Source organism: Chelonoidis abingdonii, chromosome 2 (genome assembly GCF_003597395.2).
Source record: "Chelonoidis abingdonii isolate Lonesome George chromosome 2, CheloAbing_2.0, whole genome shotgun sequence".
Lineage (NCBI taxonomy): Eukaryota > Metazoa > Chordata > Testudines > Testudinidae > Chelonoidis > Chelonoidis abingdonii.
This window is the reverse complement of record NC_133770.1, coordinates 207,105,546-207,249,724: the sequence shown is the minus strand read 5'-3', so window position 1 is coordinate 207,249,724 and position 144,179 is coordinate 207,105,546. Positions and strand designations below refer to the sequence as shown.

Here is a 144,179-nt window from a genome sequence, read left to right as displayed (position 1 = left end):
TTCAGTCGCTCCGCGTCTTCAGCAGCACTGAAGGGCCCTCCGCTGCTGAAATGCCGCCAAAGACCCGGACCATCGCCGGGCCAGGGCTTGCGGGGCCCCTGTGGGGCCTGGGACAAACTGCCCCACTTGCCCCCCCCGCCCCAGGCGGCCCTGGTCAATGGAAGGGGTTTTCTGTTGATGTAGTTAATCCACCTCTCCTAGAGGCAGTAACTAGCCTTATGGAAGAAATTTCCCATCAACCTAGCTGTGTCTGCATGAGGGGATAGGTTTACGTAATTGCCATGCTCAGGGCATGAAATGTTTCATAGCCCTGAGCAACATAACTAGGTCAACCTAAGTTTTAGGTGTAGGCCAGGAATAAATCTGCTAACAAGAGCTGTAGTGTATATCCCCTGATAGGCTAGGCATTGTAACTTAAAAGCACTACCACACTTGAACTAAGGGCTTTTGACACAAAGTAATCCTGCAGTGAAGGCATGTCCTGAGTTGTAGGGGAATTAAAGGCTTGTCCACACACAGTTTTTGTACCGCTTTAACTATGTTGGTTTGAAACATAAGCCTGGTCTACACTGGAAGGAGGGGGATCGAACTAAGTTACGCAACTTCAGCTACATTAATAACATAGCTGAAGTCAACGTACTTAGATCTACTCGCCGCGGTGTCCTCACTGTGGTGAGTCGACTGCTGCCACTCTCCCGTCGAGTCTGACTGTGCCTCTCGCGGCAGCGGAGTCGATGGGAGAGCGCTCGCAGGTAGATTTATCGCATCTAGACTAGAACGCAAGAAATCTATCCCCACTGGATTGATCACTGCCTCCTAGTTAGGGATGGAAAAGGTTAACCAGTTAACCAGGAAGCATTAAGCTTATGGTTAACCAACCTTAACCGTTAACCCCAGCGGCCCTGCACCAGCCAGAGGGACTCCAACCTGACCATGCCGGGCCGGCTGAAGCAGCCCCGGCCACGTCGGGCCAGTAGTCAGAGGGACCCCAGCCCCAGCCACGCTGGAGCAGCCTCAGCCTTGCCACGCCAGCCAAAGCAACCACAGCCTTAGTCCCCGCCATGCCAGACCAGCCAGAGCGACCTCAGTTAACAGTTAATCAGTTAAACAATATAATTTTAGTTGTTTAACTGGTTAACTTTTTTAACCGGTATTTACATTCCTACGCCTAGTTTGGTCAGTTATATCAGCATAAAGGTGCTTATACAGATATTATTCTCAAAAAATGTAGGGACCTTTACAATGGTCTACCTGTGTCCACCCAACGAGTTGGACCAGTGTAACTATTTTGGTTTAAAACAAATTACACTCCTAACTGAAATCGTTAAACTGGTCAAAAAAAAACAAACAAACTGTGTCTAGACCAGGCATTAGCTGAGGAAAAATCTATAATTAGACAAAGGGCCTGATTCAAAGTCCACTGAAGCCAACAGGTGTTTCTCTTGACCTAATAGGCTTTGGATTGAGCCCTAAGAGAAGAAAAAAATCTGGGATGATTGCATACTAATAAAGAAGTGTTAGCAGAGTTAATCCTTTGCCATCTGTCTTTAGTTTGTTCACCAACTCAAGTGGGCACAGAAACTCTATAACAGACACTGAACAGCACACTAAACATCACCAAAACTGCCCCTACTATAGTTAACAGGATCCACAGAAATGTACAATTATTGTCCATATGAGAAATGTCCATACAGCGTTATAATAAACTGGTATGCGAGGAAGAGGCTACATATTCTGCAATCTACTACAGCTGTATTATGCTTCTATAAGTTATCTGCTGCATTAAAATAGATCAATAACATGGTCTGGATTAAAAAAAAACTTTACGCCTCCTTTCTTAAGAGTCCAGGTTATGGTCTCTTTTTTTTTTTACAGTTCCTGTGCTATGTTGTTTGTATGGTGATGGAGCCCAAATGTGTGAATGCTAGGTTTCAGAGTAGCAGCCGTGTTAGTCTGTATCTGCAAAAAGAACAGGAGTACTTGTAGCACCTTAGGGACAAACAAATTTATTTGAGCATGCTCAAATAAATTTGTTAGTCTCTAAGGTGCCAAAAGTTATTTATGGAGGCCGGATCATGTGCTCCTGCCTAAAAACGCCACAAGAAGGCCAAATGAAAGCCAACAATTCCAAAGCTCCTTTCACAAAATTTCTGATGAATCAGCCCTTGAGGAGGCTAGATTAGCAATACTGTGGAAGGAAGGTGGGACCACTGATGACTGTCCCTAGAGGGAAAATGAGATCTATGACCAGTGAGGATGCTGAGCATGCAAAAGGCAGAGTACAGCCCTGTGAACCCACTGGCATAGGGCCAGTGGGACACATACCTGTGTGGATAAAGCACTTCAGACATTTTCTGTCATTGCCACAGAGGCAACCAGATGTAGTTACTCATCTCCTGAAGCAGGGCAGACCAGCTTCTATTTCTGACACTTTACCTGGTGATGATGCCATCCAAAAGAGCTATCCCCATCTCCATGCCCTCCATAGACAATCATACCTACCCAAAACTCTTGGAGCTCCCACTGGACAGAACTGACCCCAGCTGTGGAGTAATATCTGTCATCTAGAGTAAAAGGACCTTTTATATTAAATGTATTTACTGGAGACAATCATACACCACCACAATGAATTATTAAGCTGATGGGGATAAGTAATAACTACGATCCAGGTATCCAATTTCTCAGACCATCACTGTGGGACAGATTCTATAAAAACTAGACTTGGCATGGATATAACTGAACCCACACAATGCTTTTGTGAGTGTGATCCAAAAACATGATATATTTTGTCGACCTCCACCCTAGCTTCCTCAGAATCTCAAAGATGCAGAGACTCTGTTAAACAAGTTACAATTCTCACCTTCTCAACAGCTTTATTTTGACTAGGACTTATGGCAAAATTCATTCCTGGTCTTCGTATGACTTCAGTGAAATGTTACAATTGTTCAGTTTGTCTCAATATGTCATATAAATGCAATTTAAATGCCCAAAGGTCAAATAACAATAGTCAGAGTGTAAGTAAATCATGGGACATTAAAACTGCAGGCTTCAGGCCAACAGAAGCTGAGTGGCTCAGGGAGAGGACTCACACCAGCTATGGGGTGGTAACAGGTGCATATAATAGCACTGCTCTACAGAACCTCATGGAAGCCAACAAAAAAATTAATATTACAGTCTCAAACTATCAGCCCTTTGGTTCCTAGGTTATTGCTATAATGCAGGTACACAGGAAATTCTTAAGGGGAACATGGATAAATATTACAACTAATGTTTCCTTATTTTGTTGGTCTTTCTAAGAGGTCTCACTTATTAGATCTGTGACAATAGTGCTATGCCCCTAGCGTCAGTTAAAATTAGAGTGATAGATAAGATAAGAGATTGATCCAGAAGTAAGATAAGCATGTGTCACTGGATGTGATGTAACCTGCTGTGATGTCACCAGAAATGACAATGTGCCTGATATGGGTGTGATCTTATGACCTAAACCCTTTCCCTTTTGGGAACCTTTATGGCACTTGACCCCATCATAACTAAGGAGCAAAACCAATAGGATTTGATATATGGCTCAGAAACTTAAACCAAGACTGATAAATAGCATGATTTCTAGGAACAATAAAGACCTGCAGCTAAAAGCTTGGGAGGGGGAGTGTAAAAGGAGAGAAAGAGATGTTTTAAAATGTGTGCAAGAGACCTGTTAAAGAAAATGGACATTTATAAATCTAAACATTAACTAAAACACCTCAATGCATTTTCCCACATGAATAACTAGAGAAGGGCCTAGACCCAAGCCCCTATGTCCTCCTACACAAAGCCCTTCTTAGCTAAGGAAAGAAAACAATAGGACTTAGTATACGGTCCAGAACCCGTAAATCAATTACTATTATAGGAGCATCACCCACAGAAGTGATCGAGAAACATAGCTACAATCATGAAATAAGCTAAAATGTAAAAAGAGACCTGTAAGGAAAAAGCGGATGTTTATTAAATTAGAAAAAAGGGGGGGCTGTTGGAATCTTATTTCCATCTCATGAAAGAATTCTTTGTTTCCTTGTTGTTTGGAGTACTTCCAAATATATTGTTACAATCAAAAACAAAATTATGAGTAAAAAAGTGATTTACAATCAGCCTTTTTAGAAAATGCAAATACACTCAATCTGTGCTTTTAAAAAAATTAATTCACAACTTTTGCAATTTCAAACAAGGCATTGTTTCAGCTCAGACTAAGTACATCAGACTTGGCTCCAGTCATACTAAACAGAAGTTAATTATATGATGCATTACCTACAATAATAAAGCCCATAGCCAAAATTCTGCTTGTAATTACTAATGACATAGTTCAGCCCTAGATTTAACAAATCAGCTTTCAGCATTCAGGGTCAGTTCCTGCCAATGAACATCCCATGCCACCTATTAACTTCAACAGGGTTGCAGAAGATGTAAACAAAGGCAGGATTTCAGCTTTTGTATTTAATACCTCACTTAACAATGACTGATATAAATTTGAACCTACCTTGGAACAATCCCAGTGCACTAAAAATGCACATTATTTTTTCATACATGTAATCTGTGCCCCTCAATAATGTCTGGATGTTTTTTTAATACATTTTAAACATCACATGACCTCTTCTCATTAAGTAATTTTTTTTAGAGAACTTCTTTATAGGACAGATACTTCACCAGAGCTAAGGGCTGGTCTCTCTGGTCCATCAAAATGGTACTTTTAAATTAATTTCCAATCTACACGTAAGAAAATTAAATGGATTTCAGCAGAAATGCACAGGCTTAAATCAGGGCAGAATTTGTTCCAAGATATTTGCAGAGGCACACACAGCTCTGAAAGAGCATATTTGGGTGAGGCAAGGAGGAATCCTGGTACCACTCACATGTCCAAAAGTTGACAGAAATTACGCTGCCAGGTATTGTAAAGTATTGTTTAAGTATGTGGGATTCAAAACAGTTTCCTTTCTAGTTTCTATGTAAATATTCCAGACAAATTTGCCTACATTAAATATTTGGCATACTCATTCATCCCCCTATCACATCTGCAACATGGCATATGTCAACATACAAAAACGCTCTCAGTAATCCATAGGTAACCACATAACAATTCGAATTAGGCTTTCCTCAAGCAAGAAGAAATGACAACACATCTGTTCTGCAACTTGTCCCTGCACAGATACCACCTGCTCAATATAACACTGTCACTCAAGACAATAGTACTTATAATATGACTGCACGCTACTCTCCAGCTCCCTACATCTGCTCCAAGCCATCCCACCTCTTCAAGTGAAAAGGGAAAAAGATAAATAGGATGGAGTTAGGCTGTGCAAAATTAGGCAGATGACAGAACAAGGAGCAATGGTCTCAAGTTGCAGTGGGGGAGGTCTAGGTTGGATATTAGGAAAAACTATTTCACTAGGAGGTTGGTGAAGCACTGGAATGGGTTACCTAGGGAGGTGTGGAATCTCCATCCTTGTAGGTTTTTAAGGCCCGAATTGACAAAGCCCTGGCTGGGATGATTTAGTTGGGGTTGAGCAGGGGGTTGGACTAATGACGTCCTGAGGTCTCTTCCAACCCTAATCTTCTATGATTCTATGATTCTTTGAAATGAAATACTTATGACCCTTGTTTTTTTATAAATCTGTTACACTGACAATGTTGTAGCTGGTCTTCACTTTGTGTTTGTATAATAAAGCAGATTCTGAAAAAACATGTCTGTGTATAATCACTACATCAGTCAGACTGCTCTTTCATATCAATACAACAAATCACTCCTCCATAAACTCACTTACTATAGCTAATACAAATATTTAATAAACCATGAGAAAAAGAAATGCATACAAACAGCAAGTGTATAAAGTTCACCATTTTTAGACTATATAAAGGAACTTTATAGCTGCAGTTGATAATAATTATTGCCACGTCAATGCATCCTTGGATCCAGACACCATAAAATCCCTCACCATACAAATTAAATGAATGGGGGATAATTTAATTACTACATTATTTAACAGATGAGCAACCATTACCAACATAGCAAGAACCAGGGGCAGCTCTAGACACCAGCAAAGCAAGCATGTGCTTGCGGAAGCCCATTTGCAGTGGCAGCACGGATCCAGCACGGGAGCTGAGAACCAACAGGGGGCTCTGGGAGCTGTAGTTCTTTGGTTAGCTCCCTGCCTATAGAGCCAGCCCTGGAGCAGGGAAAGAGCTACATTTCCCAGCATTCCCTTGGCTACTGCCAACAGGAAAGGAAGGGGGAGGGAGGGAGGTAGCTGAGATCTCATGCTGCACTTGCTGTGAATAGAGAGCTCCGCTGTGAATGGAGAGCTCCACTGTGAAGGGTTGGGATACCATATTTTAACATTCAAAAAATTGGACACTCCATGGGGAGAGAGGGTAGCCACCCTGCCACCATCGATTCCCTCCAACTGTCCCCCACAGAAACCCCAACCCATCCAACCCCCCCAGCTCCCTATTCCCTGATCATCCCCTTCAGGGACCCCTGCCCCTAACTGCCCCCCAGGACCCCACCCCCTATGTAAGCGCTGCTGGTCCTTGTCCCCTGATGCCCCCTCCCGGGACCCCTGCCTCTAACTGCCCCTTGGGACTCCACCTCCTATCTAAGCCTCCCTTCTCCTTGTCCCCAACTTCCCCCTCCTGAGACCCTCCCAACTTCCCCCCTAGGATGCCACCCCCTACCTGTCTCCTGACAACCCCCTGGGACTCCCATGCCTATCCAACCGCTGCCTGTCCCCTGACTGCCCCCCCGAATCCCTGACCCATCTAACCCCCCTTCTCCCTGCCCCTGACTGCCCTCCGAACCTCCGCCCCATCCAACCCCCTCCTGGCTCCCTGTCCCTTGACTGCCCCCCCCTGGAACTCCTACCCCTTCCCAACCCCAGCCCCCTTACCGTGCCACTCAGACCAGCGTGTCTGGCTCCACGCAGCGCCAGACACGCTGCTGCATACATGCTGCTGTGCTCCCCCGTGAGCCCACAGCCCCCCCCCCCACTCCCAGCACCTGCCTTCCAGATTTGAACACCTCAAAATTCAGAGTGCTCAAGCTCAGTTTGGGCAGCTGTTACTTCATTTCTCCCAAATCAAATATACTGATCCACTGTAACTTGCTGTAGAAAAAGTAGGATAAAATTGAGCAAGAAATGCTTCCCAGTGGAATTGCTATTTTCAACAGCCATTGCCGTTTGTTTGTTTGTTTGTTTGTTTGTTTGTTTAAAAGGAAGACAGTGATATTGCATTGGCAAATTCCCCATAGAAACAAAGAGTGGAACAAAAGAATAATAAAGGCACCTCAACTTTTCCTCATTTATGTAGGACAGTCTTATAATATGCATCCAGATATCCTCCAATCACACAAGCTGAAAATTGTTCCACATTACTGCAGTTCTGTAACCATATGGGAACCAATCCTGTCTGTGTTCTGTGCACATCTAAAATTCCTGCTGAATGACCTGCCCTGGGAGCGAGTTACCAGTGAACCAGGGCTGCGGCGAAAGGAGGGTGCAGGTGCTGGGGCGGGGGGAGCCCAGAGCTGGGGCAGCAGGGGGTGTGGCAAGGAACCCAGGCCTAGGACGGAGGGCAGCCAAACATTTTTTTGCTTGGGGTGGCAAAAAACCTAGAGCCGGCCCTGGCAAGAACCAATTGCACACTGTGCTAAAATAAGAAACAGCCTCCAATGCAAGAGCCAGATTGTTCATAAGGTTTTCAGGTGCTCCTGCCTCCTCACTACACTGTATATTGAACATCCCATCTTTGCTTGATGCTTCAGACATTCATGTGCTTTTCCTGGCCATGCCATACAAGTGTTCAAAAATTTGCCACACTGATAAACTAAGGCTTGTATCACCATTGAGTAGCTCTCCTTTCTGTTACCATAATTCATCTTACTGAGGAGGTGATGTGAACATAGAACAAGCACATATGTTCTATCAATAATCCTGCACAGTTCAGGCACCGCGATTTATTAAACTCTCAGCAATCTCCGTCACATTGGCCACATTGATAATACACACCTGTGCAACAGATCATGTATTATCATGCCCAACCCCAACACAACAGCACCCAGCCAGTGTGAACATCTTAACCCCAAACTAGTGCCCAACTAACAGGTATCTATTCAACGCAGCCTGCTTCCACAGGGTGATTGCCACTTTGATTTCTACAATGACCCTTGTGATTTGTTGCACCAACAATGGGCCTACCTCATGTATAGAGAAGTTTTTATGCAAGTCTTTAATAGATGAAATCATCAGGCAAAAGCATATTTGAAAGGAACTTTTTTCTTTTTCCAGATGAATTGCCTGTTCAATTTTCCCTGTCACTACATATCAGCCACTAATGCTCCATCTACACTACCAAAATAACTGACTAAATATATCTGAGGAAAATGGTGGTGGCCCCAATATATTATAATGTTTTATTCTTGCCTGTGTGGCTTAAAGAAATCATGTTAGGGAACTATTTCATCGCAGATAGGTAGCTAGGCTAAGACATGGTTCCTTAATATAGTTATTTTATGCTTTTCCTATTCACACAGGCAAGAAGAAATCACATTACAACACATGGTCAAAAAGGGTTAAAACATAATTCTCTTAAGATACACTTTTGCCTTGTGATTTCACCAGTTAACAAGTTCACTGGTATCTCTGATATGGCTGATCTGCTGGAAAAAGAGGACTTCATTTTCCAGTCTTGTCAATCTACCACTTTTTACCATCCATCTCCTGCTCCTTTTTCACATGCTCTATATTCCCTCTCCCTAGTTCATGATACCTGACCCCTCTATAACCACTTTTGTGTATCCTTAGCAAAAATAAAAGAGAAAGCTTTTTAGGCAGATTTGCTTTTAGCTCTGTAGAGGGCAACAGCTGCCATAACTGACTTGGGTCCTGATTCTATAGTGTCTTGGAAGCTTTTATACTCAGTTTACACCTGGGCAAACACCACCATTTTAATGTGCTATTCGTTTTATACCCACTTTGCACAGAGGTAAATGAACACACCAGCTGCAGGGGAGTCATGCCATAGTAGTCACATCACTGCTCTATTGATCAGATTATGGCCATCTCAACCTATACCCACCAGAAAACCTCTATAATCCCATCAGAATGTATGTAAGCACAAATATGCAAAGACAAATACTAACAAAACCAAAAGAAAGCTTTCTATTAAAAAGTAGTGAGGAAAAATTGTGCAAAACCAAAGCAGGGAAAATAAAGTGACAGTAGAGAGACCATCACACTGGTTACCAGGGAATCAGAAACGGTCACCAAGGATACATGGGCAGAGGGGACCAAGCCCCATTTATTCATTAATTATTATGAAGATAAGTAAAAGGGATTCCTGGTGCATCCAGCCACCTGCTCTGAGAAACTGCCCATGTCGTTTGCACTCTCGCAACAGCCAGGGGGCTGCAGCCAGTGCTTCTATATCCTGGGAAATTTCCCCAAATCTGGGATTTTTTGAGTAAAATGTTTGAATGAAAATTCCCAATTTCCCAAGTTGAAACATTTTACTCACAAATTCCCAGAGTTGGGGAAATTTCCCAGGATACAGAAGCACTGTAAAAAACTTTATCTGGGAATTTTTCACCAGCTTTGGGAAATTTTTAGTGCTAGGTTGGGAAAAGTTGGCATCACGATATAGAAGCACTGGGCAGCCTGTCAATAAGTGTTTTGATTTGGTCCCAAGGCTGCCCAGAGGACTCAGCAATTTCGGGGTCCCCTTCCATAAAAAAAGTTGCAAAACTATAGAATATTATATTCTTGTGGGGGCCCCTGTGGGTCCCAGGGTAAATTTCTCCATTTGCCCCCTGCCCCCCGGACGGCCCTGTTTGGTCCCTGCCCCTCCAGTCAACCCCACCCACTTCTTCCTCTGGTTCCTTCTCCACCTTTCCCGCTCATCTTCCCTCCCCCACCCCAATACTCACTCTGACCCTCCCCCCTACCTTAAGCCTTCTCCTCAGCCCCCCATTACCCCTCCACCCTCTGACTCTCACTGCGGCCCCATCCCTCATGCAAACCCCAGCAGCTCCTCACCCGCGCCAGGGGGGTACTCGGAGTGGGCGCGGCTGACCATACGAGAGGGGGAGAAGATAGTGGGCGTGACTTCCTAGGAGTGGGCGGGGTTAGCTCGGGCGGGGGCGGGGCCATCTGCCGAGATAAGTAGCGGCGGACGCTGGCCGTTCCCAGCCTCGTGGTTGTTGGCGGGGCGCTCGGCACGGCACAGCGCAGCATGGAGAGCGCTCGGGACTACGCCGGCGCCCTAGTGCGGTGAGTGAGCGCGTGTCCCCGGGGGTGCACCGGCCCGAGACTAGCAAAGCGCAAGGGGGGATCCGAAGCTGGATCCAAACGCGGGGTGGGGGCTTGCAGCCTCCCCGCCCATATGGTGCTGGCGCGGCTCAGCCCGCGGGCTGCCGAGCAATCCGCTTCGCCCTCCGCCTGCCCTAATCCCAGGGGATCGCGCAGCCAGGGCTCTCCGGCTCACTCGGAACCTTTCGATAGCTGCTGTTGAAAATGTAACTCGCAGATGTTGCCAGGCATCCTTGGAAGAAACCTAGCGCCCGCACCTTCTGGCTTAAAATAAAAGCTGGAGTGCCTTGTAGTGATGACTTCACCTGCTGAAAACCCCGTGCATCCGAACTTGGCCTCTTCTTGCTTTCTCTGAACCACTCGGTGTTGGAATGAAACAAGAGATGGTCGTGGATTAGCAGGTTCCGTGTGAAAAGGAATCGCAACATAGTTGCACGTTCGTTGTGCTGAAAAGGAAACTTTTCCTCGTGTCTCCTTTCATCCACTTTTTTTTTTTAAAGGACAAAGATTTGGGTCAAGTGTCTCAGCAGTGGTCAGACCGTTTTTAGACTGTAGCCATTCCTCTCAGTCAGAGTATTGGTGCTACAGCAAGAGTACAGTTAGCTCCCTGGCTTCAGGAGTAGCTATTACACACAGCTTCAGGTACACACTGCTATTACATCTTAAATGTTTGAAAATTGAGACTGAAACAAAACAAGGAGATAATCTTAAAGACTAGACAAAATTGTGATTGATCTTGTGTTCTGTAGCATGAAGGTGAAAGAAACTCTGACTGGCTTGATTATAAACCTTGGCATTCTGGAGTTTGATTCAATTCTTAGTTCCCATCTTGATGATTGAGATCTTATAGTAGCAAGTAAACAAGTTACTTTGCTTTAATTAAATACAGGACACTAAATCATATGTACAATGTTCTGGCAGTAAAACTAGCAAATAGTACATCTACTGCACCACAGTAGATATTAAACCAGTGTTTTTCAATCTGTGGGTCATGACTCAGTACTAGGTCACAGCATGTCAGGCACTGGGTCACCGTGCTCTGGTCTGCACTGCTAACTGAGATGTTACAAGTCCATTGGTGGTGCTGCCCAGCTAATGCAGGCATGTGCCTACCTTTTCTGACACTGTGCTGTGCCCTGGAAGTGGCCAGCAGCAGGTCCAGCTCCTAGGTGGGGAGACAGGAGGGGTCACAGAGCTCCATGTGCTGCTCCAAGCACTAGCTCCGCCGTGGCCAATGCGAACTGGGGTGGTGCCTGTGGGTGGGAGTTGCACGGAGCTGCTTGCGCGCCTCCACCTAGGAGCCAGATCTGCTGCTGGCCACTTCCAGGGTGCAGAGCAGTTTGCGGTACACCCTGGCTGTGCTACTGACCAGGAGCCACTGGAAGCAAATCTGTGCCCGAACCCCAACCACCTGCCCTAGTCTTGCGCCTCCAGAACCCCTTCCTGCAACCCAAGCCCCTCAACCCAGAGCCTGCACCCTGAGCCCAGATCCCCCTCCCACACCCTGAACCCCTCATTTCTGGCTCCACCCTGCAGCTCTCACCCCAACCCTCTGCTCCAGCCCTGAGCCCCTCCCACAGCTCAAGCCCCCCACCCCCAGCTCCACTGGATCATGGGAATCAACAATTTTCTTCAGCTGGGTCCCCAGAAAAAAGTTTAAAAGCCATTGTACTAAACTACCAGATGTCATGCCAAGAGAGTGTAAGGCTCATGGGTCAGCCATTAAATTTGAGATTTGATTTTAGACTTAAATCTATATTCATGTTGCAGACAACTATTCAGTATGTCTAAAAAGATGGTTCTCACTATGGAACAGTCTTAAATTTGTTTAGTTTCTGTCTTCATCTTGTACATTCTAATGAATCTAAATTAGCCATTCCAGTAATTCTTTCTCTAAAGTTCTGTGAAAGGTAAAACTCTTAAAATGCATAGTCTGGGGAAATGCTAATAGGACATATCCTCCCTGAAACACTGACTGCATCACTTCTAGCTGATTCACTCCCCTGATGCAAAGGGTAGCCCTTTTAGTCAATTTACTCTAAAGGTCACAGACAGGCAATAGATTGATGTTGTTGTGCAACTTGTGACTCCTGAGTATGACAGAAGGCTGTTGCACCACATCACCTAGGCAACCCTGCATGACACCCCCTATGTTGTCTGCAAGATGTCTCAAGCTTTGCAGCCAACAGTGTGCACAGGGTTCATTGTAAAATACCACCCACTGAAAAGTAGCTGAATTCATGGATCTTACATGTTGCCATTCTAAAAACAAGTGTTTGGAATACTATGTGCAAGTTCCTAGTCCAAAAATGAAGAACTTCTAATGTGGCTCTAACGCCAAGTCTGGCAGATTACTAAAGTTTTGAGGATGATGGTTGTGTACCTTTGTAGAAAACTCTTCCATGCCCTGGAACTGGTATTGCTGCCTAAACTGGGTAAAATACCTGTACCCTCACTGCCTCCCTAAAACATACCCCTTGCAGTTTAATAATAAAACAGTTGTGGGCCTGTTTAACTTACTCATGAAGTTATTGAATGTAATTAGCATTTCTTGCTATTGTTGCACTATTACTTTCTTGGCCTTCAGTTTTTCTTTCTACAGTATATTGTGGAGTACCAAGTCACCCAAGGAGTCCCTTGCATCAGGCATCCACTTGTCAGTTTCAAAGGCTGCTTTCTAATTGCTACACTATAAAGCAGCCAGACTGGGTTCCAAGAATCTGGATTAGTATATCTAAAAGTCTTTGGCTGCAGTCACTATGGACGTGTAAGAATTGGATCTGGTGTCCAAATAGGTAAAAAGGCAAGCGGTCACTGATGGCTCCTATTGCTAAGAGAATCCTGTTTGCTCTACCACTTGGGAGCCCAAAGTTCTCAGCTACCTGAACAGGCAGAAACAGTTTCAGGTTAAATATTACAATGAAAGTCTTGCTATAAATGTTGGCAGGTTATCATAGATGGAAACAGTGACTGATTGGTAGTACTAAAGAGTATGAGAGAACTCTCAGTTCTGAACCCATTTAAATCAGCAAGAAAAGCCATTCGAATGAGAATCTTGGATCTTAATGTGATCCTATGGCTTTGTTTACATGTTGGATCCAAAAATGGGCACTACATTTTGATATTACTGGAGGATTTGGGTGCCAAAATTGGACAAATAGCAGCACAAGATGGCAGAAATCATGTAAACTCAGCTCTTGATCTGTTTACCCTGAACCAAAGCTCTTACTTGGCTCTGAATCCTAAACCTAAAGCCCACATGATGCTTTCTTGTCTTGTCAGTAACTCTTATTGATACATAATGTATGCCGTGGCCTTGCACTTCTTTTCTTACGCTTTGCCTTCTGCCTGCACAAATTCCCTTCCTGGCACAATAAGACTTCACAAGATGTAATTCAGCTTAGTAGTTAGAAAGTAAACTGCAACACTTAATATCCTCAATCCCCAGCTGTTCCACCTGGGCTTGTAGAGCCCTTTTGATTATGATAGACTCTAGTACTGTACTGACAAAGTAACTTTTTTTATATAAAAGTGATGTATGCTTCCATTGTCTGCGACTTTTTCAGACAGCTCCCTACTATGGGGCCTTAAGCTTGATGATGGGATATGAAACTTCTTAGTTGTATGCTACTGATCCAAATCTAGTCCATATTGCAAGCATTCAAAAGGTAAAAACTGATCACTTGGGGGCTGTGTAACACATTTGTCACTAGGCATAAGATCAAGAGCAAATACCTACATCACAAACTTAACTGTACTGTAATTCTTGGCAGAAATCGGTAACTGGGCAAGAAAAATGCCCATTCGCCCCAGGGATAACTTAAAATCAGGGCTGAAGTGCACACTGGTATGGCAGGGAAATGTACAATATTGCATTTTGCACTGTATCTGGGCATCATTATCAGTGATGCCTAGTACCTTGTGCTGAATTCCCTCTTCAGAGGGAAAAATAATCAAAGCAATGGCTTCAACTACACATGGAATAAATATTAATCAGAAGAATACTTCTTGAATTAAGTGAATGTCAAACTAAGAATATGTTGCTGATTTATGAAGAACAAAGCCATATACAGTGAAGGATATGTCTGTTCAGAATTAAACCTGTGACAGACTTATCAGGAACTAGAACCAAAACATGACTTGATAGTCAAAACTAGCAATCTCTGACTTTCAGACCGACAAACTTAGTCCATGCATCCTTAGCTGAATTAAATGGGTTGAGGGAAGATTTAATCATGCTCACTATACCAAATCTAGTTTCAAGCAAATAAATCTAACTTCAGCCAAATAATTGCATCAAATTGAACACTAATATTCAAAATAGTAATTCCAGTGACTAGGCTACCTGAAGCATCTAACTTGGTGCATCACTGGCAGACTTTCAAATATTGACAAAACCAATGCTGCAGAGAAGTAATGGCTCATATCTTAAAATAGCTACTGCTAGCTTGCCACTTGCAACAGGCATGTAAGCTCCCAGTCCTTTGCTTGTCTAATAATGGAAATTATCCAGGTGAATCTCTGCTTCACAGCAGGTGGATGCAGAGGCACTGTGTTGATCAGACCCACAGCCATGTATCCATTACAATTTACTACAATAAAACTGGCTTGTCTTATCTAATAAAGAACTCTTTCATACAGCTGTTAGGAGGCATTCAAATGCATCAGCCAAATGAAAGATCAGTTTCCTTATCTGTAAGATAAACAATGGAGCTGAAGTACACTAAGTTGGAAAGGTAGCTGCTCTAAGCGAGGAGACACCCCCCCCCTCCCCCCGGGGCATCAGGGATGTGCCATCCGCTTCCGGAGTCGGGGCAGGTAGGAAGCCTGCCTTTGCCCTGCTGCGCTGCTGGATTTTTAGGGTGCAGAGAAGGGCAGGAGTTGATCAGCAGGACCTGCAGACCCCTTAGGGTACACTTGGAGACCCCCAGGGGTCCGGACACCCCAGTTTGAGAAATGCTGCAATATCCTTAAAGAATGTCAAAGTTGTTGTTAGCAGGACTGTGACCAGTGGTAACCTGGCCAAGTTGGTCCCAAACATCTATGCAGGTCTAAAACTGAAAAACCTTATCTTGCCAAGAAGAAAGCAAATATTCCAGTTTTATGGAAACAACTCTGATCACTGAACTTCTTAAACTAGTCTGGTCTCAACTAGCCTGTGAGAACTACATATGAGCATTATATAGTGAATGCGTACATCACAATGACTAATCTCAATGTTTGTTTTTATTTAAAATGAAACTGCTTTTTAGATCTCTGGTATCCATGGGAACATCTGTGGGGTCGGTGACAAGAAAGACCCTGTTCCCTCCTCTCTCACCTGCAGCCCGACCCTTCCGTGTATCAAACCATGACCGCAGCAGTCGGAAAGGAGTTGTTGCAAGCAGTCTGCAGGAGCTTATTAGCAAGGTATATCAAACACTTTCTTGAGACTTGTCAGTAAGAACATAATACCTAGGCCTTCTGGTCTTAACTCTGAGAACAAAGGTTACTTTACCCTGGGCTAAGTCAAATGACTGAAATGTAGGCTCTTGTTTTTGAGGCTCTGAATTCTGAAATCTGGTGAATTGGAGTCTAAATATCCCACATATTATGGCTTTTTAGAGATGGATTTCTTAATGTCAAATTCAGGATTAAACTTCACTGAAACATAGCCTAGTCCTTCAACAGAAGGAGATACTGGAAATACTGTCTCAAAACTAAACTAAAATGATGGAGTCTTGCTCTGAAAGACTCAACTAGACTGCTTCTGGAGCTATACCTAATGACCTGTAGTTGGAGTCCTCCTTTTTAAATTACGTGATCAAAGCCTGCTTGTGTTACCATGAGATCCAGATACTCTAGAAGTTCTGTGCACTTTCACAGCAACTTGATTAGGGGGTGGGGGAAGAAGAGTAACTACTCTGCAGAGTACAGGACCATGTGGTGTCCTATTAGAGGTCACAGCTCTTCCTTGGTGTGGAAGTTGGAACTGACCTTTATAGGTGAAGCAAATCAGTACCTTCATTTGGTGTTGAACTACTCTGCAAATGAGTAGTTTTCTGCAGTTAAACGAGTAGTTTAAATGTCACTAGACAGAAAGCATTCTGAATTAGATCTACTATTTTTTTATTGTAGGCCCTAGATGCCTTGCTGATTACTGCTGGACTGATTACTATAGTTTTGGAGGAAGATGGCACAGTTGTGGATACTGAAGAGTTCTTTCAATCCCTGGGAGATAATACACACTTCATTCTTCTAGAAAAAGGACAGAAGTGGACGCAAGTAAAGTGTTAACTGTTTTTTTTTGTAACTTTTGCAGATCATAGAATCATAGATTATTAAGGTTGGAAGGGACCTCAAGAGATCATCTAGTCCAACCCCCTGCTCAAAGCAGGACCAATCCCCAAATGGCCCCCTCAAGGATTGAACTCACAACTCTTTGCTTAAGGAGAATTGTGGTAGCTAGAAGTAGGGCAAGGGGTGGGAGTAGGGGAGGAATGGGAGGAAAATTGCCTTCAAAGAAGGCTGGGTATCAAAACCAAAACCAGCTTACAATGCTAAGAATGCATAATCTTTCCAGAGGATTAGAAATAGGGAGTTCTGAACCGGCAGAAAACCTCTTATGAAAACCTAGCATAAATTGGAATTAAACATGTAACAAGCATCTTCAAGGACCAAAAAATCCTTTTTGCTCAGTTCTGTCTCCTGTAGTCTAGAAATCTGACTAGTCCTCTTTGACTAGAGAACTAAACACCAACATTTTTTTTACATCAAGCAAAACATACTTTATTTTAAAAAGCATGACTTTTTCTCTGCAGCTCATCTTAAAGTAAAAGCCAAGGCATGATTACAGCGTAATCTGAAATAGTATAAAACTCCATATTCTGAGCACAGTGGATATTCAGTGGAGGTAACTAACTTAGAAAAAAAATATTTCTGCATTATTCCACTTGCAGAATCTTAGGAAAGGGCTGAAGTGTGCCATCAAAACATAATTATGAAATAGAAAAACAAGTCTAGACTTTTTTTTATTAGCATAAGAGCATTTTAAGATGAATGTGCCTGGTTCACCTAGTGGTTTTAGGGGGTGTGGTTTTCTCTTTTTTGACACACCTTCCCTTGGGCTGCAAATTGGGAGGGGCCCTTCAGTCACATGTGAGGAATAGTCCAGATCTTATCTACATAATGCAAATAAGAGACTAAGTCATTTCTCTAATGGCCCTTCTGTTAAATGACAACTCTCTAGAAAAATTGCTTGTGCTTGTCAAGTGACCCAGGCTAGCAGTACCACTGTCTCCTCTGAATGCCCATGGATGACATGCCTTAAGTTGTCACCTCTTAGACTAGGACCTAGGTTGCAGGCTCCTGTGTATGCATGATTGCCTCAGTACCCTTGGGTTGCAGACACCGCTTCCAAGGAGCAGAACTGCAGGGACTGGGCAGTAGTCCACAGTGACCAGATGACCTGGTTTTGAAAAGGCTGTTTCTTAACAGAAGGAACATCACATAGCATAAAACACAAATTTTGAAATTGCCTATATGGGCTCATCTACCTAGAGCTTACCATCATCTTGATGTTAGCCAGGTAGACCGAATGCATAAATTAATAGAAGCCCCACATATCTAGGAAAAGTGTATGAATTGGAGAGTCCAGAGGAGAGCAATAAAAATAGTGTGTAGCTTTTTCTTTTTGAAAAACTGACTTGTGAGGAAAGGCTAAAAACTGGGTATATTTAGTGGGGGTTGGGGAGGAGGGGGAGGAAAAAAGACTAAAGAGGAACCTGAGAAGTCTTCAGATATGTTCAAGGCTGTTTATAAAGAGGATGAGAGATCAATTTTTTTCTGTCTAAGCTCATTACTACTTGTCCTACCTTCCATAATCTGCAGCAAGGGAAGTCTAAGCCAGAAAGGGTTTTCTAATATCTATAAGGGTAATTAAGCTCTGTAATAGATTTTCAAGGAAAGTTGTGGAACCCTCATCACTGGAGGTTTTTATGGAGAGGTTAGACAAACCCTTGTCAGGAATGGTCTGATTTACTTGGTCCTTCCTCCGGCACAGCAAGTTGGACTTGAGTTCTTGAGGTCACTTCTGGCCCTATACTTCAATGATTCAGACTCCACATTGGTCTAGGTATAGTTGCAAAATAACTCAAATGAGGAACATGGTTCAGTCATGTCATCTGCCAGCATCCTCCAACTTAAAAAGGTACAAACAAGGGCATGAGAGCTAGGTAACGAGCGTGCTGAAAGAGTACTTGTAAAACATCGTTCTGAGTGTGTAATTCATCCTTGTGAAAGGGAGCCAAACCCGAAGCATTTACTTTGGACTGTCAAAGCAAAAACAAATGCAGAGCAGTTTAGTGTAAACAGTAGTGAGGCCAAGTGCCCTAGTAATTTGTATCTTAGCCTTTCTTGTACATTGTTTACTAGATAAAATTGCAAAACAGCTCCAAGCAGTCTGCATTTTTTTAAAAATAGTGATAAGTGATGTACAAAGCATTCCAAAAGCACTAATTAGGGTAAAATTTCTCATTGAGTAAGATACCAGATATATCCACTAGGTGTCTCCCTACAGCACTGGACTGCTTCAGACACTTCTTGTGACAATATCTTAAGGGGTGGGCATGAGCAGCTTTTCACTGTCACTTGGTAGATAACCTGGGAGGTCGTCAGGATTTAGCTGTTGACGGTGCTTGCTCTTCTCTCCTTTAAGTTTGCTTAAGTACAACTTAGTACTGTTCTGTGACTATTCTGAGTCCTTCATAGTGGTTCCTTCCAGTGATTTATTAGATTACTTGGGGGTTACTTCAAATACTAGTCATAAGGACTGGGTCCACAAATCACCAACCACACAATTCCCAGATGCCATTCCAAGGCCCAGTCACCAGGCAGCTGGGCAAACTCCTCTTTGAAGGCAAACATTGCGAATCTAGACTCCTGATTACTTTAAAATATTATTGGCCTATTTGCTGCAGCAGTCCACTTAAAGCAATCTCTTCTCAATTAGTGGTTGTTCATGTCCTAACTGGTCATTGTGCCAGTACAGCTGGCTTGCTCAATAACTTGTAACATGTCACTAGTGTTGTAATCCTGATGGAATTTGGCCCTAATAGTTCAAGGAGTCTTGGGCCATATTGGGACAAGTCTGACTAAAGAAAAGTAATATTTCACATATGCAAAAATGATATCTTGAAGGGAGTATCCATTAATATATGAAGGATTAGGTACTTTGGAGAGTTCTCTAATAGGCCTAATCAGGCCTTAAATGAAGTCATGATAAAAGCTGCAAGTTTGTAGCAAATACCTTGTTACCACTACTTGAATTCATATCCTACACCAATGTAAATTGGAATAACATTTGATACCTCTAAAGAATAGCTGCATTATCTAGGGTCATTAAGGTATTCTCTGTGCTGTCACCTCTACTGTATATATTATAAAACTAAATGTCTCTTTAATTAGGGAGAAAATTATATCCTCGCTGTACAGCAGACTAAGAAAATGGGGGTAGCCAATATTACTCTGGACCTGTACAAGCTGAATCCAAAGGATTTTATTGGCTGTCTAAACATTAGAGCTACTTTCTATGAAATCTACTCTGTGTCATATGACATCAAATGTATGGGAGCCAAGACTGTGCTGCGGTAAGTATGCATTCCTGTTAGTGGGGGGAATAAAGTAGATATAAGTCTCAAAGGAGCATGAGCTTTAAATGATCCCGCAATGAAGATGCTAACTGATTACCCATGTAAGCATTAACTAGTAGAGGCAAAGGCATTTTTAGACTGTTTCCTGCCCATGACACAGGTAGGGGGGTGTGTATGTACCAAAAAAAACTAAGAATGGCTATTATAATGTGACTTTTTAATGCATCTAAAAGCTAAAGTTCTATGGCAGAAATGTAAATTAGAATCTTATCACAAGAGTAAGATATACTTCCTTTTGTAATAAGCAAAACCAGTCTATGTAAATTACCTGGTGGCTGAAGGCTGACTTGTTGGGAAAGATGCCAAGTTCCTTCAGTGTAGTGAAATGAAGGACTGAATAACAGTAACCTTTAGGCTTTTCCCACATTCTGCATAACAGGATCAGTTCCCCTTCTGATGGGCATAGAGAAATGGAGATGTAAAAAGTTCACTTTACATCTTTAGGTGGATTTCACATATCTGAATAAGATTGTGGGATGTCTTGGTTCCCAAGTGAACTGCCTCTGCCTGATACATTTAGCCCAAACTGCTCAGTATCCCTTCAGGTACTGAACTGCAGATACTTTTAAATAGTATATATTGACACTCCCTGGTTGAAAATGGAAGCAAATATTCTACCTGCTCTACCAGTCAGTGTAGAAGGCCTATTCATTATAGGTTGAAACTACATGAACCTGAAGATATTTTATATTAAGTGAGGACTTCAAAAGACAATGGCTTACTGACTCTGATGAAAGAGTTCTAAAATACTAAATTGCAAACAGCACACCTTTCTGCACCTGTCTGACAAAGTTCTGACCCCTCAAATCCTATGTAACCTGAGACTAAAGACACTAGCCAAAAATTGGCATAGACTGTAGTCTATCCCTTAATGTCTGGATTCTCAGTCTTGGATTTAAAGGAGGGTCCAGTTATGCCACGTATTATACCCTTGCCCCGCACTGATTTCAGTGGGGCTGGATGGGTAACTGAGTGCAGAACTTTGTTTAACAGAACTAAACACTGTCCCCTTCTGAAAAGTGGGGACTAATGTCTTTTGCCAGTCTTTAATTCAATTAACAGTTATGAGTTTGGACTCCAGCGATGGAACTTGCATGGTTAAAGAGGGAATTTTAAGTGACAGTTCCTCCAAGCTTTTGCCAGCATGCTGCAGCTGCTGAGAAAAGCTGATACAGGAAGTGCAAAATGCAGCAGGCAGACAGCTGAGGTATCTGGAGTCCCACTACAAGCATAGCTATATTATAATAAGGCCATTCTAGAGCCACTACAAGCAAGAAAGGCTTCTGCAAAGGGCTAGCTGCAGCAAAGATAAGTAAGAACCTATCCCAAGTGGCTGCAAGCTGAAGACACACTGCACTGGAATTTCAAGATAGTCCCTTGACAAATGTGTTCTATTGATGCTGAAGTCTCATACTGTGAATGTTCACTTGGCAGGCAGGGATCCCCTTACATGCCATCAAACTTGATGAATTTTCTGTTTCTTATTGTCTTATCAAAGAAAGGATCAAATGTCCAGACCAACAAATAACAATCTCCTCCACAGCTAAAAATGCCACTGGCACCCACGGCCAGTTGTCTCTTGTATTGCAGCTGTTGTAAGACTCAGCTGCACAGAGGCCTACGAAGGCTGCACCTGGTTCCATAAAGTCACTTGGGCCAGCCCCAGCAGGCTAATTGAAAAGAACATACCGAAGCTATATCAAATAGGTGCCTTGCATATCAGGGAAAAGGGATTGTCTTTAAAGCACTGCCAAGTTCCTGAGAGCTTTATTCAACTTCTGTAGAGTGAATTGCTGACTCTGGATTTTGGTTTTTTTTTTTTTGAAGTTTTTCTGTTGAGAAAACAATGAACTTCCTATAGGCAATGGGGGAGGAGTGTAGGAGAAGAGGATCTGCCTTCTGCATTAAACTGGAATCCTAGAAGTGGGCAGTACTAGTAGATCACACTTGCATTGGGCCTTACTCAGGGCTGGGAAAGCTAGGTAGACAAGAGGTGAGGCTTTACTCGGAGGAAGGGAGATGTTGGCCTAGTTCCTATCTTCTAAGGAACTGTGGGGGGGGAGGATCTCATTCATAGAGCAGTGGTTGAGTTTCAGACTAGCCCTCTGATTACTATACTTTGTTCCCTTTTCCGTGTTTTCTGCTTCCTAATATAATTAGCTTGTAGCTGTGAGTTCAGGTAACTTCCAGATACTTGAGTCTAGAAGATTCATTTGGGTTTAGAGAACGAAAGCAGAACTGTAAATATACAGAGCTGGTACAGAAAGCTGAACTCAGTGTAGGTCCTGGTCTAGATGGCCTGGTTTTCTCATTCTTAGAAAATCACTCTAAGGAGTAACTGGAGGCTGATGTACAGTGTGTGCACCAAGAGATCACGAATGTTAAGTGTTCAGCTTTATCCTCTCTATACCCCTGGAACTTGCACCAAAACCTGTGGGTCTTGATAATACCTTAGTGCTCACATTGCCTTAGTTTTATGGGTCTTGGAGCCTGCCTAAAGCTGCATGTTTCAAGCCAGTAATTCACCCTGGAATGTAAGCAGTAATAAGTAATACTCATTAATTGGGAGGACAAAGCTTGAAGATTCTCTGCTCCATTAGTATTACATATGTGAGTTCACTGCAGCCAAACAAGCCAATGTGAGTGCTTAAGAATAAGACCTGGTCAGTACTTTAATAGACATATCAGTGGTAGTTCTGTAGCTGGCATTCCTCCTTACTTCCCACCTTGTACTGTACTAATAGGTAAAATGGATTAATGCTGCAGGGCTCAAACTGACTTCCTGATTACCTGACGTCATTAATGGAAACATGGCAATCCCAGTAAGGGTATTTGGAATGTTCTGCTGAAACGCCAATAACTGCTTTGTCTGCATAACTAAAATTTCTCTTGCAGCCTCTAACTCTCTGCTACATGCAAACAGCTTCCTTCCCACTCAGTGGGAGTTGCTTATCTAGTGGCTGCAGAATCAGGCCCTGGTGTAACATTTGTTGCCAAACAATGGCTAGAAGTGGATGGAATGTGAGGATTCTTATAAATGTGACTCATCCGAAAAGAGCCCTATGTGTGCTGAAACATGATGCAGCATTCTAAGACTTTTTATTTTAGAAATGACATTGTTAATTTTTTTCTCTTCTAGGAGAATGCTTCGGCTTATGTCCCATGTGGCACAAATAACTGGGCAGTTTCTTCTCTACACTGGATCTTATGTGTTGCAGCTGATGGGTGAATATGAGGAAGATGGCATGTGTACAAACTCAAAGGGCTAACAAGCCGTCTCACTTCAGTATCAGTTGCACCTTTTCACACCAGATGTTCTCCTGTCCAATTCTAAAGATGGCTTCATGATCTTAAATTAAAGTAGATGAGAAGTTCACGTTAGTGGACAAACATGAATCTAACCTTTGTCCTTTGGCACACTAGCAGATCTTTTACTTGTAAGATAATGATGTGACAATTGTAAATATGATTGGAGTCTTTAGTCTTTTTAATGCAGTGAATAGAAAGAGGTCTAATGCCTGGGAATTGGGGAAGGAACTTCTGTCCCCTACACTGATATCCAAAATGAAGAAGTATACATGGAAGCATGAGTCTTTTTGTACCAAGTGGTAGATACCCATGCATGGATCAAGACTTTGTCTTCTGAGTAAACAACAATGTTGCACCTTCTGAATGAATTTGCTGTGACTTTGAAGTTTCTTTTATGTCCTCAGTATTGTTCAGAAGTGTTCACCCCCTTGGTACTCAAATTCTCAGTTAAATTGTTTCTCTGTATCAATGTAAACTAATAGGTTTTTTCAGTACCATAGAATCTGGTGCAATGAGTTCTTTAATTATTTTAATCAGATAATTAGGTAGTTTTAAGGCTGGCATACAGATTTTTGCATTACAGTGCTAATATGTATAACCATTGCCCTGTAAGTATACTGAAACTATGTCCTTGTGAGTACAGCCGCACAGGTTGATGCACTACTAACTGTATGGGCTTCTAAAATGTGAGTTAAAGCAGCACAAATGGTCAAGATTTACATTTTGATCACTTACTTAACTTGCATTTCTCTTAAATGTGTGGGGTGCATTTACAATTTCCAATCCTGCATTGAATAAACTGGCTTAATGTCTTATGACTAGAATACTTACAAGCTTCCTTTCTCATGAATCTCATTATTTTAAACTCTCAACTGAAATTGCAGTTTGTCCCATCTGCTAAGGCACCCTCAAAGGCACACTTACAATTCCTAAATTTCATATTTGGGAGCATATTTCTTGCGAACTGGACTTGCAGAACATCCTCTCTAAATACAGCTAGAAGCTGTGTACACACACACACTAGCATCTTAAGTAAGTTATGTATATAATTACCATATGAAGCAACAAATTAACCCTTAAAGCTATTGGATTCCTTAAATTGTAATCATCTGTTACAGCAAACTGTTAAGACAGATTTTAGAAGATGTGTCTCTAGCAGTTGTCATTTCTAATAGCATCTCTGAAGAGGCTACACATTCCAATATTCAGTCTTTAAGAATGCACATCAGCCACCATACAAGCACGCACAGACTCATGGAAAGAATCAGTCCCATGAGAGCCACTCACTAATTACTAGCTGGCCTGCAATGTGAAATACTACATTGGTATTAATGGTCTCAGTAAGACCCTCACACTGTGCTGTTCCTGACTCAATATGTTTACCCTTCCAATAATGCATCAATTCAGGCTTCTTGTGTTAACGGCCTCTCTTGTAGCTATGGTTCTATAACATTCTGCAAATTTGTCATAGGTCATTCCCCCATGTTCAGATGCTACCGTTCTGTAGATAGGTTCCATATTTGTGTGTAGGGGAGAGGTCAATCTTCCAAATTACAGCTATGCAGTAACAGGCATAGCTTTCCTTTGGGGGCTAACAGTCGAGGAGGGGTAAGTGCAATATTGTCCAGTTAAAGACTGTATAGAAAGGTGGTGTGCTGCTCTGATTAGTATGGATAAAACTAGTCAGGGAAAGCATTCCACTCTGGGTAAGTACAGCTGTGAAGCTACTTTATTACCACATTATACTTAAATTCTTAAACTAGTCAATCTCAGTTCATTCCTAGTCCTACCAAAGGTGTACTTGTTACACTCAAGGAGCTGGATGTTGTGGCACTTGTGTCAAAATTATCAAACACATTAGCTGTTCCTCTTGCCTGCATTGCAGTGGCTCTTCTGTCTGCTGTGGGTTTGCGTTACTTAACCTAAATTAAGTAGATTGCTATGTCTGTAACCATAGATGTGCACAGCACATTTCATTAGGGTGTGCACCTAGGGAATTTTTATTTATTTTTAAAGGCAAACATCATAAAGGTTGGGGTGTGGGGTGGAGTTCAGGGTGTGGGAGGGAGTGTGGTGCAGGAAGGGGCTCAGGGCAAGGGATTGGGGCAGAGGAGGGGTGTGGAGTGTATGAGGGGGCTCAGGGAAGGGGGTGTGGAATGCAGCAGGGTGTTGGGGTGCAGGAGAAATGTGGGGTGCAATGGGGCTCAGGACAGGGAGTTGGTATGCATGAGGGTATGGGGTGCAGCAGGGGGATCAGGGCAGGGGGTTGGAGTGCAGGTAGGGGGTTGGGGTGCAAGATATGAGAAGGGGATTCAGGGCACGGGGTTGGGGTGCACAGGGCTCTATGTGCTGCCCTTGCCATGCTTCTAGGTACCTCCCCTGAAGCTCCCATTGGCCACAGTTCCCTGTTCCCAGCCAATGGGAGCTGCAAGGAGCAGTGCCTGGAGCAATGCATGGAGCCCTCTGCTCCAGGGACATGGTGCCAGGCTGGTCACTTCTGACAGCGGTGTGGGGCCTGCAGCACTACGGGGAGGGAATCCTGTGGGCTGGATCCAAAGCCCTGAGGGGCTGGATCCAGCCCACAGGCATTACGGTGTGCCTGGGCACATCCGGCACACCCCATGCAAATGCCTATGTCTGTAATAGAGTAAAACACCCACAGCTGGCCCATGTCAGCTGACTGAAGCTGTGGGGCTGTAAATGAACATTTACACTGCAACTTTACAACCTTGCAGGCTGAGCCCTGCAAATGGAGGTCAGCTGACAAGGCACAGCTGTAGGTGTTTTACTCTATTGTTGACATACCTCCAGTCATGCTGCCTAGTTAATTAAAGTATCAGAGGGGTAGCCGTATTAATCTGGATCTGTAAAAAGCAACAGACTCAGGTGGCACTTTATAGACTAACAGATGTATTGGAGCATGAGCTTTCATGGGTGAATACATCTGACGAAGTGGGTATTCACCCACAAAAGCTTATGCTCTGATATATTATTATTAAAAAGGGTAACATGGAGCCTGGAGCCAGTAGCAGGGTGGCGAATAGAAATAAGGGTATGGAAGTAGATATGAACACATCTGAGGTGGAAGCCAAACTCAACCAGCTTAATGGTACCAAAGGAGGAGGTCCAGATAATCTCCATCTAAGAATATTAAAGGAACTGGCACATGAAATTGGAAGCCCAATAAAAAGGATTGGTAATGAATCCATAAAGTTTAGGGGTCATACTCTGTTACTGGAATTGCAAATATAGTACCTATATTTAAGAAAGGAAGAAAAAAGTGAGCCAGCAACTTATAGGCCTATTAGTTTGACCTAAATTGTATGTAAGGTCTTGAAACAAATTTTGAAAGAGGGGAATTAAGGACAGAGAGAGAAAAGGTCATTTGAATAAAATACAACATGGTAATTTATTCCAGACCAACCCCCTCTCTCTCTCTCTCTCTCTCTCTCTCTCTTTGAGAAGACAACTGATTTTCTCAACAAAGGAAATGCAATAGCTTTAACCTTCCTGGATTACAGTAAAGCATTTGTTACAGTTCCAGGTGGGAAATTAATTAAATTAGAGAAGATAGAGATAAATGAATTGAAAGGTAAGCAAAGAACTGGTTAAACAGTAGACTACAGCCAGTCATGCAAAAAGGTGAACTGTCAGGCTAAAAGGAAGTTACTAGCAGAGTTCCTCAAGGATTGGTCTTGGGCCCAGTCTTATTTAACATTTTCATTAATGACCTTGATGCACAAAATGCAGAGGTGAAAATAAGCCGGTATGGTCTGGGGTACTGGCAAAAGCCAGTACGCTGTGTCAGACCACACCGGCTTCCGCGGCGGGGATTTAAAGGGCTGCCCAGAGCCCTTTAAATCTCGGCCACAGCTCTGGCGACCAGGCTGGGGCTGGGATTTAAAGGGCTGCAGGCAGCCCAGAGCCCTTTAAATCCCAGCCACGGCTCCGGTGGCCCGGCTGGGGCCAGGATTTAAAGGGCTTGGGGCTTCCTGCAGGAGCTCTGAGACCTTTAAATCCCAGCCCCAGCCCGGCAAAGCTCGGGGTTCCCTGCAGCGGCTGGAGCGCCGGGCCCTATAATTTGCCCTTAAGCCCCGGGGGGCTCCCAACCACCTCTGCAGCTGGGAACCTGGGTTGATTTAAAGGTCCTGGGGCTCCCAGCCACAGCTGGAGCCACAGCTGGTGCCCCAGGGCCTTTAAATCTTGAGATTGAGGCCACGCCCCCTCAGGACTCCGGCAGTACCGGTAAGTCCTGTAAATTACTTTCACTCCTGACAAAATGGGATGTGTGATGCTGGCAGACCAGATGGCAACTCATGCCAGGGTCCCTAGGCCCGCAATGAACACTGCTGAATGCATAGCTGGAAACCAGTCTGGCTCATCTGGGTGTTAGTATTATTGGCTGACTGTATTAATTTCACTTAACATCTATAGCTCATGTTACAAGGTCATACTGAGTGTTTCCATTGTAAACTTCTGTATCTTCAAACAAGAAGGAAGCAGTAATTAATGTAAAGCTGATGTTCCGAAACTTTCCATTGCACCCCCCTTACCTGTAATGGAATCTGTGTGTGTGCCTGGCTGCCCCTTGAAAGTGTGGTTGGGAGCCAGGGCCAGAGCAGCTCTAGGGGCAGGGTGGGCCCCTCCATGCCCTTAGAGGAGTGCAGCTCACAGTTCGGGGACCACTGATGTAAAGGCTGGCTTCCTACAGACGGTGTTAGGTCCTGCACACAAGAAGGCCCATTGAAATCAAATGAGCTGTTGTGAAACACCAAAGGATAAAGACTTTGTTGATTGATCTTCCCCCAACCCCTTCCACACACACACACACACACAATGTGCAGGTGGATTCACTCCATCATCTTGTACTTTGGGGGAAGGAAATAAAATCCCTGACAAGAGGTACTGTATCTCTCTGCTGCTTGAATTCTGAGGGGGGAAGATTTCTAAGCAAGAGTAATCCAGGTGGATTAACCCTAAGGGATATATAGAGAAGATGCTGTAATATGCAAGCTATTACCCTGTTGGAACATAAGACTGTAACTCATTTATCTGTGTGTTTCCTCATTTAACCTTGTAAATAACTAATTTGTTTACTTAGTTAATAAATCTTTAGTTGGTTTATTATAGGATAGGCTACAAGAGTTGTCTTTGGGGTAGGAGCTAATGTACAGTTGATCTGGGGTAAGTGACTAGTCCTTTAAGACTGGGAGTAATCTGAACATAGTTGTGATGTTTTGGTGTAAGGGACCATCTATGACAAAGGCAAGGTTGTGGCAAGATAAACTGGAGTACCCCAGGAAACATTATAGGCTGTTATAGTACCTGAGGTGTTCACACTTGATACTTGGTTGGTGAAATCTAAGCATAAAACTCTCAGCCAATTTGGGCTTTGTATCCTGCTTCTTCAGTCTGTCCTGAGGTTGGTACTCATGCTCATGAACCACTCTAGACAACTTGACAGTGATTTAATAAAATCTGCCGATAACACAAAGCTGGGAGGTATTGCCAAATGGAGGACCAGAATATCATACAAGGAGGTCTGGATGACCTTGAAAACTGGAGTAATAGAAATGGAATGAAATTTAATAGTGCAAAGTCATGTACTTAGGGCTTGACAAGAAGAATTTTTGCTATAAGCTGAGGATGTATCAGTTTGAAGCAACAGAGGAGGAGAAAGACCTGGGTGTATCAGTTGATCATAGGATGATTATGAGCTGTCAATGTGCTGTGGCTGTGCAAAAGCAATCTTAGGATGCATCAGGTGAAGTATTTCCAGTAGGGAGAGGGAAGTGTTATTACCGTTATACAAGGTACTGCTGAGATCTCTTCTGGAATATTGTGTGCAGTTCTGATCTCCCATGTTTAATAAAGATGAATGCAAACTGGAACAGGTGCAGAGAAGAGGGAGTATGATGATTAGAGGAATGGAAAAACTACTTTACAGGAGAAGACTTAAGAAGCTTGACTGGTTTCACCTAACAAAATAAAGGCTGGTCTCTACCTTAGAGGGCTAAACACCAAGGAGCAAGAGGAGTTATTTAAGTTAAGGGCCAATGTTGACACAAGAACAAATGGATATAAACTGGCCATCGATACATTTAGGTTTGAAATTAGATGAAGGTTTCAGAGCATCAGAGGAGTGAAGTTCTGGAGCAATATTCCAAGGGGAGTAATGGAGGGAAAACATTTAACTTGTTTCAAGACTGAGTCTGATAAATTTATGGAGGGGATGGTATGATGAGATTACCTACAATGGCATATTGCCCATCTGCAACTGCTGTTAGCAAATAGCTCCAACAGCTGGAGAGAAGACACTAGATGGGGAGGACTCTGGGTTACTACAGAGAATTCTTTCCCAGGTGTCTAGCTGATGAGTCTTGCCCACATGTTCAAGGTCTAATTGTTGGCCATATTTGGGGTTGCCTTTCTCTGCAGCACAGGGTGCAGGTCACTTCCTGGTTTGAACTAGAATACATGGTGACTTCAAGTAACTTGAGGTGTTTACATCAAAATAACTCAGCAAGAGGTTATGAACCTATTACAGGAGTGGGTGAGTGAGGTTCTGGGTCCTTCAATGTGCAGAAAGTCAGACTAGAAGATCATGATGGTCCCTGCCAGCCTTAAAGTCTAATACGCTATCATAGATTCAATCTTAAACATTAGTCATACATTTTTGATATCTTGATAACCATAGTGAAACAGTTATGGAAATAACCACAACAGACATAGCCATAGAAACCTATGAACTGTGTTGGGCTATAGCTCAACTAACATTTGGGCTTATTTCTTTGATACTGAAAAGTTACTGGCTTTGTACTGCATACAGGCAAACAGTTTTCTAGAAACAGAAATACAGGCCTGAAAGGGACCTCAAGAGGTTATCTAACTCATTTCCACTCCTGGCCCCAAGATGAAGTAGTATTAAGTGTACCTAGATCGTGCCATACAGCTATTTGTCTAACCTGTTCTTAAAATCCAATGATGGTGATTCCATAATCTCCCTAGGTAATGTGTTCCAGTGCTTAAATATCCTTATAGTTAGAAAGTTTTCACTAATATTCAACCTATCTATTACTTCCACCATCCACTTGGCTGGTTAGCCTGTCAAAGAAGGAAATTAGGTTAGCTTGGCCTGATTTGTTCTTGACAGATCCATTTCGACTATTTCTTATCATTATTCCAGTATCTTCCAGGTATCAAAATTAGGCAGACTAGTCTATAATTCTCCCAGGTTCTCCCCCTGCCCTTTAAAGATAGGTACTGTGTTTGACCTTCTCCAGTCCTCTGCGACTTCAACTGTTCTCGAGTTCTCAAACATAATCACTAATGGTTCAGAGATTGCTTCAGCTAGTTCTAGTGGCTTTCCTATACCTTTTATCATGCAGTTTGGCAGAGACTGAGAGAAAGGATCTCAGCTAGACAGCTTGTCCATAGAGTACCTCTAATACTGCAGAACCCCTGTTACTACTGCAATGCAATGATATCCTTAAGTATGAGCCAAAAATTTTATGTAGATCATGAATTTATTACTTTGGAGGCAATTGTGCCATATTGGTGGTCGTACATCAGCAGCTGAACTGTGCATAAGTTTCATTAATACAATGAAGATTTTAAAAATTAAGGTAAAAAAGTTTTATTTAATTCCTTTGACTTCACTTGACCCTATTTCTGTGTTAGCCTCTTTGCTGAATTAGTAACAAAATAGAAGCAAAGATGCACATATTTTATAAATTGTTTCAAATGGGGGAAAAAAAACACATTATTCATCAAGTGAACTTAAAATACTCAAAACCATGATTTTGTATACTGCAAGTAAGTGTTTGAGATAATATTTAAAATTACTTAACTCATGCATAGATATGGGTGTGTGGTGCTCTGGGTGAGGAGTTTATTTTTATCTTGTGAAGACTTTGTTCCTGAAATATTCAGGAATATTAACAGATCCATCTGTGCAACAGGTCTGCCACAGGCCGCTCTCTAATGCTGGATTTATAGAAATGAGGTAATTTTCCCCTTTGTGGACTGAGCATGGTTGTGGATTTCCAACCCTGCCTTTCCTGCTGACTCACTTTATGACCTTCAACAATTCATGTCACCAAATTTCTCCTTCTGCATAAGGGGGACAAAAATACTTGTCTCCCTCCAGCTGTATTGAGGTTTACCAAAGCTCAGCTGTAAAGTACTATATAACTCAGTACTGAATGTTGCAGGATTCGGGAGGAGGGCGGCTGGAATATCTTGGTTGTGGGTCACTGCTTCCAAGAAAGGGAGCTGAGATCAGAGGATCCAATCCATTTTATAATACTTAATGGGAAAAATTCCTGTGGTCATTTGCCCCTCACTCAATAACTCTTATTTAACTGCATGGATACATGCATGTTATTGCAGTAAAAGATCCAAACTTGGCTAGCCAAGGACTGACACCAGGCGTTTGTTCTGATTCCCTTGGATATGTTTTTAACTAATCTACCACTATTGTTCCAAATTCTGCAAACCTTAAATGAGCAAAACTGCAGTTGACTTCTGTGGCAGTTTTGTTGGATTAAGGCGTGCAGAAATAGACTATTAGTTTGTGATTCTTATTGGTCCAAGTCTGTCCCCTTGTAGGAGAACCAAAAACCCAATTATTTTCCTATGTTTCTGGCTTCAGGAAAGGTATTAAGGGCCAGATCCACCAAGGAGATTGAGTGTTGCAAAGCTGAGCATCATGGCACCTAACAAAATCACAGAAACAACACGGCAATCCACAAAGCCTGAGTTAGGCACATAAATTCCCTATACAATGAAGGGGGAAAGATAGGCACCTTAGAATGCAGTCCAGAAAGGCTGAGCAGGAATCCACCTAAACTAACCAACGGGAGATACTGATGACAGATATGTGTCCTAAACCTCACCCCTCTCACAGAAATAGGCACCTGCCCACAATCCAGTCTTAAGTACCTATATCTGTTTAGCAATCCAGGAACAGGATGAGTTATGCACCTGCCCTGCTCCACACAAAATGGGGGTGGAGGGCAGAGGAGGTGATAGTGTCCACCTAATAACTTTTTGCCCAGGGGTTGGAGCACTCACCTGGGACGTGGGAGACCCAGGTTCAATTCCCCCCTATGTTAGAAGGAGAGAAAGTATTTGAACAGGATTCTCCCATCTCTCAGGGGTGTGCTCTGGGATATTTGGATCTGGGGCTCCCTCAGTCTCTCCTCTTGAAGTGGTTCCACTGTGGATAAATAATGAAAGCATGATTGTAGCAAGAGGATTGGACCCTGGATCTCCCACTTTCTAAGGGGGTGCCCTAATAACTGAACTACAGAGTCATTCTCATTCTCTCTCTGGCCCAATGACTATTTAAATATTCATCCACTGTGCAACAGAGGGGGAGAGCGAGCAAGTAAAAATAGATCAGTGGTTAGAGCATGCTCCTGAGAGTTGGGAGACCCTTGTTCAGATTCTTTCTCTCATTCCAGCAGAATGCTTTAAACACTGAGCTAAAAGTTATAAGGTGGCCCACCTCTACTTCCTTTTCTGGACAGATTTTGAATGGGACCCAATCCAGTAGGCAACCTCTGAGCCTGGCTACTAGATTGCACTCTGCACACAAGATAGGCAGCTGAATGCCTGTCTTACCCCCAGTTCATGAATTGTTTTGGGGCTTAGGTGGGAGATACATTTCCGGACATCTAGAATGAGGCAGCAGTGCACATGCCCACAGGCAGAAACTTAGGTGCCTAGGGAACTTTCACCTTGAAAACTTAGGCATTGAGTGAGTTTAGATGCCTAAAGGGTTCGGCGGGAGTTTTGTCTATCACAGTGGAGCCTAAAAGTGGGATTTAGACACCTGAGTAACATAGTGGATTGGGAGCCTAAATGGCACTGCTCAGCACCAAGAAAATAATAAAAGCAAAAAGAACAGGCTAGAAAAAAAAACAATCTAAAAAACCGGGCACTAAACAATATAATCAGTCATTGAAATCCATAGTAACTGACTGAGAAGGCTTTCTGACTAGCCCTAGAATCTGGTGTTTGCTGAGACAAACTCCAGCTTTTATGTAGACTAAGCCAGGTTGATATATTTTTATTAAAGCTGATGGTACACACTATTTACTGACTAAACATCAGACATGTTTATCTATCTTAAGTATTTTCCAAGGATACTCATCACTCAAAGTTGTGCACAGTAGACTCTGCTCTTAATTTTTACTAGATTAAGCAGCTTTGCTCACAGTTTGTACCGTCTATTTTTGTTTGACAGAGTGTACTGAAATGGTGTTCTTTTCAAATTTGTATAGGGCATCAAACAAAAAGTAATTTTATTGAAAATACAACATAGTTTAATAAATTCTGGAGCCAGCATGAAGCACTCTACCCGGTTCCAACATAAAATAAATGAAACAACTACCTAAATTGAAAGGGAAACACAAGTTTTAATTATTTTAGTAAGTATAAACTGGATAAATCAGTCCTTGACACCTTTTTCAGTATCATTATCAGCATCACAGGTTTGTTGTGAGTCTTAATTAATGTTTATAAAGCACTTTGAATCTTCAGCTATAAGGTGCTATTCAAGTACAAATTATTTAAAAAGAATATAGCTTCTTAGTCACTCTGCCTTTAGTGGGGTAGTTGGTTGGTCTTTTTCATTACTGATGAAAGAAATATCAGACATGTAGTGGTTACAGTCCAGTTTGGTTTAACTATTTCTGACTAACCTCATTATTCTACATACTCAATCACTTCTTTGATAGGAATTTTTATGGCTATAGGAAAGTAAAGCAGCTTACATTGCAGGAACAAGCTGTTTGGTTTATAAGTTCTTTGTTTAGCAATTTGCGTTTTAAAATATCTCTTCTCTCTCCTCCTTCAGCCCAAATTTCTAATGTTTGCAACTAAAAGAGAATACATAGGTACATGCCTTTCTCTGTGGTGAATGAATGAAAGGGACCAGTGACTGGTTATTGTACTGGGCAAGTACAACGTCTGCAGCAATACTTACTGCATTGTGTTCTGTTGAAAAATGACTATGGAAATGGGATTGTAGGGTTCCACATCAGAAACTTCTGTATCAAATGTCCTTAATTTACAGAAAAGGCTGTTTTTTTCTGACTGCCAGCCCTGCTGACTGGGGGCTTGATTACACAGAAAAATGGACTGAAATAGCTATTGTGGAAGAAGCTATTCCTGAATAGCTAACTATGTGGACATTCAGAATAGAGGTTCCAGATGAGGCACTATTGCAAAATAGTTATTACAGAATAGCTTATTCCAGAATAGCTACTCTGGTCAATGTCCCAGCCTGGGATCTGAGAGTCAAGCTATCATTCTTAAGCATCATAAACATTTTCTTTTTTAAATTCTCCAAGTCAAATTATGGCCATGGTAACTGGTTGGAATTTAGTAAACAATTCTGTCAATACACAAGAAGTAAACTCAGCAGTGCTGGCTCCGCAGTTGTCACAAGAGTGCAAAGAAGTAAAAAAATATTGTCACTGAAGTCAGCAGCTCTGACTGAATCTACATAGGGAGCAAATCTGTTGAGTAAGAAGCTTCCATTCTCTATGGTCACCTTTCGGAGCAGATCTTTACTTTAAGCTTCACTTCCCTGGTCATTTTTTCAGCAGTTCTCTGTTATTGTCTTGGGGGCCCCCATAGGCCTCTGTCCTTTTCCCCTCCTCTTCTCCATTTTTACTTTTTCTCATCCGCTTACACAACTTTACCATATTTATCCCAATGATTTCCTGACAGGGTGGATTTGATTTAAATCAAATCATGATTGATTTAAATCACTAGTCAGGAAGACTCAATTTAATCATGGATTTCTACATAAAAGAGCATTCTTATTGGTTAGAACCTTAATACATATTCTTCACAACTCAGAGATAGATGTAGGTTTCATTTTTAGAAGATACTAAATTTTTAAAGTGATTTATTTTGAAAACTTTTGAGGTTAGTTTTATAGCTATATCAGAAAATGAATGATGGTTTGGTTATTTCATTTTCCATAGGTAATTGAAGCAGATATTTGTGAAGTCATTGGGATGTGAACTATTTCCAGCTCAACAGGTTAATCATTAATATTTGGAGGATTTTCTTGCCATGCTGTATTAGGAGGAGAACATCACCAGACAGACATTTGATTTTTTTTATATAACTAAAACAACAACATTATGTATTCTGGATTTTTTTTCTTCAACAGCAAACATATAATGTTTTAACAAAACAAGCATATGATTTTTTGAATTTAGTTAAACATTTTTTAAAATTTTTTAAAATCAGGTTTGTTTTTGTTAAAATTGTTTTTAACAAAAATAGTTAAATGAAATTTTTTTTTTAAATTAAATCGACTTTGTCAGCCAGGTCAAGGTGCAGCTAACTTGGTCGTCTTCACTTTCATTTTTCTGATTATTCATAATCTGGAAAAGAAAAACAAGCTTTCCTGCTGTTTCAGGTCCCAAACGATTTCTCAGTTTGGAATTAATTTGTCCAAAGGAAGAAAATATTTTTTCCATACCAGCAGAAGAAGCTACTGCTGTTAAAAGTGAGATTATCACTTCAACAGTCTCTGAATCCAAGTGCTTAAGTGATTTCTACCAGTTCACTGGTGTGACTTTCTTTAAAATATCATGAGCAAACATATATTTCTTGAATGGTTCACCTTTAGCTCTGAAGTTTATTACAGTTGGCATTATGGAGGGATGATTGCTGGATGTCTATGTCATAGCTAACTCCTCTATTTCAGCAGTTAAGGTTTGACGCTGGTACTGAGTATTGAGAATATTTGAAAGAAAATGATCTGGAGATAGTTCTTGTCCCATTAATTTTTTTAATGCTTGTAATTTAACTTGGTCATTGCATATTTCTCTTTTTAAGATCTCACTCAGTTCCTTCCAAATTTCAACAGCGTCAGCAATAAAACAGCTATTTCTCCCCATTTTGTTCAAGGGTACAGAAATAGGCTTCAGGGTACTCAGCATGTGTTCAACATTTCTCTTAATCCCAATGTTGAGAACTTTGGCTGTGACAGAGCCATCTATTTTTTCACAATTTTGTTCACAAACTATCATCAGATTAGACCAGTTCTTGATATAGTGCTCAAAACAGTCCACTGCGGGGTTCCATCGCACATCTTGTGGGAAAGTTAGCTTGATTCCTCCCACTTTTTTCAGAGCAACTGCTGCAAAGTGGTTGTTACGGAAGTATTTTGCAATTTCAATAAACATTAGCCTTTATTTCTGGAACACTGAAGTCTTTGGCTAGGAGGTGCATCAAATGAGCACTGCAACCATATGTTATTAGCTTGGGACTCTCTTCTAAATATTTCTTCTCATCTTGGATACATTTGCAGCATTGTCTGTGACCAAGCTGCGTATTAGACATTTGAATTTTTTTTCACAGTTTGTTATAGCTTTTATTGCTACTTCTTGTAAGTATTCTGCTGCGTGTGCATTTCCTGATGTATCAATTGTTTCTGTAAGGAAGACATTCCTTTCTTCTGTTGTCACACAAACACATACAACAGGATCATTGTGGACATTGCTCCACCCATCAAGACTCAGGTTAACAATTTTACCCTCTAGACCTTTTGCACACTGCTCAATTTCTCTTTCAGACACTTTATTCCATTATTTGCCCGCACCATCTGCTCTTTTGGGTGGATTGTATCCTGGTCTTAATGACTGAACCATGTTAATGAAGTGTGGGTTCTCAATCATACGGAAAGGAGAGTTTGTTGCATAAACAAAGTGGGCAATTTTTTCATCAATTACCTCTTTTTGTAATCTGATGGTTCTTATCACAAATTTATCTATGGTTGTTTCTGGATGATGGACATTTTTTTGTTGTTTTTTTTTGTTTTGCTACAGATGATATACTGTGGCTATGTAACATACCTGATATACCTGAAACACTGTTGGGGTGTGCTGGCCGCCACTTTCCGCAGCTCCCATTGGCCAGGAATGGTGAAGCAGCCATTGGGAGCTGTGGGGGGGCTGTGCCTGCGGACTGTCAACGTCAGCAAAATGTCTCGCGGACGCAATCAGATTACCCTGATGGGCCGCAGGTTGCCCACCACTGGCCTAGATCATCTTCAATGCTCATCATTCTGATGCCATCCTCCTCCTTTTCCAATCATTTTTATTGCTCCCCTGTTCAACTGCATCAAGTTCAAATGCCTGGGCCCAACCTTCAAAGCCCTTCATAACTCTGGCCCTCCCCATCTATCCACTCTTGTCTCCCATTGCCTCAGTCACTCTCCAATTTCTCCCCAAGGATGCCAGCCTCAGCCTCTTGCTTGTCCACTCCTCTCACAACTATCTTTGTGCTTTGTACCATGCCACCTTTTCTACAGAGAAGGCACTCCCTGAGACCATCATGATCTATGAGGCTACTTCTTCAAATCCATTCTCAAGATGCACTCCTGCTATATTCCTACAAGAAATCATCCAAAGTACAATGGCTAAAATGTGGGGCTGCTGGTGAGAGTCTAATTTCTTAATGTAACTGCAAAGCTAAAGTCAAGCTTTAAATTTAGCAAATGTCTATAAAAATTTATATCATCATCTCATGCTCTCCCACCCTTTGTGTGTTACTCATCTTAGACAGAAGTGCTTCAGAAAGAGACTACCTCTGTATTTACACCACCATGCCTATCACAACAGTGCCCCCATCCTATTTGGGGCCCCTTGGCAGTACTGTAATATAAATACTTAATAAGAAAGGCCAATGTACGGACAACGTATAATGGAGGTCAGGGCCAGCTCCAGGCACCAGCGTATCAAGCAGGTGCTTGAGGTAGTAACTCCAGAGCGGGGCGGCAGTTTGAGGTATTTGGAGGCAATCTGGCGGAGGGTCCCTCACTCCCGTTCGGAGCAAAGCACCTCCCGCTGAATTGCCACAGATCGCGATCGTGTTTTTTGTGTTTTTTTCCTGCTTGGGGCGGCAAAACCCCTGGAGCTGGCCCTGATGGAGGTGATCCACTGTACATCAATTTTAGCTTCGATTCCATGTAGAGCTGTGGTATTAAAATGAAGTAATTTTACAAAATAAAGCTAAATCTCTCTGAGATTACAGAGATTACAATAGTGCTTCCTCCCCACGGCCGCCCTCAAAGCAATGCATTTTGTTGTGTGACAGCATGTAATGTAATCCAGTACCCCCAAGTACTTTGGGTACATTGTTTAACAAATGGACTGTGAAATGGATTTTTCAATGTGGGCGGGTAGTGGGATGAACCCTGGATACGGGCTATACGGACTTCTTACATTCTCAGCATTCATAAGCCTTTAATCATCTATATGGCAATAATGCTGATAGTCTGCAGTCATGTCAGCCACCACACAGAGAGAGAGTTGGCTTCGATACTTAAGGACGTTTTCCAAAAGAAATGGCCTGTCTAGCGTATGATTCGTCCCTTCCCCCCACTCAGATACTTGACTAAAATCTTTCACAGTGTACTGCTCAAAGGGGTAACTCTTCAGCTGTTTTAATGTAATCAATATGAGACTGCATTCCTTCAATGGGCAATACCACCATGCCTGTGACTGCATTTCAGATTGGCATTTTAAAAATAGGCTGGGGGCTGTTCAGTGGCAGTTTCTGCTACATTGTTTGTGCTAAACCTAGATGGGACTGCTCGGAATGATGCTGTTCTCTCTGTGACTGTAATCTGAGAGAATCATTTGTCAAGAAGCCTGGAGGCGGTATGCTGAGTTGTTTTGGACATGGGTGACAGATGAATGGGAGCTGTGTTAGCGAGTGGATGCAATGGGAAGGGCAAAGGATGAGAGGAATTATCACTTGGTGACAGAGAAAGAAACAAAACTGTGGCCCACTTGTAAAGCTGATGAATCTAGACGAAGCAAAGGTATAACTGATCTTATTTTCCAAACTCCTCATGTAGAATCAAGTCACTCATGGTGAAATGAATCACCTTCATTTCCAAACCAGCATATTTAATCTCAAAAGTACACTTCCTTGACTGACAATTTAGAAAGGACTCAAATACTTTGCCATAGAGCATTATTGTTTGCACTTTTGTCAGAGGACACAAAAAGCTGAGAACTATGTTTTGTATAAGCCTCAACCAGAAGAAAGTTCTTGTCAGAAAATAATTTTGTCTCTGATGCTTTTTAGAATGATTCTCTAGTGGCAGCAAAACAATTATTTTCCTTGGTCCTGAGGCCTCCTTCACTCAGAGCACCAAGACTGAATACATAAGATTTACTAATTAGATCTGGACCACACTGGCATCTATTCAGCATTGACTAGACTCTAAAAATCCTAACCCCCCCACACATACTGGGCTCCATGTAAACCCTGAGATCTGTCCTTTGGGATCAGTCTCATTGATTGTTCCAAGTTTTGGTCAGAAATATGCATGGACTATCTCCAGGACAGTACAGGTGCAAGGACCTTGCATGTGGAGAAAAAAAGATGATAGTGTGATGTATTTTAATAGTGGTAGCTGGCATGAGAGCATGGATGGTCTAAAGTGGATACGGCATTGAACTTAGCTATGAGAGAGCTGGGTTCAATTCCCAGATGAGTGACAGGTTTCATGTATGACCTTGGGCAAGTGACTTATTTTACCCTGCCTCAGTTCCCTGTCTGTAAAATGGTAATAATGTTCCTCTACATCAGAGGAGTGTTCTGAAGATAAAATCCATTAATGATTGTGAGTACAGTAACTCCTCACTTAAAGTCATCCTGGTTAACGTTGTTTCATTGTTACATTGCCGATCAATTAGGCCGCTTGCTTTGTCTCCTGCTTGCAGGAAGAGCAGCCCGTTGTAGCTAGCTGGTGGGGGCTTGGAACCAGGATGGAATGGCAGCCCCCTCCCTCAGCTCCCCACTCCCTTAAGTTCCCTGTGCTGCAGCCACCCAGCAGGCTAGCAATTGCTGCTGTCCCTCCCCCCACTACCATGTGCTGCTCCTGCCCTCTGCCTTGGAGCTGCTCCCTCAGACTCCTGCTTGCTGTGCAAGGAGAGGGAAGGAAGACGGAGGCTTTCAGGGTGTCCCCTTCACCCCTGATCCTGCACTCTGCTTACCCCATCTTCCATAGAGCAGGGAGGACACATCAGCGCTCAGGACGGAGACAGCTTGCAGCAGCTGGTCTCAGCAAGCTGATCTAATTAACAAGGCAGTGTACTTATAGAGGAAATGCACATATTTTTCTCTTACATATACCTCCTCCCTCCATTCCTACTGCCTCGTAGAGTGAGAGAGTTAACTCTCAAGGGCTGAGCCAATTGCTAGTTCATCATTTAGCAGTAAGGGAAATATCCCACCCTCTGACTCTCCTCCACCTCAGCCAAGCTTCACAGTCGTCATCACTGTGTACTAGTATTAATTATTTGTTTAAAACTTATACAGTGTGTGTGTGTGTGTGTGTGTGTGTGTGTGTGTGTGTGTGTGTGTGGGTGGTGTAATATGTCTTTTGTGTGGGTGAAATTTTTTGGAACACTAACGATTTCCTGGACCTAACCCCTCATTTACATGCAATTCTTATGGGAATTGGATTTGCTTAACATCATTTTGCTTAAAGTTGATTTTTCAGACATAACTACAACTTAAGTGCGGAGTGTTGTATTCTTTGATGAGGGCAATATAGTGCACAGATTAGAAATGTGAAAATCTGGGTATTGCACATGTTAAGAAACAAGCTTAAAAAAGTGCTACAGCCATCCTTGCTTGGTGATGCCCGATCTGTTCTCAGTGGCCTTCCCTGCAAAACCATTATAACTTCCATTTCGCTGAGTTGATGTCGCTTTGATTCCAATCCTAATTTCAGACAGATGTGGCAAGTGTGATGTGACTACAGACTCTGGGTTCAGTTAAAAGAAATGTTGCTCATCATTTGTATATTAATGACACTGCATCTCAGTGTCTTATGGCGATTTCACATTTATATTCAAAAGGAGCACTGACAAAACAGAATGCAGAAGGAGTTTGCTTATGAAATCATTTGGGGAGTGAGAGTAGTTACCCAGCACCACCTTCTGGGATCCCTTAAAAAGCAAACAGCAAGCTCATTGTAAGGTTATACAGTACCTTCCAGCAAGCGAATCGCAATACCTCATGGTCAGCAGTGCTAAGCACTGTAAAGTTAAAAGCAAAACCTTTTTTAAAATGTAGTAGTAATAATAATTATTAATAGAAATAATTAATATTAATCTCCAGATTGAATGTCCTTTAGCAACTGTATTGCTCACAGGGGGGCTGTAGAAATTACACTATGTTTCTTCTAGAACATTTTTATTTTGAACTTTGGCCCAAATCCTCAAAGGTAGTAATGGAAGGTAGGTCCTAAATACCACTGAGGATCTGGGCCTTTCTGTCTCAAACAAATCAGATTTCAAAAGTCTCTGTCACACAGAAAGAACAGCAGTACTTGTGGCACCTTAGAGACTAACAAATTTATTTGAGCTAAAACCCAATTCATCAGATGCATGCAGTGGAAAATACAGTAGGAAGATCTATATATATACACTGAGAACGTGAAACAATAGGTGTTACCTTACACACTCTAACGAGAGTGATCAGTTAAGGTGAGCTATTACCAGCACGAGAGAAAAAAAATGTTTTGTAGTGGTAATCAAAATGGCCCATTTTCAGCAGTTGACAAGAAGGTGTGAGGAACAGTAGGGAGAGGAATAAAATTCTTGTCAACTGCTGGAAATGGACCATTTTGATTATCGCTACAAAAAGTTTTTTTTCTCTCCTGCTGGTAATAGCACACCTTAACTGATCACTCTCGTTAGAGTACGTATGGTAACACCCATTGTTTCATGTTCTCTGTATATATACCTCTACCCCTATATAACACTGTCCTCGGGAGCCAAAAAAATCTTACTGCGTTTATAGGTGAAACCACGTTATATTGAACTTGCTTTGATCCGCCAGAGCACGCGGACACACACCCCCCGAGCACTGCTTTACCACATTATATCCTAATTTGTGTTATATTGGGTCGCGTTATATTGAGATAGAGGTGTGTGTATATATATCTTCCTACTGTATTTTCCACTGCATGCATCCAATGAAGTGGGCCCACGAAAGCTTATGCTCAAATAAATTTGTTAGTCTCTAAGGTGCCACAAGTACTCCTGTCTTTTTGTGGATTCAGACTAACACAGCTGCTACTCTGAAATCTGTCACACAGAGTAGCACCAAAGCTGAATGGAGATCAACTTCTGTCTTAATTTTGAATATTCTTGCTTGTCTCAGTTTGTGTTGTGCTACTGCCAGGTAGTTTAACCAACTAATTTTCCCTAACTCATACATTTTGTAATCTGGTGAAAGGTTTGTCTGGGTTAGTCTGTTTACTTATATAAATCCAACTGCTGGGTTAAAAATGTAGCCACAATATATATAGGATACACCGAGATCCAGATTAAGACCTTTAGAGTTCCTAAGCACTGAAAAGATTATGCTACCCCCCCCATATATAATTCAAAATAAAAATAATACTATACTGTAAAATAAAAATGTATTTTTTGAAATGACGCAAAACTTACATGTATGCTGAAATTAAAATTGCTTCTTTCTAGATTTTCTGATTGCAAAATTCTGGATAAGTTCATCGAAGCTGACTTGACGAAGCATGTCCGCTTCCATACGCAAGAGGGAAAGTGAATCAACTGTGTCCTGACACATTGTTGTTCTCTGAGGGTTTTTTATTCTTTTCAGCTTAGAAAAAAAGGGTTCTGCGGAGCAGTTAGTAATCATCAATGTTAGAAAAATATGTAGTGCGATTTCTACATTTGGAAATACACATTGTATTCCATCTTTCAATATTGTGTCATGAAGATCAATGTGACTGAATTTCATTTTTCCTGTTTCATTAAACTTTGCACACACAGAACAGTGGAACTGCTGTACTTCTCCACACAGATTCATGTTCAAGTCAACAGGGTATGAGTCAACTAGCTTTTGGGAACCTTGTGAATATTGTTCATCAGATAAGTCCATATCATTTAGAAAAGAAAATCTACTTGATACTTCTTTGTATACTTCACCTCTCCTCTTTATATGAGCTTCAGGTGTATCAATTATAGCATAGTAAGTAGATATGCGAAATTTGTCTCTAGGATTCAATGCTGTTTCTGTTGCACTGTCATCATTTGCTTTTTTTTTTCCTGATTCACTTGTGGGACTGGGCTTCTTTTAGTTAGTATCAGGCAAGATATCTTTTGACACGTCTTCAAATCTTTCTAAATCATTCCTCCAAGTGTGTAAGTGGTCTGCTAATGATTTACAGAGATCTGCACATGTTTTCAAATCCAATTCTTTTTCTTGGAGAGCTTGACTTGTGTGGTAAGTGTTGTAAAATTTTGTTCCACATGGTCAACATGAATACAAGTCCTACTTCTTGCATCTTGTTTTCTGCCTCTCGTATAGTTTCTCCCTTTTGTGGTTGGTCTTTAGCTATACTTTCTAATGCATCCACAATCTTTGAGTAGGACTCCAGAATTGCACGTTGCCACTGATGTGCCTCCCAGTGAGTATTAGAAAGAGATTTCAACACACGATCATTTCCCATATATGTTTTAAGAACTGCCCATCAGTGTGTTGAGGCAGAAGAAAAATGTATAAGGTAACTGGACGGTTGAGAAAAACCTTACTGCCACCAGAGAACAATCAACAGCACTGCAGCCAGCAAGATCGAGAATGTGTGCAGCACATGGTATGAATATGGCATATTTGTTCTGTTCTAAATACATCTTCTGCATTCCTTGATAATGCCCTGACACGCTGGCAGTGTTGTTGTAAGATTGACCTCTGCACTTTGAGAAATCTATTTTGCAAATCTGGCACAGATAATGCAGTACTTGATTTGCCATTTCTTCACCAATGTGGCTTTTCAAATTGAGGAATGTTATAAGTCGTTCAACTCTTTTTTCATCTGTGGGAGACGCATATGTTAGTACAATACTCAATCGATCAATATGTGAAAGATCAGGTGTAGGGTTGACAGATAAACTGAAGTACCCAGCAGTCCTTATTTCATCCACAATAGCTGAACGAACTTAGACCAATGAGTTCATCACATATTGTCTTGGATAAGTATGCATTCCCATATTTTGAGATATGACCTGCTAAAAATGGGTCAACCTCAGGCACAAGTTCCAACAATCCCAAGAAATTTCCATTCTGCAATGATCCAAATGTGTCATTTGATCCCCAAAAAGACAGAACATGTTCAGCTAATGTTTGAATAACAGCTATAACACACTGCAAGACATGTTGCCTGTAGTCATGCTCTCCTTTTAATTTGTTCTTCTAATTTTTGTGTCAATCTAAAGCCTTGTTTTTGATTTAAATATGTCAGCATTGAATCTCTGTGAGTAGTGCTATTTTTCATGTTGTTCAATTAAAACAGTATTCCGCCAGTCACTAAATCCATCTGCAGCAAACCGGGATGTTGAAGGTTTATATGCAAAACTTTGCAAACAAAACAGTACACAGACTCTGTTGATGGTAAATACAGTAGCCATTCTCGAGTGTATTTCTCACTATTCACTTTCATGCCCAAAAATATTTTTTCTGGACAATATCTTGTTTGTTTGCCATTGGTAAAAGTCCGATGTGATTTCTCAAATGGCCCAGTCATTTGGTCCACGATCTATCCAGTAAGCTACATCATCAGTACTGAAATCAATCCACATACCAGGATCTTTTCTCCTATAATTTACAGCATGAGCAGGTTCAGTCTCTGACACATCCTCACCTTCTAGAACAATATCTGTTTTACTAACAGGAGTAGGATGATCAGTTACAGTCTCTGACACATTCACACGGTCTGGAATGGTGTTTGTTTCACTAATAGAAGAAGGGTCAGTCTCTGAAACACCTACAGGTTTTGGTACGATGACTGTGCTACTGAGAGAAGAGTTGCTTCTGATGGATTCTTTTTGAAAAATTGTGTCAGCTTTGGAAGATATTGGAAAATTTCATTAGTTTGTTTCTTTTCTTCCTCCAGTTTACATTTCTGGGCTCCACTCAGGGTATGTCTACACTACAGAATTATTCCGATTTTACATAAACCGGTTTTGTAAAACAGATTGTATAAAGTTGAGTGCACATGGCCACACAAAGCACAATAATTCAGCTAGTGTCGATTTCTGGAGCATTGCACTGTGGGTAGCTATCCCGTAGCTATCCCATAGTTCCCACAGTCTCCCCCGCCCATTGGAATTCTGGGTTGAGATCCCAATGCATGATGGTGCAAAAACAGTGTTACAGGTGATTCTGGGTAAAATTGTTCGCACTCATTCCTTAACTCCGTGAAAACAACAGCAGACATCATTATTGCGCCCTTTTTCCCTGGATTGCCCTGGCAGACTACATAGCATGGCAACCATGGAGCACCAATTTTGCTTATCACTGGTCATCGTCTGTGTACTGATGCTGCTGACAAGAGCGGTACTGCATGCTAACAGAGCAGCAATTCATTTACCTTTCAAGGTAAGCAGAGATGGTTACCAGTTGTTCTGTCCGTCGCTGTGGCCATTGTAAATTGACGATGAGATGACGGTTATCACGTTCGCACCATCTGCTCGTATGATACTCCTGGCTGGCCTGTTGAAATTGGCCGGGGGCGCAAAGAACAAAATGGAATGACTTCCCTGGGTCATTTTTCCTCCTTTATGGTTTATCTAAAAATAGAGTCCAGTCCCTGCCTAGAATATGGGGCAAAGTGGGTACTAGAAGCAGTAATCAGAGAACACAAGAGCACAGCCGCTCCGTGTCAATCTGTCATGAAAGATGAGCTGCATGCCATTCACCGGGGATGCCTGCAACAACCCACCTTCATTGCTTCCCTTCTCCCCCAACCTCCTGGGCTACTGTTGCCGGGTCCCTCCATTTGTGTGATGAATATAGAATCAGAAGTAAGAAAATTGAGTTTTAGTGAATAAATAGGAGGAGGCAGCTTCCAGCTGCTATGATGGTCCAGGCGGACATAATGGTGGGGAGGGGAAAGGAGCCAGCATCCCGCTGTATGAAGTCCAGGCAGTACAGAATTTTTCTTTAACAGAAGGAGGCTGATGGAAGCTCAGCCCCAGTTGTATGATGAGGATGGTTACCAGTTGTTCGTACCATCTGCCAGGAACAAACCAGGAGTCATTCCTATTTTTACCCAGGCGCCCAGCCGACCTCATCTGCCGGCCAGCCAGGAGCCTCACGGGATGATGACGAGAACAGCTACAGTCCTTTGTACTGTAGCGGGAGGGAGGGGAGGGGAAGGATCGGTTCAGTGCCACAGCACTCCGTCTCCACAGAGCAGTAGAACATAGGGGACATTGAAAAAAGTCAAGAAAAAGATTTTTCCCCTCTTCTTCACCGGGGAAGGGGGAAATTGACAAGATACATACCCTGAAACACCCCAGACAATGAGTTTGCCCCTACAGGCATTGGATTCGAGCCAACAATGCAATACTTTTCAACCTGTGGGGACTGTGGATAGCTGAGTCCACCCCCCTCCCCCCCTCACCGTCCCGCCCCCTCCTCCTGAGCGCCATTTGAATTTTTGCTTTCCGTTACGCTTGTCACACAGCACTGTGCTGTGGCGTCTGTCTATCATAGCCTGGAGATTTTTTCAAATGCTTTGGCATTTCGTCTTCTGTAACGGAGCTCAGATAGAACAGGTTTGTCTCCCCATACAGTGATCAGATCCAGTATCTCCCGCACGGTCCGTGCTGGAGCTCTTTTTGGATTTGGGACTGCATCAACACCCGTGCTGATCAGAGCTCCACGCTGGGCAAACAGGAAATGCAATTCAAAAGTTTGCAGGGCTTTTCCTGTCTACTTGGCCAGTGCATCCGAGTTCAGATTGCTTTCCAGAGCGGTCACAATGGTGCACTGTGGGATACTGCCCAGAGGCCAATACCGTCGATTTTCAGCCACACTAACCCTAATCCGACATGGCAATACCGATTTCAGCGCTACGCCTCTCGTCAGGGAGGAGTACAGAAACCAGTTTAAAGAGCCCTTTATATGAATATTAAGGGCCTCACTGTGTGGATGGTTGCAGGGTTAAATTGGTTTAACACTGCTAAATTCGGTTTAAACGCATAGTATAGACCAGGCCTCAGTTGGTTAAGTTTCATCCTGCTCCTAATCTCAGTTATCTGATCTTAAAAAAAAAAAATAAAAAAAAATTACACAACGTACGCTATTTTTGTGTGTGTGTTAGAAAAAAATGAAACAAGTACATATAACTCAGAAGAATATATCAATAATAAAACATAAATTTATTGTACTACATGATAGGATCTGATTTCCTTGCATTATTTCAACCTACATTAGTAGGATGCCCCCCTGGTTTAGGTGGGGATAAGTAATAAAAAGAGAACAGAAAAACAGGGGAAGAGTGTGTAGTAGAGTGTAAGGAAGTCTAACAAACTTCTGCTTTTTCCCATGATGACTACTTCAGGGCTTTTTTTTTAAACATCAAATAGTATTATTTTTCAAAAAAAAAAAAAAATCTCTTTTTTTGGTGTCCCCTGCTTTGCTGGTGCCCTAAGCAGGTGCTTAGTCTGACTATTGGGTAATCCAGCCCTGGATACACCAAACCTGTCTCTACAGTAGCAGCAGCTGCCTAGTAAACATTATTAGCAGCTCTGCACAAATTCTTGATATCACTGGAGGAAAACTATTATTTTTTTGTCAAATGGAAAAAGACTAAGGACACCACTGCCCCCTCAATTCTGGAAACTGCTTAAGGACTCCTGTCTCCTCTCTGGCTCACAATCAAAAAGGAAATAATCCTGGGAGTAGAGATGAGCTGACATGACTGAATGCAAAACACCCATGACAAATACATGAGCGCATAGTTTTTATCTGTGTTAAATGTCTCAAACAGTTTAATTTTAAATATACCAAAACCATCGTTTATTAGAGGAAACTTGTACCAAATTTAATCAAAGCCTTTCACTCCCTGTACATGTGGCTAAATTAATTAATTAAATGCAACCTAGGGTTGTTTGTTTTTTTTTAAACACATGGAAACTTAAAATCTGCCAAACAAACAAACAATAAATAAATAAATCACACCCTCAACAAGAGATTCCTGTTCAGTTTTTAGTGCAGGGTGAGTTTTGTTTATAAGCTTGCTGGTAAGCTGACTGTTAGAGTGAAATGTGCAGTGTACTATGTGAATTTTGATTATTATTTTGATACTGTGAATTTTAAAATTTTGTAAAATCACCCAGAGCATGTGATGGACACTTGCTAACGTTCTTATAAACCAAATCAAAATAAAATAATTATTTTATTTAATTATTAGGGAAACCCACACCTAGCAATCATGTTAACAGCTCTTTTGCAATATTAACTTCTCATTAGCTTATGCAAACTCCTCTAATACATAGGAGTGCTCCCAGCAATAACATTGCACTGAACACAAATACATTCCCAGAAAAGCAGGAATCAGCTTAACAACCAAGTCTCATAAATAGGGAAGAACTACTGTGGTGTTTTCCCAGGATGGTAAAAAAAACCTTCCACATGGTTTTTCTGACTATACTGACTGCTAAGAAGATGATGACTCTGTGATGTTATTACTGGAACGTCTTTTCTGTGTCCTGTAGCAACTTGTCATGGAGCTAGACACTTTATCGGCACTGTGGAATTTATTCTCCCTAGTGTCTCAATATTTTAGTTTTAAAGTGAACTTTTAGTTCTTGTGAAAGGTGCCAGAGTGAGAGAACTAGGAATATCAGTCTTTGGTTTATCCAAAGAACATGTACAGTATAGCACAGACAACGGCAGCGCAAGCTTTTCCTTCTTGGCAATACACCTTGACCATAGAAGAGTGGCATTTTGGAGGAAGTAAAACCACCTCTAGAGGCATAAAAGTATTTAATTCTTTATTCCATTTCTGACATCTCTGCTGAGGCTGTCAGTGAAGGTGTCTGTTGATGCTACTTGTGAGCAGGGGTCAGCAACATGTCCGTACATGGACACAAGCATCCGTGGTAAAATTTTTGAAGTCTGTGGTCATTTTTCAAAAAAGTGAAGGACTGAATGACATAACCCAACCCGTCCAACATCCATCTAAGTAATTTTGTGAAGTGTCTATCATACCAAATGGTGGTGCCAAACCCTGCTTGTGACATAGATGCCTGTCTATTCTAAAATGGACATAGATCTCCAACCAGAACATCAAAGAACTGTTTAATGTTAACTAAAGCTAATGACTTTTAATAAACAGCAATCAAAGACAAATTCAGGCAGATGTCCTAGAAGTTACATATTCCTTATTTTACATATGGTCTATTGCATGTTAGGGGATGGACTAGCCCTATCCCCTGCTCCTATGATTACTGGAGGGGATACTTTTGAGAATGTAGGCCATATGAGATGAGTGTTCAAAGGGTCAGCTCTGTGAGGTGCATAGAGGCTGTATCTGCTGGCCATAAGACATGTGACCAGCTTTTACTATATTTACTTTGAGTGTACAGATAACTATTGCAAAAAGAAGGGACAGCGATTTTATTAGAAGCCAAAGTATGAGACAGTTCTGAAATGTCTGAGAGAACTTTGCTAGAACAAGATGTTTAGAGACCTGTTGTCCTCTTAATGCAGCAGATATAAAATTCATTTTATAATTGTCAAGTTAGGCATAAAATAAATAGGAAAACACAGCCCTTAGTTATAATTAATTTAAATTATAGGTATAAGGTAGCTGAGAAAGAGATTATGATAAAATTGCAATAGGTATACATCTATAATAGTTAAGATTATGTTCATACGGTAATGCCTGTTTAAAAGATTTTTCTTCTGGGGCTCAGTCCTATAAAGCACTTAGGGCCACATTTTTATAGGTATTTAGGTGCCAAAAGATACAGATAGGTACCTAGCAGGACTTTCAAAAATGCCTAAGCACAGTCAATTAGTTGGCTAGTGAAATTTTCAAAAGTACGTATGTGCATCTTTAGGCACATAAACAGTGATGAGCTGCCAAAATCTTAACAAATGGTTCCCTATATAAAGTTCTAATCTAAGGAATGTGCCACAGTTATGTATATTTTGTACCAATAGGATTACCATACGTCCGTATTTTCCCTGGACGGGATTTAAGAACCAAAAAGCCTGATATGTCCAGGAAAATACAGATGTATGTTAACCCTACCTAAAGTTCCTCTTTTAAAAATATGGGCCTGAACTAGAAGTGAGCTCCATTTCACATGTGTGGGTCCTCATCACTCCCTGAGGTGACCAGATGTCCTGATTTTATAGACTTTCCGATTTTGGGGTCTTTTTCTTATGTGCTCCTATTACCCTCCACCCCCTGTCCTGATTTTTCACACTTGCTGTCTGGTGAGCCTAGGGTGTGCACATGTGTGGGTCCTAGCTGCTCCCTGCCCCCCTCATTGAAGCAGGTGTGCAGGGTTACTGCCCTGGGAACTGCAGGGGACCAGTGGATGTGGCTGCAGATAGGGTCGTGGGGCAGGGCTAGCTGGAGGCAGGGGGTGCGGAGTTAGCTGCAGGCAGGGCAGGGGGTGCAGAGCAGGCTGGAGACAGGGCAGGGGCTGGCTGCAGGCAGGGCAGACGTGAGGGGCTGTCTGGAGACAGGGGTGTGGGTCTGGCTGGAGGCAGGGCAAGGGCTGACTGGAGGTAGGGGCTGGCTGCAGGCAGAGCAGGGGGTGTGCGGGGCTGGCTGGAGATGGGTGTGCGGGGCTGTGTCATAACTTCTTACTCAGATTTGAACCTTAGCGTTCATAACCTGAGAAGCTAGCATGAACCCTCTAAGCTTAATTACCAGCTTAGATCTGATATCGCTGCCACCAGCCAATTTCCAGTGTTTGGCTCACTCTGGTCTCCCCAAAACTTCCCTGGGGAACCCCCCAAGATCAGATGCCCTATTCTACAAACAAAGGCGAAATAAACATTCCCCCCCCACCCTCTCTCCCACCCAGATTTCCTCTCTGGGCTAACCTCGAGAGTTACTGATGCAACCTCTTTACATCAACAATACCAAGAAGCATGTCTCCTCTCTCCACAAAGAGACCAACCCAAAGACATGGAAACAAAAAAGATTCTCTCGTCTCTTCCCCTTAGCTTCTGTCCTCACCTGGGACACTAGGAGAGTTAAACTACGAGAGCAGCTTTTCCCTCCCCGTGTCTTCCTTTCTCCACCAATTCCTGATGGGTCAACTAGAAAAAAATAACAGGTCTTAAAAAGCAAAACTTGAAATAGAAAAAAAGAAAAGAATACTAATACAGTTCTCTGTAATCTAGATGTAAGTACAGGTTTTCAACTTATAAGAAAATTGAATAAACAATAGGAAAAGGTGCATAAACTGCCTTATCCAAAAACAATACATTAAAGTAACTAGAGCCAATACACATAAAGACTCCAACCAGCCAGTACACAGTGCAAATACAGCCAAAAAACATTTAAGACTATCCTTTGCTACCTTTGTGTACAAACTGGGGAAACAGAAGATTAGGACTGGAAATAGATCTTCTATAGCTGAGAGACAGAACAGACAGGACCCAAGACCAAGAAACCCCCACAAATCCTCCCTTGCTTCGAACTAAGAATCCAGTTTCCTGATTGGTCTTTTGTCAGGTGTTTGGTTCCCTTGTTAACCCTTTACAGGGTATTAAAGAAACATTAACCCTTAAGCTATCTGTTTCATCGACAGGCTGCTGGCTGTCGGGGCAATGGATTGCGGCAGGCGTTGGCTGAGGACAGGGCAGGGGGTATGGGGCTGGTGTGGGCAGGGCAGGGGTTGCAGCAGGGGTTGGCTGGAGACAGGGCAGGGGGTATGAGGCTGGTGTGGGCAGGGCAGGGGGTGCAGCAGGGGTTAGCTGGAGACAGGGCAGGGGGTATGGGGCTGGTGTGGGCAAGGCAGGGCAGGGCGTGTGGGGCTGGCTGCAGGGAGGGCATGGGAGTGCAGCAAGGGCTGGCTGCAGACATGGGCTGTGGGGATGGCTGCAGAGAGGGGCTGGCTGGAGACAGGGTGGCAGGTACTCATGAGGAGAGCGGCTCGGAGCAGCCCGAGAAGCAGGATGCAGCCCAAGACCAGTAGAGCAGCCGGGGACCCACCATGCAGCAGCAGGAGCCTCAGGGCCAGGGCGGGAGCAGCAGCAATAGGGCCCATGCCCAGGGCCAGGCAGTGGCACATAAATCTCCCACAGCGCAGTGCTCCGGGCTACTGGAGGAGGAATTACATCACTTGCTGGCCGGAGTCCATCAAAGCCACAGCACCCCTCGCAGGGAAGCGGGTTAACAACTGGTTCTAAAACTGCTTCAAAATTTAACAACCGATTTGCACGAACCGGCTCCTACTCACCACTGCATATAAACACCTTAAAACATGGCCGTTAGGCTCCTGCATAATTTAAAGTAATTAAGACTATACTCAAGTACTTTACTTAAACACATTTCTTAGGTCTCTTTTGGATGGAGTGATCAGCCCCTTCCAGGATCAAAGCTATGAACAACTTAGGAGGAGTGCATTTACCTCAGATATATACAGGTTATAAAGGAGGTTGAATCTCCTAACTTGCCTTTAACCAGACTACAGGCTGAATAAACATTAACATGGATGACAGAGGAGCAGTGAGGATGTTTACATTCAATGACTGTCAGGTTGGTGCTGGAATGTTTTCCCCTGGGCCTAGCAGACTGACAGAAAAAAGGAGTGAGATTCTAGGTTGATTCAAGTAAAGCTGATCACTAGTACATATTTCACCTTTTGGAAAATGTGTGCAAATGGGCCAGTTTCTGCTCTCCTTGCTCACACCAATAGTTCTTATGGCTACAATGGGACTATTTTGTGGGAATAAGGCAAGAAGGTTTGGCACCTAAACATTGTTTGTTTGATCAGCTGCTACTTATAGCCAGCACATGTACATTTAGTGGATATATACAATGATTTGTTTATGCAATTGATAGTTTTTTGGAAGCTATTGTTGTGCTCATGCAAAGTACATGGGATCTTTATAGAGGAAAGCAAATACATAGCATTTATTGAAAATACAACAGCATATGCTTTTTAGTTTCATACACACACACATACACATTATATATATATTAGTCCTGCAGTGATGTTTATAGTTACCAGTTTGTTGTAGCTCAAGTCAATTTAATGGTCAATTAGATCGAGCACGAGTGTGGAGCTGAACTCTTGTTGGTCGCGATCCAATGAGCTGAGGCTTTGCAGGATTGAACCCAGAATTTCATAGCAAAACACCCCAGCTTTATAGTTGTAAATTTTTATTTGAGTTTATGCATTTTGCAATGTTATCCTGTAATTATTAGTCCTGAAGTGGTGGTATTATTTGATGGTTATTGTCGGGCTTTCCATTGTTATTTCCTATTTGTCATCTTCCTTTGGGGGTGCCTGCCTTACCTCTGAGGTTGTCGATGCTGCTAACATGTTTAGCATCAAGCACAATGGATGTTTTCCTGGTCTTTTTAAGATTTTTTACTTTTTTTTGACCATCTGGACATTTGTGATGGCTTTTACACCTTATCTTTTTCTGATGCATGCATTCCTTATTTACACAAACAATTTTTTACAGAAACCTTTAAAGGTATACAGACTTCAGTATTGTATATTTAGCAGAATGCATTGTAAATTAAGCCCTGCTAATTCTTATAATTAAAACAATTTACACTGGGGCTTCATGCCCTTAACATTTTTTTAATTTCCTTAATATAGATACAATACAAGATCCTGTCTTTTACTTACTAAAACCTTAAAACAAAGAAATGTATATTTAACTAGAGTGCCTAATTTGTAATACCTATAGGAAACCATAGTAGACATTATAACTTATTCTAAAACAAAAAGGTGACCAAAATTAGTTACAAGGATTGTTTTGGTCTGCCATTCCTTTCTGCTATTCAAAAAGGGTGGCTGACAGGATGAAATTAAATTATACATTAATTCTTATGAGCCATTATAAAATCCTGCTCCTACACTATCTGGATTAAAGGTGGCCATCATGCTGGCCAATATTGCCTCAAAGTTGCCTTGTACTCACTAATCTATCTGTAGTCTCTTGTCTTAGATTGTTAGCCCTTTTTGTTCTCTTTGTACAGTGCCTAACACAATAGGGTCTTGGTCCATGACTAGGGCTTCTAAACACAACAGTGATATAAAAATAACTATAGATTTGCAAGATTATGATTGTTATAAGTGGTGTATGGTTGAGTGGTCTGAGCACAGGATGTGGTACCAATCCTAGCCCTGACACTTAAGGCCTGATGTTGCAAACCCATCCTCATGCAAATATCCCCGTGAAGACAATGGTTTCCTTCCATGTAAAACTGGATAGCACTTCTTTCACAGGGGTGTTGTGACACTAACTAACCTAATAGCTGCACACTATTGTCAAGATTAAAAGCAAAATGTGGGTTTGTGTAGGAGTGAACTGACTCCATGCGAGAAATATTTGGGACTTCTATTGTAAATGTCAAACATGCAGGTATGTGCTAAGATACTAATCACGCAACGCGAGAGCAATTAATTATTTCCCTACTTATCTAATGCTAAAATTTAAAAAAAGTATTATGACAATGCAGCCACCAAACTTGGGGGGGAAAAGCTATTTAACCTGCTCTCAGTAAAGTACAGTCACTTTTGTTCAATTTTGATGTGATGATTATGTCCATAAATTATTGTTACTTTGGTATTATTTTATTTATCTTGTCTATTATAAATAGACACGTTTGAGTAAGGAAAATGCAAGCTCCCAAATGGTTAATGTATTAGCCTGTTCCACTCTTGGCCTCTTGACATCATTCTGGACCAGAAATGAAAGATGAGATGAAATGCCATTCACACAGAGCTCCAGCCCCAGTGGAGGCTGGCCAAAGCCAGTTGCTCAGCCTGAGCTGGCTATTTTTGCAGTGAAGTTGCACAGTGAGCCGAGCTGGGAGGGAAGATCACAGTCCAAGAGCCAATAAAACACTCACTGAGTCAGAGACGCACTGCACATAGCTGAACTCTGCAAAGTGTCTGTGAGTGAGAGTGAGAGAGAGACTTGTAAGTATCACAATGAGGGAAATAGTCCACATCCAGGCTGGCCAGTGTGGAAACCAAATTGGAACTAAGGTAAGAGATCTTTTCCTCCTCTAAATAGTATCCTCACTTATTATTTCCTAAGAACTGCATGTAAGGAAATGTAGTTCTTTTTGAAGATGATCTGTTTTGTTGTACAATGGTATCACAGCTGCTTTTTAAGTCTTTCAGCAGCACAACGAAAAGTTCTGCAAAGCAGCAAGGCGTGTCATTGCCTTAGGATGTTTTTATCTTGAGAAATTCTAGGATGATGAGTAGATTTTCCTCTGATATCTATGGCCCTTTAGAGGGAGTGTTTTTCTCACAACAAAAAGTTTGGACTCTTACTTCTCTTGGGGTCAGTGCATATAGACCAGAGAGCTGGAAAACTAGCACAAGTTGCCTCCTTCATGTGACCATAAAAGGCTTTTGAAAAACTGCAAGCAATAGCCAAAAAAAAAAAAAAAAAATTACATTAAAAAAAATGGAGTAGTGGATCAAAGAAAGAAAAGCAGCAAAAATAAAAGCAACAACTAGTGAAATAGGCCTGCAAACAGTTTGTGATGCTAACTGTTGATTGTGTTTGGTTTTAAATCCTGGGGCAGATCTGCTGCCAGACTTTTGTCTCTCTCCAACACCACCCCACCTCCTCTCTGCTGGTCAGGTCAGGGGCAGGGCGGGGCTCAGAGAAGCAGCTCTCAGACATGCCAAGAATCCGGCAGCTGTTAGGGCAAGGCATGCCTCCAAGGGCTTCCCAGTCCCTCCCCAATGTGGGAGGGTTTGGATTATTTTGACGTTGGTAAAAAGAAGGAACACAGGGTTGGATGTTTTTTTGGTGAGAACAGATCTGCTCACATCTTCCTTTAACCAAGTTTCTCTCCCTTTTTCTGTTCCTCTCTAAGTTTTGGGAAGTGATCAGTGATGAACATGGCATCGACCCAACAGGAGGCTACGCTGGTGACTCAGCACTGCAGCTGGAGAGAATCAATGTCTACTATAATGAATCATCCTGTAAGTGTGCTGCTGCCCCCAGAGGAGGTTAGGAGGGGCGAGGAGAGTGATATTCCCTAACTGGGAGAGGAGGCATGTTAAAATGATGAAGAAGGCAAAGGTTTACTCATAGCTTCAGCTACAAAACTTGATTAGACATGTATGCATTGTCTTCCAATCAACCACCCATCCCAACATCTGCTGTGACTCCCTTGCTCTAGGCAGCAGGAAGGAAATGGTGCAAACAGCTCTGAATTTATTTTTTGTTTGCTAGGAGTTTTTGCTTGTGAATATATGATTAAGTCACGTAAATGTGATCATCTGACACCACTAAGCAGTTTATAATGTGAGCTTGTCCCCAGATTACACTGACTATGAGTTAGAAAGCTAAGAAAGGTTAGGCCTCAGGAAGTGTGGGAAGTGGTGGTGACTCACTAAGATAGCAGTGTTCCCTGAATGCTAGGAATCAATACCCCAGTATGGTGTTAGTGGGTACTGTGCTGCTGAAGAGGTTTCCTCCCTATGGGTTGTAAAACTGATACCCGGATCACTTATGCACATTCAAGATCCCTGGCACTTTTTGCAAATTGTGGGAGTGTGGTGTTCTGGACAAATTTCAGATCGGTTAATTCTTTCTACCTAAATTCCCCCTACAGTTACAATTGGGTAAAACATTTTTCACTTCCTGTTATTAACTGTTGTACTGTATAGTGGTGGTGTGTGCTGTTAAACAGCTGCTGTTTTCCACCTCCCAGAAGTGGTTCCATTTCAGTGGTGGATGCAAGTGGTTCTTTACATTTATAAAATATCTGGGGATTATTTGAATAAAAGACCCTCTGCTCATGTAAAATATGATAAACTGTTTACCAAGAACATGTAACCTATTTTTTCCCAGATAATTGCAAATATGGATATCAACTGGTAGAAGAACAGTTTTTAAAATGTAATTTAGATGGATGAATGGTAAAAAAAACAAAGAATTTTAAGTCACCTGCTAAACCAGAAGTGATTTTTTCCTATAATGTTTGAGAGGAAAGACGTATATAGGAATACAAGTTGTATCAGGATACATGAGCAAGCTAAGAATGTTACATACTATGACATATAATTTATTCATATATTAAGAAATATAATAGAAGGAACTTAGCCTATTTCAGTATACTAAGGATGTCTTTAATTTTTATTGTAGCACAGAAATATGTACCCAGAGCAGTCTTAGTGGACTTGGAGCCAGGAACCATGGATAGTGTGAGATCTGGTCCATTTGGTCAACTGTTTCGACCTGATAATTTCATCTTTGGTATGTGGATATCATGTTTTCCTTTTAAAACATGTGCTCAGTTACCAAGAAATTAACTGTCAAAATGTCCTTTGGGATAGAGGAGACAGAAGAACTTACATTTTTTTTATTTAAACAGCTGTAAGCAGCCGTTAGTAAAAATAAGTTTGGTAGCTGAAACAGTACAGTTCAATTATCCAAATATCAGCCGTCCAAAAAAACCAAACCAAAACAAAAATCCAAAAGAGGGTCAAACATTGCTCTATTAATTACATTGACAATTTTCTGAATTACACAAACATACTAAATGTTTCCCATGACTTTCTGATACTCTAAATTCTGCTATATTAATTGAACTTACAGGGTTCCTGTACTTCTATTAAAAGGGAAATTCTGCAGGAGGAAAAAGGGAACTGCTCTCTCTCAGAAATTCCACTATTAGTTGGAGTCATAGTTTTATATAAATTCCATGGGCATTAAATTCTTCACTGACCATAGAATTTCTTATTTTTTCAGTAGGTCAGTGAGCAGTATAGTCAGAAATGGAAGAAAAACTGTGTGCAAAGCAGATTACATGCAACCGCATACTGGTGTAGTCGTTTTTTTTCTAGTAAAATAAGAAACCAGCTCAAAACCAACCAGAGCTGTCACTCTGAAAGCAAACAGGGAGATTCCATTAAGTAAGAATGTTTTCAGCTTTATATTTCTGTAGCACCTTCCATCTGAGATTCACCAAGCACTTTGAAACACTAGTGAATTAAACCTCACAATACCCCCTTTCAAGTTAGAGAGTATTATCACACCCATTTTACAGATGAGGAAACTCAAGCATCTGTAAGTTAAGTGTCCAGGCAGAACTATCACTAGAACCACTATCTCCTGGTTCTCAGCTCTATGCCTTAACCACAAACCATTCCCCAAATTATTGTTAGGCTGCAACATACATATTGGTGTGCTATGTCAACATACGGAAGATATCAAACATAAGTATGGGAAAGATAAACATTAGGCTGGTAGTAGGAAACAAAACAAACCCCAAAACTTTGCAACAGAGCAGGGGAATAAGAAGCTATACACTTTCAAAGCCCTTTAAATGTTTAACTGCTTTTGTAACAGTATCCCCATTCCCTTTCCAGACATTAAACTTCCTGGCAATTGTGGTAAAGGGAGTGTGTGTTCCTCTAAAATGCTTTTAAATTATAGTAAGCAGAGGTGGGTCTGAACCAAAACCACAGATCCAAACAACCTGAAACTTTGGAAAACTTTGTTTCTGAACCCATACTTCACAACTGCTCCCTTTTTCAATAGTGGGCCAAACCAAACCCATGAAAATGAAGTCACCTACACTTCTGAAAAGTCTGAATCAGAACTTTGCAGCTTGGAACCATCTCAAAACACAGCAAAATAAATTAAAAACTTCTTGAACAGCCGTCTGCCACATTATACTCTCTTCCTGCTAAACTAACAATGAGCTAAAAGCATGTAATCAGTTGGTGTCCCACGCTGGGCCTAATGCCAGCATCAGGCACTCTCCTACAAATCTGGTGAATGGGTGCCTTAGAATGGAAATGGAAATCTACTGTGTCAAAAGCCAATGAAGTCCCCCACCATCTCTTTATTTATTATTTTATATCTCACAAAGGATTCTGTGGCAGAGGCTAGTGATTCTGTATTTGCCGTATCTCAGACCCATGGTTATAGGGAGAGGTTTGTTCCTAAACTCAGCTTTTTGCTTTTTTTTGTTTAAATCAGAACTTATAGCTGTAGCACATCAAAATGCAAGAGTAGGTCAGTTAAAGTGCATCAAATGCCTTAGATTTCTCTGTGGATGTTGGGCCTGATCCTGCATTCCTTGCACACCCAAAATTTCCACTGAAGTCAGTGGGAGTAAAAGTTTACATTAACAAGCTTATTGGCCTAAAATATGAATAAGCACAAGGAAAATAATTCCTCGTTCATATGAGACAGCAAGTTTGCTGGTTATAGCATTGGACTGGGATGAGGAGACTAATTTCCCTTCCCAGGTTCCTCATCCAATCTCGATCCTCTTCTCCCCAGTAAATCTCTCTCCTTCTCCTTGCTTCAGTCTCTTTGACTAGCCATTCCCAGTCCCCTGTCCCCCACACCAGCTTGTTGGTACCTCTTTCTCCTCTCCTCTACTGGTTCTTAGTCCCAGTCTCCTTGTCCAGCCAGTCCCGGTCACCCGACCTCCCCCCAGTTCCTTATCTAATCTCAGTGTTATCATCCCCCAGCCAACTAGCCCCCAGCCCTGCCCGCCCCATTTTCCCTCACTGTCTCCCAGTCTCCTCACCTCCTTCCCCAGCTCCTAGTCCTAGCCTCTCTGCCCAACCAGTGTAAATCCCAGTTTAGCCACTCCCCCTAGGTCCCAGTCAGTCCCTCTCTCCCCCTCCCCCCGCAGTCCCAGTCTCAGCAGGCTCCTTGTTCCAATCTATTCTTTTCCCTCTCCCTAGTCCAGTGTTTGTCCCCTTTGTGTTTGAATCAGTGTCCTCCTCCAAGCTGCCAGTGGGGGTGTGAGAGTGCACAAGTACCTGCATGTGCACAGGAGAAACAGGTGCCCTATCAGTTTTGATGCCTGCTCCCACTGTGCCTGGGGGAGTTACACCACAGGGCTGGAACATGCTCATTTGCTCTCTGGAGATGACACATGCACAGTATGGTCAGTCCGAGGCGCTGAGAGAGACTTGAGCATGTTCAGTGAGGATGGAATTTTTAGATATTTTAGCTGCTAAAAATTAAATAAATCTCTGAGCATATGCAAACTGACTTTTTTCAAAGGCTTATACCCTGGCCAAATGTGGGCAGAGTTTCATGAGGATAGCAAAAAGTGAAATCCTGAGACAAAGGCCACCCCACAGTCAAAGCATGGGAGCACTAGAGCTGTTCAAAGAAAAGGTTGCAAGAATTTTTTTTAACGTGAGCAAAATAATGTATTTTCCCCTAGCCTCATTCTCAGAAATGGCTGTACAATGTTGGCTGAAATGTTGCAAAAATAATTCAGCCTGGGGCAGACATCCAGCATGGAAAATTTCAGCCCAAACAGTTACAGTTTGGCAAAGTTATAAGTAACTGAAAACTGGGTCTTACGGTGGAAATTGTTCCACAACGTTAATAGTAGGCTCTGTGTTTGACCAGTAGGCTCTAACACAATTGCGTTTGGTGGTAAAGTATAATTTATCACAGTCTGTATGAGTAAACTGATGGGCATCTACTTGAGCCTAATAAACTTCAAATTTTCGCATCATAGTGTCATAAGCTATAACAATTTATTGAATCTAATGAAAATGTGAAACTGATCATTCAGAATGTTCAAATACAGCAAAATATCGTCTAAAGTCCCCAGATTTAATATTCTATCACAAGAGAAAGCAATTTTTACACTGGTCAACTCCAATATAAATATTTTAAATAAAACATTAAGTAATGTTTTCTTACAACTTGAGCCTTTTTGTTTTTCCTTCTGTGATTTAGTACTGTCATCAGACAATTGCAGGTTAAAAATATACAGCCTTCTGTCAGATGTTTACTTTATAGTAGGTTATATGTTTGTTCCCTCTATCCATCCTTTATGAGACCAGTTTTCATTGCCTTGGATTTGTTTACAGGATTAAAATTACCAAATTAAATGGAAAAAATAATGTATTTGCATTATTTAACTCAAAGCTAAAAAAAATCTCCTATTGGTGAGCAGGATGAGATCACTTCTCTGCATTGTCACAGATTTATTGACTCAATGAGGTAAAATAAGTGTTCCTAAGGTCAAAAGATACCCATAACGATCTACATAAAAGGAGGGAAAATAAGTATAATCTTTGCTATTTAATTTCTTTGTACTGAACAAATCACATGCACCTACCTTTTCTGAGCAATTTGCCTTTTTCTGCTTCATGCCCCATCAATTTCTCTACTTGTGTTTTGCTTCCATTCATGTTTTATCACTATTCCCATCTCTGAGCCATATTCTGCTACCGGGACAATTTTCAGAGAAAGATACTAAACTTAGAATCTTTTGTTAAGATCCGACAAAATACACAGCAAAATAGTATCTGTTCGTTAGATGCTGCCTGATGGGCTGCAGTATGCATAGGGGGTGGTTATCTCAAGCAGAGCAAGGACAATTTTCATCTTTTTCAGAGTTGGGAGAATATTGTTTTGCAGTCTGCACAGCTGGACAGGAAATACAGAACTTCCCACATTCTCAAGAGAGAGGAAGCTATAACAACGTATAAAACAATGTCTTAGCTAACCAGTAATGGAACAAGGAAACTGAAATTGGTATGGTGAAGTTACAAGATATTGAAACAATACCAAAACAAGCAGTTTAGATGACCCGATGGTTTGGCAGCGCATCACAGCACATGGACTGGGGCTTAAAACTGGTCATGGACAGTGGGTAGATGGTGAAAAGGAGTGGGGCAGAGCTGTGAAAGATGGAAGCTGGGTCTGATTCTGCAACCATTAGTCATGCTGAGCAGGGCCGGCGCTTTCATTTAGGTGACTTAGGCAGTCGCCTAGGGCGCCAGCATTATGTGGGGGGGCGGCATTTGCCGGGGGGGGGTGGGCAGCGGCTCCGGTGGAGCTGCCGCAGTCGTACCTGCGGAGGGTCTACTGGTCCCGCGGCTCTGGTGGACCTGCTGCAGGCATTTCTGTGGACGGTCCTCTGGTCCTGCAGCTCTGGTGGACCTGCTGCAGGCATGCCTGCGGCAGGTCCACCAGAGCCGCGAGACCCGCGTGCGGGGCAGCAAAATGGCCCGGCACCTAGGGCGCCAGAAACCCTGGCGCCGGTCCTGATGCTGAGTAGCATTTAATCATAAAAGTAGTCCCACTGAGTTCATGGGACTATTCATAAAAGTAGTAAGAGGAGCATAAACACCTGGTCCTCTATTAGCACCTTTTATTATCCAGTTAATAGAACAACACTGAAACAACACAGGGAAGGAGCTCCCATAGCAGCCATATTGTAATGGGAGGGGACAATGTGGCATGGAGAGAGAAAATATAAGCTGAGGAGAAGTTGGAGGCCCAATCTTATAGGTTGCTGAGCAGCAATAAGAGGTGCTGAATGCCCTCAGCTCCTACTGAAATTAATGAAAATTGAGGGCACTCAGTACTTCCTAGACATTTTCAGTAACTTGCAAGATCAGATCTTTGGCCCCTGTTTATACCAACATCGTGATTCAGGCCAGTCACTCAAGTAGAGATGCATAGTTTTGGTTACATCAAATTAAATATAGCATTGTATCTTGGCATAAAATCCAGTTTCAGAAGGTCAGCTTCATCCTTGAATGAAATGGTATTCCCTGCTTGAAACCAGCAACCACATGAAACACTAACATACTTTAATTTAAAAGATTTGTGTCTATCATTTGGTGGCGTATGGATCATATTCTTTATAAAAAGCAAGCTTTTAAATGTGAACAAATGCTAGCTTTGTGTTTATGGAATAAACTGGATTAGGGGTATTAAAAGCCTCTAAAGCAAAGAGTCAACTTTATTTCTAGATCTGTTTTGGAGAAGGCAAAATACAGAGACAAAATTCACTGAATATAAACGAAAGCTACCAGTAACATAAGACAAAAGTAAACATTTTAACAACTCAAATTTTCTTAAAATAGCTTAACAAAACAAGAGAGTTTCTTCAAAGTGAAGCTCAAACCCCCAGTTCTCTATGAAGTGCTGCAATTTTAAAATCTAGGGCCTAATTCTGCATCTCACACAGTCATTTACACCAGTGTAAAGTGAGAAACCTGTGTGTAAAATACTACCAGATGGTCGTAGAGCCATATTTTGCAAGCAGGGAGGCAATGTATTGATGAATACACTCCTCTTCTTTGTCCCACCGAGCTGGCACTGACCACCCATAATGCACCCCTGCCCTGGCACTGCAACCCTAATGCCTGCGTGGTGCTGCAGAGGGGAGACCCAGAGGAGGGGTGGGGTTTGGAGAATCAGTCTGCCCCACGCTCACCCAGCAGCAGTCACTCCTGTCCTGTGAGGCTAGATCTGGCTCCCCACTCCAGGCATTGCCACACGGTGCCTGGGTTGCAGCATCACTCAGGCTTGGGAGGGCTACCCCTCCAGAGGTGCGGCCAAGCCAAATGTGAGAGAGTAGCATTGTGACATGGTACTAGGGTTGCCAATTTTGGTTGGACATATTCCTGGAGGTTTCATCACGTAACAATCGTTAATGAAAGATTAATTTTTAATTCCTGGAGACTCCAGGGCAATCCTGGAGGATTGTCAACCCTACATGGCACATGGGGTCACAGCACCCTGCAACCCCATGTGGCATTTCACAATACCTGGAATGGGAAGCCAGGCTCAGCCCTGCAGGACAGGAGCCATCGGTGCTGGGTGAGAGTGGGGCAGACTCAGTCTCCAGCCCTGTGTGAAAAGGTGCCACACATACACCTAAAGGTCACAAGTGAGTGGTGTCCATCAACTCCCCCATCCCCACTGGCCCCACTGCCAGATGAGGATAGTTGTGTTTTGCACTCACTTTGCACTGGAGTCAGTGGCGGATACAAGATGCAGGCACAAGGCCATGAAAAATAAATTAATGGGCATGGAAACTGAAACACACTCTCTTATGCCTAGAATTGGGCCATCCACACCAGGGATGCCTGGATGAGGCACAATGGGCAAAGCAACATGTGAAACTTGCTCTAAAACTGCCCATTGCTACAACTCTTCTGCGGATCTATAGAGAGGTTCGGTTTCTGAGTGTTTTAATCTGGCACCTTTGTGCTAAAGATCACAAAATATACATTAAAATGACAAGATTCACACCAGATTAGGACATTAAAAGGAATTTAGGTTTTAAAGCATTTAGGGAAGTATAAAGCAATGCATTCATTATTATTCTGTGATTTTTAAATCTTTCAGTGGAAACAGCTTATTTTTAAAAGAATACCATTCCCTCTGTGGAGTCTACAATTCAAATATTGTTCATCAATGGGAACTAAAAAGTTGAAATTATTAGACATGACCATGAAACAGACTAGCCAATTTTCACTATCCAAGCTGAGAGAAAGTCAGGAAGTAAATTCAACTAAACTTAGTAACTAAAGATAAAGTTCAGTTAATATTTGGAATAATATTTGGAAAACCTAATTTCCTCTTCAGTGTCTGTCAGAAATTACAGCTAACGTAATTAACAATATGTTTTTGTGTGCTCATTGTCAAAAAATGCCACTAGTAATTCTTCTGTACATATTTGTAAGGAAGACCAGAGAGTCTGGTTTACTAGCTCACAAATTTAAAACAATTCATTGTATGTGATTTGAGATCATCAAGCCTCCAACCATCAAATCCTATCAGTAATATTTTTTCCTTTATCCTACATTATTTCAGGACAAACAGGTGCAGGAAATAACTGGGCCAAAGGACACTATACAGAAGGAGCAGAGCTGGTAGATTCAGTGCTTGATGTTGTAAGAAAAGAATGTGAACACTGTGATTGCTTACAAGGATTTCAGCTCACTCATTCCCTTGGAGGAGGAACAGGTTCTGGCATGGGAACGCTACTCATCAGCAAAATCCGAGAGGAATATCCTGATAGGATAATGAATACATTTAGTGTCATGCCCTCTCCAAAAGTCTCTGACACAGTGGTGGAGCCTTATAATGCTACACTCTCAGTCCACCAGCTGGTTGAAAACACAGATGAAACTTACTGCATTGATAATGAAGCTTTGTATGACATTTGTTTCCGCACCTTGAAGCTCACCACCCCGACGTATGGAGATTTAAACCATTTGGTGTCCGCTACAATGAGTGGAGTAACTACATCATTGCGTTTTCCAGGCCAGCTAAATGCTGACCTTCGAAAACTGGCAGTGAATATGGTGCCATTCCCACGCCTTCACTTTTTCATGCCAGGGTTTGCTCCTTTGACAGCCCGAGGCAGTCAGCAATACCGAGCACTCACTGTTCCAGAGCTCACGCAACAGATGTTCGATGCCAAAAACATGATGGCAGCCTGTGACCCAAGACATGGACGATACTTAACAGTGGCAACAGTATTCCGAGGTCCCATGTCCATGAAAGAGGTTGATGAGCAGATGCTGGCCATCCAAAACAAGAACAGCAGCTACTTTGTGGAATGGATCCCAAATAATGTCAAGGTGGCAGTTTGTGACATCCCACCCCGTGGCCTCAAGATGGCCTCCACCTTCATTGGCAACAGCACAGCTATTCAAGAGCTCTTCAAAAGGATCTCTGAGCAGTTCTCTGCCATGTTCAGGAGAAAGGCTTTCCTCCATTGGTTTACAGGAGAAGGGATGGATGAGATGGAATTTACAGAAGCAGAAAGCAACATGAATGACCTGGTTTCGGAGTACCAGCAGTACCAAGAAGCTACGGCAAATGATGGAGAGGAAACATTTGAAGATGATGAGGAAGAGATCAATGAATAAAGAAATTCTGTCTTACACAAATTACATCAAAATTCTCAAATATGGATTTTTAAAATTAGTCTTGTATATCCATATTTAATCTCCATCCTCCTTTCTTCACAAAATAGAGAAAAAAAGTAGCTTGATTCTCAGAGGTGATGCGTTTCCTTCAGCTTCCATTGACTTCAGTGGGAACTGAGGGAGATCAGCACCTCTGAAAATCGTGCCACTTTTATATAGGAGGCTAATTTTAGGCATCCAGTTTTAGAAGTTTGGCCTAAAAGTTTAAATACAGAGATCACTAGATTTGTTTAAATAAACAAAACTTGTCTTCTATGAAAAGTTGTACAAGAGGTAGAATGGGGATGGAAAGTCATTTGAAAATAGGGCTGTCCTGTTTTCATCAAGTGTGAACAGCAACAACAGCAAAAATCTTATGGGTCTTTGAAGTGTTATTCTGTACTAAATGTATAGTACTTTCGTGCCAGGAGCAGAATCTATTCATAATAAATAAAAATTTAATCATATTCTTCTCTTTTGTATGGTAAATGTTGACACTGATATTTGACTTCAGACATTTAACAGCAAATCTAAATACAAATGACTAGCATCCTCTTAAGAAGACTGTTTTCAGGAGTCAGTGCTATATTGACATCAAGTGAACTGAGAACCAAAGGTCATTAGCAATGTATTCAGGAATCCTTTACCAGCTTGTCCCAGAATGATCACACACAACGTTTATATGAAATTCATGCACAGCACTGCAGGACTTGTGTAAGCTTATCCATCCTATGATTTGAATATAAAAATATTAAAGATAGTAAAAAGGAAGCACGTGTACAAACTAACTCATATGCCTTACATTCCATAAAACTGATTTATTTCAAGTACTTGGAAGAGCTCCAGGGAAAGGCCAAAAGGAAAAAAAAAAAAAAAAAAATCAGAAAACCCAAGCTCTAAAAGTTTCAGGAACCTCCTGTTTCTTTCCTTCCCTCTCCCAAAATGCTGTTTGAGCCAAAGTACTACTCAGTACTTAAAGAACTTTACAAATACTCTAGAAAAATTTAATTTTGTCCCAACACCCATCACTTCTAATAAGATTACAATATTTATTAAGTTGATTTCAGGGAGTCAGACTTTAAAAAAATTCATTAGACAAAAACTGTACTTATTTTAGAAACTAAAATTGTCTACTTAGTTTTATCCATACTAAATCTGTACTAATTTAACTTTAATAAATTAAAAATGCCCTATACAACATAGTGACTCCTTGGACTGAAGAATTCAAGGCAAGGTACTAAGTGACTTAGTGCTGAGAAAGGTGGTGTGTCAGTGCAACCAGTCTGGCTTTGGGCTGTCTGTTGCCTTAGTTCCAGGGCCAATCAGCTGCCCCCCCCTCTCCACTACATGTAAGCTGCTGATCTGGTGAGCTGCAAGCCTCGCAGCCATGCCTGCATCTTTTTCAGGGCACAGTTTTATTTTTCAACACAAAACTTAAGCAAAATATCAAAACAAAAAGCAATTCCTCTACCCATCATGGGCAATACCTCCCAGAGACTTTTCCCCTTGTCCCTCTCAGCCTGAAAGGATATACCCTTCCCTTCAATCTCCCACCTGCAGCTGAGTTCTCAGCCAGTTATAGGCATCACCTGACCTCCTTCCCAGCTGGATCTGAAAAATTGAAGAGGACTGGCTAACTCCTAGCCCTTAAAGATGCAAGTGAGTGGCCCTGTCACAAGTGTATACCCAGATATTCATGGACATTGGATAGGTGTACTTTAAAAGTTCAAGTAAGTGACAACTGTAGATCTGGCTATACTCTTTGAAATGATCAATTATGCAAAAGGAAATTAGCATTACATAGCAGGAGATCACAAATTGAGTATACTATGTTGTATACTGGGGAATATGGTTTTAACACTATATTGAGTGTTAACTAAGAATTACATAAAATTCTAAACATGCTAATAAGGACTTAACACCTAATATTATACAAACAAAGAGGGGACTCACAGACAAATAAGTTTACTAACATTGTGGCTGTGATGACTGTTAGGTTAAAGGAAAAGAGTGGACAAACTTCCTGTGCTCTACAGCCAGAAAGAGTAAGCGCATGCTACTGTACTAACTTGTATGATCTACAGCTACTACTCTTTCTCCTATGTAACTAAGGGTCTGTCTACACTACGGGATTATACCGATTTTACAGAAACCGTTTTTTTTTTTTTTAAACAGATTGTATAAAGTCAAGTGCACACGGCCACACTAAGCACATTAATTCGGCGGTGTGTGTCCATGTACCGAGGCTGGTGTCGATTTCTGGAGCATTGCACTGTGGGTAGCTATCCCATAGCTATCCCATAGTTCCCGCAGTCTCCCCCACCCATTAGATTTCTGGGTTGAGATCCCAGTGCCTGATGGGACAAAAAACATTGTCGCGGGTGGTTCTGGGTACAGCCTCACCCCCTCCCTTCATGAAAGCAGCAGACAACCGTTTCGCACCTTTTTTCTGGGTGAACTGTGCAAACGCCATAGCACAGCAAGCATGCACCCTGCTGAGCTCAAGACAGCAGTCATGGACATTGTAAACACCTCGCTCATTCTCGTGCAGTCTATGCTGAACCAGGACCTGCAAAACTAGGCGAGGAGGAGGCGGCTACAGCAGCGCAGCGACAAGAGCAATGAGGATATGGACACAGAATTCTCTCAAACCGTGGGCCCCTGCGCTTTGAAGATCCTGCTGGTAATGGGGCAGGTTCTAGCCATGGAACACCAATTTTGGGACCAGGAAACAAGCACAGACTGGTGGGACCGCATAGTTTTGCAGGTTTGGGACGATTCCCAGTGGCTGCAAAACTTTCGCATGCATAAGGACACTTTCATGAAACTTTGTGACTTGCTTTCCTCTGCCCTGACACGCCAGAATACCAAGATGAGAACAGCCCTCACAGTTGAGAAGCGAGTGGCGATAGCCCTCTGGAAGCTTGCAACGCCAGACAGCTACCGGTCAGTTGGGAATCAATTTGGAGTGGGGAAATCTACTGTGGGGGCTGCTGTGATGCAAGTAGCCAAAGCAATCATTAAGCTGCTGCTACAAAAGGTTGTGACTCTGGGAAATGTGCAGATCATGGTGGATGGATTTGCTGCAATGGGATTCCCTAACTGTGGTGGGGATAGATGGAACCCATATCCCTATCTTGGCACCGGAGCACCAGGTACCCAGTACATAAACCCAAGGGGTACTTTCCATGTGTGCTGCAAGCACTGGCGGATCACAAGGACGTTTCACCAACATCCACGTGGGATGCCGGGAAGGGTTCATGACGCTCGTCTTCAGGAACACTACTCTGTTTAAACGGCTGCAGCAAGGGAATTACTTCCCAGACCAGAAAATAACAGTTGGGGATGTTGAAATGCCTGTAGTTATCCTGGGGGACCCAGCCTACCCCTTGATGCCATGGCTCATGAAGCCATACACAGGCAGCCTGGACAGTAGTCAGGAGTTGTTCAACTACAGGCTGAGCAAGTGCAGAATGGTGGTAGAATGTGTATTTGGTACTTTAAAGGCGTGCTGGCGCACATTGCTGACTCACTCACACCTCAGCCAAACCAATATTTAATTAACTCTTTGTTATTGCTGCTTGCTGTGTGCTCCACAATCTCTGTGAGAGTAAGAGGGAGACCTTTATGGCAGGGTGGGAGGCTGAGGCAAATCACCTGGCTGCTATTACACGCAGCCAGACACCAGGGTGATTAGAAGAGCACACCAGGAAGAGGTGCGCACCAGAGAAGCTTTGAAAATGAGTTTCATCACGGGCCAGAGTACGCTGTGACTGCTGTGTTTGTTTCCCCTTGATGACACCCCCTCCTTGATTGACTCAATCCCTGTAAACAACCCACCCTCCCCCTTCGATTACAGCTTGCTTAAGGAAATAAAGTCACTATCGTTTAAAAATCATGTATTCTTTATTAAAAGTCATTCCCTGTAAGCAACCCACCCTCCCCCTTCGATTACAGCTTGCTTAAGGAAATAAAGTCACTATCGTTTAAAAATCATGTATTCTTTATTAATTATTTATTAATTAATTTAATAATTATTAATTAATTCATTATTATTATTCTTTTTAGAGGGAGAGAACTGACAAGGTAGCCCAGGTGTGGTTTGGGAGGAGGATAGGAGGGAAGGAAAAGGCCACTAAAAAAATAATGACAGCCTTTTAGTTGGGCTGTCCATGGGGTGGAGCGGACGGAGCCTCCCCCCACGCGTTCTTACATGTCTGGGTGAGGAGGATGTGGAACATGGTGAGGGGTGAGGATGGTTATACAGGGGCTGCAGCGGCACTCTGTGATCCTGCTGCTGTTCCTGAAGCTCCACCAGATGCTGGAGCACGTCAGTTTGATCACGCAGCAGCCCCAGAGTTGCATCCCGCCACCGCTGATCTTCCTGCCGCCACCTCGAGCGTCCCTCCTGTCCTCACGTTCACTGGCATCTTTCCTGTAATTTGATACCATGTTCTTCCATTCATTCAGATGAGCTCTTTCACTGCGGGTCATTTCCATGATTTTCGAGGACATTTCCTCTCACATCTTTTTTTTCTGTCGCCTTATCTGAGATAGCCTTCGAGATAGAGTAGGGAGGCTTGAAAAATTTGCAGCTGCATGAGGGAGGGAAAAAAGGGAGAGAAGTATTTAAAAAGATACATTTTACAGAACAATGCTTATACTCTTTCACAGTGAACGACACTATTCACCTTACATAGCACATGTGATTTCACTAGAAGGTCGCATTTTGCATTTTAATATTGAGTGCCTGCGGCTCTGGTGTTAGAGATCTCACAGATGCAGGTCCGGGCAGCAGAATTCGGCTTGCATGCGGCCGTGGTAAGCCATTGTCTTTCGGGTTCTGCAGCCTTCTTATATCTAGCGCCCTCCTTTACCAAATAGCAAGCAAAGCCTGTTCAGTGCTGCTTCTTTCCTGTTAACATGCAGCAGCAGAAACTGCCCCCCATCCAATTCTCTGGGATGATTGCTTTCCTCCTCCTCCCACTGCGTGGCTGGTATCATGGAAGATCACTGCTAAACACCTCCCTCTGCCCCCCACTGTGTGGCTGGTAGGAGGGAAGATCTCTGCTAGCCAAATGCGAAAAAGCTCAGTGCCAATCACCCGCCCCCCTTCCCTCTGCTTCGCTACCTGCAAGGAAGGATTTATTTTAAGCAACAGGCAAACATCCCAGTAGGAATGGCCATCTCTGTCCCCTTAATTAAATTCCCGTATTTCAGCCAGGTTACCATGAACAATATCACTCTCCTGAGGATAACACAGTGAGATAAAAAACGGATGTTACTTGAATGCCAGCAAACACTGGGACCATATGCAGCTAGGCTTTGTCATGCAATGATACCAGATTACTTGCTACATGCATGGCGTGGTCAAGTGTCCTACCTATGGAGGACGGAAAGGCCCCTGCCCAGAAAACCACTGCAAAGTTGCTTTTTAGAGTCCTCAGGGAGCTTCATGCAGATGTCCCTGAGGATTTCCGCTCCATCCCAGACATGTTAACAGACTTTTCCAGTAACTTGTATTGCGCGAATGCATCCCAATCTCAGAGAAATTAATCATTAAAAAACGCTTGCTTTAAACCATGCTTTTATATTACAAGGTACACTCACCAGAGGTCCCTTCCATGGCTTCATTGTCTGGATAGTGGCTTGGGAGGGCCGGGAGGTAATTCATCAGGGTGAGAAAGTTCCTGGCTGTTGGGAGAATGGAGTGCTGTGTGCTCTCTGCAAGCCTCATCCTTCCTCTTCTCGCCTCATCTTCCCATCCGCAGAATCCTCAACCCATGGCTGAGATTACCACCCCCACCTCGGAATCCACACAGCGGGGTGGTAATGGTGGCAGATCCCACAGACTTGCATGCAGCTCAGTGTAGAAGTGGCATGTTTTCGCGGCCCTTCCCGGACTTCCGTTTGCTTCTTCGGTTTCTGTAGGCTTGTCTGAGCTCCTTAAACTCTTCACACGGCACTGTACTGAGTCCCTGGTGTGGCATCTCTGCATCATGGCCTTGGACATTTTTTCAAATTTTTTTCATTTTGTCTTTTGGATGGCGGAGTTTGTTAGCACAGAATCCTCTTCCCATACAGTGATCAGATCCAGTACCTCCCGTGTGGTCCATGCTGGAGCTCTTTTTCGATTCTTAGGAGACTGCATTGTTACCTGTGCTAATGGCTCTGTGTGGTCACCTGTGCTGGTGAGCTCTCCATGCTGGCCAAACAGGAAATGAAATTCAAAAGTTCGCGGGCCTTTTCCTGTCTACCTGGCCAGTGCATCCGAGTTCAGATGGCTTTCCAGAGTGATCACAATGGTGCACTGTGGGATACCACCTGGAGACCAATACCGTCGAATTGTGGCCACACTAACCTTAATCCGATATGACAGTACTGATTTCAGCGCTACTCCTCTCGTCAGGGAGGAGTACAGAAATCGGTTTTAAGAGCCCTTTATATCGATATAAAAGGCTTCGTGTGGACGAGTGCAGAGTAAAATCGGTTTAACTCTGCTAAATTCGGTATAAACGCGTAGTGTAGACCAGGCCTAAGACTTCTAGCATGGCTTTTTCTAGCTCACGCTACATAAGAGCAAGTTTAAAATGTGCTCAGATATCACGATAGGTACCTTAAATAGCTAGGATGGGAATCTCCCAACAGCCTACTAGATTAGTTACAGTACATGCAATTGCTTGTGTATTGCAATACAGATTAAATTAAGGAGAGAGCATCAGCCAGAGTTGACTCCATTTAAAAACAAATGGCCAGGGACAATTCTTCAAATAAGCCATAAACCTGAGGGCTGCCAGAGGTTTGTGTGCTCATCTGGTGAACTTTAGGCAATTCTATATTGCTGTCTTTATGTGCATATTGAATTAACATCTGGAGTATCAATTCTGAACTTTTGGCGCACCATAGAGTCCTCCTGCATCCTACACCCCTACCTAATTCACCCTCTCTCAACATGCACTTCTATCTGTAGTTGTTTCCTGGGGAAGGAGAACCTCTGTGTACTGAGAAGAGTTCTGTTGAGAACATCTCCAGCTCTCTTTTCCTGAAGGAGGGAAAACCTGGACATCTTCCCTCTTTCTCCCCAAGTCACTTCTCAGTGGGAAAGGGCACAGGGGACCAGTTTGGGTGGAGAGAGTCAAGGAGCCATGCATGGGAGTGCATCCATTCCTCCCTCCAAATCACTGCCCCACTTTCAGAATTATAATTGAGAAGTTTCAGTAATGGGTTTGGAGAAAGGAATTGCTAATAGTACCACTGTTTCTTTTATTGTATTCTCCCAGTCCCTTCATTTGATTTTCTATCTTTACCTGCAAGCCTGGAAGTTTTTATTTTCAAACCGACCCTGCTCTGAGTCCTATCGTGTTTCTGCTCCTCCTCTTTAATCTTTATATCCTCCACCTGAGTTTTGTCTGTCTTTTTTCTAATTTTTAGTCTATTCCCCCTTTCACTTTCCTTCCCTGATTCCCCCCTCACCACATCTGCTAAACTAATTTATTCTGTTGTCTCCCCTGTCCTCAGACAAGCTCCCTAGTCTATGTGCCAGACACAATGTTGTACTTACCTGAGAGGTAGGCATGGGCGGCATTTGGGAAATCTGGTGTGAGCGCAGGATATTCTCCTGGCATCCAGATTGTGGCCTCACTCCATGCTCTGCCCCAAGGCCCAACCTGGCTTGGTCTCTTCCCTGAAGCCCTGCTCACACCCCACCCCATTCCGACGCAGGCCTCACTTCTGTTTACTCCTCCCCACCCCCCCCGCTGCTCACCATTGCACCTCTCCTCTGCTGTGGAGGAGCAATGTGGAGGGGTGAGGTGGGGCGAGGCGGGGCAGGGCTGGGCTAGGGTAGCAATCTGAGAAGGAATGGTGGTTAGGTTGTTCTCAAGGAGCACGTGCTGAGCCAAACTCTGTGAATTCCTCTAGTTCACCCAGCCAGGCTGCTAGCATTTCCAAAAACCAAGACAAAAACAGATAAAAGGACACAGCTGGTCATGCACTGAACCACTACAGGTTCCTGGTTCTGGTCCTGGTCCTGCCCCTCAAGTTAGTGATGTCTCATGTCCCCACCCTGGCTTTTTACAACAAGGTCGCGTGGGATTTAGGCCAGGCCCTTCTCTGGTCCTCCTAGAGCACCAGGCTGAACAGTACTGAGGGGCTATGCTTTCCCACCCCATCCTCTTGAAACCATTCTCTTGCTTCACCTGCACTCAGCTAGCAGGGGAAGGGGGGGAGAATGTCAGCCAGAGTCAGCTGGTCACCTCACCCGCAGAGTCCCTACTGGAAAAGATACCAGCTTTCTGACAGATTTTCAGACAGCTTGTGAAACTGCAGCTCTGTCTGGCCACAAGCCACCTATAGCTACTGCATTAGCCTGCACTTGGGTGGGTGGATTTAGAGTCCCCTCCTTCTACCTCACATTTAAAGTTCTGTGATTTTAAGTTTTTGTAAAGGAGCAGGTGGTAAGACAGGGTTGGTTTTGCTCATAAGAATACAACAACAGCCATAGCAAGTCAGACCAATAGTCCATCTAGCCCAGTATCTTATCTTCCAAGAGTGGCTGGTACCAGATGCTTCTCAGGGAATGAACAGAACAGAGCAATTCTTGAGTGACCCCTCCCCTGTTATCCAGTCCCAGCACCTGGCAGTCAGAGGCATAGGGCACCTGGAGCATGGGGTTGCCTCCCTGACCAACCTGGTTAACAGCTATTGATGGACCTATCCTCCACGAACATATCGAATTCTTTTTTGAATCCAGTTATAGCTTTGGCCTTCACAACATCCCCTGGCAACGAGCTCCACAGGTTGATTGTGCATTGTAAGTACTTTTTCATACTTCTATTTTAAAGCTGCTGCCTATTAATTTTCTTGGGTGACCTCTGAGTTGTTGTGTTATGTGAAGGGGCAAACAACATTCAGGTTTAATGTCTTCTGTTTTTGGCTCCAGCTATGTCCAGTTGGGGCCACTCTATGCTACTTTAAGGTGCAATATCTCCAGACTTATCCTAGTGATGCAATAGCAATAGAACTAGGACCATGTGAAAAGCACTACGGCTATAAAGTGGGACATGCAGCACTACATCCACTGCAGAGTCATTTAAGCAAGGCAGTTCGTGCCCAGAGAAGCTTACAATCTAAATAGGCAAGTCAATTCAATATGCAGTTGGACAGCCAGAGAAAGGGTATATGTTAAAAGAAAATCCTTAGTATTCTGGATAGGTGACATCACTTTCACAGAGCTGGGCTAGCAATTGCTGAAGGCTTGAGAAAGTGGAAAGACATATATATAATCCTTAGAGACTACAAATTGGTGATTCCTAACAGTAACAGTTACTAACCAAGTTAAACAAAGAAAGGGAGGGGGGAAGGCGCCAGTCCAAACAAAGAATATGGAAAATAGGGCACTAGAGGATGCCCAAAGACAAAGAAGTAAATCCTCCTACCTCCCACACTGTGTCTTACTCTAAGTCAGTTTAATAACTTTGTCACTGTAAGACTCTATTAATCCTGAAATTTGGTACACCAATTTTCCTTTATTATTGCATTAGTTTATTTGACATGTTCCCCCACTAACACATGGTTTATTTTGCATGCTACGATAAAACTATATATTTGAGTTTTTCTGAGGCAATTACTGGAGTATTTAAGCCCCACACAACAGTTATAGAAATAAATGTTTCCTAAATGGCAATATTCTCACAACCTCCCTTGTTTCCAGAATGCATGTATTTCTCCATCACCCTCCCCATTGTATTTCCTCCTCTCTAATTTCCTCCACTGAAGGTTATCCTGGGAAATGCCATTACTTTTCTGCAGTAGTTGCTCAAAGCGAGACACCATCTTCTAATCCTGTTTGGACACCCAGTTTTATCTTGCAGAAGAACTCCCCCCACTGAGTTAGTTAGGTGTACCTGTGTACAGGCTGTAGAACGGACCCTCAGATCTGCTGTTTACAGGGTGAGCAGAATAGTTTAAATACCTCCCATTCAGAGATCAGTTCTATGGCATATTATTTATCTCTGAAGAAAAAGCTCAATTTTTAGTACTAACCTTGAGTTTGATATAATTTAAAACATATTTTAATTGTATGTTCCTTATTTAGAAGTGAGAAGGGCATTTTCTTTTTAGTCCATATAATTTGGTTGCTGACGGCAAAGGGAATTTCTTACACCCAGCACTGATTGATAACATTAGGTACTGAAGCCTTTTCTTAGCCACGCACAACGCTGTACAGACTTTTCCCATATCCCATCTGCCAATTAGCTTTACCCACAAAGTGGAGAATTCTCCAGAATATGGTCAAGAGACAAGATCATAGTTATTTATAAACTTTTGAGTCTTTGGCATTCATGAGGCTGTCAACAAATGTATAAAGCATTGCCTATTAGCAGAAGTTCAAACAATCAGAGAACAATATTTTATCATTGTCAGTTTGGCTCAGTTTGTAAATACCAATTTAAAAAAGACTTCACATTATGAAGGGAGGGCAGAAAAGTTACAGGAGATAGGCCTTTCACCTACAAGTCTCTAAGGATCTACACTCGTATGCGAGCCACTCATACCATCCTAGACTACTTCTCAGAGACTATTACTGGCCATACTCTCTTTTAAATCAGAATGTATTGCTGGAACCAATTAAATGGTCATTCACTTAAACATGAAGTTTCAGTCACAAGAAAAGAAAGTGTTAATGGATTTCTTGACCATCACAAAGGAGACCAGTGGCTCAATTTTGCCAGTCTTCCTCCTCTTAAAGAGACACAAGATAATCTAGATGGACTCATCTCTTTTCAGTGATGGAGCCTGACAGTGAACTTTTCCAAAAATTAGAATTTCTTAACTGATGTAACCTGTAGTGTAGAAAACAGACTATGTGTACTGTGTTAAACTGTGTGCTGAACCTGTGCAGGTAACTATTGCCTACTGAGGTTAGAAAAACAACAAACTCAGGATTAAGCAGATTGGACATAAAGGTTCAGATATGAAAGACTGGTATTAAATATTCCACTTACTCCAGCCCTCTACAAACTTTCAAGTGCTTGTACAAAGACAGAAATACAAGATTACTAGACTTTTTACATTTACGAGGAATAATCCTGGTGTACTACTCAGGAAACGCTTACATTCATGTCAGTAGGAGTTTTGCTCAAATAAAGACCTCTGAGTTGGGCCAAAATTTTCTCATAAGAAATCAACCGAAAATAAATAGCAAGACAGTGTATTCAGAAAAGTACAATGTTCTGATTTTAATGACGTTCAAAAGTAATCTTATTTACACAATGACCACAGTGCATTCACATATTCAATATCTTACAGCTCCCTGTAAAAAAACAAAACAAAACCAACCCACATTTTATTAAAAATTTAGAAGTTGAATTTAGTTTTACACTTTAAGACACTGAACCATGACTAACTGTAAAGCTATTCAGTGGGTTTCCAATTTCATAGTAAATTTACATGGCAGTTCCCGTGAACAAATTGGTTTTGGAGTTGAGGGGGAAAGAAAAAAGAAAAAAAATAGAGTAAGATTAAATAGCAGTAGGGTGAAAAAAGCTGATGCTTTGCAGAAACATCAAGTGTTTTCGTAAGCTGACTAGACCATTCGCTAAGCATTTAACAATACATTTTCCCACACATATAAATGTTAAAATGATTCACTTTGGGTAGAGGTCACATATACAGACTTTCTAGATCAATAATAATAGAACCTTAATTTGCATCAGCTTAAATAAATTTAGATATGGACCTGTGACAAGAGTTTGGACTTGGATCCACACCATTCCAAAATTTGAGGGGGGTTCAGTTCTCAGGTTCTAATGCAGGCCCATCTCTAATTAACATCTCCCTTAGTTGACAGCTCAGAAGTGATAATCTTTTTACCTATGAAGTGAGGACAGCTTAAGAGATATCTGAGTATTCTTATCCCTCTGTGTCAAGCCCTGCTCTTCTGTTTTCCATCATTAAAGATTTATTTGAATACGCAGATGGTTTTTAAGTCGAACTACTGAAGTGTTTTCCAGTCTTTTCAGAATGCAAATCAAAAATATTGTGCAATTTTATATCACAGCATACTTCAAAACTAAAATGGTATCCCTCCTGTTATCTGCCTGGCAATCTGTTCATCTGTGGTCTCTTCCTTCTCTTTTTCACGATCTTTGTTCCAATCTTTAAGGCCTTCTGGGAGTGAAGTATCTTCATCTAGACTGCCTGTGCCTTCAACAAATTCTTCGTAAGTAGATTTTTCTGCAAATGGTCTTGGGCCAAGTAGTTCAACCATATCACTTTTATCTATTACCTCCTTCTCCAACAGTCGTAAAGCAACCTGAAAACAGCAACAAATTATATTACACAAACAGGTACAGGATGTATTTGCTTTTTCACATGAAAGAGGGAGAGCACTTAGAGAGGCAGTCTGTGCTTCAAAATTCTATTCTGGTAGATTTTAGGCGGAGAGTTGGGATTCTCAGCAAGGTTCACTTCATGCTGTAAGACCTTCAATGTGCATGAAAGTATTGAGAATTTTGCACTTTTAAAACCCCGCGAGTATCAGGTGCAGTGCCTTGAATACCACTGTTGCTCAAGGATGGCTGCTTCAGAATAATGCTGCTGCTGCTGGAGAACTGTGGAGAATGTTACAGGGATTTAATAATGGATAGACGGCCAGCTTCTTAGTTGCTCCTGTATCTTTGCCCACCACACCATTAAAAGGCACAATGGGTCTGAGGTTGACTGTTCTATTCAAAGTATTTGCCAAGCTACAAAACAAAGCTATTACTGGCTAAATTCCACTCTGCAGAACATAGCATGTACATTACCAGAGGAAAGTGGTATAAGACTGTAGGTTGCAAGCTTCTTGGGCAAGTGATGTCTTGTACAGCACTCCATGCTTAAATAACAGAAGTGTAGGCTTTGACAAGGACAACAGCAGAAGAACACAACACATATTTCTTTGGAATGTACTTAAAAGAATATTTCACCATGGAAAAATGAAACATTATGAAGTAGGGAGGTAGAGATTGAGAAGAGAGATTAAATGTTAACAAGGGAAACAAGAAAGCTTACAATGGTTTAATAAATAGGAAATAGAGAAGTGTGATTGACAGACACTTGGCTCCTGTATTCTCATTGTTCATAACACTTAAGATGAAGTTTTGCCAAACTTTATAACTGTTCCTTTTGATGATAAGACATTACTGCACATTCTATCTTTCTTGGGGTGGTAGTCAACTGTACCACTCTGACAGAAACCAATACAAGTTGTTGTAGTCTTGCAGATAAGTGTCAGATAATGCACATCCAAGAAAATGGTCTTGTCCTTGGAAAGATTAGTCTGCCTGGAAGGGCTTATGGAGGAGGGGAACCTGAACTGAAGTGGGATCCCCAAGGTGCATTATTTCCAATCTGTGAGCCCTGTTATCTAAACATTTAAAAACATTTCAGAGGGAGGAGAAAAAGAGGAAAGTTTTACATGTTCACTTTAATCTTATGGAAGATGAAGTTTTACACTATACTCTTCCAGATACCTACTGTCTGCAGAACCTTGATGTTTAATTTTATCCTTTTACTGTTTCTTCCCCCCCAACAGCTATAGGCCTTGCAGGAGAGTAATTCTGTCTTCGAATCTGCAAGAAAACTTGCAAACAGAACAACCCTAAGTACAGCTATGAAGATACTGGAATAATAGTGCACAATATGCTTCTTACACATCTTGTTGCATATTGGCAAGTACTCAACTTATTTGAATGCTTTAGATTGTTGAAGAATTTATTGGTCCAATACTCAACATATTTATGTGAATATCTATGCATATTTATCTATGTATTCAGTTCATTCTGGCCATTTTAACTAGTAAGCTTGACATTGGTGATAAGAGATTTTATTATAAAGCCTACCTTCTCCACATATGGTTTCTTCTCCATCAAGAGAGTTACTGTCCTTTCATAGGCACTGTTAATAAGATTTCGCACTTCTTCATCAATCAGTCTTGCAGTTGCCTCACTGTAAGGTTTCTCCAATACCATGTCCCCTTGACGCGGGAGATCAAAGGAAATCTGCCCTACCTTTTCATTCATGCCAAACTGAACAATCTGAAAGATGAACAGTGCAATGAGTGGAAGACTTAGATTAGTGTAGTACTGGAAAATAGAGCATCAAGGAAAAGTAACCTATTTATAAGTTGAATTAAAATATACGTTTATTAGAATGACAAAATAGCATTTTTTCTACAAAACACATAACACTAGTGTTAATTCCCTCTTTTGTAAATCACTAACAGATTCCTTCAAGTATGAGATTCATAGTTATCTATCTTTGACACATTTCAAAAAGATCTGTAAACAGCCAAGATGCATTTAAATGCTCACTATGTTTGAATGTTTCGGAGTTACAAAAGTATCATTGTAGCCATGTCGATCCCCGGATATTAGAGAGACAAGGTGACATGAGTGAGAGGATATCTTTTATTGGACCAACTTCTGATGGTGAGAGAGAGAACCTTTCAAGCTACACACAGCTATTCTTCAGGTTTATGTAGCTCGAAAGATTGTCTCTCACCAACAGAAGTTGGTCCAATAAAAGATATTATCTCACCCCTGTCTCAAAGTATGGTAATTCTGTTCTTTTCGAAAGTTCTCCACAAAGTATTTAAAAATTTTAAACAGCATATAAATGACACTTAGTGTGTTGAGTCAGGAGTACATTGGAAATTCAGTTCAAGACACTCAGAAGGTAAAAGTATCACCATTCTGTAAATGTACCCTGGAATAGTAGGAAATATCTAGCTGACCCCATATGCTGATTAACTAACTTCCGCACATACCTCAGTGCGCATAACAAAAATTTGTTCTGCACATGGATGAAAAAAATTAGAGGGAACATTCCTAATGACCTCACTCAGCTGAGTCTTTACATTAATAACACCACAAATCACCAGAGAAGTCTTATTATATTAAACACTCGAATATTAGCCTTCTTTTCATCCTTAGATTTACAGCACGTGGTGCATTAAAACACATGGTTTCCAGCTATTAACTACATACTCATGGATTCAGTCTAGTTGAGCAATCAGGACTCTAAGGTATATAGCTACGAGAACGTGTCCACAAAACCAAACTTGTAAACTAAAATATTAAAGCCATTTTCTAAGTGCAAAATATCTTTGCATATTTGAGTGTAGCCATGTCACCTACACATTCCTGCAGAGCATTTGGCTTTGATTTGATCTCTAGGCCATTAATGTACATGATGCAATGATCACAGCCCAGCCATGGATTATTGCTATGGGCGAAAACAGATGCTGAAGACAAAAGTGCCAATATCATGCAACAGATGCATCCCACATGACAATATAGCCTTGCACAATAAAATATGGTCTAAATTCTGCAACTCAAAAACCTGGCCAGCCAGAGCGTGCTTTTCTTCAAAGTTATTTTGTATTAAACAACAGTTTAGTGGGCAACACAGAAAATAAAATTTCCTACTTGAAGTACAAACCTGAGCATATGCACTCTGAGTCACCTTCTTCAAGTCATCTTGGGCTCCTGTTGTAATTCTTCTGAAAAAGATTTGTTCTGACACACGTCCTCCCAGTGTCATGCACATTCTATCAAGTAACTGCTCTTTGGTGTAAAGGTATTGTTCTCTGGGTAAATACTGGGCATAACCCAATCCTTTGCCACGTGGGATAATAGATACCTTGGTTTAAGAAAAAAAAAGACAGTTACCTTTTCTGTAACTGGTGTTCTTCGAGATGTATTGCTCATCTCCATTCCATATTAGGTGTGTGAGCTTGGCACATGCACCAGCGCGGAAAGTTTTTCCCTTTGCAGTATCCATAGGGGAGTGGCTCTGGCGCCTTCTGGAGTGGCACCCGCATGACGCCGTATAAGGGCCGCCACGGGCTCTCTCCACCCTCAGTTCCTTCTTGCCGGAAACTGTGACAGGAGGGAAAGAGGGCGGGACGTGCGCTTCACTGGTCTTATGTGGTTTGGGACAGAACACCAGGAGGAAGGTGCCCTGGCTCATATGGAAGGTGGAGACCATCTTCAGCAGGAAGGCCGGGTGGAGCCACAACTGAACCTTATTTTTGTAGAAGACCATGTACGGAGGCTCTGAAGTCAAGGCTTTAACTTCAGTGACCTTCCATGACAGGTGAGAAAAGGAGCAGGAACCCAGAGGCTCAAAAGGCGGGCCAGTGAGCCTAGAAAGGACCAAGTTAAGATCCCATTGTGGGATGGGAGCTTGTACCTGCGGGAAGAGTCTCTTAAGCCCTCTCAGGAATCTGACCATCATGTCATGGGAAAACATTGTCTGTCCTTGGATACGTGGGTGAAAAGCGTAGAAGGCCGCGACATGCACTCTAATGGAACAGTTTGCCAGGCCCTAGTTCCTCAAATGGAGCAGATAGTCCAAGACAGTCTGTATGGAGGAATGAGGGGGAGAGGTGCCCCATTCAGACACCCAGTGGGAAAACCTCGTCCACTTGCCCAGGTAAGTCAGTCTGGTTGAGGGCTTCCTACTTTCTAGGAGGACCTGTTGGACCCCTTCCGAACAGGTCCACGCCTGCGGGTTCAGCCACGCAGCATCCATGCTGAGGTGGAGGTGTAAAAGCCAACCATGGTCCTGTGACAGCAGGTCTGGTTGGTTGGGCAGGACTCAGGGAGGGGCTGCGGTCCGGTTCATGAGTGTGCCATACCAGTGCGGGCGAGGCCACACCGATCATGATAACCTGCACCCTGTCTCTCTTGATCTTTGCTAGGGCTTTCTGATGAGCAGGATCGGAGGGAACACGTACATCAGGCTCCCTCTCCACAACAGGAGGAAGGCATTAGAGAGGGAGCCCTGGCTCAGACCTTGCCAAGAATAAAACCGGTGGCATTTCCTGTTCTGTCTGGTAGCAAACAAGTTCACTTGGGGAGTTCCTCACCTTTGGAAAATCATGCAGGCTATCTCTGGATGAAGTGACCACTCGTGGTGAGAGGAGAAGCGCCTGCTCAGCTGGTCCACCAGCGTATTCCTGACACAGGAAGGTGACAAGCTTCCAGGTGGATCTCGTGGCTGATGCAGAAGACCCAGAGACGGCCTCCTGACAGAGAGCCAAAGAGCATGCTCCTCCTTGCCTGTTGACGTAGAACACTGAAGCTGTGTGGTCCGTCAGGACTTGTATCCTTGCCCGACAGGTGGGGCAGGAAGACTCTGCACGCCAGTCGGACTGCTTGGAGCTCTTTAACATTTATGTGCAACTGCAGCTCCTGCGGGGACCCCATTCCGAGTCTGGAAGACGCTGAGATGAGCACCTCAGCTGAGGTCCGAGGTGTCCAACATCAACTCGATAGAGTGAGGAGGGTTGTGAATGGAAGCCCCTCCAGGACAGTCCACAGGTCAGTCCACCATCGCAGCAAGGTAAGTATCACTTAGGGAACAGTAATGATCTTCTCTAGGGGGTCTCAGGACTGGGAAAGGACCGTCCCCAGCCATTGTTGCAGGCCGCATCCAGAGCCTGGCATGGCAGACCACCTAAGTGCACGCTGCCATGTGGCCCAGCAGACGCAGACTGCTGTAGTTAGAGGGAATGCGGAGACTTCCATGATGAAGTTAATCAATGTCTGGAATGTTTTCAGCAGCAGGAACACTCTGGCGCAAGTCGAGTAGAGGACCGCTCCGATGAACTCTATCCTCTGCACTGGCACTAATGTTGACTTTTTGTCATTTACCAGTAGGCCCAGAGAGCGGCATGTAGCTTGAAGCAGAGCGACATCCCTTTGGACTTGAGACCTGGAGCTGCCCTTGATGAGTCAGTCAGAGGTACAGGTAGATCTGGATACCCCAGTGACTGAGGTAAGCTGCTACCACCGACATGCACTTGGTAAACACCCTTGATGCGGTCACCAGGCTGAATGGGAGGCCTGCAAACTGATAGTGGTGGGGCCCCATCGTAAACCAGAGGAAGCGTCTGTGTCCTTGCAAGATCCCTATGTGGAAGTATGCGTCCTTCTAGTCGAGGGCGGCATACCAGTCTCCCAGATCCAGGAAGGGAATAATAGAAGCCAGAGAGACTGTGTGGAACTTTAGCTTCCCTAGGTACTTGTTGAGGTCTTGCAAGTCTAAGATGGGCCGTAGACCACCCTTGGCCTTTGGGATTAAGAAGTACTGAGAAGAGAAACCCTCGTTTCTGTAATCGAGAGGAACTTCTTCCACTGCATCCAGCTGTAGCAACCCCCTTTACCTCCTCTGCTAGGAGACTCTTGTGAGAGGGGTCCCTGAAGAGGGACAGGGAAGGCAGGTGAGAAGAGGGGGATAGAAAGGAACTGGTGGGTATAACCCTGCTCCACTGTGCTGAGGAGCCAGCGGTCCAAGCAGGGAGGAAAAGGGAAAGGTGATTGGAGAACATTGGGACAGATGGCTCTGGAGAATGGTCTGGTAGGTCACCTTCAGATGTGCCCTCAAAATGCTTATGCGCCAGGGCTGGGACATAGAAAGTCAGGATTTTCAGAGTGGTGTGGGAGTCATTGAGGCCATGCAACTTGCTGTCTCTTTGATTCGCAAATAGAGCTCGGCTGTCGAAGGGCAAGTCCTGCATTGACTGCTGGGACTCAGACAACCCAGAGAGGAGTAGCCAGGAGGCTCGCCGCATGGAGATAGCGGAAGCCATGGTGCGGGCAGCAGCATCTGATGCCACCTGGAGGGCTGCCCTGGCCATAGTCATGCCTTCATTGAGGATCGCTCGGAAGCCTTCTTAGAAGTCAAGGGGAGCGACCCTTTGAACTCGGTCGTGGCTTGCCACATATTGAAGTTGTATCAGCCAAGGAGGGCCCAGTGGTTGGCCACTCTCAGCTGAAGGCTGGAAGATGAATAAACCTTACATCCAAAGAGATCTAGCCTCCTTGAGTCTATTTTTGGGGGTGGCCCCGGGTTGTTCTGGTCTCTCCTTGTGGTTAATCACCTCAACCACAAGGGAATTGGGGGCAGGGTGAGAGTATAAGTACTTGCGTTCGGCCCTTTTTGAGATAGGGGCCAGGGAAGAGAGGGAGTCTGCCACAAAGCATTAGTGATTTTTGAAACTCCTTCATGAAGGGACAGACACACCCTGGCAGGAGCCGACAAGCAGAAGATGTCAAACAGAGTCTAAGGACTCTTTCAATTCATAGAATCACAGAATATCAGGGTTGGAAGGGACCTCAGGAGGTCATCTAGTCCAATCTCCTGCTCAAAGCAGGACCAATCCCCAGACAGATTTTTGCCCCAGATACCTAAGTGGCCCCCTCAAGGACTGAACCCACAATCCTGGGTTTAGCAGATCTGAGCTATCAATTCCTCTGCCTGAAGGCCCAGTTTAGAAACGACCCTCTTCAAAAGTTCCTGGTGTGCTTGGCATCATCCCAAGGAACTGAGCGAGGGGACCCCATGATAGCCTCATCTGGCGACGACGAGGATGATGCTGGTGCTACAGGAACCTCCACGTCCATTGGTGGTCCAGCACCTTGCTCCCCTAGGTCCTCCTGGACCTGTGGGGTCTTACCCCGCAAAGCCTGGAGCACCAGAAGGGAATGGGATTTTGAGGCTGCTGGCCTCTCTGAGGCTCCCAACACCAATTGGGCAGCCTGGGAAGGTTGGGTGAACCCTCAAAGGTTCCACGGGTACCATGGCACTGGCCACTGCACTTGGGGCCATGGGACAGGTTTTGGTGCTGATGATGTAGGCAGTACCGTCAGTACTGGGGCTTGTCCTGCAGTCAGGGAACCTTGCTCTGTGCCAGAGGTATAAATGGAGCAGTCAGTAACGGGCGACCAGGATCTGGCAGAGTGACTCTCATCTGACTGGTGCCGGCCACTGCGTCTCAACATCAACCTGTCCAAATAAGACCAGCGTCTTGGTTGGGATCTTGGGGATCAACAGCATTCAGTGGACCTGCCTCGGACATCCGTTGATCCATGCCTCACGCTAAACAAATAGTACCGGGTCACTGAATGAGACAGGGAGCCAATACTGGCTGGTCACCGTAAGATTCTTCCTGAGTAGGGTGACCTACTGCCTGGAGATGGGCAATAATGCCCTGGTGATATCTGATCCTCGATTGCTCCCAAGATCGGTACTGGGCCCTCAGAAACAGGCAGCTGGTCCAGAAGTTCTTGCTGGGTGGTGTGTGCCTCAGAGGGTCTGTGCCAGTCTACCGGCAAGGTAGATCTTGAGACCCTTGATTGATGCCCCCCATGCAGAGATTGAAGAGGGCTCTACCAAGCCTGTCTCTGTAGTCCTGAGGCGTGACGGCTTCGGGTGGGCGAGCAATGGTGGGACGTCCCCCTCAATAGAGATTGGTGCCGCTGAAGCGGGGACAGACGCATAGGTCTCAACGCAGGTTTTCCCTGAGACTGGGGTACTGCTGGAGCAGGTGTGGGTGGCACCAGGAGTGTCAGGCTCTCCTGAGCTGCTTTAATGGCTTTGGGTGTCAACGGCACCTGAAGCTGGCTAGGGCCTGCAGCGCTACAGAGTCACAGGTGAAGTATGGGATGGGCTGCACAGCTTGACCTGAGCTGGAGCCTGGGTTCCCAAAGGGGGTGTTGAGCTGCCCAGCATGGGTTGTGGCTCATGCCCATCCCTCTCATTTCTCTTACAGGAGCTAGGAGATCTTTTCCTCACACTTCTTTTCAGCTTCTTTACCGGAACTGGCTCATGGACAGTGCTAGCAGAGCACTGCGCACGGAGGCCGTGGTGCTTGGTGCAGTCAGACCACTGCTCCAGTGCCCGAGTACCAACTCTATTAGAAGTAATTTCAGATGAATATTGCACTCCTTTGTTCTAGGCTTAAAGGACTTGCAGATACAGCACTTGTCACTTATTTGCCCTTTGCCTAAGCGCCTTAGGCAGCTGGTATGTGGATCACTGATGGGCATAGGTTGTTTGCAGTGATCACAGGGCTTAAAGCCTGGAGACCGGGGCATGCCCTGTCCCGCAGCTGAGTCCCGTTTGGGACTAATGAAGAGTTGAGAACTACTACTAAGAGTAACTAAGAAACTAGTAACTATATACAATTATATTACAGGTTTTCAAAGTTTGCAAGAACAGAGAACGAAACAACGCTAGCTGAAGCAGCAGATGTTCCAGCATCATCACCGGCGACAAGAACGAACTGAGGTTTGGGGGAGCCAGTAGCGCCCCTTACACTGTGCCATGCAGGCACCATTCAAGAGGGTGCCAGAGCTGGTCCCCTCTGGATACTGTTAAGGGAAAATCTTCCGGCACTGGTGCATGTGTCAAGCACACACCTAATATGGAATGGACATGAGCGAGCTCTTGAAGAAAACCACAGCCTTCAGATTTAATGGTAAGCTTAGAATTTGTGACAGTGTAAGACTTTAGACATACCCCTTTCAAACTATGGAACAGACTTATGATGTAGATGATCCTAACCAGGGATATCAACAGCTAAGGAAAGTACCTGGAAAATATTACAATATTTATACCTGGGATACAGCTATTATAATGTGTCCTAATATTTTATTCAGTCAACGAAGATTCAAATATATTTAAATCAAGTAAATTTGATTTGGTGATAGTAAGGAACTTTAAGTCTTTTTAGTATTAAGTGTCCTGTGACAGGGTGTACAGAACTTTTGTCCTCCTTTCTCCATTTATTGGCAAGGAGGGTCTCCATGTTTAATAGTCTTCTGCATAAGTTGTAGGAGTTAGGGATGCCTGCAGTTGGAGACAAGTGGATAATTTTAAGAACAGAAAATGACTAGTAGTACAACTCCTTGACACCCAGATAGTTAAAACTGGAATCAGGAGACTGTACTCAGCCATCTCCTTGTCAAGCTTTGTGCATCTGTTTAAACTCAGATAATTAGAACAAACTCTAAATCAATCTTTTTAAAACTAGATGCCCCCAGAGGATACCTGTTCAGTTGAATTTAACATACACTTTATGTAAACCAAACTATGGACTGGAGACATCAGAAATCCTAAAAGAAATTTAGGAATCTGATACAGATATAGTTCTTTATTCACAAACTGTGAAACATCTCTATTTTACCTTTTAAAAATTAACATAAGCTTAAGTATTTAACTCCTGAATTATGAACCAAAAAAAGAAAAATATGTTGGGTATATTATACTGATGAAATGGCACAGTAACAAACAGTAAAAATATCAAAGCAGATAGGTACTGCAGAAGTGAGATTTTCATTTTAGGGTCTCAAAGCCATGTCTCCTGACCTCAGCTCCATGATCTTTACCCTCTCTAGATCATCTCAGGACAGTGACATATACTGTTTAAAAAGCTCAATGCCAAGGGCATTACTGCCTACCTGCCTACCACTTTTTCAAATTCTTTTCTCCTGCAAACTAATATCTCAGTCTGTATACATTAAAATGTTTTTTCCCACATGTGCAGCAGCTTCAGCTACCCTGGACTGTGGCTTCAGTAGTATATTCAAAGCAGAGCTCTAGTAGCAGCCATCTTAAAACATAACACTTATCTAGATTGGCCTATTTTTAATTGTGCAATACTTTTTATGTGAAAAAGATTTAACTTCCAGTGCTGTTAATCTAGCACCTTTCATTAAATTTAAACAAACTGATACTTGAGATGCAATCTAGTCTGTACACATATAGCTGGAAGGTTTTGGATTAAATTAACAAGAAGGTTGGAAGAGGTGAGAGAACGATCAACAGAATGGAGGGAATGGCTGGGCATGATGTAGTCATAACTGAGATTGCTAGAAACAATGAAGATTTAGAATATATTTTTCAGCAAGGATGAACAAATCTGAGAAGGGCTCATTACTAATCATAATGTAGAAATGCTTTAGCAATCCTTAAATTGTATTCTGAACTCATGATGTATCTACCTCAGTGGTTCTTAACCTCTTACATGCTGAAACTCATTTGCTCAGGTTGTGAAAGCATAGCTCGGACCTCCCCCTTTCATTTAGCAATATGAGTACAGTGTGGTTGCAACGCCATTATACCTGGTCACGACTACCCCCCCGTTGAGAACCGACAGTCTTCTCCACTCCTCCTCAGTGTTCCTCAAACCTAGAGGAAACCTCTCTAGGCATTGGATTGGAAATTAAACCTGAATTCCACTCTGTCTTTGGCCTCTCTGCTAATACTGCCAACATAGTTGCTAATTAGTGCGAACTGTTGTGGTGGTTTTTGTCCTTGAAGAACTGAACTGAGACTCATCAGTTCACTTGTCATAAGCTGCTGAATAGCTGTCATATGGTTGCAACTGCTTGTCACTATTGAATTGAACCAGATTTGAATCTGATCTAACCAAGGCAGGCTCTAAATCTCACAAACTATCTAGTTGCAAAATATTAGGATTCTTTTTAAACAAACCAGGAGGATGGTAGCTGGATTCATAATGGACACTGGGAAATTACAGTGGACAAGACAATTCTTAATACTGTAACATGGTAATATGGCATCAAGCTATTCAACAGAACATGTTTATTTTGAGACAGACAGGAGTCCCTTGTACCTTCCAAGAAGGCCCTTCATAGCAGACCCCCATAAAAACTGATCAGAAATAGTTAAGAAAAAGCTAGCTGCAAAGGAGAACCAAGAAAGTAGCATCTTAGAACTCATATGGTCTTTCATGAAACTACATTGTAATACCTGATAGGACAGTAACAAATATACCATGTTTTTGTATTTTCTTCCCAAAACAAGGAATAATAAAAAAAGTGAATTAGTAACCTTATACTTCTAATTTAGTGTCCCTTTTTCTAAACAAGGGAATTTTTTTTTTTTGTATTTTACCTTTAAGAGTGGGTCAGCATGTTCCAGAAACCATCCTGCTACTGCATGGCCTGCCTCATGATATGCTACTGTCTTTTTCTCCTCTGGTTGCAGTACCTGTGTTTTCTTTTCCAAACCTTTACAAAGAACACATTAATTTACCAAAAGTTTCAGACACACACTCTTCCACAAAAACACTTAACATTCCATTTCCTATTGGCATCTCTATGTATTGATATCATGCCTGTCATAGTGATATTTAGGTACCAAGTATGGCATATATTAAGTCAAGAGAAAAGAAAAAAAGAGATGCAAGACTTTATTTTCAAGATGAATATGGAATTTAAATAAGTTAGTATTTTGCATGTTGTACTTTTATCAAGAAGACTTTCTAATTTGGACATAATAGTTCTTCAGTATATTCTGATGCACTATACTAAAGCTTCCTCTTTAAATCAAACAATACCACTTTATTGTATGGTATCTTTCAAACTAAGTACATCTCAAAAAGGCTTTTAAGTGATAAAGAGTTAGCTGTTCTTCCCCTCAGCTTAAGCAAATGAGAAAAGAAGTTTCCTGATGAGATTCGTAATGGAATGGAGAATCACTGAGGCAGAGGAACGTTTTAACATGTGATGCCAGTTCTTTTAAAATCTTAAGATACAACAATAACCGTTAGTGGAAAACTAAAGACTTATTTTTCAAAATATCTGAAATAGATCTGAACTACAGCATTTAAATAGAAAACTTCTCCCACTCTTTTCCCTTGTTGACCAATGATCCCTTCTATTCTCTCACCTCCTATTACTCGTTCAATTGCTTGCTCAAAGTGCTTTTGGTTTATGGCATCTGAAAGGTGTCTTGCAGCGATCAAAGCAGCTTCATTACAAACATTAGCAATGTCAGCACCTAAAAACCAAGGCAGAGGATGTGCAGTGTCATTTCCAGCTACAGTACTGATTTCTTTAGCACTAACTGGATAAAAATAGTCTGGTGCTTGACTAAGTGACTGAAGCACCCCAATAAAATAAACATCACAATAAAGCTTGAGAGAATGGTTTTAATTCCTACAGAAAAATCTGTTTTTAATGGTGACTCATATTAAATATATGTTAAAGAACTAGAGTGCCACTGAATATATTATGCTGTATAAATACCTTCAGTAAGATTAATGGACCCAATTCTTTAAAATCGATTATTAAGAGGAATTTATTGTTTGTGAAGTACTCAGCTAGTAAGTCCTATATCCTAAAGTCTATTATCTAGCTACAGACCAGGTACAGAATGGGCAGCAACAGTGAAGCTTTCCCCACATGGGCCCAATGCATCTCAAACCTTGCTTGGGAATGATCTCTTGTAAGAACATATGGACAGCTCTGGTTTCAAGCCATTCAATTATTGGTATGTCTACAGAGACTCCATATAATGACACGAAATGATGACAACTATGGTGGTAGTACAGTGTTGTAGACAAATACAGCAACAGAGACAACATTTTATATAGACCACCACTGTCAGATGGCAACAACTTTTGGTCAATACAGATTTGGGCTGGATTAGAATAGTGATTAAAATGTCCAAAACCCATTACTAGGAAGCATGTTTCAATATCTGAGAAAAAATCATGACAACATTTGATTTTAACTAAAAACTTTCTGCTGGGGTAGAAAATAATACATTATGTATGGGTTTTTCCCCAGTAACATTTAGAGTCAGAAAAAGAACATTCAAATGAATGTATTAATTTAAAAAAAAAACCAAAAAAAACAGTTTCAGTAGTAGTGAGAATTAGGTGACTTTTTTTGGTGGAGAGTGGAGGAAATTGCCATCTGGATCTGTCACAATGATGTAACAGAGGGAGAATTTCATACTGAACCTAAAAATTATTAGCCATTCAGAAAAATAAAGATGTAGGAGGGTGAGGAAAGAAAACAGTATCGGCAGTCCTGATAGCTGGTACAGCTGATGTAATGAGCTTATTGTATTTAGAGCAAGTATGACTTTATAATTCACTTACCTGAAAACCCAGGAGTTAGTGATGCAAGTTTTCTTGCCAGGTTATCTTTATCTATGATGCTTTCTAGTTTCAGGGGCCTGAGGTGAACTTTGAAAATAGATGCTCTTCCCTTTATATCTGGAGGTCCTTTAAGGTGTTAAAAAGAATTTTTTGTATTTAATACACAATAAACATATGTCTTCCTATTAAAAAAGTAAACAGTTAGGCATGGGAACAGTTCTGATGATTTGTGGGAATACTTATGTGCCCAAGTGATTGTAGGAACACACTCATATAGGCTAAGATATAGATAATCTTACCAATGTAGATCTGTCTATCAAAGCGCCCTGGTCTCATTAGCGCAGGATCTAAGATATCTGGTCTATTGGTGCCTGCCAAAATGACTACATTTGTGGTAGTGTTAAATCCTGTCCAAAAAACAAACACAGAAAAGAACCATGAAGTGGGTAAACAATATTTAATACCACATGATCACCATTCATTAATAAAAAATAATAATAATCTGATGTAGCAGAAAGTAGTTTAGACTGTCCACTTTACAGAACTACTGCACCTCTGTAAGCCAAAGAGACTCAGTCCATTAGACAGAAGCATTTTTTAAACCTAACCACTATACCAGTGGTTCTCAAACTGGAGCCCGCAGACCCCGGGGGTCCATGAGGGTACTCCAGGGGGTCCGCAAATCATGTCTGGGACCACGAGCCCCACGGATCAACTCCTCCTCCTCCCTCTCAGTGCCTCCTGCATGCCGCAGAACAGCTGTGTATGGGTTGCACTTGGGGGAGCGGGCGGAAAGACGTGGGGAAGAGGAAGGGCAGGGGTGGGATGGAATAGGGGCGAGGCCTGGGGCTTAGCGCCCCTGGGGAAAATTAGAAACTGGCTTAGGGGGTCTGCAAAAAAATTTTAAATCAAAATGGGGGTTCTCAGGTTACTAAAGTTTGAGAACTGGTTCACTGTACAGTAATCTACTCAAGGTCTAAGGTAGTGATACTGCAAATATTTTAGAAAAATGTCTGGATTCTCACAACTTGTTAAAAAACGGGGAGATGTCTTGGGTTCTGCCTTGGGCAAGTCACTCTATTAAGATATAGTTTATTCTACATGTTTGACAGTGAATATAATGCTAATGAAATTCTGGGATTAGTAACATTGACTAGAGATGGACTAGTTCTGAGCAAAGACTTTTCCACACAAATCTGCCAAGGAAACAAACCTCAAGTGCAGAATCTCTACTCTATTTCCTGAACACTTTTAAGTGAAGACCTCAGTGTGTGCCAAACCAAATGCTCTCTCTTTAATTTAAATAAATGGGGAAAAGCACATTATATTCATTTTATTTATAGCTGACCAGGATTTTAGCTAAGATTTATAGACGTGAACAGCTAATGCATTATTTCATTTTCTCTTCCTTCTGCACCCACATCTGTAAGAACATTTTTGTCCATGACCAGTATTATATTTATCTCATTCCATTACAAAATAATCAAGATACATCTGTGTCTTACTCTTATAACCCAGTATTAAAACTAAATAGTTACCATCCATTTCTACTAGAAGTTGGTTGAGTGTGTTTTCTTGTTCACTTTGCCCTCCAAAGTTTCCCCGTCCTCTCTTCCTTCCTACTGCATCTATTTCATCAATGAAGAGAATACAAGGGGCGTTTTTACGGGCCAGAGCAAATAAATCACGGACCTTAAAAAGAGAAGGCAATATCTCAGTTATTTTCTATCATCTAGTCACAAATATACCCAAGATCAGTGTCACATCACAGTATCACATCACTGGCTTTTAAGATTCCAGCTAATCTCAGTGTTAAATGTTCAAAACAAGAGCCTCTAGCCCAAATGGCAAGGAATGGAAGACTACAATGAAGCCACAATACTGCAAGACTCAAAGGCAGTAATGCAAGAGGAAACTTGTCTTTCATACATTCTTGGGTTGCAGAGATTGTTTTAGGAAAATGTACCAGACCAGAGTTACATTTTTAAATAAAAAGAAAAACAAACATTGACTGTTGTACTTGCACGATTAAAGTGCTGTTCTATTCTGAACAGTAACTTTAACAATTGCATTGTGGGGTCCTGAACAGTAACTTTAACAATTGCATTGTGGGTACCAATTAAATCTCTCCATGGTTTACAAATCAAAATGTTTGGTTTACAAGTTGGATAACTGTCTAACCCATACAGAACTCATTGCAGGATAAAGACATAGTTTTCTAAAGTTCAGTCCTACAAACTCGGACTGTAATCTCTCAATACACTATCACTAGTAATAGACATTAGGGTCATGATCATACTTAACCTGTAGCCATGTTAAATTATACCACCTATATTTTAGTCCCATCCTATCCCCATTACATTGGCTAGGAACTGGTCTTGAAGTTAGTGAATATAATGTGAAGCCACAGGAAAATTTTTCTCCAAAAGGTTGAAAATAATTTGTTAGAGTTATAGGTCATTTAAGAAGAGAAGTGACGTGACATGAAATTTTGAATGTCTTATCTTTTTCTGGGTTCCCTCACTTGCAAACACCTTATTACTACCTCTACCTTTCAGTATATTTCTCTCTTGGAAAACCTATATGCAGGCTATACTTGAAGTTATGGTTTAATTAAGCAAAGGTATTAACTATCATCTCCAGTTGGAAAGGCTGTAGCCAATGAGACAGAATCTCATGCTTTTGGATGCTGTGCGGCCCTATGGAGGTATTCTGCTGTCTCACCCTACTAATCAGACCCTGAGGGTCTCATTAGAGCCAAGTCAGCAAGAGAAAAAAAACCCAAAAAGACAAAGGGCACTAACAGGGAAGAACAGGAAAGGAGAAGGCATGAGAATAAATCAATCCAAGAGAAAGCTTACACAAGGGTCAATGGAGATCTTTTTGCCAATATAGTCCTGCTTCACAGCTTTATTACTCATGTTACTAAAGCTGTAAAATAAAGGCATACCCCAAAAAGGCCAAAGGTGGTGCAATGAGAAATGAGTTTTGGACAAAACAATTGTTTGTTATAAACAAAACTATGTTAACATTATGGTTGCAAAGTTAAGCACTCAAAAGTTAGGAAGTGCCAGAATGAAAGTTGAGTGCCTTTGTGCATATGTATTATGATATGGTTTTAAATTACATGATCACTTTTTTTTCCCTCCAGTGAACAGGATGGACTTGCTCTGGTGATCAATCAGGGTTGCTTTTATAAAGGAGTCCTGTCTGCAGGACCTCTACCTCATTTGTTGAAGTTGACAGATTTGTAATGAGTAAGGCAGGGCATTGCAGAAAGGATGGACTCATTGCGCCCTGGAAAACTGATTTTATCCCTGTCTCTGCCAGAGTTGCTGTGTGATGCTAAGAAAATCATTTAAACCAAACTTCTCCACAGGTGATCACTAATTAATTGTTCCTCATTCTCTAAGCGCCCAACTTGAGACCCTGGGACCTGATTTGCAGAAGTGCTGAAACTGAAATCAACAGGAACTGTACTTGAATATACAAATGTTATATCCTGCTGAAGACTGAAAACTTGAGTCCTAGTTGTCTCAAATTTCGCACCCCAGATTACTAGAAACTTGACTAACTCTGTGCCTCAGCTCCTTATCTAGAAAACAGGGATAATACCATTCCCTCTCCTTGCAGGGGTTTTGTGAAGATTAATTAACGTGAAGGCATTCTGATGCCATAGGTAGGAGCATCATAGAAAAATTGATAAGGAAATTAAATTCTGTATTCAAAGCAAGGTTTGAATAGTGTGCAGTAAATAAGGCCTGGGGCCAGATAGAACAACCAGGATAAAATAATATACTGAACAGCTATTCATTAATCAAGCACCTTCCACACAGTGTAACAAATGAGGCAGACATCCTGTGGAAAAAAAATAACATGTAATCGTGTAATTAAAGATTATATTGTAATGCACATACACAAGGGGCCTGAATTAAGACTACACAGGTAACCTTAATTCTAGTGTTTCTTCATTTAGAGTGCTTGATGTAGCAACCTTAATGATGTTCTTTTAACAATTTTCTTTTTTAATCCATAATTTTGTAGGATTTTAAAAAAGCAAACTAAAAATCAGAAGTTCCATCATCTGGCCTCATACTGTCACTCACATGGATCTTCAGCAGGGTTGATAGCTTTAGGTGCACAGCACAGACCTCTGCCACTTGAGCCAATAATAACTGTTAGCAGTGGTAAACTGTCATCCTTTATATGAACCAGCACTAGAGGAGGATGAAGCCATTTGTCAGTGGGTTTCACTCAACATTTTCTGAGGAGAAGAATGGTGAGACTCTGGAATCGTAGGTTTCATTCCAGGTTCTGGAGAGAAGTGCTCTCTAGTAGGAAGACTTCTGCCCATTCCCCCAGTCTTCATCCCTCTTCCTCCGTGCCCTCCAAACTCTCCTTGTCTCAGTCCTGTGTCTTCCTCACTTCTGGCTCCTTGTCTTAGTCCCATTTACCCTTGTCCAATCAGATGCTGTTTTCATCCACCCCTACCTTCCTGTACCTAGTATCTTTGCTCTGTCAATCCTAGTTCCCTCCTACTGTCTTCTCATCCAGCCAGTCTCTTCCTTCCCCAGCACTAGCTCCCAGTCCCACTCTCCCTCAGCAGGCTTGTTGTACAATCTGCTTCTTTCCATCTTTCCCCGACTTTGTTCCAGTCTCTAAGCACAGCTGTCCAAGTTCTCCCTACCCCCTCCTAGCTCCTTGTCCAATTTGTGTCTCCTCTGCCCTGCCCCCAATCTCCTCCCTGGATCCTAGTTCCTATGTCCAGCCAATCCCAATATCTCCCCAACTCCAGATCCTGTATCAGTGTCATCATCCCCTGCCAAACCAACAGGCTCTCAGTCTCCTTCACACCTCCTTCCTTTAATGGCTTCCAGTACCAGCCTCCCTCAGCAAGTACCCCCTCATCCTAGTCCCCCTGCTCAACCAGTTCCAGTCTACCCGTTCCAGTTCAGTCCCCTGCCCCGGTCTACTCCTTTCCCTCTTCCAGTCCTAATTTTGTGCCCTCTGCAGCTGAATCAGGCAGCTTTCCTCTCCATGTTGCCTGGATATTAGCACGGCTCAGGGGTATAACTGAGAAGACAGAGAAACAGATCCCTGCTTAGAGTTTTAGTGCCAAGCCCGGAGCAGCCATTACAGGGAAAGTCCTTCCGAGCTCCCAAAGCCCTGGGCTGGAGCATACTTCATTGCTCTGTGGGGAAAAGTATATACATCTTCTCCCTGTGACTGGAGTGCATAGGGGGGACAGAGTATTCTCATTCCATGTGGATGGCACATGTGCAAGTCTGGTCAGCACTAGCAGCTGAGAGAGGATTAAGCATGCTAAGTGTGTATTGAATCCTCAGTTCAGTAGAGATTTAATAGCTAAATTCTCTGAACTGCATTTTTTTTTTTGAAGGCTTACATATATTGTGCAAGTTTGGGTGCATTTTTCACAGGGACTTCACAAAAGGCACATCCCAGACTCATAAGACATTTCACTCTGCCAAATTTCATGTCTCTACTCTAAAGAATGGGAGGATGCTAGGCATTTCCCCCACCCCCAAAAGAATCAGGAGAAATTTTTCACGTGGGCAAAATTATGTATTCTTCTCAAGTCTTGAAATCAGAAATGGCTCAACTGCTTTGGCTGAAGTTTTCTGTAAGATTTCAGCCAATGCAGACACGCAGCATGAAAAATATCAGCCTAACTAATTAGAGCTTGATAAAGTTCTAAGACCCTATTCTCAGTCGCTTATAATGGGAAGCTTTGAGCAACCTTAATATAGGTGGGGTTGATAATATTTTTTTTAATCTATTGATACAAGAACATAAGCATGTACAGGTCAAAGCTATTAGTCTATATTAAGTTAATGGTCTTAATGCAGTTCTAGTGACCAGGTATCCACCTCACCCAAAAAACTCAACACAAGCAGCACTTCTATCAGTAATACAGCTACAAAATCATGTTAGGGATGAACAAACTGTTGTGTTGCAATTATGGCTGAAAGCTCTATTGAAACTGCTCAAATCTCAGGGTTGGACACTGTCTAATGATGAGCCATACATTTAATTTTTAATCCCAATTCACTGATTCGTTATGGATGTATGCAAAACAGCATCTGAAATTGTAATGTTTTTAACCTTCCGTTAATTTAAAATGGCCAAACAAGTTTAATACACAACTTTTGGACTAAGTCTTTCTAGCTCATTTTTCAGCTAGAAGCAAAATTTTTAAGACCTAGACAAGTTTCTGAACAAACAGACAATTAAAAAGGGCCCAGGGTCTCAGAGAAATGATGACAAAAATTTAGAGAGGGAGGAAACATTGCCAAGACTGCAGTCACAATTTATATGGACATCAGAACAGAATGAGAGTTTATTTAGTACCAATTTATGCAAACACAGCAAAGGTAAAGAGTAACAAGCACATGGTGGCCTGCAACTGGAGAATAACTGCACTGATTTTTTTCTTAATTAAGATAATTTTGTGGCTATCATTTAAAGCGAAAACTCTGAAGTTATTAGTAGGATATTGAACAGATGACTAACTTAAGGTATATCAAACTTTTGGCCTACCAACCTTGACAGCGTCTTTTTAACAACTGACGCTGCAACAACAGAGCAAGGCCAAAGACTTACTCTAGCTGGACCCACGCCAACAAACATCTCCAAGAACTCAGAGCCATTGACTGTAATGAAAGGAACATTAGCTTCCCCTGCTGTAGCTTTAGCTAGAAGTGTTTTCCCAGTGCCTGGAGGACCCGTCAGAATGGCCCCCTGCAAAAAGGAGCATAATTAGCTTTTTTCAAAGAAAGTATATTTGTTATAACATTTCCATCAGAATATCTTCTCCAGTTAATGTTATGATACTTAATCGGTCCAATTCAATTCAAGACGTCTAGGATGGGATGAAGAATTAAGTTTAGGAGGCTGTACGCCTGATTCTGACCTCACAAACTCACTGGAATTATACAGGTGTTAAACCAGCATATGAGAGATTAAAACAAATGACAATATGATGCCTGATTTTGAAAACAAATTTAGTGCAAGTAGTAAATTCAAAGCATTTTGGCCAAAATTTTGAAAAATATTAACTTAAATATGCCAGGTATAAGATTGGGTCTGGGTGAAAAAATAGGCAGCTTTACTACTATAGCCCGTAAATTCTCTCTCTTGTTCTCTGGTTTTGGCCAACATGAAATTAGAGTATGTCCCTCAGGACAGGGACAGCCTTGTAGCAATGCACACTGTTGGATCTTCATACTGGCTTTTCTTCAGATTCTTTGTCAGAACACAAGAGTTGGAAAGCACCATCTACTTTAAAGGTTACTACTCTGATTCAAAGTACCTACAGAATAGCTTTGTAGTTGAAATAATTTTAAATGAGGAGAGGAAAAAAATTCACAAAGTACTGTTTAAAATAAGTGTTACATCTTCCTCATCTTCTTAGCTATTGTTCCCTTACCTTAGGGATTTTTGCTCCTAGATCCTGATATTGCTTTGGGTTTTTCAGAAAGTTAACAAACTCCATTATTTCTAATTTGGCCTCTTCACAGCCAGCTACATCTTTGAACTTTACATCTATTTCATCCTTTAGGACCTTGGCTGTAGTTTCACCTACGCTGAAGAGTCCACCCATTCCTCGTCCTGTTCGACCCATGCCAGCGGGCCCTCGTCTTAACGTGTACAATAAGAAGCCAACTATAAGGACTGTGGGCAGCATGCTCAGAAGAAACGAGCTGAAGAGAGAAAGGAAAAAATAATCACACGTTAGAAAGAGTCGTTACTGTATATTACAATGCATACAAAAGTTAATTTCCATTATGGATCTTAGAGGTTATTCAGAATTTATGTTCTAGTAATCTGTAGACTAAGTTAAAGGCAGTGCATACAATGCATAACAGGGTTAAGGGGAAATATGGGAACAGATACTAAACTAGAGAAACCATAAACAGATTTTACAGAGCCTCCTTTTCTGTAATCATGATCACAAAGAATCAACATTTAAAGATGTGGATTGAAATGTATTTGAATTAAAGCCCTTGAAAAAAAAAAATCAGACAACTGTCAAACAGCATTTAAACAAACAGTGAAATACTGCTATGGATCTGATTAGTGACAAGTGTCAGAACTGGAAACTGAAGTCATCTACTTATCCTTGTAACAAGCACAATGGGAAATGACAGTATGCCTCAATATTTTATCAGAAGACCACCTAGAAGAGAGAAGCAGCTCAGTGTCCATGCTCATTAAAACGTTCTCTGCTAATGAGTCTGTCAGTTATGATCAACAGTCCTAAGACAACGGCTCCCAACCTTTATGCTGGAATTCCTCTTGCAGGCATCATTTTCCCGTTAACACCCCCGCTCATTTTCTCTAACGCTGCTTTTTGCTCTTGCTGTTATTTCACTGTCTACTTCTCCTTTCTTCCTTCCTCATTCAGTTCCAGTATAGCCCTTCCCCATACCCATGCTCCCCATAGTCTGACACACCCCTTCCACTATCATTGTTCATTCTGCCCCAGCACAGCTCTCTGTAAGCTAGGTACCTCTGGTACTTAGATATCCCCATTTCCATAGTATCCTAACAATCTTTAATGCATTTATCTTTACAATATCCCTGGGAAGTATTATTATTTCCATTTCACTGATGAGGATTGAAGCACAGACACATAAAGCCTTGTGTCTTAATTACTAAGAAAAGTGTATTTTTACCTCAGTAACTAATACATGTGAGCGATCCCCACTGAAAACACAGTGAAGACAACGTACTGAGTTTTACTGTGAGATTAATTAGGCGAGGTCAATCTCAGGCAGGGGTATAGTGCTGACCTTGTGGTAAAAAAAAACAAAAAGTGTCTTGTCCTCACTGAATTTTTACCTGGGAACAGCTCATGCGTTAAGTTACCCCAAGATACAAAAAATGCACCATTTTAGCAATGAAGACAAAGGTTAAGTGACTTGGCTCAAAATTTCACAGGCAGCCTGTGGAGAATCAGCAAATTGAACCCAGGACTCTGGAGTTCAGGCTAAACACTGGACCATCTTTCCTGTTGCCATAGAGAAAACAAGGAACAACACAGCCTATCACTACCTAGTACAGAGGGAGAAAAAATACGCATACCCAGACAGTGGCACCAGTGACAAACAGACATTGAAAGAACATGCATATATGGAGAAGCAGCAGCGAGCCATCTGCTATCTACTGCTTGTCAAGAGGCCAGAACCAGTTTATTTCTCCTCAAGGAGTCAAGAAGCCCCTGGGAGTAGCATACCCCAGAAGATGCAATTCCTGACAGGCCAAACTAATTTTACATAGCTCAACAGCAATCATTCTTTCTATAACTGCTCACCTGGACCAAAATGAAACCAAATTTCTGAGGTAAAAATCCCTATTTACCCGTACACCTGAGCCATTCAGAGCCCAGGACACACACCCTTAACAAGGGGAGCAGTTGTGATCTGTGCTAAAGACAGCTCAGAAAAATGAAGCCAGAGAAGATAAATGCAAAGAATGCAATTTCTGTTTTGGAGCCATTACTCTTTATTTGGGTAACACAGGTGGTGCAAACAAATTAAGTTTGCCTATTTAAGGGGATAAGCGGGTCAGCTGCGGATGCACAGAAAGAGATACATATTATATAATGAGAAGCTAAGCTTGGGAAAGCTTACATGAGACGAAGATTTTGAATAAAGTTAGGTAATTAATTGTCATATGTACACCATATTGAACACAACCAAAGGTCAAAGCAGAGTGAGTGTTTCATAATACTGCCATCTAGTGTGCCATGATATGCATACAGGACAACCCCATTATTCCACTGGGAAAGAAAAGGTTTATCAACATATCTAGTTTAAACAGCTTCTTACCCATCACTTTCTGCTGAGTAGACTACAGGTAATCTGTTCTCTCCTTCTATTCCAAACTCTAGCTGTGCAGTTTCCAGATTCCGCTCAAAAGTGTCCACACTACCAATATTAAACCAGACATATTGCTATAAAAGAACAAAATTATGATCACCACAAGATGAATAATTTTTCAGCCTCATCACAATCTAAAGATAAAAAACAGACATGAAAATCAATGGCCTAATCTCAGACTAAAGGACTGATTCACTGTTTCACAACTGAAATATTTACTTTAGTTTACAAAACTATAATTTATATTTACTGCAGAATAGAATGAGTTTAGACTTAGTAGGTACATTTATGGAAACTCATATCACCCAAATTGTTACTGGAGGACCATTACTTAGGCTTGACTTTGGTCATTACAATCACAGAAGTCATATATGCCAGGATTTTCATGCACTTTCAACAGGCTTAAATTCTGACTCCCCCCCACCCCCCTTTTTAAGGAGAGGATGAATTCAATGAGCCCAATAGGACAGACATTAAAATCTTCAAAGGGAAATCTAGGGCTGCCTATGAGGCAGAGGGAGAGCAAGAGCCCAGCAAATATACAATGGCCACTTGGTCATATGCAATGGCCACAAATATACAATGCCCACTATTCCTCCTGAAGAGGAAGGAGGCTCCTCACTCTCAGGTTTGAAAAGAAAAGTTACAAAAATTTGGCTTGCTACGGCACCTCAACTGTTCACTTTTATCACAATTCTTAACAGTTAGTGCACCGTTCTTGTTAAAAATACCACACTCAGGTTTGAAACAATCCTGAGACTAGATTTTTTATTTTAAGAAACGTGTTCCTATGATTTCTCTTTCACCATAACTAGCCCTGAAAACCCGCTATTGCATAAAATTGTAACCCTAACCATTAATCGGTTGAGAAACCACAGCCAATCATGGTTTATAGGTTAAAGAGTAAGTGTACAAACAAATCTGAGCAGTAAATCACATTAGCTTCACTGATGAAATAACTGTTGCATATTTCATTTTACCCTGGAGGGACTTTCAGACACTGGTTCAGCAAAAGCTGATAGTCTGGAAAAGAAGTGCCTTGGGTACAGTCTAAAAATAGAAGAAGTGACAACCATATAGTGTCTTAAAAATATGGAATGATGTTTTAGGGATATGGCCAGCAGTAATGTCATCCAGCTTGCTTAACATTAAGCATGTCTGAAATGATCAGTGCTGTCATCCGAACCCAAACATTTCAATAGTTATCAACATTCCCTCTAAGTTTTTTTTTCTGCTGCATGGGCCACAAACTCCCCTGAACACTAGATTTTAGTCTTTGGGCAAACCTACCCCCCCCCCCCCGCGTGGGTGTTGCAGATGAGAAGCAGATTGAAATGGGGCTGTGGGGGATGTCAGGGTGTCAGGGATAGGAAGAGGAATCAGGGTGGGTATATAAGGAGTGGGGGACAGTTGGGGTGTCAGGGATAAGAGGAAGAGACGAGTGAGTGCTCTGCAGTGGGACTGAGAGGAGCAGGTGAGTCTCAACGGTGGTGGTGGTGGTGGAGGAGGAAACTGGAAAGGGGTCTCAGAAGTTTGCATCTCTCTCGCAAAAGTAGCTGTTCTTGGCCCTCACCCAATCACCCCATATCCTACTTGCTCCCTCACCGATCCCAGTCCCAGGTGCAGCCACTACAGCTCCTCCAACTCTCGCCTCTGCCCCTATGAGCCCAGGAGCAGCTCTAGACATTTTGCCGCCCCAAGCACAGAGGATCCGCTGGTCCCGCGGCTTTGGTGGGTCCACCGAAGCCGCGGAACCAGCAGACCCTTCGTAGGCACGCCTGCGGGAGGTCCACTGAAGCCACAGGACTAATGGATCCTCCGCAGGCAAGCCGCCGAAGGCACCTGGCCTGCCACCCTAGCGGCGACCGGCAGAGCGACCCCCGCGGCTTTCTGCCCCAGGCACGTGCTTGAAGCACCGGTGCCTAGAGCTGCCCCTGTATGAGCCCCAAAGCCCCACCCGGCCTCAGTCATTAGTCCAGCCCCTGCAGCACCCCCCCCAGAGAAACAGGAAGTTGTGAGCGGCACAGTTTGTGGCATGAGTGGTACATGGAAAATTGTTGCGTCACTGCCACAAGTGTGTGTAGTTTACAGGGAATACTGATAGTTATTAGCACTCAATTTCTTATTTATTTATTTATTTATTTAAGTTTCGGGCTTGTCTTTGGGTACTTTACTCTTTGGAGCACTTTAGCCAGGACTTACACACTCATCCTCACCAGGTTACAGGGAAATGTTCCCAGGGAGAACCAGAAAGCGTTTTACCAAACTAAAAACTATGTTTCTTAAGACAATGAAAGAGTCAAAATCCAGATCATCTCTTCAGTTTTCACTTCGCCAGTGGAGACTGGAAAATCATCAAGATACAATTCTTTTTGGTAGGGGCAATCAATGAGTTTATAGATAAATGCATGTACTACTAAAGGATTTTCAGTACTAGATGATGCAGCACGTTGTGGACTATTTACAGTAGGAAACTACTAGCTGCTGAAAACAGATTTCTGAAGGGTCCGCATGCGGACTAAGACAGTAGGTGTGGGAAGGAAAGAACTACTACCAAACAATTTTTAAATGAGTTTTGTAATGTACCTTGGTTGTAGCTATTTATAGGGGTAAAGCATGGATAAACAGAGGCAAAGGACCAGAAGAGACAAAAAACAAAATAGTCAGAACATGAAAGGTAAATAGTCAGAATATTAAAGGTAATCCTCTGGAAGTTAAAATAGGGGAGAATGGTAATAGATAGATCAAGTTTTCTGCAGCAATAATTTTGTATTTGAAGTGAAGAGTTCTGCTGCCTTCTGTAATACATTTATCCATATTCAAAACTAAAATTTACCCCCTCGATTGGAGACTTTCCTGGAGTAAAGACCACTCTAACAAAGCGCTTGTTCACTACTTCTAGTCTGTCCACCTGCAAGAGAAAGGGATAAACATTTTTAGAATGCACTACAGATAATTTTACTTGTTACAGAAACATTCACTGCTAGTGTAACAATGTGAAATTCCATATCTTCCTGTTAATGTATAGAAGCAGCCAAGTTAAGATTGACATTATTTTATAGTTGAGAAGCTACAGTTAAGGCTGAGATGGTCTTCTATCAAAAATAACTTTCAATCACTTAGGCCATGTCTATACCACATCCTTTACAGCAGCACAGCTGTGCCAATGCAGCTGTGCCGCTGTAGCATCTTCACCAGAGGTGTTCTAAGCCAACACGAGAGAGCGCTCCCACAAACATAGCACTGTCTACACTGCCACTTAGGTCAGTAACTTACGTTGCCCAGGGGTGTGGATTATTCAAAACTCCTGAGCGACGTAAGTTATACCGAACTAATTTGTAGTGTAGACATAGCCTTAAATGTCAACATTTTGCCATTTTTCAAACATTTTCATTCCAAAACCTGAATTGAGTTAAAAATCTATTGAGCTGTTTCTGATTTATGCAAGTGAAGCTTCACATTTAAGAAGTTGTACTCCGCCATACCTCTAATTCATAACTCAAACAGCTTTGTTTGAAAGCCTCAAATTGGACATATTCCCAATCCTTTTGAGGAATGTATGGTGTCAAATTTGACTTCATTATGTTAAAATAGGAAAACACTTCTCTTCGTGAAACACTCTAAGTGCACCATTCTAGTGGGCAACCGATTTGCATTTAGTTGGGAATACGCATATCTAATTACATTTACTTCAGTGACTGGACATGCAAATAAACAGTGAGAGCCCAATTTTCAAATATAATCATCTAAACAGGGTGCCCAAATCTCATATTTTGACAGTCAGCTACATACGTCTCAATAAATGATCAACAGCAAAAATTACTGTATTAGAAAGGAGGCCTGGAGGACCTAGTAGGCTTTATCATCACAGAAGAGGTCTAGATGAAATTATATAAGGTAGGTGCAAAACCGGTCAAAAGAATGTATTCAATGAGTAGTCATCAACAGTTCACAGTCAAGGTGGAGATGAGGGAGGGTGGCACACATCTTGTGGGATCCCCTAGAGGTCTGTCCTGGGTCTGGTACTATCCTGTAATTTCATTAATTACTTGGACAGTAGAATGAAGAGCGTGTGTGAACAAAAATCTGAGTATCACATCAAGGTGAGAAGCACTGCAACCACGTTGGAGGACAGGATTAGAATTCAAAATGACCTTGACAAATCAACAAGATGAAAGTCAATAAAGACAATGGCAAAGTACTACACTTAAGAAAAAAAATCAAATGCACAGCTACAAAATGGGTAGTAACTGGGTAGGCAGCACTACTGCTGAAAGGATCTGAGGGTTACAATGGATCACAAATTGAATATCAGTCAACAGTGTGATGCAGTTGTAAAAAAGGCTAATACCATTCTGGGGTGTATTAACAGGAGTGTTGCATGTAAGATACCGGAGACAATTGTCCCACTCTACTCAGCACTGGTGAGGCCTCAGTCAGAATATTGTGTTCAGTTCTGGGTGACACACTTTAAGAAAGATACGGACAAACTGGAGAGAATCCAGAAGAGAGCAACAAAAATGATAAAAGGTCTAAAAGAGAAAAAAAAACACCAACGTATCTATGAGAAAAAGCTGAAAAACTGGTCATATTTAGTCTTGAGAACAGAAGACTAAGGGGGCACCGGATAACAGTCTTCAAAATATGTTAAGGACTGTTCTAAAAAGGATGGTGATCGATTATTCTCCATGTCCACTGAAGAAAGGACAAGAAGTAATCTGCAGCAAGGGAGATTTAGGTTAGATATTACGAAAACTTATCTTAAAGGGTAGTTAAACACTGGAATAGGGCTTCCAAGAAAGGCTGTGGAATCCCCATCACTGGAGGTTAAAAACAGGTTAGAGAAACACCTTTCAGAGATAGTGTAGGTGTACTTCATCCTGCCTCATAAAAGGGGCTGGACTTGACCTCTTAAGGTTCCTTCGAGCCCTACACTTCTATGAGATGTCAAAATGAATATCCAAATAGAAAATTAAGACATCCTATTGGAGCACCTTAGTTTGAAAATTAGGCTCAAAACATGATAAAATGTTCAGCTGTACACATGCAAGAACACAGAAATAATTATGTCATTGCATAATTACTGAAACAATTGCTTGTGTGTCAAACATGCATACACTTGTGGGAACTCACAAAATAATCAGGTAGGTTTCTCCTCTCACACACACAAAATAAAATTAAATCCAAAAAACCACAAAGCACATCAGTACAACAGTAAAGTTGAAAGTTTCAACCAAACAAGTTTGGAAGCTTAAAAATTAAGTTACAACAACCTTAATTCTGCCACATTACAGAAAACAGAGTCACCTATTTAAATTAGAATTTAAAGTAATACCTGGCCTTGAATCCCAATATGTGCTTTTCCAATCATTTCTCTTAAAACAGGGGTTCTCAAAGCCGGTCTGCCACTTGTTCAGAGAAAGTAACTGGTGGGCCGGACCAGCATCTGCAGGTTCGGCTGATCGCGGCTTCCACTGGCTGCAGTTTGCCGTCCCAGGCCAATGGGGACTGTGGGAAGGGCGGCCAGCACATCCCTCGGCCTACACCGCTTCCCGCAGCCCCCATTGGCCTGGAGCGGTGAACCGCCTTCCCTGCATTTTATACCTTCAGCGAACAGTTGTCTCTGTTCACTCATAGCTGGTCCACACTACCATGGAACATGGAAAATTGTTGCACCACCATGGTAAATTGATCTAAAAGTTATGGTACTTCATGATTAAGTCGACATAGCTAGATCCAGTTACCGCATTGTCTACACTGTGCTGTGTTGATGGGAAACGCTCTCCCGCTGACTTCCCTTATGCTTCTCAGAGAGGTGGAGTACACAGACTGATGGGAGAGCGCTCTCCCATCAATCTAGCATGTCTTTACCAAACCCGCTAAATTGACACCGCTGTATTGCAGTGATGATTTAGCTGGTAGTTTAGACATGGCCTCAGCCACCAGACAGGAGTGTGGGAGCTGTCCCTGGGCAGGAACTGTTCAGCAGCAGAGTGGCCTTCCCTACAGCTGGGGTCACATCCTCCTCCTTGCAGTCTTGCGCAGGGGTCTCTGCTCATCAGGCCAGGACTTCAGCCTCCCCCACACTTCATGTGGGTGTCTCAGTCATGCAGGGAGCCGCCTGCAGCACCACTGTCAGCACTGCCCTAACCCCAACCTTAGTCTTCCTGTAACTGCAAGTTTTAAAATAGTTAAAACAAACAAAATCTTAAAAATAGAAATAGATACCAATTGTCAAACTTACAAAATAAGAGTCAAATTCTGCCAAGCCTATTTATTAGTTACTTTGTTTCAGAGTATTTTGTGCAGAAGTCAGGCTAATGCTGTTGCCCAATCTAGCCATCTCTCATTTTATGATTCCCCATACCTACTACTCACCATTCCTTTAGAAAGGTAATTATTGACAAAATCCTTCCAAGTGATTTCTCTACCAGAGTTCCTGAAGAAAAAGAAATATGTAACAGTAGCCCAGAAAATGGAACTGCTCATGAAGTAAAACCGGAACTCTTTGTCATCCCATGGAAAGTCACCCTATGACATGGAAAGAAGAAAAAAACAAAATAATTTTTTTGTCTCTCTAGTGCAGGGAGTGCAAGGTTAAACAGATATAACATGTGCATTTTCTGTTTGTTCCCAGGGTTAAACAAGGAGTGCATCAAGCTAAACTGAATTAAGCTTGCCAAAATATTGTACTTTTTATATTCAAAAGACAAGGCTATGTCATTTCCCCAGCAATGCCTTTTATCAGAGGATCTTAAAAGTACTTTATAAACAGTATGAGGACACAGTAAATTTGAAAGCTAACCAGTTAAAACAGTTTTCAGATATTTACTCCTGTCCCAAGTCCTCCTGACAACTTTTGTGGTTTTACAATCACTTCCCGCACCCTCCTCCCCACTTTTTTTAAACCTCTTTCCACCACTGCTGTGTACAACACCCACACAAACAAAAGGGGAAAGTGATCGACCTACACAGGAGAAAGAAACTGTGATTACACATTAAGTGCTGTCAGACAGACAGAATAAAGAAACTGAAAAGAAAAATATTGTTTCTGCCCTTAATTACTGCAATCCTGGGTGTTAGTTTAACGGGTGTCAAAAAATTCCACAAAAGCTGTGTTTATGGCAACTGTATTTTTATGGCCAAAATGACTTGTGTTGCCGACATGAATTAAATGTACCAAACTTTATGAAAACTATCATCAGTTTGGTCCATTGATCCATGTAGTGCCTCAAAAAAGTATCAGTCTTCCCTGACAATAAGAAGTTTTTAAAGCCAACGATATACCCTCAAAGCTTCATTATAAATACACTAAGCACTTCTTCCAAAGAGTCAAAATCATATTCTTTCATTGGTTACCAAATAGTGTTTACACAAGGTAAGCCAGTACCACAAAACAATGTATTTTAGAGTGAAGACCTTCTGTAATCTGGCCCACCATCCAGTGTCTTCTTTCTTGCCACCTCTTTTTCCACCTCCACCTCCTCCTCCTCCACCACTATTGCTCCCAGGAGGTCGCTGGGCATTAGTCTGCTTTGCTTCTACAAAAAAAAAAAAAAAAAAAAAAAAAAAAAAAGACAACAACAACATTTTCAAGTCCTACAGACTAACACAGGGATTTTCTGTTTAATATAATCAAAGAAAAGCTTTTCTCAAGAATAAAACTAACCCGAAATGCACAATAGTTTACAAATGCAAAGCATCTCAGAAATCAATTACAAAATATCATCTACTGAAGAATCACATTTTTCTCTTTTTGTTCCCTTCCCTCCCAAACAAGTCGCATAATCCACTCCTTAATCAACAGATGGGCCACATCACATGACCATGATCAAGGCAGAGCACCACTATTTGTATTCCACAACTCTTGGGAGCTTCTAAGAATTTAATACACAATTCCCTAGATTTGGTCCCTCCAGAACATGGAGGTGTATTGGCTTGGCAATGTGGGGAAGATTATACGATCTCTGTCCCCATTTTGCAAAAAAAAAAAAAAAAAAAAAAAAATAAAAAAAAAAAAAGTGAGAACTCTTCCTGGGCTGTCAATCTGGTACCCATTACCAGCATTAAGCATCATCTGACTAAAACTCCCCTGGATATCTAGGCCTATAGATCATTGTTTACTTCTTTCAACGTTCAGGAAGTGTTTAAAATAGAATCTGGAGTCTGGTTTGACATCCTAGTTGTAAGACAATGGAAAAGAATACAGGGATAGGAGTTCATGATCTCTGCACTGTGCCTTTGTGACGGCTGGTTACTCTCCTCACAACAGGCTCTGATTACTGCCTATTTTCCTGTAATCAGACCCTTAATACATCACTATGACAACCAAATAGTTGCTATGGCCAATGGTTTCCCCATCTCCTGGCCTACACATACACCTGAGCAAGGGACTCTATGGGACTGACACTGCCAGCCTCTCCTTCAAGCAATAGCCTACACACAACTAGTGCCTGGGGCCCCACCCTCTGAACAGTGATTCTGTGGTTGCTTCCTGCACAAGAAACAGATGTTTTCACTTGCTCTGGGAAAGGCTCAGAGATCTACATATGTACATCACATGATTATGTCCATTAAAAAGGGCACTGAACATGTATCCTAGAATACCAGGCTGGGAGGGGCATAAGAGGAAGCAAAAAATATGACTCCAAAGCCTATATGCCCTATGAAACTGAAAAGGTTTTAACGTAGTCTGCAGCTTCAGAGCCAACATGGAGCACGGTTTCTGCAAACATCTAATATGACTATATCAGTGACACCGTAACAGAATTAATAAGTATCCTAAAGCAAAGACTGAACTGGGAACACCCTATTATTACCTTTTGTTTCTCCAGCTGATCCTTTGGATTCATTAGTTTTCTTTCCATTAGGAAAATACTTCTCAAATCCTATTAAGAGAACACATTAAAAGTGCCTGATATACTTCTAGCCATTGGTACTTTTATGAAGATTAATGGGAATACTCAAATATAATAAACATAAATATTATGCACTTATCACCCTGCATCATATAAGTTATTAGCTTCATCTCAGTGGTGGCTCTTTCTACAAGAACTCATTATAATGTTCAGCAGAAAATATCTGGTTTATTTAGACTGAAGATATTTACTTGTAAAAGACAAATAAGTGGTTTTTATGCTCTTAGTAAATCAACATTGAGCCAAAGTCTAATTGCCCTACAAGAAAAGGAAAGAAAGGGTGTTTAATAAGGTACTGGAAAAAAGAGAGACCTAGAAAAAGTGCCGGACAAGAATCTTACCTTTTAACTACCAATCCTTTTTTCAATACTAACCCTCCAAATGGCGGCTGGGGGAGGATTGAGGCTTCTAGTGAAAAAGCTAGCCAAAGATTCACCAACAGCATGAACATGTCCCTCTTCCTATCTATCAAGCACCACTTATGTATATATGTCATATTTAAATAATTACACTAAATTAGGTTATACATACTATGTATCTGACAGATCTTTGTGTATAAAGATCCCAACTCATGCAGGCAGAAAAATAAGCATCTTTAGCACTATTTTATTAACAATTCAGCAGAGGTTTCTACTCCATACACAAAGTTATAAATCAGGGATACGCAAATTTTGCTTATCTGAGCGATGCACTGGCAACTTGTCAGGAACCTGAAGACCAGTTTAAATTCTGAAAGATAAGTAACTGCAGTTTGCTCCATCTTAAACAGGAGGTGCAGTCTGCTGATCCCAGCATTGCTCCATCTTGCTATCAGTGGCCATTTAATGCTGGAACCTGTTGTCTCTCAGAACAATAGGGCCAAATGAAACATGAGAGTGGTCCTCATTATTTCACTCACCACTGCTAAGTTATAATTACCTTTAGGAGGTTGGGAGAAGAATCTTCTGTAAGCAGCAATTACGCTTGCCAAGACAGTACTTTTGTTAGTAGTCACTCTAGCGGTAACTTGTTCACGGAGCTGAAAGATGAAGTGCAAAACACTATTAGGTAACAGGAAAGTGTTACAGATGTCTTAAATCATTCTCTTGAAAAATCTTTAGATGACACCAGTCATCAGATACTACACAGTATGTCAGTAGATTCTTTTTTCCACCCTAATATAGCAAGAATTGCTGTGGATATGAGCAGAGAAAGAAAATAATTAGGAGCAGAAAGGTGGAAATTAGTCATCATATGGAATAGGCAAGTCTTTGTTACCTTTGCTGTACAAATCTAAGATTTTGACACCAATAGTGCAGATTGGGCAACAAAATGAAATGCACAAAACATTTCTTATAAATAATTACATATGCTACGCAGTGCAGATATTTAGCTTTACATTTATGTTTCCTGTACAATTTCAGACATAGGATAATTTAAACTATATTAGTAAACATATTTTTCACATCATCAGCTAATAGGTACTTGAAGTGCGGCACTGAGCCTGGTTGGGCAGGTGAGATCCTCACAGGTATGCCATGAGTTTCTATGAAAAAAAATATCCAGATTCTTTCTGTATAGGAAGGATCTGCTCAGAGGTCCAAGACAGAGGGGCATAATAGATAGTGCTTACACAGAGCTGAAAAGCCCATTTGAGAGAAAAAGAATCTTAAAGTTGATCTAAAACTTTCACATACATTAGGATCTATTTACAGCAGACTCACGAGTTCATATTATGCTAACTGAAATACCTTCCTGGTTTGCAGGGGTCTAGATTTTAGAGTTTGGTGGAAAGGATCCATCTTAAACAGTTTTAACTGTTAAGATAAAATAAATTAAGTTAAATGATAAGTTAAAACTTAATGTTACCTGAATAATGGTCCTTAAAACTTTTAGAATATACCGAATAAAGTGTAGCATAATCTTACAGTAAGGTAGAGTGCCCTTTTTCTTCCAAAGAGACTATAAATTCTGAATATGATCCAAATTTACCCACTTCATGGAATTTATTAAATTTTATGTTTGTAGCTATTTAAGCTAAGCTTTTTCCTAAGAATGGCTGCTCAAAGGCTTTCCCCTGAGGAGACAATTATGCCTTAAGTTCCCTCCAAGCTGCATGGCTGCGCAGCAGGCTATCAAGGGCCACACAGGGGTGCAGCCACAGGGTGTTGTCAGATGCTACCGGTGTGGTGATCTGCTCTGTTCAATGTTGACATCACTCAGCTGTGTGCATGTGTTCCCTCTGTGTGCTGTCCCAGATCTTTGAAGATCGCTGACCCAGCAGACCCGAGGAGAAACCCCAATGACCACAGAGTCTAGTAAGGTACGAAGGCACTTCGGCCAGGTTTATTGCCGTAGCGAGCACAATAATAGTTCCCTCTAGATTCTTACTCTACAGGACATACTACGAGTATGTGCCCCCGGTCAATGGACTCAGCTCAGTCAGCGGCGGGACTTTCCACTGCCCCCTCGGCTGGACAAAGACACCGCCCCAGGGATGCATTCTTATACACAGGTACAAACAAGTTACACATCACTCCTGACGTATGAGGTGCAACCCCTCTACGTAGCTAGGTATAACCCCTCTACGTAGTAAGGTGCCGCCTCTCACCTTGTACATGTTGGTTCGAACAAAACAACCCTATCCATCATATGACCCTTTTGCCCCTGTCATTGGGATGGGTTAGCCTGTTCCTTGTTATCTGTGTGGCGTGTACAAGTATGCGAATGTTCTGATCTAGTCTCCAGTACCTTATAGGTATGTCTCTTTCGGCAGCATCAGCCCTTTCCTTGCCAGCTTCTGTGAGCAGGGCCTGCCTCTGGCTCACAGCTTAACTTTATGTTAGCAAAGTCTTGGCCACTACCTTAGTTCAGGCCTTAAGGCCTTAAACCAGGCCTCTGATACCAAGGTTTATATCTCAGGACCTCCTCTTACTACACAGGGGATTGGAGAGGAAAGAGGTAGGGGGTGGGCGGGGGGCAAATTGAAGTAGGGGGTGGGCAGGGCTCCCATGGCAAGGAGAGGCGCCTCTCTCCCAACTCCAGCCCTGGAGCTGCTGCAGCGAGAGAGGGCTGGGGGTGTCCTCTCTCCCACCGCAGCCCCGGGATAGATTGCATTCAAAACTCCTCATCCCTGGTCCCACCCTAGAGCCCACACCCCCAGACAGAGCCCTCCCACCCACACCCCCAACCCCTCATCAGGATGGATAAAAATGAGTTTAAAAAAAAATCAGATTTTTGATAAAATGCTTTTTGAGGGGAAAAACCCTATCTAAAGACAGTTTTAATTAAGATAAATTATAACTCAAAGTATCAGAGGGGTAGCCATGTTAGCCTAGATCTGTAAAAGCAGCAAGAGCCCTGTGGTACCTTACAGACTAACAGATGTATTGGAGCATGAGCTTTCGTGGGTGAATACCCACTTCGTTGGATGACATGCGTCCAACGAAGTGGGTATTCACCCACGAAAGCTCATGCTCCAATATATCTGTTAGTCACAAGGTGCCACAGGACTCTTTGCTGCTATAACTCAAAGATATCTCATCATGGAATAGGGATTATAAATTCTAATTCTATAGTATGAGAAAATATATTTATGTAATGTTTAAGAAAATTTTTTATAAATGAGTTCCAATAGTTCACGATTAGGGACCCAATTTTATGAGGTTCCAGGTGTTTCTGTATAGATTATTTAGGTTGATCTTCCTATCTATTCAATGGGACTCAGTGCTCAGTCTAGAAGATGCCCATCATAGATGCTTTGTTTTGCAGTTCTCAAACTGTGGATCTGTGTCTACAGAGAACATTTTTGCTGTTAACAGGCATGTTTTTAAATACATACATACATAGAGGTGAGAAATAACAGACTTCAACCATATTGTACCTCTGCAAATTTGTGTACACAGAGTCAATCCCTTACCTCTCTCTAAAAGTGCAGTTTCGAACAGTTCAATGAATACAAGACTTCTGGGGGCAGAATAGATCTGGACAAGGAGACAAATTCTGGAGATTAATGTGAGAAGGGAGGGACAGGCAATAGAAACAAAAGTGAAACTCTTTGAGCAGCATATTCCAGAAGTCTTGAGGTCTTTCCGAATGTAGCCTTCATTGATTTAAGATCTACCATACCATTCCCTCACTAGAAGGAAAAATCTATAACAGCAGCAGGCTGTAAAAGAGACCCAGTTTGGGAATATTTGAATGAAGTTCCTCTACCTGTGGGTAAGACAGGAATGTGTGCAAGACAGGAATGTGTGCAGCAGCGCAACAAAGAAATGCAAGGCCTCGTTGCCCAAATGAAACAACATCATGGAGGAAGGGATAGCTCAGTGGTTTGAGCACTGGCCTGCTAAACCCAGAGTTGTGAGTTCAATCCTTGAGGGGACCATTCAGGGACCTGGGGCAAAAATCTGTCTGAGGAGTGATCCTGCTTTGAGCAGGTGGTTAGACTAGATGACCTCCTGAGGTCCCTTCCAACTCTGATAGTCTATGATGCTAAGTGTTCCTTCTCAGGAGGAAGCTGTGCTGAAGATGGTGACCAGCCCTCTGTGCAGAAAGAAGTGGTTTGGGACTATTTAGAAAAGCTGGATAAACACAAATCCATGGGGTTGGATGCGCTGCATCCGAGGGTGCTAAAGGAGTTGGCAGATGTGACTGCAGAGCCAATGGTCATTATCTTTGAAAACTCAGGGCGATCGGGGAAGGTCCCAGATGACTGGAAAAAAGCTAATGTAGTGCCAATCTTTAAAAAAAGGAAGGAGGAGGATCCAGGTAACTACAGGCCACCCAGCCTCGCCTCAGTCCTTGGAAAAAATCAAGGAGCAGGTCCTCAAGGAATCAATTCTGAAGCACTTAGAGGAAAGTGATCAGTAATGGACAGCATGGATTCACCAAGGGCAAGTCACGTCTGACTCACCTAATTGCCTTATATGATAAGATAACTGGGTCTGCAGATGAGGGGAAAGTAGTAGATGTGTTATTCCTTGACTTTAGCAAAGCTTTGGATACGGTCTCCCACAGTATTCTTGCCAGCAAGTTAAAGAAGTATGGGCTGGATGAAAGGACTATAAGGTGGACAGAAAGCTGGCTAGATCATCAGGCTCTATGGGTAGTGATCAATGGCTCCATGCCTAGTTGGGAGCAGGTTTCAAGTGGAGTGCCCCAAGGGTCGGTCCTGAGGCCAGTTTTATTCAATATCTTCATTAATGATCTGGAGGATGGCGTGGACTGCACTCTCAGCAAGTCGGCAGATGACACTGAACTGGGAGGAGTGGTAGATACACTGGAGGGTAGGGACAGGATACAGAGGGACCTAGACAAATTAGAGCAGTGGTCCCCAACGCGGAGCCTGCAGGTGCCATGGCGCCCGCTGTGGCATTTGTGTGTGCCTGCCTAGTGCCCAACAGGGGAGAGAAGCCACGGCCCCACGCCTGCCGGGGACAGAGAACTCTAGGGCTGCAGGTGCCGGTGTTCTCAGTCCCTGGCAGGCGTGGGTCGTGGCTTAAGCCGGAGAGAAGCCGCGGCCCTATGCCTGCCAGGGACAGAGAACACTGGCGCCTGCAGTCTGCAGCTCAGGAGTTCTCTGTCCCTGGCAGGTGCGGGGCCGCAGCTTCTCTCCTGCTTCAAGAAGCCACAACTCCATGCCTGCTGGGGACAGACAACTCCAGGGCTACTTGGGGCAGCAAAAATGCCAGGAGCCGGCCATGGCCAGAGCCCTGCCGCTGGAGAGCCAGAGCATCATCCCTTGGAGCCGAGCCCAGGCTGCAGCAGCGAGAGAGGCTACCACAGTGTGTGAGGAGCCAGAGAGGGAGGGAAGCGGGACCCGGTAGGGAGGAGGGGTCCTGCTGCCGCCACTGCTACTGCTCTGAGTCTCCCCAGGGTGGCGTGGCATTTCACCACCCAAGTGGGCTGTGCAAGGTGCCGCCGGGCTGGGAGGGGAGTGTGGATCCCGGCTGGTGTGCTGATGGGAATATTGGCTGGGCAGCCTGAGCTGTCAGGGAGCTGCCCCCTCCTGCCCCCAGACTCAGCCCGCTGTGCACGTCCCCCGCCCCGCGCTGCTTGCCCTGGGCTCCCACAGTGCCAGGGGCGGGAAGAGGCAGAGGCTGGTTTCAAGCAGAGCAGCCAGGGATACTGCTTCACTGGGAACCCCCACGGCTCAGGCACCTGGGGGTCTGTGTCCATCCTATCGGCTCTGCCTGCATGAGGCTGTGGAAGCAGCTGTCAGCACCTGGCCCTCTTAGCCCTTGCACCCCCAGTCCCGCTCACAGACTCTTCACTTGTACCTCCCCCCATCACTCCTTCACCAAACCCCTTCCCCTTGTTCTCTTCCTTCACCCGCACCTCTCCCCTTGTACTCTCCCCCAGCCCTCTCCTCCCACACCTTCCCCTTCCCCTCTTCTCCCGCAACCCTCCTGATACCCCCTCTCCTCCTCCACGAGTACATCACACCCTGCTTCTCTGTCAGTGTAGAGCCCTCAAGCACCCCCACACCCGCTCCTCTGCCTGAACTCTCTTTACTATATCCCCATCCCTTTCTGGGTACAAGGCTTGAGGGTTACTCCCTATGCCTTCCATGTGCATTTGGGTGCATGTGGGGGGAGGGCACTGGTGGAGGGGGGGGAGAGCCCAGGGCTGGAGAGGGGGGCAGCCAAAATTTTTTTTGCTCGGGGCAGCAAAAAACCTAGAGCCAGCCCTGTCTCAGCAGGCACGAGGCCCGCCTAGTGCCCACCAGGGGAGAGAAGCCAGGGCCCGCGCCTGCTGGGGACAGAGTACTCCAGGGCTGTGGGTGCCAGTGTTCTCTGTCCTTGTGGCTTCTCTCTGGATTCATATATTATGTAATATTAAATATGATGTTTTTCATATTATTTAATGTACAAATACAAAATAAGCCTTGAAAAACTGTTGGCGCCTGCCACACTATTCTGAAAACACGAATGTGCTACTGGCCACAAAAAGGTTGGAGACCACTGAATTAGAGGATTGGGCAAAAGAAACCAGATGAGGTTCAGCAAGGACAGGTGAAGAGTCGTGCACTTCGGATGGAAGAATCCCATGCACTGCTACAGACTAGGGACCAAATGGCTAGGCAGCAGTTCTGCAGAAAAGGACCTACGGGTTACAGTAGACGAGAAGTTGGATATGATTTGACAGCGTGCCCTTGTTGCCAAGAAGGCTAATGGCATTTTGGGCTGTATAAGTAGGGGCACTGCCAGCAGATTTAGGGATGTGATCATTCCCCTCTTTTTTACATTGGTGAGGCCTCATCTGGAGTACTGTGTCCAGTTTTGGGCTCCACATTTCAAGAAGGATGTGGAGAAACTGGAAAAAGAGTCCAGTGGAAGGCAACAAAAATGATTAGGGGGCTGGAACACATGACTTCTGAGGAGAGGCTAAGGGAACTAGGATTGTTTAGTCTTCAGAAGAGAAGAATGAGGGGGATTTGAAAGCTGCTTTCAACTACCTGAAAGGGATTCCAAAGAGGATGGATCTAGACTGCTCTCAGTGGTACCAGAAGACAGAACAAGGAGTAATGGTCTCAAGTTGCAATGGGGAAGGTTTAGGTAGGATATTAGGAAACACTAGTTCACTAGGAAGGTGGTGAAGCACTGGAATGGGTTACCTAGGGAGGAGGTGGAATCTTTTTCCTTAGTTGTTTTAAAGGTCAGGCCTGACAAAGCCCTGGCTGGAATGATTTAGTTGGGAATTGGTCCTGCTTTGAGCAGGGGGTTGGTCCCTTCTAATCCCTGATATTCTATGATTCTATGAAGATGATGAAAGGAACATGTCTGAACATATAGGGCCTTCAGGTTGGTAAACTTTTTTATTTCCTACTTCTTCCTTAAGGACTGCCTGTCTTCCTTCTGGACTCTTCTTGTAGTCTCATGTTTGAGCAAAAAATATCGTAGTTACTCTATGGTACTATCATTTTAGATGCAATTGTGATACAAATAAATAGCTGAAATAGGTAGATCTTTCTTTTACAATTTCAACTTTCAAGTAGTACTGAACATCAGTGAATGCAATGCATAATACTAAATGAGCAGCATGATAATAATAATTAAATAACTGCATTGACTTATTTTGTTTAGGAGAATCCATCCTCAACATACAGGATTCTGAAGACTATCCACCTTCAAGACCACCATAATTTTCAATAGTTTCAATTATTCATTTTCTGCTATAGCTGTAAAACTAATCTGAAAAGTTTTCAACATAAATCACTTTAAAAATGTATAGTGTGTACCTTCTATAAATGAAACCTACATCTATCTCTGAGTTGTGAAGAATATGTATTAAGGTTATAACAACCAACAAGAATGCAGTCTTCCTGACTTGTGATTTAAATCAAACATACCATTTCCTGGTCCCACCCGAGAGCCTAGATCCCCAGCCAGAGCCCTCACCCCCCTGCACACAAACCCTCTGCCCTGGGTCTGAGCCCCCTCCCACATGCTTAACCCCTCAGCCCCACCCCCCGCAATATCACCTCCATATTGGCGCACATAAAATTCATTCCGCACATGGATGTAAAAAATAAGAGGGAACATTGCCTAGCCACTACTTTCCTCTATCTCAAAGGGTCATTCAACCCTTTCATGCTCCTGGAGGGAACTGCTAGAAGTGGATTAACCTGACATTGGGTGACTCAGCAGAAATAACTCTGCATCAGGTCTAGCATCTGACATCACCATGAACCAGAACATGGGCTCTGCATATCTAGGCACAGTCCTATTATCTTCACTCTGAGTTTTCCTTCATAAGTGCAGCAATGTTATTAACATTTAGCAATTATGTTATTCTCAAAATATACTGGCTGTAAAACAGACTTTCTATCCTAAAGGTGAATCTAATATCAAAATGGAAGGAAGAAACTGATATGCTGCTTCACAGAATTCTATCACGCCACCATAAATTGCATTTATAATATTGTCCTTTGAAAGCTGTTACCAAGCTTGTGATTTTTTCTAAGCGTTTTAATTAAAGACTTTTTTGAACTAAGTCTGATCCATTCCCACTTTTGGAATTAAGGGGGAATTCATGTGAATGAGTGAATGCTCCTATCTCCTTGTTATTCACGTCTAATACAGAGACAGGCAGGGGAAGGATTCTCAGTCTGCTGATGCCCTCCTTTCCAACTTTATTTTGTGTTGTTATACTTAGGGCCCTATGAAACCCGTTTTATTATTGTGAATTTTCAGATTTATTATTTTCTGATTTAGTTTCTTTCCATTTAAAAAAGAATTAATTCCATCTCCTCCAGCCCTGCAGCCCCAGTGAGGATACATCGTTATTGTTTTGTATAGCGCTGGATTCCATGTTATTGTTTTGCTTCCGCAATTCTGCCATGTTCTGGTTAACACAGATTTCATAAGGCTCTACATACTGCCCTCAGAATAAACCTTGGTATTAAAAATCCAAAAAAACCTTTCACTGAGAAAGTAAAGCATGCCAGGGTAAAACAGATACTTTGTTGAGTAGCTGTTATGTCTAAGGAGCCATCACCCAGCAGGGACAAGTACAAATGTGCAGCTGCAAGGGGCTCTAGGAAAAGAGGTAGATCTGTATGGCTAACAAAGGGTTTAATTACAATAATCTAAATGCATCTCAGGGACAAGTGGTAAAAGAAGCAACAGTGAAACTCAGAAGAAAACTATGTCTGAGAACTTTGCCTCACCTTCTCTTCTATATTCCCCATCTTACTGCAATATCAAAAATTAATAAAGGTCTGTTGGGGAGAATATTTACTTTATTCATGATTCAAATTCAGAGTAACTGAACAAAAAGCAAGAATATTCAGCAGCTTTTGCTCCATCTAATAAGGGAAAACAATCATGTTCATATAGTTTAAGACTGGTTATGGGTGAATCAGGTTATAACCAGCATGAATAGGGCTAAACTGTGTTATGACTTAGTTGATCAGGAATATGCTACAGCATGGGGACAGACCAACACAGAAGAGCTAGTACACTGTTGGATTTATCTCTGCAGACTACAAACTGTGCTGCTAAAATGTCTCTAACAGTGCCTCAGGAAAGTCGCACAAAAGGAAGGAGTTACAAAATACATTTTATAAAGAAGAAAGTAAAAATTACCTTATGCCACATACATTGAATCCCTAGACTAAGTCTTGATTAACTAAACCCATGTTTACATTGACCATAGACCTATGCCGAAGTTAATTAATTTAAAAAATGTCTACAGTTTCTTTCTCCCCTACCTGCGTAATTTCAACAGTTATTGGAATTCCTATGTGAATTTATCTGCTTAATCTAAAAGCCAAGGCTACTCTATCAAGGACTATTACAGCCAAGATGTTACACATTCAAGCTAATAACTATAATGTCACGGAAATCCAGTTTTTGCACAGCATGCTGCTGTTCTTAGGTCAGCCGGAGCTGGGAATGCCAGAGTGACCTAAAACGATACACTTTCAGGGTGTTTTAAAGGAGAAAAAGAAGAAAGAGCAAATGAAGTACACTTTGCCATCACGCTGTCCAAACATTTAGGCCATTTCATGAACCGTATAGGGGAACCCTGCCCAGCCTATCAATCCTGGGGATAAAATAGTTGCCATGACAAAGGAATTAGAAATAAATAAAAACAGGTAAATATTCTTCATTGCTCCAAGGAACCTTCATCTTAGGGAAAGAGAATGATACCTAAAGACCATTTTTTAACAGAGTTCATAAAACACTCACAAATATAAAATAGTCCACAATGGAGAGGCGAAGAGAGCATACAGGTCAGGTTTACACCTGAGTTACATTAAGGCTGTGATGCAGCTCTACTCACTATTTAACAGCGTCAGACAAATACAAGACCCCTAGCACTGAATAAATGCTGCCTCATGCTCAGTCTCTTTCAGAATCTTGTGCTTCAAAACAGAATAGCAGCATTGCTGGGTATTTAAAAAAAAATCACAACTTTTTACTTTACAAAAAAGAAAAGATGACAAGTCACTAAATCCTCATAATTCTAATCCACAGAAAGTTACCAAGAACACACAAGAGGCACAGAAAATCCCCAATATTTTCGATTATATCAATAGAAAATTAATCTTTTCCCCAAAAATCAAGAGGTTATCAACAAACAAAACACACTAGTACTAGTTATTTACTGCATGGCAAAAGCTTCAAAAACATTGTTTTTAAGATGTTTGAAACTTGGTGGTTCCCAACCAGTAGTACATGCAACCCTGGGGGTACACAGAGGTCTTCCAGGGGATACATCAACTCATCTAGATACTTGTCTAGTTTTACGACAAGACTATATAAAAAGCACCAGCAAAGTCAGCAGAAACTAAAAATTCATATGACTTGTTTATACTGCTCTGTATGCCATACACTAAAATGGAAATACAATATTTATATTCTAATTCATTTATTTTATAATTATATGGGAAAAATTAGAAGCTAAGCAATTTTTCAATAATAGTGTTCTGTGAAACTTCTGTATTTTTAGGTCTGATTGTTAAGTAGTTTTTAAGTGAAGTGAAACTTGGGGGTATGCAAGACAGTAGTCTGGAAAGGTTGAAAACCACTGTCTTAAACTGAACAATGTAAATTGGACACAGCTGACATCCTTTTAATTATCTGACAACCATCAGCTACTTCATAAGAGTGCTTAGGAAAAAAAGTAGGTTTCTAATAAAGACTAATCCTTTGAAAATGCAGTATAACTAACTTACATAAAAGGCAGGCACAGCAGACCAAAGTAACTTACATAAAGGTAGGCACAGCAGATCATTACATATGGTTATCTCCACAGTTAACTTCAGTTTCTTGTAAATTATGCTCTTCACTGAAGATACTCTAGTTAAGATATTACATTTCTAATGTTCATCATCATGTATATTCTATCCCCCTAATAAAAGAATTCTTAAAAGGAAAACATACTACTTTGAATAAGAATATACGCATTTATAATAGTAAGTGTTCAAATTTCTTAAAGATCAGAGGCATTGCCTACAAGAAGCCATTAAGAAAGATGTGCTGATAAAGTCAAGGCCTCACAAAAATATACACAAAGAAACTTAAAACAAACTATGCCTAGAGATGGAGGAGGTACATACTCAGGCTTTGAGACCTCATGCTGAAGTATCCAAAGCACTTCATAATTCATTTACCTTTGCAGCAACAACGTGAACTATTCCCCCATCACATAGGAAACTGAGGTACAGAGACATTAAGGTCTTGACTTGCCAAAGGTCACATAAGATAGTGGTTCTCAACCAGGAGTACACTTACCCCTGTGGCGATGCAGAGCTCTTCCAGGGGATACATGACCTCATCTAGACATTTTCTTAGTTTTACAACAGGCCACATAAACAGCAATGGTGAAGAGAGTACAAACTAAAATGTCATAAACAAGGACTTGCTAATATTACTCTATATGCTATACACTAAAATGTAAGCACAATATTTATATTCCAATTGATTTATTTTATAATTACAAGGTAAAAATGAGAAAGACAGCAATTTTTCAGTAACAATGTGCTGTAACACCTTTGTATTTTTGGGCTAACAGAAGTATTGGAGCATAAGCTTTCGTGGGTGAATACCCACTTCACAAAGTTAGTCTATAAAGTGCCACAGGACTCTTCCTTGCTTTTTACAGACTTAACAGGGCTACCCCTCTGATACTTGCAAACCAAGACACAAAAACACAAAGTAAGGTGAAACTTGGGGTTATTCAAGATACATCAGACTCCTGACGCCCCGACTAGCCAGCCCGGGGAGCGCCCAGCGCCCTCCTGGCCTTGCCCTTCCCCCGCCTCGCTTTAACGCTGATGCCCTGGAAACCGGCCTCCAGGTCCCGTTTGGCAGGGACACGCTGAGGGGCCGGGGCACCCTGTAAAGGCGAGACCCTGCGGCGGGCGCGATTTCAAAGCGAGCCTGTGGGTGAAGCCGGGGCCTGGGGCCGGGCCTGACGCCTGCACGTTTGGGGCCGAGGGCGCTAGGGCCTACGCGGTGGGCACCGGGGAACCTGGGTCTCCTCAGACGCGCTGGCCGGCGAGAGCAGCCCCCTGTGGAGCCGGGCCCCGGGCGCGGGTTAAGCGCTGGCCGCGGGGAGCGCGCCCGGGCACGATGGTCACCGGCCGAGCCAGGCCGGGTCGCCCCGCCCCCCCTCTCGCAGGCTTGGGAGCGATCGTCCCCAGCGGACACTGACAGCGGCCGCCCTGGCTCCTCCCGCACCGCCCTGTCACTCACCTGCGCCGGCCCCGGCCCGGAGGGGCTCCGGCCCGAGAGCAGCTGCTGCAGCGTCAGGACCCTGGGCAGGCCCCGGCGCCGGCAGCAGCCCCGCGACAGCAGCAGGTAGCGGTGCGCCATGGCCAAACGGCCGCCGCGAGACTCCGCTCTCCGGCCACAAACCCCGCCCGCGCCGCGCCGCGGCGCGCGAGCGCATCACGTAACGTCAGGATGGGAAGGAGGTCACGTGGCCGCAGGGGAGGGCGGGCGCTGGAATGACGTATTTAAAAGTGGGGCGGGCTTTTTTTTCCGGTGTCCCGCGCGCTCCTCCCTCCCGTGATGCAATTGGGAGCCTGCCCAGCACACTCTGTGCCCGGCTCGGTGCGTCCCGCCCCCTGCTCGCGTCACGGCCCCGCCCCCGCTGAGCCGGCTCTGTCTTTGCCTTGAGCGAGCGCTTAGGAGGTCGCCATTGGGGCTTACGCGCCGGGTGCCGCGGCGGGGCTATGAAGATCTGGAGCTCGGAGCACGTGTTCGGGTGAGCGGCGGGAGCAGGCGCCGAGCTTGGGCTGGGGAAGCTCGGGCGCCGGCCCCAGACTTCAGGGCGGGGCGGTGATTCTTGTAGGCCGGTAGCGCGCCGGTCCTGCGGCCCCGGGCTGTGACTCCGCCGTTACCGGGCCAGACGCTGGTCTGTGCCCGTGGGGACTCCCGGCCCAGCCGGGGGCTCGGTTTGCAAGCCGGGACTGGACGCCACCTCGGCGCTATAGTACTCCAGCCCTTGCCCTTCGCCCATGGGCCGGGAAATGTCATTTAACCCTAGATCATAGCTGAGGAAACTGAGGCATAGAGTGGGGTTTGACTCGTCCGAGGTCACCCCGCAGCTCAGTGGCAGAGCCAGGTGACAGCTGGCACCACATAGACCTACAGAGGAAAAAGTGCTAAGTGTGAACTATGACCTACCGTTACTGCAGTGGCCTTAACTTTGCTTCTCTGCCGGTGCTGCGACTCTGTATCTTTCTCTGTATCATTGCGTGGGTTGTAGGAAGTGTCATCAGTTCCGCAGTTCCCCTTTTTTCTAATTTTAAGAAACTAACTGATCATGAGGTCTTTTTGTAGTTCAAGTTAAGATTGTGCGCAGCTCTCATTGAGTGAGGAGTACATTTGTCTGTTCAAAGGGGATGCAGTTGGTGGCAGTGCAGTATGGAGATCCGTGCAAAATTTCCATACCAACATGAGAGGGGTGACTGAGAGCTTGTCTAATGGGGAAGTTTTACCAGTAATACTGGTGTGACCCCTTGTGGACATTATTAATCCCAGCTCTTTTCACCTTAGTTTAAACCACTTCTCAACCACCGAAGAAGCTCTTAGAATAGAATAAGTGTCTACTAGGGAGTTCTGCTGGTATAACTACATTGGTTTATATTTATTTCCCCCCCCCCCAATTGTGCTGAAACTTTCCTGTATAGACAAGGGGTGAAAGCAGCATGAAAGGTTTCCACATCTGTCATCTGTTTGCCAAGGTATGCAGGAAATAAGACTCTAAAAAGGCAGAGTTATGAAACTGACAAAACTATTACATTATTTGGCATTAAGGCATAGGCTTTCATAATATTAGAGAAAACACAGATATAGTTGATTCTCCTAAAAGGTATGAACAGATTAAAACTGAGTTATTGTAACATTTTGTGTTTGTCCCCACCCCTTTTGTTATGTGTTTTTAAGTAATCCACGAAATACCTTCAATGAGCTGCTAACCTTCAAAGTTAATAACTTAGTTTGTCATTTATTTCATGTTGTTCTTCATATAAGTGAAGCATTTAACTGCAAAAATGGTTCTCAGACAAAATGAGAACTGAATAATTGGTAGCAAAGTTTGAGAATACTTGTGTGTCAAAGTCTAGCCACATCATACTGAGAAACATTTGCAGATAACAGGCTATGAACTTCAGTGACAATGGCTTGGACATTTCAAAACAGTGGCTTCCTTTTCGTGTTTGTTTATATGTTGTGGCACAGATTCATAGGTATAAGCTTGTGGTGTTTTTTTAAAAAGTCGGTGAAGTCATAGCCTTGCTGTAAAGAAATATAGTATAGTCCTTGTTTCCTAGGACGCTACAGTCTAGACTGGATAAACCTAGGAGATACTGGGCAAGGAGGGAGAGGGAAGAGGAGAGTAAGTTCAGAATGTGATTTTGTAGTGCCAGATGAAGCTTGTAGTGGTGTGTGCTGGTTTTTCTTTTCTTTTTTAATTTTTGTTTATTTATTTTTAATGGACTACAGCGGGGAGGGGGGAGGAAAGAGGAAAAGAAACTGGGTGCTTATCACCACCCAGTTCTTCCAAGCTGATGGAAGTGGGTTTTGAGGAGGGATTTAAAAAATGTCTCATTGTTGCAAACTCTAGTCTTGCTTTACCAGTGTTAGCAACTTTTGGGAGCCTTAATGTAGGTGTACCATCTGTGTTTAAAGCTCCATATCATCTAGCCTGGCACAGACCCTCTGTTGATTAGACATGCTATGTCTACACTGCTTGGTTGGCCTTTGTCAGCTGACTCTAGCTTTGGCTGCAGAGCTATAAAATTGCAGTGTAGGCATTTGCGCTGGAGACTGGGTGCTGGGACCCCATGAAAGGGGAGTGGGGGAGTCTACATTACAATTTTATAGCCCAGCAGTCCAAGCCCCATGACAAAGAATCAGTTGACATGGGGCAGCTGTGGGTAGTTTATTGCAATGTAGACATACCCAGAGTGTTTTAAAATGTCATTGAAAGCCCCCCTATACTGGGGCTCTCACAGTTGCTAACATAGGTGAAGCTAGAATGATGTTAACAGCAATCTAAAATTTTTGTGAAATTTTCTTAGTATAGGAGTTTGTACTAGTTTAGCAACATTTACTTAAATAACTTCAGATAAGCTGGTTTACATTTGGTATGTGGACAAAGATCTAGCCTCAGGGTTTTGGCACCTGAAGTTATCATGTGTAAACCAAAACTTCTAGCGTAAAATTAAAGATTGGTACTAATAAAGGTTTCTCTTGCGTGGCACAACTTCTGTTTTGAGCAGGTGCAGAGCTTGACTTGAAAATCAGTTATCTGTGGAACATAATACTTTCTTGATGCTATGTGAAAATTAGATTACGGAGTGTGAGGCCTGCAAAACGTATGCTGCAATGTGTGTAAGTGTAGTTAGATCAGAGATTAGTAAAATGGTCTTTAGCTCCTTGAAAGTCTTCAAGGACATCTTGCCTTTGTTAATCACCTTTATGCTTAGTTTTATGTTCATGTTATGTTACATAATTCCTGATGATAATATGAAGACCAGTTCATGCATATCTTTTTAGTAGAGAGCAGGGACTAGGAATGGGGGAAGGAACATTTGCTTTAAAACAAAATATATATTTCCCCATTTGAAGCTGAAGGACCACTTTGTTTTTCCTGTTCATGCTGAAGATGTTTGCAAAACTCCATTTTGTGTGTGTGTTAGTGTTATAGAGGAATGTCTTGTAGATGCCTTCCTACATGGGGAAGTTAAGCTGTAGTCTAATTCAAAACTGAAACTCTCTTCCATTATTTATCTAATATAGCTCCTATAACAAAGTTTTTGTGTGTGTGTCAAAATGACTCAATATCTTACTCTTCATGAAACCTCACCTATTTAAACATCTCCAATAAAAAAGACAAAACACTGTTTAGTCAGGAGTTCGAATTAAACATCAAATCAAATTCTGGCATTGAGGGGAGTGACATCAAAAGTTAGAACCTCTGAGAACACCTCATTACTGACTTTGAAAAGCTGGGCCTTAGGAGCTGACTTCCAAGACTTCAAAACATGACATAAGGCTGTTTGCACATAGTCAGGACCTCTGAGGCAATGAAAACGGTAGTCAGTTGTATAACGTTTACTGTTGCAATGCTTATTCTTGTAAGGGTTTTAACACCTCCACATAGCAACACCTTTTGCCTGGTTCCTGCACTTGTCTTTTATTCCCTAACTTTTTTTTTCCACTGCAGAGCCACACTTGCTAACAGCAGTGGAGCTGAACAAGTGTTAGTAATATGGAAAACTTGAGTGCAGAAAATACCTGAGAGAAACCACTGTAGTTTGTGTTGGTTTAGCTGGACTTGAGCTTGCTCCATGGGGTAACAGATGATTTACAAAATGAGAGAATCCTACTGCAGACAGTAGCTGTGGGTAGCAGGTGTGTGGATCTCAGCTGTATTTGACTTTCAGTGTTTGGTTTGCTAGTTTAGACGAAGCAAAACTGTTAAAGAAATTTTGATAAAAGATCTGGTGGAATATGGTGTTCAGTTCAGAGGCTGCCGAGGCCTTAGGGAAAACATATTCTTGACACTGTCACTTTGCTAATGTAGTGGGGGGCCTTCTTTACATGTGAATAGCAAGAGCTGAAGGTAAGGTGAGTACCAGTCTCCACAACCCTAGAACATTGAAAGAAGTTTTCGAGGAGGCCAGCTTTAGCATGGAGAACATGACCTCATAAATCTGTTTGTTTGCTGTTTTAGTCCTGGGATATTGGAGAGACAAGGTGGATGAGGTTGTACCTTTTATTGGATGAAAGAGACAAGCTGTTGAACTTATGCAGTCTTTTTCCCCAACCTGAAGAAGAGCTCTATGTAAGTTTGAAAGCTTGTCTCTTTCACCAGTAGAAGTTGGCCCAATGAAAGAGAGTTCCTCGTCCACCTTGTTGCTTCTACTCTTAGGTAAAGCTTACATTAACCCCACACTGCTGGAACAAACGTAACTTATCAAGCACCCATTATCTGTGACTCAGCCTGTTCCATCTTCCCCACCACCCTTTTTACTAGTTCTCAAGTTAGACAATCGATCACTTTGGAACAGGTTGCTCATGTATAATATGTATGCAATACAAAGTACACTTGCACAAACTATCGGGTATTCTTTCAACACTGTCAGTATTGTTTAAGAACAGAAGAATTTCCATACTGGATCAAGCCCATGGTCTATGTAGTCCAGTCTTGTTTCTCTTGTATCTGACTGTGGCCAGCACCAGATACTTCAGAGAAGGTGCCAAAACCACACAGTAGGTGGGTGTGGAATGATCTGCCCCATGTACTAGGTTTCCTCTAGTCCCAAATGGTTAGAGATTGGTTTAGATCCTGAAACATGAGGCTTAATATTACTTCTAAAATTTGTTAGCATTACCTAGATATTTATTATTCCTTTTTGCCTCCATATCCTTTGGTAGTGAGTTCTACTGTTCATTTACATGTTGCATGGAAAAGTGTTTCCTATTAATTGTTCTGAATTTGCCATTTTTTAACTTCAGCAAATGTCACCTTGTTCTTGTTAGATCAGGAGCTTCTGTTTTTCCTGTCTATCTTCACTATAACTTCCTCATTTTATGTACCTTGGTTTCCTTTCCAAGTAAACAAATAAGAGGAGAAATGACAATCTGTCTTTTTAATCTTCCCATGTAAAAATTCTTCCATGCCCCTAACTATTTTAATAGACCTTCTGAGCCCCCGCCCCAAATCAGCAATATTTGTTTTTGAGGCACGAGGTGACCAGTACTTCACCCAATACCCCAGATAAGTCTGTACCACTCATTCGATCATAGTATTTATGCATTTCATTAACAATATTCATCTCTTTTTTTTTCCCTAGACACCCATGGGATACAGTTATCAAAGCTGCTATGAGAAAATACCCCAATCCCATGAATCCATGTGTGGTAGGAGTAGATGTGATAGACAGAAGCCTCGATAACCAGGGAAGGTTACATAGTCACCGACTTCTCAGCACGGAGTGGGGACTACCAAGTATTGTAAAAGCGGTATGTTTTTATATGTTGAATGAGTACCTGATGATGTAATGCATTTAAACACTTCATCCTCTGGGATCTCAACTCTGAATTTATAGGAAATGCCTTTTCCAGAAATCATAGGGAAAATGTAATGAGATAGCAGCACATCTCTTGCAATGAATGCATTGCAGTGTTTCCTGAAATGTTAATCAAATTTCGATGTAGTATCTTCCAGGCAGGGACTATGTCACTTTGTGTGATTGCCTAGCACTCAGCATGTTGAGGTCTTGATCCTGATCAGGGTGTTCATGTACAACCACAACATAAATATGTAAAAGTAGTAATTTAGAACACAGAAAACCTTATGTAATTTGTTCTGGTGTCTTGTTGAATATTTAAATGGAATGTTTTTTGTCTTCTAGATTTTGGGAACAAGTAGGACTTTGACATACATTAAAGAACATTCAGTGGTAGATCCAGTAGAAAAGAAAATGGAACTCTGCTCCACCAATGTAAGTGAGGTCAGGAGGCTTTTGGTAATGGCTGTAGGGGAATAGAACAACCTCCTGCTTATCTGCAATACAAAAGAAAGCAAAGCTTTCAGAAATGCACAAGCTTGCTCTCACGGCTGTCAAACAAAGACAGGCATTTTCAATGTGAAGCTTTTCTGGGTTGCCAGATTTTTAAATAACATTTCCTTTTTCAGTTGCTGTTGGCTGCTTCTTTGCATGAGTAGGCAACTTTAAATACGTAGGCAGTATAAAATATTTGTATGGGTGTAACTTTGACATCAGGTGAAACCATCTTCTGAGAAAGCAGAAATGACAAACTTGTGTATTGGGGAATAAAACATGCTGGCCAAACAAATTTCCCTAAGCAGCAGCAGAAATAGATTTAGAACTATATTGCAAATCTTTAATCTTGTTGAAATTTGCAAACTGTTGTGTTGTATTCTAATGTCCTTCAAACTTATCACATTTTATATTCTATGATTTCAGTAAGAGTCTTGCCTTGTACAGTAAACGTAGACTTAGGGACTTTCCTAAGTACATAGTTTGTGTGTGATTGGTAAGGCTGCTTATTTTCATCAAGAGCCTGGATTAAAAAGCTTGCCATTGCAAACATACTGACGTTCAGACTTGGTTCAACATTCAGAAATGTTACTGGAAAGCTACCTGAATTGTGGCAGACAACATGGAATATAGAGGGACCTAGTGAAAGGCAAAGGTTACCTAGCTGTAACTGCATTGGCAATAGGAGAAGACAAATCACCTCTGAATTATTATTGATGACTATAATTGTGCTGTTACAAAGTACAGTAACTGTCCTGTTTTCTGCTGTTAAGGATAATGAAGCACCAGTTGGTGCTACTGAATTGTTGATAGTGTTTCTCCTCTTTGCTGTTTCCTCTGAGGATTTTTGTGGTTTTTTGTTTTTAAGATTACTCTCACAAATTTGGTGTCAGTTGATGAGAGGTTGGTCTACACGCCTCATCCTGAAAACCCAGAAAAGTAAGTTGGGGTCGGGGATCTGTCTGTTTGTGAGAGAGGGTATGTTGCTCCTTTTCTGTACCAATTAAGCTTTATTTTCTTTCATTGCAGGACTGTGCTAACTCAAGAAGCAATTATTACTGTAAAAGGCGTTAGCCTGAGTAGTTATTTGGAAAGTTTAATGGCCAACACAATATCCTCCAATGCTAGAAAGGTATGCTTTTGTGACAATAATTCTTGAGCACTTGTACTGCTGAATACCATGCTTAAGGCTCAAACCTGGAGGATTGGATCCTAAGTGTTTACAACTTTTATTTTTAACCATTTAACTTCTTGTTGTTCCTGTAAATGTCACCAGAAGCAGGAAATGCAGTACTTGCTAACTAGTTTTTAAATGCAGGCTTACCTGTCTGTAATGTTCCCATTGTTAGAGACTGTTACTCAAGCAGCTCTTAAACCCTCATGTCACAGTTCAAATGTCAGAGGGTAGCTGTGTTAGTCTGTATCCGCAAAAACAACAAGGAGTCTGGTGGCACCTTAAAGGCTAATAGATTTATTTGGGCATAATCTTGTGTGGGTAAAAAACCTCACTACTTCAGATACATCTGAAGAAGTGAGGTTTTTTACCCATGGAAGCTTATGCCCAAATAAATCTATTAGCCTTTAAGGTGCCACAGTTCAAGTGGTTAAAAAGGCTACCAGCAAAGATGTCTATAATGACTGAATGGAAAATTAATTCACAAAATTGAACCCTGCTCACACTGATTGCAGACTGTGCTCAGCACAATCTAATTTGTTCGAATTCTTATCTGCCCATTGTGCTACATGTGTGCTGTCCCTTCGTCTATGACCTGAAATCATCCAGCTTAGTTTTATACAAGCAGTTCTGCACAGAGATTAAATTACCTGATGTTTTTGATGAGAAGGGGGGGAACCTAGGCCAATTTGTGTACTCCCTGTTGGCGTAAATTCCCCAATTTGTGTTAATCTGCAAGGCATAGAAAAAGAGCTCTGTTCATCCCAAAGTCATGCTCAGACACTCCAGGTAGGGCTTTGGGAGTGGTTATTTGCTACTTTTGGGGCACTCTGTCTTGCTCTCACACTACTAGAAATCAATGGAGGATCACACCTGTACCTCTCCACTAGCACCTCTGGAGGAAGAGCAGCAGACTGAAATGAATGTGGTGTGACAGAACACGGGTCAGGTGTAAGGAAGGGAAGGACAAACAGTGAAGGAGAGAGCAGTGAGGGTGAGTGGGATGTGGTGCACAAATACAAGTGGGATCTTGCCTGGTTGGGTAGTGGCAGTTCAGGTCCAGACTTACTTCCTGATGCCATCCCAGGTAGTATGTGCCTTGGCCAGCCCCTTACCCCTGAAAGTAGGATATCACTAGACAGCGATGCTGCTTCTGTCACTTGATGTCTAGCCTTAGGGTATGTCTACACTATGGGATTATTCCGATTTTACAGAAACCGTTTTTTTAAAACAGATTGTATAAAGTCGAGTGCATGCGGCCACACTAAGCACATTAATTCGGTGGTGTGCGTCCATATACTGAGGCTAGCATTGATTTCTGGAGCGTTGCACTGTGGGTAGCTATCCCATAGTTCCCACAGTCTCCCCTGTCCACTGGAATTCTGGGTTGAGATCCCAAAGCAAAAACAATGTCGCAGGTGATTCTGGGTAAATGTCGTCATTCAATCCTTCCTCCGTGAAAGCAACAGCAGACAATCATTCGCAGTTTTCCCCTATGGAGAGCGCCTGAGCAGATGCCATAGCATGGCAACCATGGAGCCCGTTTAGCCTTGCGTCACTCCACCGTATGTGTACGGATGCTGGCGCAGACCCGGTAACTGCAGTGCTACAAACAGCAGCATTCATTGCCTTGCAAGTAGCGGAGAGAGGTACAACTAGCAACCGGTCTCCATTGTAAAATTGGCAGATAATGACGGTATACAGTCAAAGTTTTGCACCATCATGTTCTGCGCGTCAGTGGTGCTCCTGCGGCTCGCTGAGGTCAGCCGGACATGTACAAAAAGGGAATGGATTCCACAGGTCATGTCCCTCTCTGTTTTGATCAAAATAGTCTGCTAGAATTGGAGGCAGCTATTAGAGAACATAGAGCACAGCCGCTCCAGTCAGCAGCCCAAGATTCTGCAGAAATGATGAACTGCATGCCCATTCAGGGTGCCATTGCATACAAACACCCTCCATGCTTTGTCCTCCCCAAACTCTTACTGGGCTAACTTAGCAGTGTCCCCCACTTAACCATATGTGTGTGAATAGTTAATAAAAGCAGCTAAAGAAACTGACTCTACTGAGATACAAATGAGGGGGCAGTGGCAGCCACCTCACTGCTGCGTGAAGATCCAGTGCAGTACAGAGAATCTCTTTATACATGAAAGAGAAGGGCTTGATGGAGCTCAGTCTCCAGCTGCTGTATGAGGAACGGTTAACCAAGCGAGTTTGTACCGTCTGAGCTTGAGGATGACCGGAGAGTACGTTCCACATTTTGCCAACAGCCGCCACCCAGGCCGAACCTCACACCAGAGGCACAGCTAGGAGCACTCATGGGCTGAGCCACACACTGGATACCAGTCAATCTTGCAACCAGGCTGCAACGACGGATGAGATAGCTAAGCTGTTCAAGATGCCTTGCAGCACCAAAACAGTCTACATAGCAGCGAGCAGTAGACATGAGGGTGACGGTTGAAGAAAGATCACAAAATGATATGATTAATTACCTTTTCTTTTTGGGGAGGTACAATTGACGAGACGATAACCCTGAAACACCCAAGGAAAATGTGTTTAGCCTTGCAGAGCATGTGGGAAGCTCACCGACAAGAATGGCAAAATGCTTTTCGCGAGAGACCTAGTAGGGACTGTGGAATAGCTGGAGGTATCTGTACCACCCCCTCCATGAGAACACGTTCCAATAATATGATTCTTTGGCATTTCCGTTTAACGCTTAGACTATTATCTGCAGCACTGTGCTAGAGTCCCTCCACAATAACAGCCCTCTGTCTAAATCATTGCCTGAGAGAACTTTCCAAATCTATTGACATTTCGTCTTCTGTAACGGAGACTCTGATAAACGGATATTGTCTCACCCATAAAAACAACATAAAAAATAAGAGGATCAGATCCCATAATCCCCAGTACGGTCCTGTGAGAGCTCATTTGATTCGGGACTGCATCGGCCCATGTGCTGAATACAAGAGCTCCACGCTGGGCAAAACAGGAAATAAAAATTCAAAAAGTTCGCAACAGGCTTCTTCCTGTCTACACTGCCACAATGCATCCGAGCTTCAATCACGACTTCCAGAGCGGTAACAATTGGTAACAATCACTGAGTGGGATAAAACTGCCCAGAACCAATAACCTTCAGAATTGCGCCACAATAACGCTATTAACCGAACATGGTAATACCCACAGAGAGATTTATCAAGCGACATACACCTACTTCGTCGGGGAGGAGTACAGAAATTGGTTTTAAGAGCCCTTTATATCGATATAAAGGGCTTCGTTGTGTGGACGGGTGCAGGGTTAATTCAATTTAACGCTGCTAAATTCAGTATAAACGCGTAGTGTAGACCAGGGATTAGACTGATGAGCATTCAGCCCTTCTTGGCCAGAAGGATATCGCAGGGGGTGAGGAGAGGAGGGAATCGGAATGTTTGCTTCATCCCTCAGTGCACTTCCCTGAGGAAATAGTAAAGCGGTGTTAGGGGATAGACTGGCAGAAATAAAGTGTGCTAAGGTTGGGGATTAAGTGGATGAACTGCAAGGTTTGGGGAGAGGGAGAAAAAGTGGCTAGTTGAATTTCAAGAGTGTAGATTGTATTTTAGTTTGGTGGCCATAAACGTCTCTCCACTTAAACTTTTTACAATTCTCTCCTCCAATTCCACTTAGAGTAGTGGGGTACATGCTGTGATCTCACCATTCTCTGACACTCATAACTGCAGTTAAATCTTTGGTTTGCCAACAGCCTACTTGGAAAATGTCTGACATATGTAGAAGGCCAAATTAGAAAAGGGCTCCTTCCATATAACATTTTTAAACATCTTCGTAGCCAAGTGTCAAATGGTGGAACAGTACCTTCTTGTCCTTTCTAAGGCAGCTAAATCCATTCAGAGATGCTTAACTTGGCAGGAATTTGTGTTTCCAGCCCTTTCATTACTAACAAGCAGATGCACTTTGAAGGAGATGGTGACTGTAGAAGCATAAGACTGAGTTTCTGTGCTTTCAGAAGTCTGCTTAGACATGGGAAAAGCTTTACTGGAAAGTGTTTCCTGCTGTATCTTGAAATGCTGATGTAAATGTTGAATTTTGCTTTGAGGGTTTGAGATTTGCAGGCCTGATGCCTGAATACTACAATGATGAAAGATGAATTTTGTGCCATGTGTTAATCTTTTCTGTGTTACTCCAGGGGTGGGATGCTATTGAGTGGATAATTCAAAATTCTGAAAGCGCTCTAAGCTAGCAGTCTATCTCTACATCTGCAGTTTGTACTAACTAGTGGTAACTCCGGCATTCACTATCTCGGTACAGCATTTCAGCTTTCTAGCAAATGTGTGCATGGACTGTTGTGATGTGATTTTTTTTTTTTTTTTTTTTTTTTTTTTTTAATATATAATCTGTACATTAGCTTGCATGTATTGTAATATAATCAGTTACATTCAGGAATGGCAAACTTGTTCTCATAATACTAGAATCATATAGTTTCTTTTTTTCATTGCGACCTAGAATGGGTCAAGTAGCCCAAATCCAGTATATCTGTGGAAGGGCAGACCTTAGTTATTCCTACATGTACTGCAGTGCTTTTGTACCACAGTATTGCTTCTTATACATGTAAATAATAGGTTACTGCAGGTACCTGGGCATGTGAATGTGCCACTCTTTTTAATAGGGGCCCACGCCAGCATGGTCAGTTAAATTTGACAACATAAGAACAGTTATCTAAAGATATTAACCAAAAAATCCTTGGTTAATGGAATCAGCCTTATAAAAATGTGTTAAGGGTTGGTTTTCTCAAAACACGTGCCTAACAAGCATATTCTTCAGCACAGAGTTACACTACTTGCTTTGTCTTCCCTGACAGGATTTGATCTGGTCTCTTCCTTTTCATTAGACTTTTAAGAGGTAGATGGGATTGTGGGGGTGGAGCTTCTGTTGGTGTTTAAAAATTTAGGTGGAAGCTGAACATATTTCACTCTGATGAATTGGTATAATTGCAATAAGAATCTCATTTAGCATCTTAAATTGCTTTCCTGGCTTGCTGCTGTTACAAATAAATGACCTTCTTTAAACAACATGGTTAGGTAAAATTTAACTGTCAGATGCATTTCAGTTTGTTCATGCTAGGAAGTGCTGCTTTCTTTCCTTTCAGCTCTGAAGTCTGAATATGAGTGGTTACAGTTTTCATAGTTATTTTTATGCTGGACAATAAATAGTGCTTTCCACTTTACCTTCCATGAGCTAGTCTAGCTCAACACTGTCAGTCCTGTATTGAAACCACAAACCTTCCAATGATAAAATCCTAAAACCTTTTTTTCATAACTCTTCTCCTTCATTCCTTTACAATTTTATTTTGGGATGTGTATGTATATGACTTATAAAATCAGCAGCTGCTGGCTGTGTGCTTTCAACTTTACTTTTCATGCCACTAAATTCTTGAGTTGGACAAACCATTAAGCTTTGTCTTCTCCAAAAAACTTCAACTGGAGTAGTCAGTTTGCTATCAATTATCAAAGATATAATAAATCCTTATACTAGTATATGACCTAATATTGAAAGCATAATTTAGTGCTAACATATGTAATGTGCATGCTTGGTTATGAATGTGCTTGCTTAAGTTTTATATAATGTAGGACTTAAATAACATTGTATTATATATAAAATTCCAGTCCTCTGTCAGATTCTGTTTTCTCTTAACTTTTACTGAGTAGAACTGCCCAGGTCCTTAATTTTAAAAGAAATTGTAGAGGTGAAGCTTTATTAACTTAGATTCCACTGGAGAATTGTTCTGAAATTTATTCAGCATGGTGCATTGATGCTTAAGTTATAGGGATTTAAGCAGTTTTTCCAGAGCTGTGAGAAAATACCTCACTGACTTTTTGTTTTGGAAAACCCACAAACATACTTTGGATGATTGACTGACTGGTTATCACCCTTGGAAGGAATTCTGTGGATCTGAGTCCCACCCAAAAGATGCTGGCTAACTTTTTGGCTAGTAAAAGTCTACTTTCTATATCATCAGACTTAAACATTCTTAGGAACCAAGTAACACACTTAAACACTTCCAGTGCTTTGTATATTAGTGCCCCTGTAACTAAAAGGACAATAACTTGAAAAATAGCTTTGAAAAGCTTGTACCTGGGATTATTTCTACATAGTTTGACTGAACTGTCATATTTACAGAGATTAGAGGGGGAAAAAAACTGTTTTGCTATTTTATTGTGCACTTATTTCCTGTTGCATGTAGCAACCTGCACTGCTCTGTTGTAGCTGACGTGCATGCTTCCCTATACCCTGCAAGAAAAAGTTTGCCAGCACTAGTACCAGCAAAACAAACTGAAGTTGGCAACTGTGTGCACAGAGGAGTAACTGGCTGGTGGGGAGGAAGAGAGTGAGGAGTTTGATGTGGCCCTTGAGGCTACTAATTATCAGGGAAGCAGGGGAAAAAAAGATCTCTTAAGAAGAGATCCTACTCTGACTAAAATGAATTCAGTTTTAATTAGCCAAACCAAAAATATGCAAGTTGATGTCACTTTAATATGTTGGTGGCACTCAGTAGAAACAGTAACTTCAGAGCCACTAATTTTTGTAGGAACTGAAATGTATCATGTTTGGTCTTGGCTCAGGAATGAGAATTTTTGATTCTATGGGTTTTTGTTTTTAATACTTTAAAATCTTTTCAGGATGGGGACTGTCTACTAGTGTGTGGGCAGTTCCTAGTGAACACTGACTGCTAACTGTAGCATAAATAACTCAACATAGCACTTGGATAACAGAGGGCTTTATTTCTAAACTTGGCATGTTCTTTCTGCTGATTGAAGATGCCTGATTGATTTCACAATCAATTTTCTTTCAATGTGGCTAAATGGAAATATCATCGTAAGGTTGTGCAGTCTTTTATTTTTCTTAACTTGAAAAAGACTGACTGGTTATTGGAATATGCATCCACTCTAGTTCTCTCTGGTTAGGGAAGAGGAGACAGTGGGTTAGGGACTCTTTAAAATATCCTGTAGCAAATATACATACATAGTGCTCTCTCTTAAGGGGTAACACCCTCTTTGTTCCTGCATCAGTAAGGTCCCCCAGCTATTCAACTTGTTTGCATGCACTGCAGTTTGTAAAGCTAATGACATAATGACTAAGTCACATATCGTACATTCTGGTGCTTCTTGCTGAGCTGCTTGTATCACAAGAGTTCAGTTCTTACTGAAAAATTGTTGTGAGGAATCCTGTCCTCTGTCTGCTCAGTTGGGTGCCATCTTTGAGTCAACAGTGCAGAATATGACCTAGTAGTAGCTCTTCCTAGAATGCATTTTAGCATGAACTGAGTACTTTTAATCTAGTAGGGGCAGGGATAGCTCAGTGGTTTGAGCATTGGCCTTCAAAACCCAGGGTTGTGAGTTCAATCCTTGAGGGGGTCACTTAGGGATCTGGGGCAAAAATCAGTACTTGGTCCTGCTAGTGAAGGTAGGAGGCTGGACTCAATGACCTTTTGTGTCATTATGTTAGAGAGGTATATCTCCACATATATATAGTTATAGCTGTTTTATGCATGGGTGGTAAAGTGAGAGTTAATAGTTAAGAATAGTAAGAACATGACAGCATGTCCACTGAAAACCACTGTCTCAAGACGATGCCTTTTTGTGGTAGTAATGATATAAGAGGTTAAGGTGAGCTTGATTTTTACTTCGCTCCAAGGGGACTTGATAGTCTTCTGACACTTGCTTGAAGACTAAGCCTAATATGCCAGGTGGGAAAGTACCTGTGCCACCATTCCCTCAGATCCAGGCATACTGAATTTCCTTCCACATATCTTCACTCCCCTGGGAAAAAATCACTTCTTCTGCCCTCTTAAATAATAACAGTTCCCTTGTCTGTTCTGCCATTCAAATAAATTAAATTCCATCTCCCCATCAGTTGTTCTACCCCAGTCCCTCAACTTCACAAGGTGCTGCTGCCCTCACCCCTTTGCTCTGAAGGAAATGCCTGGGCCCCAGCACCTACCAAATATTCCTGTCTCCACCTGGGCACTCTGCTAATGGCATCAACCTTTCCTGTTAAAGCAGTAGTGCTTCAGAGGTGTGTGGCTTCCTTTCCCCTCCCCGCCACACAGAGGCCAGTGTCTCCCTGGTCTCACTCGGCCTGTTTACCTGGGCAAAACATCTACTCACCCTGGGTAAATGAAATTGTAAAGCCCTACACTCCAGTACTTTTGATTAAGGAAAAAAAAGTTGTATCTAACTTTAGGCTAGAAATTTCTCATTTTAAAGCTAATCTTCAGAAAGGTTGTGAGACTCACTAGAATCCAGCAAGATAAGCATGTCAGATAAGTCTTACATGAACTCACAAAACTGGGCAGTGCACATTCTATGTGGTCAATTAAAATAAAGGAGCTGCACACTTGTATTTAAGTTCAATTGCACTTAGTCACAGCACTTTGTTTTCTCTGAGGCTGCCTTCAAATATTCTAGGAGTAGGAAGGAACAGGGCAGGGTGACAGAAAATGTAGTTGCAATTTTAAAAACTTAGCCCAGTTATGCTTAAAAGTGACTCATTCATGAACTTAGAACTCCATGATACCCTCCTACAGTCATTTTCTGATCAAATTTTGTTCTGACAAGTAGAATATCTGTGTGGATGGGTGGGTTTGTTTGTCTGTTTTTTTCCTTAACTGCTGAGTTAACCTGAAAGTCCAGCTTGGTTCTTTCTGGCTCTCATCTTCAATAATCAAACATTCTCCAAATGTAAATTTCTTAACCATTCTGATGCATGAACTGGACTAGAATCTGTCTTGCTCTCCATACAAGTGTTGTCTTTACTGTGCTAACAGAAAAAGCAAATGGTAAAAACATCCTTATTGCTAAAGTAACCAGTGAGCAGACTTGTTAAATTAGAAGGTAATTTTACATAGACCCTCTTTTCCCATAACCTCACTTCAGTATGGCACTAACTTTCTGCACATAAGATGAAGGTTCTGCAAACTCTCTGATTAATGAAGCTTCAGTAAAAACTTGAAACCTTAACATAAAACCCCAAATAATGCAAAAGCAATTTCCTTTAGAGCAGTTCTGAAGTCTGACAAAGGAAAGAAATGGAAGTTTTTTAAATTTTAAGTAGCCTTGTATCCATTTTGATACTAAATTTGTCTTTTTTTTTCTGACAGGGTCGAGATGCCCTGGAATGGGTGATCGGCAAACTAAACACAGAGTTTGAGGAGTTAACATCATCGACACGAGAGAGCATGAAATCTGGAATGGCAGCGGCATCAGCAGCAGAGAACTGACGCCGCAGAACACCGAGGAACTGTGACAGAACAACTTTATCCCATGAACTTTATTTCCTTAAATCTCTTCTCTGTCTGATAATGCCAGTCTTTTGTATGTTCATAGGAATGTCAGAACTCAAAAATATTGTTTTAGATCTCTCTAGCCTCCATATCAACTTATTTGACCAGTGAAGACTAACATGAGCTCTTATGCTTTTTTTATTTTTATTTAAATAACCCCACGAGCTGTAGCCAGTTGAAACACAATCTTTCTGGCAATTCTTAAAAATGCCAAAATGTGCCTGTATAAAAAGGCAGTAACTAGTAGGTTTCTTCTATATTATACTATCTGTTTTTTTGTGCTCACTTTTTTTTAAAATGTGTGTACGTATATTTATTAAGAATTTCTTTAAAGAGAGCAGCTGCTGTATTTTATGAAGGGCAGATGGGTATAAAAGCACTGAATCTAGCGTTAGTCTTCGCTGCTGAAGTGGAATAGCAAAAAGTGACAAACACTGTAAAGTGATGGAGATATTTACTCAGGTTATCTGAAAAGCTAGCTCTTGCATGGTGGTACTGACTCTTGCATTGTTAAATGCAGTGTCTGAGTGCAATACACAGGTGATTTTTATGTCTTGGTATCCAAACATCCAACGGATGTAGTGATTATTTAGATGTGAATGTAGATTTTTAGTTAGACTTTGTGGGGATAGAAGATGTAATTTATTTTTGTAATATTTATTCACTGGCTCTAGTTGTGTGGGTGTTTTTTTCCCCTCCCCCATTTCTGGAAGAGCAATTGATACCTCCATGGAAACTGTTGGAAAACTATTGATTTCTAAATGCAACTTTTTACAAGGTGATTTGAATGAAGAGTATCTTTGTTGCTTCAGATTGTAACACTTAACTACTGTGAAAATGATTCTTATGCCACAAAGAAAGATATCATGAAGACTCAGCAGCAAACTCGGATCCATTCTAAAGAGTAACAGATGTGGTATTAAAGTTTTTAGGAGTACTTAACAGAAAACACACACAAAAAAAGCAGAGTTGGCTTTCTCTAGACTTCTCCCCCTCCCCCCCCGAGTTTTCCATGAGCTTCCAGTGTTTCTTTGTATTTGTCTTTAATTTACATTTTTAACAATATTTTTGTCTTTAGCATGAGTAATCCTTTTTCAGCTCATTTTAAATGTTTCTGGTCATAGCCCTTTATTGTCTCTCTGGGAAAACAAGACTGTAAAATCCAGTAACGCCTACAGAGTAGAATATTTGCAGGAAAAATGTAAATTGGATTGCTTTCCAAAAAGTGTGAAATCCAAAACTCTTACAGGTACTGATCTTTCTTTGACATGTGAAAGCAGCACAAGTTTCTGATGCAGCCTTAAAAGGTACAGTTTTGATTTGTTGAATTTAAATTAAATCCTTTTTGTATGCAAAGGCTGAAGAAACAGTCTGTTGCAAAGACTTGATTCCTTGTGCAAACAGAACAAATGGTTTAGAAAACTACTTTGAGTGAAAATTTTATATTACTTTTTAATGGTAAAAATAAATCATTGTTCCATAATTCGCTTTGATTTTGAGTGCTTTAAAATACAATGCTAGTTTGGTGGAAAACCCACCAAACACATGCACGATATAGTCGGGTAATTGTAGAAACACTATGCTGATACTAGCATTGTTCTCTTTTAAATCCAGAGGTAGGTCTGTCGCTGTCAAAGTACACTTTACTACCAAGTAAATATTCCTATTTAAAAAAAAATTTTTTTTGATTGGATGATAGGACTTAATCTGAGCTTTTCAGAAGCCAATCAGTGGCAGTAAACATTTACCTTTTTGTCTTTGTATGGACCTCAGGGGTTTCCTACATGAAACAGACACTTACTTACTCCCAGGTCTTAATTCTGAATGTTTTTTTCTCCAAAAGACAAGGAGAACTTGTAAGTGTTACATGGTGCTCTTTCCCTGGGGGGAGGGAAATGCAGGAAGGACTAGTTGCAAAGAAGTGTCAGATACTACTTTGCCATTTCATCCTGGCACAAATGAGTGACATACAATGGGCACACCTATGCAAATGAGATAAAACAGGTGTGACTGACTTGGGGGAAGTTCCCAACTCATGCCTGTGGTGGGAGGTGTTTAAATGCACAGGTGTGGCTATGCTGCAGTAAAACAGCCATGGCTGGCCTGTGTCAGCTGAAGTGGGCTCACAGAGCTATACAATTGTACTGTAGACATTTATGATGTGAGGGGTGGGAGTCCTGGAGCCCAGGCTCTAGTCTGAGGTCACACGTCTACAGTACAGTTTTATACTTCTGCGAGCCTGATTGAACTAACATGGGCCAGGCGGTGGGTGTTTCTTATTGCAGTGTAGACAATCCCTCTAGTCAGACGCTCTTAGGCCCTTGCAGTTTGTTGATCACCCTTGCATTGTGCCTAATGTTGCTGTTATGTTAAGCCTGAATTATTGTTGCTTAGGATAGCCTTAAATCATTGTGCAGATATTAAAACACAGCTTAACTATCCCTGCAGCATTTGCTACTTGGCACCTTCCAGTCTTGGATGTGACTGCTTTTGTCCCATCCTACCTCTCCTCATCAACTCTTCTAGAACAGCCAGTGCTACTGCCCCTTCCAGTCTAGTTCAGACACACACTTTGGGCTGCTGTACAACGCTTTATCGAGGGTGTGTGTGTGTGCGTGTGCGTACTCCCCACTGTAGCTCCTGAGCTGCTTCCTATCTCCCTTGTGGCTCACTATTCTCCATGACTGCCTTACGTAGCTTCTGGCCCCAGCAGGTGGGAGGAATAGCTCAGTGGTTTGAGCATTGGCCTACTAAACCCAGGGCTGTGAGCTCAATCCTTGAGGGGGCCACTTAAGGATCTGGGGCAAAAATCAGTACTTGGTCCTGCTAGTGAAGGCAGGGGGCTGGACTCAGTGACCTTTTGAGGTCCCTTCCAGTTCTAGGAGATAGGTAGGTATATCTTCCTCCTGGCCCCAGCTGTTCTCCCTGGTCATTAGTTGCCCTGGGCTTTTGTTGACCCCCTCTTTTGGCCTGGAAGGCCATGACTTGGGTTGTAGCTACACTAGGGAAGGAAGTTGATTCTACCTGCTGCTTGGCTTTGCTCTCAAGAGGGCATTAAGAGCTTCTGGGATGTCTGCCCACCTAATGCCCTGTTGGCCTAGGTCACTGCCTCTATCCTTGCTCTGCCTCCCCCTTAGTCTGACAATCATTCAGGGTAGGGAGGGTCCTCTGCTTTAAATCCCCTGAAAAGATGCAAGTTGCATCCATTCTTCATAATTTTGCTAGGTATAGCCTCTTGCACTGTCCTTTCTGTGATCTAATACCACCCACCCTGTGTGCACCCTGGGGACCACCGAGTGATAGATCATACTGCACTTTATCTGCGGTACCAGAAGTTCATCAGGTGCGATGTTACTTGGGATCTATCTTGACTTCCAGTGAGCAGCTCATCCTCTTTCATGTCTGATTTTAGAGTTTCTATTTTCCTAGGGCTTGTCAGAACTGTTTTCTGTTTTGCTGGGATCCTCTCTTGAGGAGCAGTGAGAGATAAAGACTTCCTTAGTG

General features: G+C 42.3%; 4 protein-coding genes across 9 annotated transcripts; 3 read left to right on the top strand and 1 right to left on the bottom strand.

Annotated features, from left to right (window-relative positions):
* The first annotated feature begins 10,224 nt into the window (after nt 1-10,224).
* Nucleotides 10,225-24,142, top strand: CIDEA (cell death inducing DFFA like effector a). The gene is made up of 5 exons (XM_032789519.2): nt 10,225-10,292; nt 15,584-15,740; nt 16,449-16,595; nt 19,776-19,957; nt 23,160-24,142. Exons 1-5 carry the CDS (start codon nt 10,255-10,257, stop codon nt 23,287-23,289), a joined length of 654 nt encoding a protein of 217 aa, XP_032645410.1. The 5' UTR covers nt 10,225-10,254; the 3' UTR covers nt 23,290-24,142.
* A 31,077-nt stretch (nt 24,143-55,219) lies between these two features.
* Nucleotides 55,220-68,253, top strand: TUBB6 (tubulin beta 6 class V). Its single transcript, XM_032789533.2, has 4 exons — nt 55,220-55,401; nt 56,250-56,358; nt 57,527-57,637; nt 64,988-68,253. The coding sequence occupies exons 1-4, from the start codon at nt 55,345-55,347 to the stop codon at nt 66,049-66,051; spliced, it is 1,341 nt and encodes a 446-aa protein (XP_032645424.1). The 5' UTR covers nt 55,220-55,344; the 3' UTR covers nt 66,052-68,253.
* A 9,052-nt stretch (nt 68,254-77,305) lies between these two features.
* AFG3L2 (AFG3 like matrix AAA peptidase subunit 2) lies at nt 77,306-124,103 on the bottom strand. 6 transcript variants are annotated; one of them, XM_032789553.2, is made up of 17 exons: nt 123,848-124,103; nt 111,579-111,678; nt 110,562-110,630; nt 109,162-109,283; nt 108,121-108,273; nt 104,579-104,653; nt 101,692-101,816; nt 99,288-99,561; nt 98,462-98,599; nt 93,379-93,532; nt 92,140-92,247; nt 91,841-91,966; nt 90,622-90,732; nt 89,845-89,960; nt 81,577-81,777; nt 79,977-80,171; nt 77,306-78,406 (listed from the first exon to the last, which is right to left on the bottom strand). In XM_032789553.2, the coding sequence occupies exons 1-17, from the start codon at nt 123,965-123,967 to the stop codon at nt 78,164-78,166; spliced, it is 2,430 nt and encodes an 809-aa protein (XP_032645444.1). In that variant the 5' UTR covers nt 123,968-124,103; the 3' UTR covers nt 77,306-78,163. The 6 variants fall into 6 exon arrangements, with proteins under 6 accessions (XP_032645444.1, XP_032645477.1, XP_032645453.1 ...); XM_032789586.1 differs by having other exon boundaries at nt 99,444-99,561; nt 123,848-123,996; XM_032789562.1 differs by having other exon boundaries at nt 109,162-109,280; nt 123,848-123,996.
* A 134-nt stretch (nt 124,104-124,237) lies between these two features.
* PRELID3A (PRELI domain containing 3A) lies at nt 124,238-142,155 on the top strand. The gene is given in 7 exon segments (XM_032789619.2): nt 124,238-124,361; nt 129,463-129,631; nt 130,024-130,113; nt 131,042-131,112; nt 131,203-131,305; nt 140,493-140,559; nt 140,562-142,155. Coding segments are annotated over 7 exon segments (609 nt in total). The 5' UTR covers nt 124,238-124,329; the 3' UTR covers nt 140,639-142,155.
* Nucleotides 142,156-144,179: the final 2,024 nt, after the last annotated feature.

What these genes read in the sequence shown, in the direction of transcription:
- AFG3L2 (XM_032789553.2), bottom strand. Translation starts at nt 123,967, where the DNA reads ATGGCGCACCGCTACCTGCTGCTGTCGCGGGGCTGCTGCCGGCGCCGG. An exon ending in ATCAGCTGGAGAAACAAAAG is followed by an intron (nt 109,284 to 110,561) that starts GTAATAATAGGG and finishes TTTTTTTTGTAG; the next exon opens with AAGCAAAGCAGACTAATGCC. An exon ending in GAAAGTCTCCAATCGAGGGG is followed by an intron (nt 101,817 to 104,578) that starts GTAAATTTTAGT and finishes GTTCTTTTATAG; the next exon opens with CAATATGTCTGGTTTAATAT.
- TUBB6 (XM_032789533.2), top strand. Translation starts at nt 55,345, where the DNA reads ATGAGGGAAATAGTCCACATCCAGGCTGGCCAGTGTGGAAACCAAATT. An exon ending in GAAACCAAATTGGAACTAAG is followed by an intron (nt 55,402 to 56,249) that starts GTAAGAGATCTT and finishes TTCCTCTCTAAG; the next exon opens with TTTTGGGAAGTGATCAGTGA. An exon ending in CTACTATAATGAATCATCCT is followed by an intron (nt 56,359 to 57,526) that starts GTAAGTGTGCTG and finishes TTTTTATTGTAG; the next exon opens with CACAGAAATATGTACCCAGA.
- CIDEA (XM_032789519.2), top strand. Translation starts at nt 10,255, where the DNA reads ATGGAGAGCGCTCGGGACTACGCCGGCGCCCTAGTGCG. An exon ending in TACGCCGGCGCCCTAGTGCG is followed by an intron (nt 10,293 to 15,583) that starts GTGAGTGAGCGC and finishes ACTGCTTTTTAG; the next exon opens with ATCTCTGGTATCCATGGGAA. An exon ending in AAGGACAGAAGTGGACGCAA is followed by an intron (nt 16,596 to 19,775) that starts GTAAAGTGTTAA and finishes CTCTTTAATTAG; the next exon opens with GGAGAAAATTATATCCTCGC.